Genomic DNA, 102755 nt, shown 5'->3' on the forward strand with positions numbered 1-102755 from the left:
ATTGCTTACTCTGGCCACAACACACAACAAAGGTCAGGATTACTAACTCTTTGTATCAGATTCATTGGTATTAGTAATCAACTAATAGGGAAAATAAATCAATCACCCATTTGAATTGACCGACAGCCCAAATTATTTCACATGCTATAAGCATTCATAATATTTCATTTCTTCTTATGAGACTATAGACTCATACAGTATGTGCACGTGGTGTCTTTTCTCACTGTCTTTTATGCTGACATGCAACATTTATTCATAGGATTGAGCTGTGATGCTTATTCTACACAACTATAGTGACATTGTTTATTGAAAAGCTGTGGAGGACATCATGAAAATTGCATCACAAAGGGCATGTGTGATGGATGAAGTTATATCCTATAAGGGCAATCCTTTTAGCCTCTGCTCTTTCATTTTGATCAATAACACAGAAAAAGTTATACTCTATATTTCTCTCTTCATTGTTCCCCACCAGACACCTTGTAACAATCATGGTATGTCATGCCATGTTTAAGGACTAACCAATGAATAAAATATCAGTGAAAATTGCATTTTCCAAATGAATAATGTAAAAGATGACACACTACTAAGGTTCACTTCTCAAGGTTAGACTTGATTGTTTTGTTACTTTCCCTGTGTAGCCTGTGCTTTTGTCTTATTTTGTTTGAGATGAGAAGATCAAATTAAATCCACTGTTTTCAGTTCCAGCAAAACGTTGAATCCAATATCTCCCGCAACTAACATTAATCGTGAACCTATTTTAAATGGATGGAGTCAGTCCATTTTATTTCACAGATTTATTGTTAGGCTACAGTTGTGAAGGAGTTAACATGTGTGATCTGAATTTAGATATGTGTTGGCATGATGAGTGCAGCAAACATGGTATTTTTTATTGTTTACTTTATCAAGTCCCATGTAATTGCAGAAAAGCAATGCAGAGCATTAAGCTGTATTTCAACATATGCGTTGCACTGAAAAGATACACTGGCCCTTTAATGAAAAGCCTGCCCACTAGTCATGTGCCAAAACAAGGAAGTCGAAAAATGAACGTTTATTCATAATGAAATCCTTCATGAAAGCTAGGTTTATTTTTAACCAACTAATTTCAAAACGCCTCGTATATTTTCGAAATACTGTGGACCATCAAAAATAATAACGTGCAATTAACATGTTCTGGACAAAAATTGCAGTTGAAACTGAAAGCTAACGTTATTTCTTTTGCAAAACTTTTGTCAAAATGCATCTTTGTTTTATATTGATGTTTTTGTTGCCATTTGGTCACGCAACATTGCCTCTTGTTATAAACACATGGCCATTCGAGCATGCTACAGCGGCAGGTAACTACATTGTATCATTTTGTTCTTATTGTTGCAAATAAGTTATCAATTTTGATACATTGTATCATTTGATAAAGTTGTAAGAATTCATTCATGAAATTAGCTAGCTAGATCTGTCCTGCCAGCCCAAGAGATGAATGTGGCCCTCTAAAATAGTTTGATTTGATTTTCTGAGTTGATGTGGACAATCCAAGCTGTCGAAATATCACCAGTTGGCATACTAATCCTTGGCAACAGGGGGATCATTGACCAAATGGTTCTTTGGCAGCCTAGGCCTATTCCTTTTCATGGGCAATCCCTTGAGATGGTCATGTTATCTGGCAGGATTGGGACTGTACTGTCTGGCACTCTGATAATGCGTGACCAAAATCATGTCTAAATACTGTGAAAAAGTTAAATATTGTGTGCTTCTAGGTTCTACCTCTGCTACATATTGTGTGTTGCGTGGGAACCAACATATTATTTTATGTACAAATTATGCTCTTTGGACCCATTAATGTTTAATTGGCGAATCAGGAGGCACATCCATTTATTTTTTATAAAGTATATTTTCATGTGTAGACTTATTCCTAGAATGTAGCAAGACTGCAATATTCTTACTAAGTCAAACACTCATCTGTCTGTCTGTGACTCTCTCTCTCAAAGCGTGGAGTGCTCTGCAGGCTGGAGGCTCTGTGCTGGATGCCGTGGAGAAGGGCTGTGCCCGCTGCGAGGCTGACCAGTGTGATGGCAGTGTGGGGTTTGGAGGGAGCCCAGATGAGAGAGGAGAGACCACCCTGGATGCCATGATCATGAACGGGCAAGTCATACCCACTAACTAGTCATTAGAGTAGGGCTTGGGGGTGTCTAAAATCAGTTGATCCCATTTCAGTCAATACAATATTTAATTAAGTTATAGTGGGACATGGCATTTTTTGGAAATATTATTAATATTCTTCATTAAAGGTTTCCTGGTTTTGTGTGGATGCAGTAATACAATGGAGGTGGGCGCTGTAGGAGACCTGCGGAGAATCAAGAATGCCATTGGGGTGGCCAGAGCCGTGATGGAACGCACCGACCACACACTACTGGTGGGCGAATCAGGTATTGCAGGATTCAAAATAGGCTTTTATTTGCTAAGGGGACAGACACAGCAAAAACATTTGACTCCTTTTGCATGCAACTCATCACCTATCTTTAACATACAGTAGCCTCCTATAGCTAACCATTCCATCATATACAGTTAGTAGTACATTGTATTGCTGTTTGCTGCTTTTGACCCTATATTGTTATTTTTAACCCCACTACCATGTTCAACACAGCATCAGTATTTGCTGAGAACATGGGCTTCACTCCAGAAGACCTTACAACCAACAAATCTATCAGCATTTTCACACAGTGGTTGAAGGACAACTGCCAACCCAATTATCGCAAGGTGCGTGTTTTCTACTCTAGCTTTGGTCTGTCATTATCTTGTATACTGTATACTGTACTGAAAAAATGTAAGGATATCACCATGTTTGAAAAAGTAATGAATTAAATGGACTTCCATGTTATGAATAATGCATTACGGGATGTATGAAAGAGACTCTTGTTTATCCCAACATGCTGTTACCATTGGCACAACCAAAGCCCTGTAGACAATACAATGCTTATGCATATTGGGCTACCGGCTGCTTAAATTACTATTGAGCTGGGTAACCATAGCCAAAAGATTAAGGTGCTTAGGTAGTGTGCTGGTCGAAGTAGAAAATATCTTCATTAAATTGGAAGCCTTCTCTTTGCTTTACTGCAAGTCGCTCTGGATAAGAGCATCTGCTAAATTACAAAAAAATGTAATAAAAAAATCCTTTACAGAACTGTGGATATAATCACAAACAACCTAATGTGTTATTTGTCTATTGCTGCTGTGATAGAACAGTCTTAACCCAAATTGATGTTGACTAATCTTTCCCCTTTAATATCAACAGAATGTTTCCCCAGATCCTTCACAATATTGTGGACCATACAAACCTAGAGTCACACTGAGGCAAAGGAGAAAACGACAGATTGATATACATGCACATGACACTATTGGTATAGTTCATTAAATTAATGAATTGTTTTGTAGAGGTCGATAGTCAACTTTGATCTTCAGATCAGAATTGTACATTTAATATTGTGTACCTTTTCCTGACATTAGGGATGATTGTGATTGGTAAAGATGGCCAAGTTGCAGCAGGAACATCAACCAATGGAGCGAACCACAAGGTCCCGGGGTATGCATGTGTTGTTTAAAATTAAAGTGCCTTCGGAAAGGATTCAGACCCCTTGACTTTTGTTACATTTACAGCCTTGTTATAAAATTTATTTAAAAAAATAATAATAATCTACTCACAATACCCCATAGTTACAAAGCAAAAACAGGTTTTTAGAAATGTTTGCTAATCTATTAAAAATAAACAACTTAAATATCACATTTACATATGTATTCAGACCCTTTACGCCATACTTTGTAGAAGCACCTTTGGCAGCGATTACAGCCTCGAGTCTTCTTGGGTATGATGTTACAAGCTTGGCACACCTGTATTTGGGGAGTTTCTCCCATTCTTCTCTGCAGATACTCTCAAGCTCTGACAGGTTGGATGGAGAGTGTTGATGCACAGCTATTTTCAGGTCTCTCCAGAGATGTTCGATCGAGTTCATGTCCGGGCTCTGGCTGGGCCACTCAAGGACATTCAGATACTTGTCCCGAAGCCACTCCTGCGTTGTCTTGGCTGTGTGCTTAGGGTCGTTGTCCTGTTGGAAGGTGAACCTTCAACCCGGTCGGAGGTCCTGAGCGCTCTGGAGCAGGTTTTCATCAAGGATCTCTGTACTTTGCTCCGTTCATCTTTGTCTCAATCCTGACTAGTCTCCCAGACCCTGCCGCTGAAAAACATACCCACAGCATGTTGCTGCCATCACCATGCTTCACTGTAGGGATGGTGCCAGGTTTCCTCCAGACGTGTCGCTTGGAATTCAGACCAAAGAGTTCAATCTTGGTTTCATCCGACCAGAGAATCTTGTTTCTCATGGTCTGAGAGTATTTAGGTGCCTTTAGGCAAACTCCAAGCGGCTTGTCATGTGCCTTTTACTGAAAAGTGGCCTCCGTCTGGCCACTACCATAAAGGCCTGATTGGTGGAGTGCTGCAGCGATGGTTGTTCTTCTGGAAGGTTCTCCCATCTCTACAGAACTCTAGAGCTCTGTCAAAGTGACCATCAGGTTCTTGGTCACCTCCCTGAACAAGGCCCTTCTCCCCCGATTGCTCAGTTTGGCCAGGCGGCCAGCTCTAGGAAGAGTCTTGGATCTTCCAAACTTCTTCCATTTAAGAATGATGGAGGCCACTGTGTTCTTGGGGACCTTCAATGCTGCAGAAATGTTTTCGGACCCTTTCCCAGACCTGTGCCTTGACACAATCCTGTCTCGGAGCTCTATGGACAATTCCTTCGACCTCATGGCTTGGTTTTTGCTCTGACATGCACTGTCAACTGTTGGACCTTATATAGACAGGTGTGTGCCTTTCCAAATCATGTCCAATCGTTTGAATTTACCACAGGTGGACTCCAATCAAGTTGTAGAAACATCTCAAGGGTGATCAATGGAAACAGGATGCACCGGAGCTCAACTTTGAGACTCATAGCAAAGGGTCTGACTACTTATGTAAATAAGGTATTTGATATTTCTTTTTAATACATTTGCAAAAATGTCTAATCTGTTTTCGCTTTGTCATTATGGGGTATTGTGTGTAGATTGCTGAGTATTATATATGTTTTATCAATTTTAGAATAAGGCTGTAACATAACAAATGTGGAAAAAGTCAAGGGGTCTGAAAACTTTCCGAAGGCACTGGTACAGTACCAGTCAGAAGTACTCATTCAAGGATTTTTCTTTATTTTTACTATTTTCTACATTGTAGAATAATAGTGAAGACATCAAAACTATGAAATAACACATATGGAATCATGTAGTTACCAAAAAAGTGTAAAATCGAAATATTATATATTTGAGATTCTTCAAAGTAGCAACCCTTTGTCTTGATGACAGCTTTGCACACTCTTGGCAGTCCACAATGTAGAAAACCCTTGAATGAGTAGATGTGTCCAAACTTAACTGGTACTGTATATAATGAATATTGACGATGAGTATACCTGTACATCTCCTTGATTTGTCCTGTAGGCGTGTAGGGGACTCTCCCATCGCTGGAGCAGGGTCCTATGCTGACAGCACCGCAGGGGGTGCGGCAGCAACGGGAGATGGAGATGTCATGATGCGCTTCCTACCTAGGTATCCATCCAGGCTTCTAGCGCAGAGATATTCGGAAGGATGTAACGTTAAAGAACGTTCAGATAGAAACATATGGTGTAGACAAAATATGATTGTCATAGAAGTGTCAGCTTGTGTCATGTCGGCTCTATTCATTATATTTCTATCTGCAACGCTCAGAACGTTTTACATCACTGAATTACACCCCAGATAAGACTCACATTTCTGCTTTGTCTACATTTGGGTCTACTTTTTAGGCACAGCTGACATTTAAATATTTTAAGGATTATCAAACGGCTCATCATCGCTAAACGTGCTAGATGCCAAAACCAGATACTAATGAAATGTGTTTAATTTGTTTACGAATGCAGTTACCTGGCTGTGGAGCTAATGAAGACAGGAACAGATCCATCCACTGCTTGTAAGACATCCATCTCCAGGATCAAGATACATTACCCAGGGTTCTTTGGGGCTGTCATCTGTGCCAACACAACAGGCCACTATGGTGAGTTCTCTAGATTAACCCAGTTATGGTTACAATGGTCATAAGTGAGTCAAATTATGACTGATAAATACTATGATAAATGTGATGCTTACCCATTGTTCTGTCTTCTTTCTAAGGTGCTGCATGCAACAAAGTTCCTGGCTTCTCCAAATTTCCTTTTGTGGTGTACAACTCTCAGACCAATTCTCCACTTTTACAATCAGTTGACTGTTTTTAAAACCATTCAATGTTAATTTGAGGTAATGTGTACCCTAGTGCCACTATCAATTATGATAATCAATACTTTCTTATGAGCCATGGATTTTAATCTAAACTGTTTGAATGTTTTCATAAATACAGAAATAGTTCACATTTTATGAATAAACTCATAATACAAAAAGCTGTGCAGTTCATAACATTTCAAATGTCAGCCATGGTTTATATTGAAAGCGATCAATTATTTATTTAATGACAGTGATGGATTTTAATATTATAACAAGGGTGAAGTTTAAGAAAACTTAAGTGATACATTGATTAATTAAAAAAATGTACACTAAAATGGATCAATAGCAGTACAAAAAGCAGTGATGTTCAAAACAGTTATTGTCTTTGTATCTTGCCCCTTTCCTCTCATCAGCAACCAGGAAGGATGGAGATTCCTGGACCATTTTCTGCCCACTGGAAGAAATCACACTGCTTGCCCTTTGGAAAACTGCATACGTAAAAGTTGCGGCCGTTGTTTGGTCCTAGTTTGAGTACAGTCCTCACCAGGCAGCGTTTTGCATGGTTACAGAATGGAAAGTGTGTATCAGCCCACTAAGGACATAAAAGAGAATACAGTCATTCTGAGGCACCAGTTTTTCCTGGTCAGTCTAATAGTCTTCTATGTCTGTAAATCAGGCGGAAAATACCTCTTCAATATGTACTTGTTTATGTTTGAACAAACACATATCTACTTGCTAATGGACATGTAGACCAATTCCACCATAATTCTTACCTCAAAGAATTTGCACTGTGTCTCCCTGGGGAGCGAGCAGGTGTAGAACTGTCTTCCTTTGTTGTCCCCCTGCTTGGTGACCAATCGGAGCACACTGGGCCGCCCATGGGACACACAGCAAGGGTTGCTGGGAGGGGACTGGGTCTGTGTACACCCAGTTGGTGCATTGTTTTGAGGGGGGCTGACAGTTGGAGAAAAGTATTATTGTTAGATAAATGGTATAACATTCACTGTCAAAGGATCAGCTGTTAATTTAAATTGAGTAGGTTTAATTATCGCTACACTTGATAACATCTTTGAATTTTAACAATTCCACATGCATTTGTTGGCATACAACAGTTTGTGAACATTTTATTTAGCACACTGACCTACATTCTGGGCTCACTGAGTGGAGCAACACGTACAGTATGGTCACTAATCAACAATTCTGTAAAGTACAGAGAGCAGGAAGCTTTTCCATCCCAGTTACCCACACAAAAGTCTAACTACCTTGTTATAATATTTTACTTATGAATACGAAAGCAGCACCATTCCCTCACCTCAAATGATGGTGGGTTCCGTTTTGAGGTTTGTTACTGACAGAAAAGGGACTGTGATCAATTCTCATTTTCTTGTGCGGCTGACTGTAGGAGACCATTGTTGATTCCCCTTTGGAGAGCTCCCCGCTTTTGTCCTGCCAGCCACCAGAGGCATAACTGGGACTACTTCTTTTTCCCTGGCAGACATTGTGTTTATTTAAACCTCTTGCCATGGAATTTAACTGACTGTTGGTGGAGGATAGGGGAAGGGGAGAGTTGACGCGGCTCGCCTTTGGGCTGAGGTCGGTGAACATCAGGGTGGTGTTCCCGAATGCGGCCCTGCGGTTGACTTTCAGGCCCTCTTGTGGTTTGGAGAAGGCATTGCAGGGGTACTTGATCAGATCTCTGGTGAAGGGTGAACTCTCTGGGCTGACATTGTCTTTGGGGACTGTGGAGGGGATGAGGACAGTGGGAAAACTGTTTATTTTATTCAACAACATCAATTAGATTCACATTCAATTCTGTTAGTTTAGAGCTGGATTTTTGGCCTGAAGGGTAGGGTAACTAAATTGAGATTCAACATTGAGAATGCTTTATTAGTCCAGCAGGAGGCTCATTCTGGGACAAGGAAACCTGCCCACACATAAAACCAGACCTAAATGTGATTAGAATTGTTTTGACACAACCACATTCATCCATATAAGAGTAGTTGACTACTCACGCTCAGGCCTAGGGGTCAGGCAGGCATCACAGGCTTTGCTCATAGGCTGGTTGATCAGAGTGCAGAGTTGACAGGCCCACTCCTCTTCCTCCCTCTTGGCCACATGATCGTTGCTCCCCATGCTGCATTGGTAAGCCCAGCCAACTAACGTGTTCCTGGTTGGGAGCTTGCTAAAGAAGAGGAGGTATAAAGGAAGACAAGTTTAATGTGAGTCGCAAATACATTGAATTCTTGTCCACCAGTACTTTTTATATTCAGATTGTACTATATATGCAAAATTCACCTACAAGATGCATAATGGCTTAAATAAAATACATTTTTTTTAAATAAAAAATGAATTTTTTACCTGTTTACCCCGGTGAATCTTGGATTTCTCTCCAGCTGACCTGCTATCATGCAGCATGATTCAAACAACATTTGCGCCCACCGCGGGTGGCCAATGATCATAACCAATGTTAAATTGTATGCCTGCCCATGTGGGGAAAATTTCATCCCAACTCATTTCTATTTTAATTCAGATCCTGTGACTTTACCTCACATTAACCTCACTTGGGTCCCCAGTCTGGCAGCGGTCGCAGAAGTACGTCATCCTTCCGTTGTCTCCGAGGCGACAGACGGTGACGGCCCCGTTGCACTGACCACACTGAGGCCGTTTGTAGACTTTGTAGTGTTTGTTGAGAGCGGAGCCTGTCTTACGGCACTGAAGTAAACAGAAGTGAAACAAAAGGGACATGGCTGATGAATACACGGTCTTTACACTACTGTAAAGCATCTTTATTCAATTAAGAGGTAATTTAGCACATAGGATATTGCTTTCATTACATTGCTAAGTGTAGTCTACCTTGTAAAATAGGAGGGTGAAATCTCGTGTCATTTTCACAAGATGGTGGAGCTGGGTATCCGTGAGTTGCTTGACCTGAAAGATTTGGAAAATTGTGTCCATGCCATTGACTTGGTTCCATTCTAATTAGCATTTTGAAATCTTAACCATTTAGCAAATTATAGCAATGCAATACACTACTCAGTCACAACAGTGCTGAATAAACTCATCCAAAGTCACTTACTGAATGGATTCCATGTAGTTTGTAATGCATGCTAAATAGCCTAGAGGCAATCCAAAACATGACTGGACCTTGCTCATTATGTATAGGTATCTAAAATGATGGTGTATCAGCTTTACCCACTTTAACAGAAGGGTGAAGACCGGAGTCAAACAGGGCTTCGTTCTTAATGATGTTTCCCACTCCTGGTAGGACGGCCTGGTCTAGGAGTACGTCACACAGCATCCTGCAGCTCTGCCTCCTCACAATCTCCTCCGCGTGGGAGAAGCTGAACTTACAGGAGCAGACATCCAGACTCTCCATAGCTCTCACTCTCTGTTCACAGTCCTCCGTCAGTCTGCAACAGAGTTGTGGACTCGAGTCTGACTCGAGACTCGACTTGATATAAAATAACTTGAAACTTGACTTGGACCCTCAAGACTCGGGACTCGACTTTGACTTGAGGTTGATGACTTGAAATTAATCTGGCCAGGTTTTGTAATGTTTTGTGGCACAGAGTCTACATGTAGCCAGAGAGTTGCAGCACTGTTGCCCTTCAAAAAAAAACTGCAACAAATTGGCTAGTAAACCGCACACATTGCACTCTGATTGGACCAGCAAACTGTCAATCAACACAGATCGGCGAGCTAGTGAACAGATTGTTGATTTGCTGTACAGTTATAGGATGGGTACAGCGCAAAGGTCAAATTGTCGGGACAGGATTGCCATAATAAATAAATATGTAGCCCCCCCAAAAATGTGTTGATCAAGAATATTAACTGTTGGCCTTCCGAATGGCGCAGTGGTCTAAGGCACTGCATCGCAGTGCTAGTTGTGCCACCAGAGATCCTGGTTCGAGTCCAGGCTCTGTCGCAGCCGGCCGCGACCGGGAGACCCATGGGGTTGCGCACAATTGGCCCAGCGTCGTCCGGGTTAGGGGAGGGTTTGGCCGGCAGGGATGTTCTTGTCCCATCGCGCAGTAGCGACTCCTGTGGCGGGCCGAGCTCAATGCACACTGACACAGTCGCCAGGTGTTTCCTCCGACACATTGGTGCGGCTAGCTTCCGGGTTAAGCGAGCAGTGTGTCAAGAATCAGTGCGGCTTGGCTGTGTTTCAGAGGAGGCATGGCTTTCGACCTTCGCCTCTCCCGAGTCCGTACGGGAGTTGCAGCGATGGGACAGGACTGTAACTACCAATTGGATACTGCGAAAAAGGGGTATAAAAAATAAATATGAATTGTTTACTTTGCAAGCTCACCAGCAATTGGCAACAGTTACTAGCACAGGCCTACTGGTCTTTTGGTATGTAACAATTGCTTGAAATTGATAATTTACTCATGAAGTTTGCATTTGGAATTTGTTCAAATTAATTATTACTATTGAGAAGGCGCACACAATAGGCAAGGCTCTTCACTTGCGCTCTCCACACTCCTGCCAGTGGAGTGCTTTTTTACCCCGTTGAAATATTTGCTTTCACACGTTTAAAATACATAGGCCCTATGCATTTTAAACGTCTCTTTATAGTGCACATGACAGTTTGCAAGACTCATGAGGTAGAAGTTATGTTTATTTGATTCAATGTATGGTTTCCTTTGTTCATATTTCCCAGGGTTATGTCAGAGTTCCGTGTGTCTGTGTCCTATGTCTCTGTCATTTTTGTTGTGCGTAATCGGAGCGCACATGTCTCAGTGTGCATAGAAATAGGCTATGTGGCCTGCGCTCAATACTTTGGAGTCAGAACGTTGAATAAGAGAAAATTATTGTTCCATGTATCCATGGTGTTGAAATATCATTAAGTCTGATTAAGACAAAAGTACCAATGTAACAATGGATGTGGAAATCACATTTTATATTGTAAAACAAGTTTATTGGTTGTAATTATCAATTGAAAAATGGTTTGGTCCTGGGGGCCAAGTGCTTATATTATGTAGGCCTGTTTCAGCTCCTGTTAGACAGATTCGATTTGGTTTCTCAAGGGGAGGCAGTACAGCCTTGCCCTCTACCTGTGTACATTCAGATAGGAGAGGTTAAGCCTGATATAGAGGCTATTTCTTTTGGGCTATTGCCCATGTATATTTGGTCAATCTACTTGTATATTTTGCATGATATGGTGCTCTCACCATTAGATCACCTAGACCTGTAAATAAATCTACACTCTTTCTGGTAGCCTCAATAAATAGACAGATGCATAGATCGTTTTTTTCTTGACTTGAAAACTTGTGACTCAACTTGACTTGTTGTTAGAATGCACAACTTGGATTTGACCCGATCTACTTGGGACTCAACTTGAGACTGACCTTTTGACTTGAGACCTGCTTATAACTCAAATAATAGTGACTTGCCCCCCCCCCCCCCCCCCCCCCTCCCCTCCCCTCCCCTCCCCTCTGGTCTGCAATCGTGTGTGTGTGTGTGTGTGTGTGTGTGTGTGTGTAGAGAGAACACCATTTCATGTTAGAATGATTACAATCAAAGCCTGAATTGGAACTATGGGTTGATGCCAGGGGTGAAAGGGTAGTACCTTGATGCCTGCTGCAAGTGCAGGCTTTTGTTCCAGCCCAGTGTGAATTATCCCCCATACCTGATTTCCACAGTAGAGTCAAAGAAGGAGACTGTGTCATTGGTCAGGTGGATCTCCAGCACAGGGGGTGATCCCTTTCTGCTTTTGATGTCAGTGGGGTTGATTTGCATAGAGCCATCCATACCAAAGTGGACTCTGCCATTAGAAGAGAGATAATGACAAATGTAAACAGTTCAGAAATGCATTTTACATGGGTGGTATATTAGACATTTAATACCCGAATTGAATCAGTTGATTCCTATCAATAAAATGACATCACCCCCATAATAGCAGCTAGCTACCTCAGAGCTCTTTGGCCAAAGTACATGAAGAGTTCCTTTCCAAGGGTCTCAACTCCTGTGTATTGACAGCCCATGAATATCTGGAAGGAGATCGTATTGGTGGCATTCCTCTGCAAAAAAATAACGTTCGTTACAATCACCTAAAGTTAGCTAGCTACAACAGCAGAGATATAACTGGTACGGTAACTAGCTACTGTTAGCTAGCTAACAATAGTAACTTACTTGTGTGTTTGTCGTCAAGCTTCCCCTGAATTCTTTCACCTTCTGTCCTCTTTGGACCTTCGAGCGGATCTTTTCTCCATTCAATGTGCATCCTGGACCCTCAACCATTTTACCTTGGTATCTAAAGTTATTGTTGCAAACTATTTGATAAAAACCATACAACGAGAAGCTGTGCGTACTGAATTTTTACAAAACCTAAACATCCGGATTCCCGCCATATGAGTTCATCTCCTTCATCTATGGTATGAATGCGGTTGTAAAACAAGGGTTAGAGGTGCATGCCGCCACCTACTGTACGTGTGGTAAACGAAAGAAAAAAAAAGTCATTTGTAGAAAAACCGACATACAAAATACAAAAACCGACATATTAAAACCCACCCCACTCCTTCAGTCACATTCTTACACAGGCTCAGGGGCCTGTGAGGGAGGAACATTCTTTGACAGGATTTCTTTCAATGCCTAACTGTAAACTCACTGACTCCCAAAAAGCGTTCCGCTGCACTCGTAATGATTTCAATTTGTGCGGTGCAGTTTATGCCATTGCAATAAATGCTACAATGCCCAGCTTTTTGACATTGAATTTTAACATGGTCACATGATTAAAACGTGCATTAAAGTTACTCAATTTCCACCCCATCCAGTAGGTGGCGGCATACACCTTTTACGTTATCATTTAACGTTTGTTTGCGGACCGCCATAATGCCATAGAAGAAGAAGAAGAAGATTTAAATCACAGATAGCACAATGAGCCAGACATGTCACCGGATGTATAAGTATGAAGCATCCGGTTGGTGTTTCCACTCACTACCAAATATGGTGTTAATATGGTGTTGAGAGGAAGCCCAGTAACCGGAAGAGGGAGAAGACGGAGCGAAATGATTTAGGGCAACTATCAGCAAATTTGATCTCCATACAGTTTTGTGTTTCCAAAAATAGATTCTGTAACAAACAGAGTGGACTGTATTTTGTAGACCACTGGAAATGACATGCTCTGGTCAATCTTGGGTTAGTTATAAAAATCTTTGTTTAAATGTGCACATACATTGTACATTCCTGGACGTCCTATGAGATGCATGGGATTCATCCAGTCATTGATGTAGCTTGATGTACTGTAGCTTGTAGTAGAGAGTAATGTCTCTGCCAGCGAAAACTTAAAAGGAAAAACAGGTATGTCTTTCAATAACTTGACTACCAAAATATTTAATTCTTAGCTTGAAATTATAATTTTTTTATTCAGAATTTTTCACAATCAAATAGGAACATTTTACATACAAAAAAAACACTTGATTCAATAAACAGAACAAGCAACTAGAAAACGCATGAATATATCTCTCAACCAGCTTCATGAGGTAGTCACCTGGAATGCATTTCAATTAACAGGTGTGCCTTGTTAAAAGATAATAAGGATCCGCCTCTTTTTTTCCAATTTTCTCCTAAAATGACATACCCAAATCTAACTGCCTGTAGCTCAGGACCTGACGCAAGGGTATGCATATTCTTGATACCATTTGAAAGGAAACACTTTGAATTTTGTGGAAATGTGAAATGAAGGTAGGAGAATATAACACATTCGATATGGTAAAACATAATACAAAGAAAAACCAAACTTTTTTGTATTTATTTTTGTACCATCATCTTCGAAATGTAAGAAAAAGGCCATAATGTATTATTCCAGCCCAGGCGAAATTTAGATTTTGGCCACTAGATGGCAGCAGCATTGTAGACTGATCCAATGAAACATTGCCCAAATGTGCCTAATTGGTTTATTAATAACTTTTCAAGTTCATAACTGTGCACTCTCCTCAAACAATAGCATGGTATTATTTCACTATAATAGCTACTGTAAATTGAACAGTGCAGTTAGATTAAAACTAATGTAAGCTTTCTGCCAATATCAGATATGTCTATGTCCTGGGAAATGTTCTGTTATTTACAACGTCATGCTAATCACATTAGCGCACATTAGCTCAACCGTCGCGAGGGTGGGACACCGATCTGTAGAGATCCTTAATTAATTTGTGGAATTTCTTTCCTTCTTAATGCATTTGAGCCAATCAGTTGTGTTGGGACAAGGTTGGGTGGTATACAGAATATAGCCTTATTTGGTAAAAGACCGAGTTCATATTATGGCAAGAACAGCTCAAATAAGCAAAGAGAAACGACAGTCAATCATTACTTTAAGACATGAAGGTCAGTCAATATGGAACATTTCAAGAACTTTGAAAGTTTCTTCAAGTGCAGTCGCATAAACCATCAAGTGCTATGATGAAACTGGCTCTCATGAGGACCACCACATGAAAGGAAGACCCAGAGTTACCTCTGCTGCAGAAGATAAGTTCATTAAAGTTATCCGTCTCACAAATTGCAGCCCAGATAAATGCATCACAGAGTTCAAGTAACAACATCTCAACATCAACTGTTCAGAGGAGACTGCGTGAATCAGGCCTTCATGGTCGAATTGCTGCAAATAAACCACTACTAAAGGACACAAATAAGAAGAAGAGACTTGCTTGGGCCAAGAAACACGTGCAATGGACATTAGACAGGTGGAAATCTGTCCTTTGGTCTGATGAATCCAAATTGGAGATTTTTGGTTCCAACCACCGTGTCTTTGCGAGACGCAGAGTAGGTGAACGGATCATCTCTGCATGTGTGGTTCCCACCGTGTAGCATGGAGTAGGAGGTGTTATGGTGTGGGGGTGCTTTGCTGGTGACACTGTCAGTGATTTATTTAGAATTCAAGGCACACTTAACCAGCATGGCTACCACAGCATTCTGCAGTGATACGCCATCCCCTCTGGCCTGTTTTTCAACAGGACAATGACCCAACACATTTCCAGGATGTGTAAGGGCTATTTGACCAATAAGGAGAGTGATGGAGTGCTGCATCACTGACCTGGCCTGGCCTCCATCACTGACCTGGCCTGGCCTCCTGATGACCTGGCCTCCACAATAACTCAACCTCAACCCAATTGAGATGGTTTTGGATGAGTTGGACCGCAGGGTGAAGGATAAGTAGCCAACAAGTGCTCAGCATATGTGGGAAGTCCTTCAAGACTGTTGGAAAAGCATTCCAGGTGAAGCTGGTTGAGAGAATGCCAAGAGTGTGCAAAGCTGTCATCAAGGCAAAGTGTGGCTACTTTGACGAATATCAAATATATTTAGATTTTATTCAACACTTTTATGGTAACTACATGATTCCATATGTGTTATTTCATAGTTTTGATGTCTTCACTATTATTCTACAATGTAGAAAATAGTAAAAATAAAGAAAAACAAAACCCTTGAATGAGTAGGTGTGTCCAAACTTTTGACTGGTACTATAAATATAAATGCAGGAAAAAAATAAACACCCTCTCACTGTCAAGTGCATATATTTTCAGCAAACTTAACATGTGTAAATATTTGTATGAACATAACAAGATTCAACAACTGAGACATAAACGGAACAAGTTCCACAGACATGTGACTAACAGAAATTGAATAATGTGTCCCTGAACAGAAGGGGGGTCAAAATCAAAAGTACCAGTCAGTATCTGGTGTATCTGGCCACCAGCTGCATTACGTACTGCAGTGCATCTCCTCCTCATGGACTGCACCAGATTTGCCAGTTCTTGCTGTGAGATGTTACCCCACTCTTCCACCAAAGCACCTGCAAGTTCCCGGACATTTCTGGGGGGAATGGCACTAGCCCTCAGCCTCCGATCCAACAGGTCCCAGACGTGCTCAATGAGATTGCGATCCGGGCTCTTCACTGGCCATGGCAGAACACTGATATTCCTGTCTTGCAGGAAATCACACACAGAACGAGCATTATGGCTGGTGGCGTTGTCATGCTGAAGGGTCACGTCAGGATGAGCCTGCAGGAAGGGCACCACATGAGGGAGGAGGATGTCTTCCCTGTAACGCACAGTGTTGAGATTGTCTGCAATGACAACAAGCTCAGTCCGATGATGCTGTGACACACCACCCCAGACCATGATGGACTCTCCACCTCCAAATGGATCCCGCTCCAGAGTACAGGCCTCAATGTAACGCTCATTCCTTCGACAATAAACGCAAATCCGACCATCACCCCTGGTGAGACAAAACTGCGACTCGTCAGTGAAGAGCACTTTTTGCCAGTCCTGTCTGGTCCAGCGACAGTGGGTTTGTGCTCATAGGCAACGTTGTTGCCGGTGATGTCTGATGAGGACCTGCCTTACATCAGGCCTACAAGCCCTCAGTTCAGCCTCTCTCAGCCTATTGCGGACAGTCTGAGCACTGATAGAGGGATTGTGCGTTCCTGGTGTAACTCGGGCAGTTGTTGTTGCCATCCTGTACCTGTCCCACAGGTGTGATGTTCGGGATGTATCGATCCTGTGCAGGTGTTGGTACACGTGGTCTGCCACTGCGAGGACGATCAGCTGTCCGTCCTGTCTCCCTGTAGGGCTGTCTTAGGCGTCTCACAGTACGGACATTGCAATTTATTGCCCTGGCAACATCTGCAGTTCTCATGCCTCCTTGCAGCATGCCTAAGGCACGTTCACGCAGATGAGCAGGGACCCTGGGCATCTTTCTTTTGGTGTTATTCAGAGTCAGTAGAAAGGCCTTTTTAGTGTCCTAAGTTTTCATTACTGTGACCTTAATTGCCCACCGTCTGTAAGCTGTTAGTGTCTTAACAACCATTCCACAGGTGCATGTTCATTAATTGTTTATGGTTCATTGAACAAGCATGGGAAACTATGTTTACACCCTTTACAATGAAGATCTGTGAAGTTATTTGGATTTTTACTAATTATCTTTGAAAGAATCCTGAAAAAGGGACGTTTATTTTTTTGCTGAGTTATATATATATATATATAATTTTTAAGAAACTACATTTCTGTAAGAATTATTGTACATAAATGCAACATTACTGTCATCCATTAGGAAGCAAAAAAATATCACATAATTATAAATGAAAGATCATTATCTGTAATCCAATATTGAAAAGCATCCCATAAAGGTTTTCATTAACTTCTTATGGTGATAAAGGAAAATAAAGGTATCTGGTTCTTATTATGACTATAGAAATCCTAATGAAATCTTGTAACAAATATTTCCTTTTCAAAGGTGAAAGGAAACACAGAAAAAATCAAATTTATTAAGAATTTGTTGTTGCATTTTTTTTAAATCTAAGAATTGACATCCATATATAACCAATGAAAACATCTGTGGTACTGCAGTAGAATATGTCAACATTCCTTTGATTAAAAAAAGCATTGCTTGTGGAATTGCCTTAACTACTGTAGAGTATTGCCTGTTGGTGCAAACAAGATAGTACTTTGAATTAAATTGTTATACAATAGAACATTGCCACAATCATCCTTTAAATGTTGGTAGACCAGATGCAGTGCCTTCAGCAAGTATTCACACCCCTTTACTTTTTTCACATTTTGATTAAATTTAGATTTTTTTTTGTCACCGGCCTATACACAATAAATACCCTATGTCAAAGTGGACATTTTAACAAATTATTTCAAAATGAAAAGCTGAAATGTCTTGAGTCAATAAGTATTCATCCCCTTTGTTATGACAAGCCTAAATAAGTTCAGGAGTAAAAATGTGCTTATCAAGTCACATAATAAGTTGCATGGACTCACTATGTGTTCAATAATAGTGTTTAACATGATTTAGGAACGACTACCTTATCTCTTTACCCTTCACATACAATTATCTGTAAGGTCCCTCAGTCAAGCAGTGAATATCAAACACAGATTCAATCACAAAGACCAGGGAGGTTTTCCAATGCCTCGCAAAGAAGGGAACCTATTGGTAGATGGGTAAAAAAAGCAGATATTGAATATCCCTTTGACCATGGTGAAGTTATTAATTACACTGTGGATGGTGTATCAATTAATTGGATCAAAGTCAATTGCATTCAGTCCACCTTCCTCAGTAGACTTTACAATATCTAATTTTCTTAAATAATGATGTTTATTTTTCCATATAAAGTTGAAATTGGCTTGGTTAAAGCTTGAAAGTTTAAACACAGAGTTTGTTGTCCTGTCTTTTGTTCGAACCTTCCACATCCAAGAAATGTTTGCCCACCCTTGAGCCCCTGGGAATACGTGTGAATTCAAATACTAGGATTGTTCTACTGCCGCCAGATGGCGCTATTTTTCCTTATGTCGATTGATGACAAACGATGGCAGCTGGGCTAATACTAGGAAAGCTATTTTGATAAAGAATCATGTCCAAACTAACATTGCAGAAAACAAGGTAAATCAAAACATTATAAGGTCATGTTTGATGGTAATTTGTTGGTTGTTGTTGGACAACATGGCTGATTCAGCCAGGCTGAAAATAACTTAAGAGAATGGAATGAAATACTGGCAAAATCTCCCACCTTCCCAACGAATAGTGGAATTATACTGCTCTCTGCTGCATTTAACCTACAACATTTATGATACTACCCAGCCATGCCTTTAACCAACTCTCACTCCTTTGTATCAATAATGCTTTAATAGGTAAGAGATGCTGAAATGGGCACTTTGTCTTATTCATATACAGTTGGAAACTTCACCTTATTGTGGGCATTTTCCTTCTTCCTCGATTAAATGTGCACTCACAGGGGTTGGGTTAAATGCGGTAGACTTGTTGTGGTTGAATGCATTCAATGGTGTAACTGACTAAGTATCTCCTTTCCTTCCTTCCTTCCTTCCTTCCTTGTAACTTGATTCTGGACAATGCTCTGATTTACTAGTTGAATTTAGCACCTAGCATGCCTTGGAACCAGTAGTGGACACTGGTTACAGGATGATAGTGACTGTGCTGAAACTTCCATAATTGAAATGACACTCCACTACACAACAATGAGAATTAAACTATTTTAACACAGGCACAGAAGTTCAGTGAGGACCACTTGAGAGTGGCATATGATCCCCTCCTTGCTCCATTATTCCAATGTTTACCTCACCATACTGGCTCTGTTCTGCTTCAAGCTCTTGATCAAGATAAGCCTCAACTGCCTCTCCAACTTTTACATCATCAGAGGAGGTGGCCAGGATATCTGCAGAGTCCTATGATTTTGGTCAAGGACACAGTGAGTACCCACATCTCTCTACTGTATTAGTCTATTGTCACAATTTAAAAAAAATCAGAATAATGATTATTTATAATTAGGCTACTGTGAACAATGCATATACTCACTTTGTTGACCTGAACATGCAAAGTAGCTGAAACATAACTGTGTATACGGTACATACCAGTCAGGCTCATTTCTACCCTAAACTATTAATAGAACGGCCCACCCCCCCTTGCCCTAGTTTTCATTCCTGACTGACTGACTGTGGTCTGTAGGCAGACTTGCAGACCAAAACAGCACTTAAGCTTCCCAGTGTCAGTGACAGACAGTGTGCCAACATGCTTGGCGCATGGAAAGGGAGCACCAATGCAGCAAACAGCAACACAAAATCAAATCTTGTTGTGCGTTATTAAAGGTCAGTGATGTAGTTCACACTAGTTTTCCCAGAACATGTTTTGTTTCTGATTTACATCAAGAAGGTTAGGCTAGTTCAAGAGAAAATAGATTTGACGGCTATTGCCAATTGGCTCACCCTCAATTGGACTACATGGATCCTTAGTACTCTACTTTATATGACGTGAAATAGAATAGAAGTTTCAATAGTGTCATAGATCAGTGATATGGAGAAAGGTAACAATGATGATGCAGTCTGGAACGCATCTGGTGCTATTCTGGATATTGACCCAGGTGTGTGTGCCCTGTGAAATGGAATCATTCATCAAAACTGTGAGACGGTGAGCTGTTGTGGGTGACAAGCATTTGTGTTTGCTGCAGGGTCCTGGGCAGACCGCTCACCCTTACATGATGCTGCATGCCAAGGTCGTCTCTTAGCTCTGAGGAATCTCATTTTACAGGTGAGCCAAAGCTAATCCAATTCAGTGTGCACCCACTGCTTACCTTCTGCAATGTACTATGGTGGTGTTCTGCTGCTCCCACAGGGCCACAATGTAAATGTAGTCACTATAGACCATGTGAGTCCTCTGCACGAGACCTGCCTTGGAGACCATGTAGCATGTGCCAGAGCTCTGATCGCTGCAGGAGCCAATGTGAGTCAATGGAGAAGATCCGTTAATAATCAAGAATACCTTATTTTTATTTTTTTATTTTTTACATGAGGCAATAATGATTTGTACTAAATAATACATTTAAGAAATGGCTTAATAAGCTTTTGTAAAATACATCTTGTTCTCTGTTATTTGTTATTTTTTCTCTGCCCCAAAATGGTGCTGTGTTATTCAGCTGAGCGGTCAGAGTTAACATGAGACTCTGTGCAGGTGAACATCACCACCATTGATGGGGTGACTCCTCTTTTCAACGCGTGCTCAGTGGGCAGTGTATCATGTGCAGAGGTCCTCCTGGAGAACGGGGCCAAACCCCAGGCTCTGGTATTTCAGCCCTCGCCCATTCACCAAGCCAGCAGTAAAGGTATGCTCAGTACCCTTATCACTCCAACATCCTTATCTTAATTAATCTAGTATGAACCCAATGATGTATATAAACCCTGGATGAATGACAAGGGCTGCTGTATTGAAGCCAATGCATTTATTAATGTCTAAATTAGTTTATTCTATTACAGACACTTAATGCATACTTTTAAATTATATTATGTGAGCTAAACATATATATATATTTGAAAGAAATATATAAACATTTTCATTTTTTTTTGTGAGTACTAATGTTACTGTCCCCACTACAAAAAAATACTTAAATACATGTTATCTTGTCCTTGAAACATTTAATTGAAATACTGTTGAATTCCATTTATTCCTATGAGGTGTACCAATATGGTGGCCGGTGGCTTTAAAGCCTCTCATTGGCTAATACTTAGCATCAGCAATCCATGGTTTATATACATCATTGGTATGAACCTTGAAGTGTATTTCACTGACCATTTGGGCTGTATGCTAACTTGGGATTGAGGCAAATACATAAAACTTAAAAATCTGAATCAAAATATCACAAATCAGAGTACAGTTTTTGAGATACACAAATATAATTCAAGTCAGAGTATGTCCCATGATGCTTAGAGTAATCCTCATATTCAGGGTACAGAAATAATTAGCTAAAACGCCCACCGCAGTAATTGGAAAGCTGACAGTAATGACTTCCATGTATGTGCCTACGGTCGGTAGGCAGCAGTGGGTGTGTGGAGACTCTAATCAGATGGGGAGCCGACGTGGACTTTGACATTCCTCACCTGGGAACGCCCCTCTACACCGCCTGTGTCTCTCAGGAGATAGAGTGTGTCCAGAGGCTGCTGAGGGAAGGTGAGGCACGTGCACATCTGCTCTGCCAAATCACCATAGCCAGGTATGATGAGAGGAGAACTAGTGGTAAGATTATTACTGTCTCCCCAAGTGGTGAAATGTATTGTACCTGTATAGCACTCTCACTATGGCCACATCCACCACTAATGCTGTAGTAGCTTGGTCTTGGTGGGATAGCTCAGAGCAACTGCCCATTTCTACACCACTAATATGTTTAACCCACCTGGATAAGTCTAAATCCATCATGTTATGACATCGATAAAGTACTTCTTTCCTGTAACTGAATGACATAGGACTATTAAATGTGTGTTATATCCATACCTTGGTTTACGCCTCCACACAGGAGCAAATGTACAGAAAGGTAGATATATGGAGTCTCCCTTACACGCTGCCGCTGAGAAGGACTGCACTGCCATTGTTAAGCTGTTGTTGGACTTTGGGGCAGATACCCATGCCAGGAACATCGAGTTCCAGAGACCTGTGGAGGCTGCTCCCCCCAGCAGCCTGACAGAGCGGTTTCTACTGGTCTATGAGGGTAAGTTCTATAGGCCTATTCACAGTCATCCTTAGAAATCAGTGAATTCCTATAGCCAAAGTATCGTAGTGTTATTGGTTTATTACCCAAGTCAAACTAGCTTTCCATTATATGTTTAAAACTAAACCATCATTGTCTGGAATAGAATAGAATATCACTTGTTCAAGCAATAGCAAACTAGCCGGGCTGTAGTGGATTTGGTTGAATAGCATGATATGTTTTCCCTTCTCCCTTCCACCTTTCTGCAGCCACGCCCCAACCATTAAGTCAGCTGTGTCGACAGCGTATCCGTGACCGTGTGGGCCGTGACAGGTTTCACCTCATCAACCATCTTCCCCTTCCCAACCCCCTCAGGAACTACCTCCAGTACAGATGATGAGCATAGAACTTCACAATCTCAAAGGCTGTGGTGGTGGTGGCATCTTCCTGGTGTCAGTCATTCATGTGAACTCAACAGCCTGCAAGGATAGAAGGAGCACTACTTGCACTTGAAGCAATGAAATACATACTTGATTTAGCCTATACCTGATTTTAGTATGGTTCACAAGAAACTGCTAAAATTTGGGGTTGGAGCAATGACCAGCAATCATGGTTTGCTATGAACATTTTCAAGGGAGAGTTTCATTTAAATCCAGAGCTGGACTGTTTAAAGGCACTTAGAAAATGTGTTCCTCATCAATATATTGCAGCAGGTTTATAAATTAATCTGTGGCTGGCTCATATGCACATACAATAACACAATTTAAAGTGCTTTCATATTATGGAAAATACATTTAATTTGGATTGTTATATTAACATGGTTTATCATCTTGTTATGTATTTTAGATTAGACTTGTGCATCTGCAAAACTTGAAATTCACCAAAATCCTTACCATTATCATTGAGAACACTTCACTCCTACATTCATATCCTCCAAAAATATAGATATAAACTTGCTTGCTTGATGTGTTTTATTATGTGTGATCTTATTGTCTGAGCTGCTTGCTATTATCTTATTTAAACGTTTTGAATTCCACGTTTTTGCAAGTCTTTCGAAGGCAAGCAGCTCTCTTCAGTGTGCGCAACATTTTCTATTTCCAGTGGGTGGCAACAATGTACCTTCCCGCGATACGTTCACCTTTCCAGGAGAAAGAAGAAGTAAGGCCGTTGCTATGGAACTGTTGATAAACATGTCAAATGTGCCATATGGGCTAGTAAGCTGGTTAGCTTAGCTAGTTCGTTTACTACAAATGTTCTATAAGACACAGTATTATATAGAAACAACTTAACGAAATACTGAACCAGAAAAGGTAGACCAACAGTAACTTATTTTATCGTGTCATTTTGTAAGCGTGTGTGGCTGGTTCATAGACGCTAGCTGAATTAACATTACAGCTGACAATGGCTTATGCACAGCCTCCCAAAAAGACAGGACTTCCACGAGAAGTTCTGAAGTGGCTCCAAAGCCTGGATTTGTCATTTTCTCCGAAGAATATGCGCAGGTGAGTGTACATTAGCAAATTGCAAAGCATGTCTATCTAACCAAGTAAACCTGAAGGGGACAGTCGGGTAAATTGAGCTACCTTTGTTTCAAGGAAACCATACACAAAATATATAATTTGACCAAATATTTAGGAAGTGTCAATTTTCATGTAGTCTGTGAAGGAATAAACCACATGGAAAAAGTGGGAAGCAAGTTATGTAAACAAATGTATTTTTTATTAGGTTAGAGGTTTCATGATGCTTGTATCTAAACCAAAGTAGATCATTTTAAGATTGTTCTATTTTAAGATTGTCTCTATAAGCTTTAATATGACGTTCTACACCTAGCTTGAAAGTGCATGTTGTAGTTATGTTGGCTATAGTCAATTTTTTTGCATTGGAGTAAGTTGAGCCAATGGCTATGTGGTAAATTGATCCAAATGTAAAGTTGAACAAATTGAAGTGTTTTCTTCCCAGGCATAAAGCAAGGCATGAGGTAAAAAAACAAAGCATGTGTTAAAAGATGCTTTAAATGATCAAAAGACAAAAAAGAGATTGTTATTGTGTTTGGGAAATAAAAATAGACATGGTTTCAAAAAAGTAGTGGTAATATTCCATTCAGTACAGAAATGTGTAGGCAGCTTAATTTACCCTGTACAGGGGCTCAACATACCCCATACCGAGGATAAGTTGTGCCAAGACACCACTTTTTTTTGGATAAGCAATGTTTTCAAAACTAATGTTTACAGGAATTCTGATTATTTCCATAATGAATATACAGTGCATTCAGAAAGTATTTAGACCCCTTGACTTTTTCCACATGTTATGTTAGCCTGATTCTACAATGGATTAAAAAACATCTCATCAATCTACATTTATGTATATCTTTTTTTAGCCCCATTTACATAAGTATTCAGACCCTTTACTCAGTACTTGGTTGAAGCACCTTTGGCAGCGATTACAGCCTTAAGTCTTCTTGGGTATGACGCTACCAGCTTGGCACACCTGTATTTGGGGAGTTTCTCCCATTCTTCTCTGCAGATCCTCTCAAGCTCTGTCAGGTTGGATGGAGAGCGTCACTGCACAGCTATTTTCAGGTCTCTCCAGAGATGTTCGATTGGGTTCAAGTCCGGGCTCTGGCTGGGCCACTCAAAGACATTCAGATACTTGTCCCGAAGCCACTCCTGCGTTGTCTTGGCTGTGTGCTTAGGGTCATTGTCCTGTTGGAAGGTGAACCTTCACCCCAGTCTGAAGTCCTGAGCGCTCTGGGGCAGGTTTTCATAAAGGCTCTCTCTGTACTTTGCCTCATTCATCATTCCTCGATCCTGACTAGTCTCCCAGTTCCTGCCGCTGAAAAACATCCCCACAGCATGATGCTGCCACCACCATGCTTCACCGTAGGGATGGTGCCACGTTTCCTCTAGACGTTATATTTGGTATTGAGGCAAAATAGTTCATTCTTGGTTTCATCAGACCAGAGAATCTTGTTTCTCATGGTCTGAGAGTCTTTAGGTGCCTTTAGGCAAACTCCAAGCTGGCTGTCATGTGCCTTTTACTGAGGAGTGGCTTCCGTCTGGCCACTCTACCATAAAGACCTGATTCGTGGAGTGCTGCAGAGATGGTTGTCCTTCTGGAAGGTTCTCCCATCTGGTTCTTGGTCACCTCCCTGACCAAGGCCCTTCTCCCCCGATTGCTCAGTTTGGCCGGGTGGCCAGCTCAAAGAAGAGTCTTAGTGGTTCCAAACTTCTTCCATTTAAGAATTATGGAGCCACTGTGTTCTTGGTGACCTTCAATGCTGCAGAAATGTTTTGGTACCCTTCCCCAGATCTATGGACAATCTCTTCGACCTCATGGCTTAGTTTTTTGCTCTGACATGCACTGTCAACTGTGGGACCTTATATAGACAGGTGTGCCTTTCCAAATCATGTCCTATCAATTGAATTTACCACAGGTGGACTCCAATCAAGTTGTAGAAACATCTCAAGGATGATCAATGGAAACAGGATAAACTGGAGCTCAATTTCGTATCTCATAGCAAAGGGTCTGACTACTTATGTAAATAAGGTATTTCTGTAAAATAATAAAAAATATACATCTAAAAACCTGTTTTTGCTTTGTCATTATGGGGTATTGTGTGTAGATTGATGAGGAAAAACATTAATTTAATCAATTTTAGAATAAAGCTGTAGTGTAAATAATCTGGGGGAAAAAGGAAGTAGTCTGAATTATTTCTGAATGCAGTGTAATGAATATAATAAATGGCTCAACTTATCCCACTCTCCCCTATGTTATGGAGTCACATTTTCCCTTCACCAGGGATTTCTCCAATGGCTACCTTGTGGCAGAGATGTTCTCCTGGTATTATCATGAAGACTTCCCCATGCACTCCTACAACAATGGGGCATCACTTCCAACCAAACAGGGCAACTGGGCCCAAATAGAGAGGGTAAGAGTTGGAGGGTATGGCCAGGTAGCCTGGTTGTCGTCTCTGTTCAGTTATCACATTACACTCCTCAGCTAAACAGACTGGAACCAAGACTAACGAACAGTAACAAAATAGTAGGTGTATGAGTACAAATAAACTGGTGGGTATAATCCTATGTCCACTTGCAAAGTCATCAATGTTTTTTTCTGTGAGAAGGCTGTCTTTCTATACTCCAGACATCCTGTCTTTTCTTTTGTTTGTCATGTTGAATAATGGAGAATCCATTTCTACTCTCATCAGTTTCTAGTGAAACAGAACATCCATCTGCAAAAGGAAGTTCTGGACGGGACCATCCACTGCAAACCAGGAGCAGCGGAGCTTCTAGTGCAAGAGATTTACACCATCTTAACTAACAGGAGGTGAGACATATATTTAACCTTTATTTAACTAGGCAAGTCATTTAAAAACAAATTGTTATTTACAATGATGGCCTACCCAGGCCAAACCCTAACCCGGATGACGCTGGGCCAATTGTGCACCACCCCATGGGACTCCCAATCACGGCCGGTTATGATACAGCCTGGAATCGAACCAGGGTCTGTAGTGACGCTAGCACTGAGATGCAGTGCCTTAGACCGCTGCGCCACTCGGGAGCCCTAGCATGCTCAACCAATTCAAATCCTCTCCTTTTCATCAATACATTAGGATTACAATAGGCTTTATCAAGAGAGCGAGACAATGGGTTGTCTGTTTTCCAATTGTTACTGAGTATCCTGGCTAAAATAAATACAATGCATAGACGCTAACTGATCATCAAGCGATTCTCTTTCTTAGCTTTGTGAAACTAGACTGTCTGCTGCACTTACAATAGTTTCACTGGTGAGCATTGTGGTCAGTCTGGTTTAACCAGGCTTTCTTTTACTGCTTTCCAGATCCAGTTCCTCATATTTTCCATAGAAGCACAAATATCAACCCCCCCCAAAAATGTGTGCAACTAACTTTCTCACTCATCATTATTCATGATTCATTCAGGATTATCCATAATCATGGTAGCATCTACATTAATGTAGACGTGTTAAGGAACATAATCTATTCTTATTTACAATAAAAGTGACTCCAAAATGACACTACATTATTTACCAAAAATTTCTATTGGGCACAAACTAATCTGAAACACAACCAAAACAAACAGCAAATGCATCTAAGAAGTCGGTGGAGTCAGAAGCTTGATGTAATTAATAAAGTGCTTTGTGTGCTATGAATATGGGACCAAATACATAACTTTTTACTCCTTTAATACACATAAGTGAATTTGTCCCAATTTTGCTCCCCTAAAATGGGGGGACTATGTACAAAAGCGCTGCAATTTCTAAACTGTTCACCCTATATGGATGAAAATACTCTGAAATTAAAGCTGCCGGTCTGCACTTTAACCTCATTGTCATTGTTTTATTTCAAGTCCAAACTTTCGAAGTATAAAGCCGAAAGAAGAAGAAATGCTTCACTGTTCCAATAATTATGGAGGGCACTGTAGCTGATAAAACTGATATACTGTATAACTGTCCAGGATCAAAGGGATCCATGACAGGGAGATTGACTTCACAGACAGGGACTACCAGGACCAGCTGCCCATGCTAGCTCGGGCCACAGCCTCCAAGGCCATCAAGAACAACCTGCGGCTGACCGAGGTCATAGCCGAGCCCAACATCTCCACCAATCAGAGGAAGGTGCAGGCCATCATCCACATGCACCTGGAGCAGAGGGCGGCCGAGAGAGTCCAGAACCCCAGTGAGTGCACCAACAATCGGGATAGAGTGGGGTTCTTGGATAGACCATGAGGCTGGTAACATTAGCGTTAGGATTCGACAGGACTATCATGTGATTGTGATTCAATGCTACTGTTATTCAAATACAAATAATGTAATTGAATTGGGATATTATAAAAAAAAAAAAAAACTGCATTTGTCTCTGGCAGAGCGCTTCAACGTGAAGCCCACCTTGGGAGAACTGGCCGTGAGACTGCCCCCATCTTCTCAACACGGAGATGACAGCTCCGATAGCAACGCCTCAGTACAAAGTGGAACCGCAAGTAAGTCATTCACATAGTTTTTTCACCACCACCAGTTTTACAGTGTCTACACTGTAGTCTCTTTTATTTCTCATCACTTACTTTTTCCTCCCTTCTATAGAGTCATGTGAACCATCCATCACGAGTAAAGCCAGTGTCCATTTCAAGGAGATTGAGGTGCGTCAGACGGACAGACGCTCGCTGATTGCAATTTAAAAGGCCAGGAGATGTAGCCGTTTGGTGTGTATTTGTGAGAGATGCCTCTGATACGATACCTCTAATAAAAGTACCTTTATACCTCTATTTCTGTAATATAAGTACCTCTATACCTCTAATAAAAGTACCTCTATACCTTTATTCCTCTAATAAAAGTTCCTCTATTCTTCTAATTAAAGTACCTCAATACCTCTATTCCTCTAATAAAAGTACCTCTATACCTCTAGTTCTCTAATAAAAGTACCTCTATACCTCTAGTTCTCTAATAAAAGTACCTCTATACCTCTATTCCTCTAATAAAAGTACCTCTATACCTCTAGTCCTCTAATAAAAGTACCTCTATACCTCTAGTCCTCTAATAAAAGTACCTCTATACGTCTAGTCCTCTAATAAAAGTACCTTTATTCCTCTAATAAAAGTACCTCTATGAACGAATACAAGTACAGCAGTTCTCAATGACTATCATGCAAGATATTACCTTAGCGGTGTTGTTTTACTAGTTATTCACTAGTCCATTAGTTACAGTACTTCAACCATAAGTAGTTGCTCTAAAATTACAATTTCAGCGGGTTACCAGTAGGTGGCGGTGCTGTGTCTGGTTTATAATCATGGGCGAGGCAGGTTGAAAATCAAAGCACGATCAACGGTCGTTTTGATAAATGCATTCTGTATTATAGATCTGTGCTTTTCACAAATGTCTGTTAACATTCCAGTTATTACATTCACAGCAGTGACTAACAATTGACAATAGGACATTATATTGTCTGCTCATCTCTTCTGCCTGTAAATTCCCTCATTTCATGTAGGGTCCTTTATACAGTGTTAGGTAATATGCTTGGTGCATCCATCTCAACATCACGTTCATAATGACTAGTTTGTTGTGACTGACTGGGTTTGAACACAGGTCATCTGTACATCACAAAACTGTCTTAGCCAGCTGAGCTAAACCCTAGGTTCCTTTGGGAGTTAACACAAGTCTTCAGGTATCGGACATGGTTAATTACAACCTCTGTCTGCCGTATTACACTGGCTCCATCCAGTTTCAGCTAATGAAGGATGGGAAATGCAATAGCTTTTGTGTGATGAAAGATCCCTAATGTCTTATTTCACCAGCATTCACAGTGGGGAGAACAAGTTTTTGATACACTGCCGTTTTGCAGGTTTTCCTACTTACAAAGCATGTAGAGGTCTGTAATTTTTTATCATAGGTACACTTCAACTGTGAGAGACGGAATCTAGAAAATCCAGAAAATCACATTGTATGATTTTTAAGGAATTCATTTGCATTTTATTGCATGACATAAGTATTTGATACATCAGAAAAGCAGAACTTAATATTTGGTACAGAAACCTTTGTTTGCAATTACAGAGATCATACGTTTCCTGTAGTTCTTGACCAGGTTTTCACACACTGCAGCAGGGATTTTGGCCCACTCCTCCATACAGACCTTCTCCAGATCCTTCGGGTTTCGGGGCTGTCGCTGGGCAATACGGACTTTCAGCTCCCTCCAAAGATTTTCTATTGGGTTCAGGTCTGGAGACTGGCTAGGCCACTCCAGGACCTTGAGATGCTTCTTACGGAGCCACTCCTTAGTTGCCCTGGCTGTGTGTTTCGGGTCGTTGTCATGCTGGAAGACCCAGCCACGACCCATCTTCAATGCTCTTACTGAGGGAAGGAGGTTGTTGGCCAAGATCTCGCGATACATGGCCGCATCCATCCTCCCCTCAATACGGTGCAGTCCTCCTGTCCCCTTTGCAGAAAAGCATCCCCAAAGAATGATGTTTCCACCTCCATGCTTCACGGTTGGGATGGTGTTCTTGGGGTTGTACTCATCCTTCTTCTTCCTCCAAACACGGTGAATGGAGTTTAGACCAAAAAGCTCTATTTTTGTCTCATCAGACCACATGACCTTCTCCCATTCCTCCTCTGGATCATCCAGATGGTCATTGGCAAACTTCAGACGGGCCTGGACATGCGCTGGCTTGAGCAGGGGGACCTTGCGTGCGCTGCAGGATTTTAATCCATGACGGCGTAGTGTGTTACTAATGGTTTTCTTTGAGACTGTGGTCCCAGCCCTCTTCAGGTCATTGACCAGGTCCTGCCGTATAGTTCTGGGCTGATCCCTCACCTTCCTCATGATCATTAATGCCCGACGAGGTGAGATCTTGCATGGAGCCCCAGACCGAGGGTGATTGACAGTCATCTTGAACTTCTTCCATTTTCTAATAATTGCGCCAACAGTTGTTGCCTTCTCACCAAGCTGCTTGCCTATTGCCCTGTAGCCCATCCCAGCCTTGTGCAGATCTACAATTTTATCCCTGATGTCCTTACACAACTCTCTGGTCTTGGCCATTGTTGAGAGGTTGGAGTCTGTTTGATTGAGTGTGTGGACAGGTGTGTTTTATACAGGTAACGAGTTCAAACAGGTGCAGTTAATACAGGTAATGAGTGGAGAACAGGAGGGCTTCTTAAAGAAAAACTAACAGGTCTATGAGAGCCGGATCTTACTGGTTGGTAGGTATTCAAATATTTATGTCATGCAATAAAATGCAAATTAATTCCTTAAAAATCATACAATGTGATTTTCTGGATTTTTGTTTTAGATTCCGTCTCTCACAGTTGAAGTGTACCTATAATAAAAAATGACAGACCTCTACATGCTTTGTAAGTAGGAAACACTGCCGATTTTGCAGGTTATCAAATACTTGTTCTCCCCACTGTAGATGTTGTGCATCATACACCAGATGAAAACCGTACGGTCCAGATATTGTGTTCTTTGTTTGCACAGCTCATAAAATTCCACCTCTGAGAACTTTACAATGATGTGCAGCTCATATCCTCTTTTCCTTGCACCTGTGATAAGACACAGTAATGTCAACTTTATAATAGAATGGAAGCAGCATTTAGATAAAGGATCCCAAACACACAGCCCATGGCCTGCAACATAACCATGCTTCCAATTATCAGTATTTTCTTTACACAACTGATTGGAAAAGATCAGAAGCTGATCTGATCTTTTAACTGGCAGGTCTAGTGTCTGGGTACAGTATATCAAATCAAATCAAATTTTATTGGTCACATTGCAATATTGGTTAGAGCCTGTAAGTAAGCATTTCACTGTAAGGTCGACACCTGTAGTATTCAGCGCACGTGACAAATCAACTTTTGATTTGATTTGATTTGACATACACATGGTTAGCGGATGTTAATGTGAGTGTAGCGAAATGCTTGTGCTTCTAGTTCTGACCGTGCAGTAATATCTAACAAGTAATCTAACAATTTAACAACAACTACCTTATACACACAAGTGTAAAGGAATGAATAAGAATATGTACATATAAATATATGGATGAGCGATGGCCGTGCAGCATATGCAAGATGCAGTAGATGGTATAGAGCACAGTATATACATATGATATGAGTAATGTAGGGTATGTAAACATTATATAAAGTGGCACTGTTTAAAGTGACTAGTGATACATTTATTACATCCAATTTTTAATTATTAAAGTGGCTAGAGATTTGAGTCAGTATGTTGGCAGCAGCCACTCAATTTTAGTGATGACTGTTTAACAGTCTGATGGCCTCGAGATAGAAGCTGTTTTTCAGTCTCTCGGTCCCAGCTTTGATGCACCTGTACTGACCTTACCTTCTGGACGATAGCGGGGTGAACAGGCAGTGGCTCGGGTGGTTGTTGTCCTTGATGATCTTTTTGGCCTTCCTGTGACATCGGGTGGTGTAGGTGTCCTGGAGGGCAGGTAGTTTGCCCCCAGTGATGCGTTGTGCAGACCTCACTACCCTCTGGAGAGCCTTACGGTTGTGGGTGGAGCAGTTGTCGTACCAGGCAGTGATACAGCCCGACAGGATGCTCTCGATTGTGCATCTGTAAAAGTTTGTGAGTGTTTTCGGTGACAAGCCAAATTTCTTCAGCCTCCTGAGGTTGAAGAGGCGCTATTGCGCCTTCTTCACCACGCTGTCTGTGTGGGTGTACCATTTCAGTTTGTCCGTGATATGTACGCCGAGGAACTTAAAACTTTCCACCTTCTCCACTACTGTCCCGTCAATGTGGATAGGGGGGTGCTCCCTCTGCTGTTTCCTGAAGTCCACAATCATCTCCTTTGTTTTGTTGACGTTGAGTGTGAGGTTATTTTCCTGACATCACACTCCGAGGGCCCTCACCTCCTCCCTGTAGGCCGTCTCGTCGTTGTTGGTAATCAAGCCTACCACTGTAGTGTCGTCTGCAAACTTGATGATTGAGTTGGAGGCGTACATGGCCATGCAGTTATGGGTGAACAGGGAGTACAGGAGAGAGCTGAAAACGCACCCTTGTGGGGCCCCAGTGTTGAGGATCAGCGGGGTGGAGATGTTGTTTCCTACCCTCACCACCTGGGGGCGGCCCGTCAGAAAGTCCAGGACCCAGTTGCACAAGACGGGTTGAGTCCCAGGGTCTTGAGCTTAATGACGAGTTTGGAGGATACTATGGTGTTAAATGCTGAGCTGTAATCGATGAACAGCATTCTTACATAGGTATTCGTCTTGTCCAGATGGGTTTGAGCAGTGTGCAGTGTGATTGCATCGTCTGTGGACCTATTGGGGCGGTAAGCAAATTGGAGTGGGTCAAGGGTGTCAGGTAGGGTGGAGGTGATATGATCCTTGACTAGTCTCTCAAAGCACTTCATAATGACGGAAGTGAGTGCTACGGGGCGATAGTCATTTAGCTCAGTTACCTTAGCTTTCTTGGGAACAGGAACAAAGGTGGCCCTCTTGAAGCATGTGGGAACAGCAGACTGGGATAGGGATTGATTGAATATGTCCGTAAACAGACCAGCCAGCTGGTCTGCGCATACTCTGGGGACGTGGCTAGGAATGCCATCTGGGCTGGCAGCCTTGCGAGGGTTAACACATTTAGATATTTTATTCACGTTGGCTGTGGTGAAGGAGAGCCCGCAGGTTTTGGTAGTGGGCCGTGTCAGTGGCACTGTATTGTCCTCAAAGCGAGCAAAGAAGTTGTTAAGTTTGTCTGGGAGCAAGACGTTGGTGTCCGCGACGGGGCTGGTTTTCTTTTTGTAATCCGTGATTGACTTTAGACCCTGAAACATACATCTTGTGTCTGAGGCGTTGAATTGCGACTACTTTGTCTTTATACTGACGCTTAGCTTGTTTGATTGCCTTGCGGAGGGCATAGCTACACTGTTTGTGTTCGGGCTTGTTTCCGGTCGCCTTGCCATGATTAAAAGCAGTGGTTCGTGCTTTCAGTTTTGCGTGAATGCTGCCATCAATCCACAGTTTCTGGTTGGGGAAGGTTTTAATAGTCACCGTGGGTACAACATTACCGATGCACTTGCTAATAAACTCACTCACCGAATCAGCGCATACATCAATGTTGTTGTCTGAGGCTATCCGGAACATATCCCAGTACACGTGATCGAAGCAATTTTTAAGCGTGGAATCAAATTGGTCGGACCAGCATTGAACAGACCTGAGCACGGGCGTTTCCTGATTTACTTTTTGTCTATAGGCTGGAATCAACAAAATGGAGTCGTGGTCAGATTTGCCGAAAGGAGGGCGAGGGATGGCTTTGTATGCGGTGCGGAAGTTAGAGTAGCAATGATCCAGAATGCTGCCAGCCCGAGTCGCGCATTCCATATGCTGATAAAATTTAGGGAGCCTTGTTTTCAGATTAGCTTTGTTAAAATCCCCAGCTACAATAAATGCAGCCTCAGTATATGTGGCTTCCAGTTTACATAGAGTCCAATGAAGTTCTTTCAGGGCCGTCGAGATGTCTGCTTGGGGGGGATATACACGGCTGTGATTATAATCAATGAGAATTATCTTATCTCTAGATAATGACTATACACTTGTTAGAAAATATATTTCAAACCTTTGTAAAGTCAGCTAATACAGTTGAAGTCGGAAGATTTCATACACCTTGGCCAAATACATTTAAACTCAGTTTTTCACAATTCCTGACATTTAGTCCTAGTAAAAATTCCCTGTCTTGGGTCAGTTAGAATCACCACTTTATTTTAAGAATGTGAAATGTCAGAATAATAGTAGAGAGAATGATTTATTTCAGGTTTTATTTCTTTCATCACATTCCCAGTGGGTCAGAAGTTTACATACACTCAATTAGTATTTGGTAGCATTGCCTTTAAATTGTTTAACTTGGGTCAAACGTTTCGGGTAGCCTTCCACAAGCTTCCCACAATAAGTTGGGGGAATTCTGGCCCAGTCCTCCTGACAGAGCTGGTGTAAGTGAGACAGGTTTGTAGGCCTTCTTGCTCGCACACGCTGTTTCAGTTCTGCCCACACATTTTCTATGGGATTGAGGTCAGGGCTTTGTGATGGCCACTCCAATACCTTGACTTTGTTGTCCTTAAGCCATTTTGCCACAACTTTGGAAGTATGCTTGGGGTCATTGTCCATTTGGAAGACCCATTTGCGATCAAGCTTCCTGACTGATGTCTTGAGATGTTGCTTCAATATATCCACATAATTTTCCTGCCTCATGATGCCATCCATTTTGTGAAGTGCACCAGTCCCTCCTGCAGCAAAGCACCCCCACAACATGATGCTGCCACCCCTGTGCTTCACGGTTGGGATGGTGTTCTTCGGCTTGCAAGCCTCCACCTTTTTCCTCCAAACATAACGATGGTCATTATGGCCAAAAAGTTATATTTTTGTTTCATCAGACCAGAGGATATTTGATGAATGTGTACGATCTTTGTCCCCATGTGCAGAAAAGTACGATCAAAAAGTATGATCTTTGTCCCCATGTGCAGTGGCAAACCGTAGTCATACCATAGTCTTCCTGAGCGGTATGACGGCTACGTGGTCCCATGGTGTTTATACCTTCGTACTATTGTTTGTACAGATGAACGTGGTACCTTCAGGCGTTTGGAAATTGCTCCCAAGGATGAACCAGACTTGAGGAGGTCTACAATTTATTTTCTGAGTTCTTGGCTGATTTATTTAGATTTCCCCATGATGTCAAGCAAAGAGGCACTGAGTTTGAAGGTAGGCCTTGAAATAATTCCACAGGTAAACCTCCAATTGACTCAAATTATGTCAATTAGCCTATCAGAAGCTTCTAAAGCCATGACCACATTTTCTGGAATTTTCCAAGCTGTTTAAAGGCACAGTCAACTTTGTGTATGTAAACTTCTGACCCACTGGAATTGTGATACAGTGAATTATAAGTGAAATAATCTGTCTGTAATCAATAGTTGGAATTTTTTTGTTGTTGTCATGCACAAAGTAGATGTCCTAACCGACTTGCCAAAACTATAGTTTAGTTTCAACAAATTTGTGGAGTGGTTGAAAAGCTAGTTTTAATGACTCCAACCTAAGTGTATGTAAACTTACGACTTCAACTGTATGTCTGCTTACTGCTGGCATTCCATCATCATAACGGTTTTCATTGCATAATGATGCTTTTCACTATATGACAGCATTACGTACATAGTTTCAAATAAAGAGTTATCCATATAACCACTTAAATTGTTTGTTGTCAAGAGTCTTTACGAGTCTCTTATCATCCTGCAAAATTCAGGAATATTTTGTGACAAATACCTTCTTTTTTTTTTTACAATCATCAGCGGAGTTCAAAGAAAGACAGCTTGCTGCTGCTGCTGTTTGCTCTCCACCTGGATTCAGAGTTGTCCGATTACCCTGAAGGGAAATTCTAACTCCCAATGGGCTGCTCTGTTGGTCCTAAATCTCTCCACACCCTGCTCAATGTATAATAGAGCTGTAAACTGAGTGTAAAAGGTTGACAGCTAGATAAGTGTTTCTGGCTGTGTGCCCAGCCCTCAATGTGGTCTGAGAAGCCTGTGGTTTAGCAGGTCCCTCAAGCCTGACACATATCTACCTGACTAGAGATCTCCTGGAGAGCATGTGGAAAAAGAGAGAGACCGCATACTGATATATACAGTATGTGTTACCATTTTCTCTAATAAAATTGATAGATTTCCTGATTCCATGCATTACCTGTTCATAGCTTAGTGTGTTTAATTGCAGCAATGTGTCAGATAAACCTAAGGGTCAATAGCTATATTGTACTGGCAAATGTTCATGTTTTGTGGATGAACATTGAGGCTATACGATATCCAGCATCTGCTCAAAGCCGTAAGATGTGCATGTGGTCTTTTACTCTTTCGCCTACAGATGATGTCTATCGACAAATCATTTGCAAACTACTAGCAGCATTTATTAAGTGAGTCACACTAGATATCTATCTAACTCTCCACAGTGGTTTTGTAAGTTTCTTTCCCTAAAACGAAATATAAATTTACTTTCCAGGGCTTCATTCAAAGGACCCTCATCTTGTTTCCATGGTTCTCAATTTGAACTGAAGCCCTAGTCAAGTATTTACCTCTTCACTGGTGTGCTGTAAAATTTGACCTCCTGAATCTTTCAGATTCTGTTGATTTCTCTCAGCTCGACTGGGTGGGAACAAACATTAACACTTACATTAACACATTAACAAACATTAACACAGAACAACACTCTCTTGGCTTGTTCGGTTGCCCAGTCATTTGTATTGGAATTACTGGGTTTTCAGGTTCAGCAAATAATACAGTAGATTTCAATGGAGAGAAAAAAAATGCCACTGTACAAATAATGTGAAATATTAAAAATGATTAATTCTGAAATTAGTAGGACAGTGATTTGAGACTGATATAATTCACAGCGTCCTAGTGCAAAATGGTTATTAAGTAGAGTGATTTTTCTACATTAAAATGTGCGCGAAGATGTATAGAGGGAGTGGCTGAGGTTTCAGAGGTGCTGTTTCTATTTATTACGTTTGTTAGTCTTTCCTATTGAACAATATATGGGGATGGTTGCTATGGCAACTTGCGAGCGCATAGGAACACAGACTGGAGAGCAACCAGGAGACAGTAATACGCTTACTGTGAGCTTGTTTGGCTCCTTCTGTTTATAAATTGTGATTAACAAAAAACACTGGCATATAATTTCACACGCACGCACGTACACATGCATTCATACACAAACAGATTCACCCAAACACATTTACACAGTCCCACTTCCACACAATTTCATACATGGCTTGGCAGTGACAAGGAATGCATACTGCCTAGATACCCTCGCAGAGTGTTTCGCCATCTGCTGTTTTTTTATCTCCCTCTCTTCCTCCATTGGTACCGACAGTGCTAAACAGGAGGGATGGTGGATGAGAGGAAGGGAAGTGGGCACAGGGAGGGGAGGAGGGAGTGGGTCAGCCCAGGAACATGACTAGCCAGAGAGTGTTGTGGGGGCTTGCGAGCTAAGGATTCCCCCAGAAAAGACCCCAACCCCCAACAGCAAATCTCCCACCCTTGTTAACAAAGCAGCCGTGACAGGCCTGTATGTGCGAGGGGATGGTATTCAGGCCAAGGGTGGGGCGCTTTGTGTGTGTGTGTGTGTGTGTTAAGCACTGCATCCTTTATAGCAGATGTTAATATAGCGTGTGTGTGTGTGTAATGTAATATAGTGTTTTATATAAAGTATCAGTCAAAAGTTTGGACACACCTACTCATTCCACGGTTTTTCTTTATTTTTACTATTTTCTACATAATAGTGAAGACGTCAAAACTACGAAATAACATGTAGTTAACCAAAAAAGTGTTAATTAAACAAATCAAAATGTATTTTATATTTGAGATTCTTCAAAGTAACCACCCTTTGCCTTGATGACAACTTTACACACTCTTAGCATTCTCTCAACCAGCTTCATGAAGTAGTCACCTGGAATGCATTTCAATTAACAGGTTTGTCTTGTTAATTTGTGGAATTTCTTTCCTTCTTAATGCATTTGAGCCAATCAGTTGTGTTGTGACAAGGTAGGGGTGGTATAGAGAAGATAGCCCTATTTGGTAAAAGACCAAGTTAAAATTATGGTAAGAACAGCTCAAATAAGCAAAGAAAAAGGACTGCGTGAATCAGGCTTTCATGGTCAAAATGCCACAAATAAACCACAACTAAAAGACACCAATGAGAAGATAATTGCTTGGGCCAAGATGCAAGAGCAATGGACATTAGACCGGTGGAAATCTGTCCTTTGGTCTGATGAGTCCAAATTTGAGATTTTTGGTTCCAACCGCCGTGTCTTTGTGAGACACAGAGTAGGTGAACGGAAGATCTCTGCATGTATGGTTCCCACTGTGAAGCATGGAGGAGGAAGTGTCAGGGTGCTTTGCTGGTGACACTGTCTGTGATTTATGTAGAATTCAAGGCACACTTATCCAGCATGGCACCACAGCATTCTGCAGCGATACGCCATCCAATCTGGTTTGTGCTTAGTGGGACTATCATTTGTTTTTCAACAGGACAATGACCCAAAACACACCTCCAGGCTGTGTAAGGGATATTTGACCAAGGAGAGTGATGGAGTGCTGCATCATATGACCTGCCCTCGACAGTCACCCGACCTCAACCCAGTTGAGATGGTTTGGGAGGATTTGGACTGCAGAGTGAAGGAAAAGCATAATAAAGTACTCAGGAAATAGCAGGAGATTCCTCTCAGGAAAACAAGCAACATTTACATTGACCGACAAAGCCAAATGACAGAGGGAGTGTATATATAGGGAGTATATATACAGTGATAGAGTGGGGATTGGAACCAGGTGTGTGTAATGATGACGAGACAAGTCCGGGGTTGATGAGTGAAGGGCGTTTGCCAGCAGCAGGATCGGCAGCATCTAGAAGGCCGGCAATGCCGAATGCCTGAGCTGGACAGGAGGGGGAGCCAAAGCGAAGGCTGGTGTGACAGTACCCTCCCGAGGCGCTGAGCCTCCCGAGCTTCCGGCAGGGCAGGCAGACAGGCAGGTAGAAAGCCAGACCCTGTCACTGGGGTGAAAGACCAGGGCCACACTGCGGTGACGATCGGCCTGTGCCTTCTGCTGGAGGATGACGCGCTGGAGACGGGTGTGCGCTGTGTTCCATACCTCCTTGGCGCACCGGAACCAATCGTCCACCGCAGGAGCCTCGATCTGACTCTGGTGCCAGGGCCGGCTGATAGCCTAAAACACACTGAAAGGGTGTGAGGTTAGTAGAGGAGTGACGGAGGGAGTTTTGTGCGTATTCTTTCCAAGGCAGAAACGCAGCCCACTCCCCTGGCCAGTCCTGACAGTAACTACGAAGGTTCCTACTCAGTTCCTGATTTACCCTTTCAACCTGCCCATTTGATTAGGGACGGTACCCGGAGGTGAGGCTGACTTTGACCCCCAGTCGTTCCATGAAGCCCTTCCAGACATGGGAGGTGAGCTGAGGACCACGGTCAGACTTGATGTTCTCCGGGATCCCGTAGTGCCGGAAGACGTGAGAGAAGAGAGCCTCCGCGGTCTGTATGGCCGCAGGGAGACCAGGCAGAGGAATCAAACGACACGCCTTGGAAAACCTGTCCACAACAACCAGGATGGTGGTGTGCCCCTCCGAAGAGGAAGGTGTGTGACAAAGTGCACGGAAAGATGGGACCAGGGTCGTTGTGGAACCGGCAGCGGGTGGAGTTTGCCATAGGGGAGGTGTCTCGGTTTCTTGCTCTGTGCATAGGTGGAGAAGAAAGAGACGTAAACCCAGATGTCCTGGGCCAAGGTGGGCCACCAGTACTTGGCGGAGAGACAGTCGATAGTACGGGCTATACCCGGGTGCCCCGACACAGGTGCTGTGTGTGCCCATGAGAGGAGACGGTCCCTCACATCAGAGTGCACATAGGTACGCCCCTCGGGATAGTTGGCAGATGAGGGCTCGACGGATGTCCGCATCCACATTCCACACGACAGGAGCTATAATGCGGGACAGGTGAATATTGGGTGTCACTTTCTCCCTCCGATCCTCTGTGTCACACACCCGGGACAACACATCGGCCTTGACATTCTTAGCGAAGAACCTGGTGAAGAATAGGGCCCACCTGGCCTGACGCGGGTTCAGCCTCTTCACTGCTCGAATATACTCTAGGTTCCGGTGGTCTGTCCAAACCAGGAATGGGTGTTGAGCACCCTCCAGCCAGTGCCGCCATGTTTTCAGCGCCTTCTTGACGGCCAGAAACTCACGATCCTCCACATCGTATTCCACTCCGTTGGATACAGCTTCCATGAGTAAAAGGCGCATGGATGGAGTTTAGGTGGCGATCCAGTGCGTTGGGAGAGAACAGCCCTTACTCCAACCTCGGAGGCGTCCACCTCCACGATGAAGGGCAGAGACGGGCCAGGATGAGCCAGAACAGGTCAAACGTAAAACGTTCTTTGAGAGCACGGAAGGCTTCGTTGGCCTCCTCAGTCCAGCGCAGCTGTCTAAGACCTCCCTTCAGGAGGGAAGTGAGAGTGGCCACCACTGTGCTGAAACCCCTAATGAAGCGCCTGAAATAATTGGCAAAACCTGGGAAGCGCTGCACCGCTTTTATGTTAAATGGAACAGGCCACGACCGTACTGCACTGACCCTCTACTCTTCCATCTCCACTCCCGCGGTGGATATCCGATAGCCCAGGAAGGAGATTGCCTGCTGGATAAAAAGGCACTTCTCCACCTTGGTGTACAGGTGATACCCTATCAGCCTCTCCAAAACGTACCTGACATGAGAGACATGTTGCTCGCGTGTAGTGGAGTACACCAAGATGTCGTCCATGTACACCCCTACACAGTGAGCCAACATGTCTCTAAACGCCTCGTTAATGAAGGATAGAAACACCGACGGTGCATATGTCAGGCCGTAGGGCATTACCCTGTATTCATAGTGCCCGGTGCTGGTGGCGGTCTTCCATTCATCCCTCTCTCTGATGCGCACCAGGTTGTAGGGACTGCGTAAATCTAATTATGTAAAGTACTGAGCACCGTGCATCTGTTCAATCACAGTGGGTATGAGAGGCAGGGGATAACTGAATTTAACAGTTGCCTTATTCAGTGTCTGGTAATCGATACAGGGGCGAAGACCTCCGTCCTTCTTCTTCACAATAAATAACCTCAAGGAGGCTGGAGAGGTGGACGGACGGAGGAATCCTTGGGCCAGTGCCTCCTGGATGTAGACGTCCATGGCTTCGGTCTCTACATGCGAGAGAGGGTAGATGTGCCCCCACAGGAGGGTAAAACCAGGCAGTTAGGTTGATAATGGAGTCCCATGGGTGATGAGGGGGCAGGCACGTGGCACAAGTCTTCGAAAAAGCCACCTGTAGGTCCCGGTATTCCTCCGGGATAGGGATGTGGGTGGCCTGGTCCGGACTTTCCACGGAAGTGGCACAGATAGACAGAGAGACATCTCCCCTGACACTCCTGCGACCAACCCAACAACAACCTCTCTGTCCACGATATCCTGGGGTTATGCAACTGTAACCAGGGGAAACCTAAAACTACAGGGTGTGCAGGAGAGTCTAAGATGAGGAAAGTGATGCGGTCATGGTGGTTGTGAGCAACTGTGAGGGAAATGGGAATCGTGGTCTGGCAAACCAGTCCTGTTCCTAGGGGACGGTTGTCTAGGGCATGGACTGGGATAGGGGGTTGTAAAGGAACTAGAGGAATGCGTAATGATAAGGCCACTGACCGGTCTAGGAAATTTCCTGCAGAACGCACTAGGGCAGGACTCAGTGGGGGGCCAGGATAGTCCGGGAAGGTGACAGGATAGTCCGGGAAGGTGACAGGAAGGAGGATGGGCTGGGTGGACAGAGAGGAGCAAGGCACGTCCACGCCTACCTGGGAAGGTGCAGGAGCGCTCCTCGGCCTGTCGCTTTCTTGCCTGGTTCTTCTTCTGGGACAGGTGATCCAGGGGTGGTCCGACTCCTCGCAGTATGAGCAGAGACCCTGTCGGCGGCGGCGTTGACGTTCCTCTGGGGGAAGGTGCGTCGGGCCCTCCTCCATGGGCTCAGTCTCGCCGGAGGTTCCTGGGAGAGACCCGAACCCCCGGGATGGGCGACGACAGGCACACAGGAGATTATCCAGGCGGATGGCCATGGCGATGAGGTCGTCATCGCGACAGGCCAGCTCGGTCTGGACGTCCGCCTGTAGCTCGCTGCGGAAAACTGTCAACAGGGCCTGGTCGTTCCAGCCAGTGGAAGCAGCCACCATCCGGAAATCCAGAGCGTACTCAGACGCTGTCCTGGACCCATAGACAGAGGAGATGCCCACCTCCCTCTCGGCCCTCTGTAGGGTGGTCGAAAACGGCATGGAAGAGTTGGGTGAAGCGCTCACAGGACTGCACTTCTGGACCGCCCCTCTCCCAGACGGCGTGCGCCCACTCCAGAGCCCGGCCTGTCAGCACTGAGATCACCAAGGCCACCTTGTCCCTCTCTGAGGCTGTCCCGGCATGACGAGCAAGATGGAGGTCACACTGCAGGAGAAACCCCCTACAGTGAGCTGGGGTGCCGTCAAACCGCTCCGGGAGGGGCAGGTGGATGTTGCTGATCCGACTGGGTAATGTAGTGGTGGTGGGGTGGCTCGAACAACTGCGGGGAGCTGGGAAGGTGGTGGTGTAGCCTGCAGCTGGCGTACGGTCCAGAGCACCTCGTCCATGGCAATCCCGAGGTGCTCCAGGCAGAGGTCGGATGTCCTGTTGCTTCCTGTTCTCTTGAGTCGGTCATTCTGTCACAAGTGTAGAGAGGAGTAGGCAGGAGGCATTCACAGGTTTAGAACTACTGAGTTTATTAAAACACTATGATTATAAAAGTGGGACAAAACCCAAAGTGCTAAATAATAAAGTACTCAGGAAATAGTAGGAGAGATTCCTCTAAGGAAAACAACCAACATTTACAATGACCGACAGACAAATGACGGAGGGAGTATATATACAGTGATAGTGGGGATTGGAACCAGGTGTGTGTAATGATGATGAGACAAGTCTGGTGTTGATGAGTGAAGGGCATTTGCCAGCAGCAGGTTTGGCAGCAGCTAGAAGGCGGCAACGCTGAATGCCTGAGTTGGACAGGAGGGGGAGCCAAAGTGAAGGCTGGTGTGGCAATTTCTCATGAAGCTGGAGAGAATGCCAAGAGTGTGCAAAGGTGTCATCAAGGCAAAGCGTGGCTACTTTGAAGAATCTCAAATCTAAAATATATTTTGATTTGTTTAACACTTTTTTGGTTACTACATGATTCCATATGTGTTATTTCATAGTTTTGATGTCTTCACTATTATTCTACAATGTAGAAAATAGTGAAAATACAGAAAAACCCTTGAATGAGTAGGTGTGTCCAAACTTTTGGCTGGTACTGTATGTGCAGGCAATGAACCACACTTGCTTATTGACATGTTTTATTCAGTTTGGTAATAATCACTTTACTGTACATACTCAAGGCTGACTCAAATTATTTTATTTTTTTACTGTTTTCCCTTATCCCTGATACACATTTAAACTGTTTTTATTTATTTCATTTCTTCCAATATGTCTGTAAAACACAAGGCTGTCAAAAGCCTAACACTTATAAATAAAAATGCAATTACCTATTGGGTAAGATGTGTAGGCTTTGTCCCAAATGGTACCATATTCCCTATGCAGTGCACTACAGAGGCCCTGGTCAAACGTAGTGCACTATAAAGTGAATATTGTTACATTTGGGACACAAACTGTGAAGTACAGCTATGTTGTGACATTTAGTGACAGCCTCCCACCACTCTACCATTGTTGCCACTCTGTCTAACCTTAGAAAACTCCATGTTAAACAGAAGCTACACTGTAATGTCAGGCCTTAAATTGAGCCCCTTTTATTCTGTAGAAGTGAAATATAGTATATCATTGTGAGAAGAGCGGAGCACACCTACCCTCTCCATCCCACTGTGTTGCATACAGTTAGGAGGTTAACCCATACTGGGAATAAATATGAGTCGAATATCACCAAAATTGTATACAGAGATACTACAATTTTCGATTCTCTATATTTTATTTTGTCAACATGTTAGCTTTCAATTAGCTTTCTTTAACATTTGTTCAGAGATGTGAACAAAGATGGCAATCTTAGATGATCTAAATCTAAACTTTCCCAATGGTTGATTAAATGTTTGAATTTCACTCATACTGCAATGTAAACATGCAAACGTCTGTACCGCTTCCTGTGTATGTAACGCACCATGCTCGCCGACATCAAATCAAATCAAATTGTATTTGTCACATGCGCCGAATACAACCGTGAAATGCTTACAAGCCCTTAAATCTATTTTCTTAAAACTGCATTGTTGGTTAAGAAAATATTTACTAGATAATCTAAAGTAAAAGAAAATGTAAAAATGGTAAGAAAATAATCTGTTAAAGAGCCTTTTGGACCTAGACTTGGCGCTCCGGTACTACTTGCCATGCAGTAGCAGAGAGAACAGTATATGACTTGGGTGACTTGAGTCTTTTACCATTTTTTGGGCCTTCCTCTGACACCGCCTAGAATATACGGTTGAAGTCGGAAGTTTACATACACCTTAGCCAAATACATTTAAACTCAGTTTTTCACAATTCCTGACATTTAATCCTAGTAAAAATTCCCCGTCTTAGGTCAGTTAGGATCACAACTTTATTTTAAGAATGTGAAATGTCAGAATAATAGTAGAGAGAATAATTTATTTCAGCTTTTATTTCTTTCATCACATTCCCAATGGGTCAGAAGTTTACATACACTCAATTAGTATTTGGTAGCATTGCCTTTAAATTGTTTAACTTGGGTCAAACGTTTCGGGTAGCCTTCCACATGCTTCCCACAATAAGATTGGGTGAATTTTGTCCCATTCCTCCTGACAGAGCTGGTGTAGTTTGAGTCAGGTTTGTAGGCCTCCTTGCTCGCACTTGCTTTTTCAGTTCTGCCCACACATTTTCTATAGGATTGAGGTCAGGGCTTTGTGCTAGCCACTCCAATACCGTGACTTTCTTGTCCTTAAGCCATTTTTCCACAACTTTGGAAGTATGCTTGAGGTCATTGTCCATTTGGAAGACCCATTTGCGACCAAGCTTTACACAATACATGTATGTTTTGTTCGATAAAGTTCATATTTATATCCAAAAATCTCAGTTTACATTGGCGCGTTATGTTCAGTAATGTTTTGCTTCCAAAACATCCCGTGATTTTGCAGAGAGCCACATCAATTTACAGAAATACTCATAATAAACATTGATAAAAGAAACAAGTGTTATGCATGGAATTATAGATAAACTTCTCCTTAATGCAATCGCTGTCAGATTTTTAAAAAACTTTACAGAAAAAGCACACAATGCAATAATCTGAGTACAGCGCTCAGAGACCAAAACAAGCGATACAGATACCCGCCATGTTGTGGAGTCAACAGAAGTCAGAAATAGCATTTATAAATATTCACTTACCTTTGATGATCTTCATCAGAATGCACTCCCAGGAATCCCAGTTCCACAATAAATGTTTGTTTTGTTCGATAAAGTCCATCATCTATGTGCAAATACCTCTTTTTTGTTCGCATGTTTAGTTCACAAATCCAAATTCACGAGGCGCAGGCCAGACGAAAAGTCCAAAAAGTTCCATTACAGTTCGTAGAAACATGTCAAACGATGTATAGAATCAATCTTTAGGATGTTTTTATCATAAATCTTCAATAATGTTTCACCCGGAGAATTCCTTTGTCTTTAGAAAGGAAAAGGAACTCAGCTAACTCTCACGGGCACATGCCTGACTGAGCTCATGGCCTTCTGCCAGACCCCTTAGTCAAACAGCTCTTATTCTCTCCCCCTTCACAGTAGAAGCCTGAAACAAGGTTCTAAAGACTGTTGACATCTAGTGGAAGCCTTAGGAAGTGCAATATGACCCCATAGACACTGTATATTGGATAGGCAAAGACTTGAAAACCTACAAACCTCAGATTTCCCACTTCCTGGTTGGATTTTTTCTCAGGTTTTTGCCTGCCATATGAGTTATGTTATACTCACAGACATCATTCAAACAGTTTTAGAAACTTCAGAGTGTTTTCTATCCAGATCTACTAATAATATGCATATCTTAGCTTCTGGGCCTGAGTAGCAGGCAGTTTACTCTGGGCACCTTATTCATCCAAGCTACTCAATACTGCCCCCAGCCATAAGAAGTTATTAGGTTGTTGGACCACCACGAACAGCTTCAATGCACCTTGGAATGGATTCTACAAGTGGACTTAAACCATGCCATGAAAATGCAAATCACATCATAACATATACTTTGTATCCCTCATTTACTCAAGTGTTTCCTTTCTTTTGGCAGTTACCGGTATGCCTACAGTCGGGAAGGCCGCAATTTGGGCAGCATGCGAGCCAAATATAGAACAGCTTATTGTGTTGTGGCCATAGACGTATAATCCATAGAAGAGTTTTGGAACCTCTTACCCTGGCAATTCAACTGTTAAACTTAAACTCATGGGTACACTACTGCCAGTCCTGATTTGAATGGGAACTGCCATTTTTGGATGATATTTTTATGGTTGGTTGCAGTTGTCATTTTACAAATTTCAAAATACAATCACGAGAAAACGTACAGTTTGGAAAGCAAATTCCTACTGCTGACTAATCTGTCTGTATTTCCTCCTAATATTGTACTATCTGTGTGTCGCTTTATTGGCCTGAGCTATTGTTTGAATTCAAGACCAGATTGTTTTTAATTGATCTCAGTTTGTCAGTGTCAGAGTACACTGTTAGCTGTCCCCATCAGAGAACCCTTTTTGGTTCCAAGTAGAACCCTTTTGGGTTACGTGCAGGGTTCTGCTAATGTCTTTTCAAATAACATTTTATTTGTCACTTGCGCAGAATGCAACAACCTTACTGTGAAATGCTTACTTAAGAGCCCTTAACTGACAATGCAGAGTTTTAAAAAGTAAGTAAGAAAAATGTGCTAAATAAACTAAAGGACAAATAGTAACTCAATAAAATAACAATGACGAGGCTATATACAAGGGGTACTGGTACCGAGTCAATGTGCACCTTAGTATAAAAATCCTATAGGATTCCAATAAATAAAATCCAATAGAAAATCCTATCAGATGATAATTGTTTTATCCTATAGGATATAATCCTACAGGATTTATTTTATAGGATTTTATCCTATATCCTACAGGATAAAATTCTATAGGAGTCCAATATGACTGGTTCCAAAATTTGATAGAAAAATCCTATTGGATTCTTATAGGCTCCTATAGGATACAATCCTATAGGGTAGAATCCTAATAGGACTGGTTCCAAAATCTGATCAGATTTTTCTACTAGGGATCTACCAGAAATCATGAAAACAGCGTTGACTTGTCTATAATAAGGCACATACACACTATATATACAAAAGCATGTGGACACCCCTTGAAATTAGTGGATTCACACCCGTTGCACCCGTTGCTGAAAGATATATAGAATTGAGAGCTGAAACGTAAAGCGAGCACAAAAAGGGGGACCAACTCCATATTAATGCCCATGATTTTGGAATGAGATGTTTGACGAGCAGGTGTCCACATACTTTTGGTCAAGTAGTGTATTTAGCGATAACAAACAAGAATAAACATTTCTGATCTGCTATAACAATAAAGTGACTCAGAAATGACATTAAAATGGCTACAACATAGCTAGCTAGCTAGTCAACTTACAGGCAAAATATGGCTAACAGTAGTTTCTTAGCTGGCAAAAACCAAGTGCATAAAATGCTGTACAATGACAAAAATATGACTTAAACATTGGCAACTATACTGTACTCACAGTTCTTGCATTCACACACAGTGAAGGATACAACAGTTAGAATAATAATGTTAGAAAACCGGAGATTCTCTGCACAGCCACAGGTGGCGAGCTGAACTTGGGAGTTAGACAATTAAAACTGTGAGCTCGTGCTTGCTGTGACATCATCAGTCACTCTTAAAGGGACAGGTTTTCTTACAGGTGAGTAAAACAGAAATGCATAAAGAAGTGTGCCCTTCCAGGCTCACCCATGGCTGCGCCCCTGCCCAGTCATGTGAAATCCATAGATTAGGGCATAATGCATTTATTTCAATCGACTGATTTCCTTGTATGAACTGTAACTCAGTGAAATTGTTGCATGTTGCGTTTATATTTTTGTTCAGTATGTATGATAAGGGTCCCATGACAACTCCTTGTAATAAACAAATTGAACCTGGATGATTAATATGATTATGAGAATTCCCTTTTGGATTTCTGAAATATATATTTTTCAGTCAAGGAGAAGGTTCACTTAATGCAGCAGAACATAGCCAAGGGGGCTGACAGGCTTAACCATTTTCTCTGAAAAAAGGGGTTATCCGGGTGGGCTGGGTGGGAGAGTGTTCGACACCTCTAAAGAAACACCCCTCCTCCTGGTCTCAGGGTAAGGGGCTGTTTTCAAGGCTGAGCCGGTGTTTCTACCATTGCCTCTCTATGCTTTCTGTTTCCTGACCACCTGCGCCTTCCTGCAAATATACTTATTCCTGCATACTGAGACCACCCTTTTCCCTCACCACCCCCTGTATTCTCCACTGTTGAGAGCAGGTTTTCAGCACTTGCCAGAGAGGCTCGCGATGGACAGCGCTGTGAAGACGCACTGATCTCTCTCATAAATCAACGGCACGACTACTTGAATTAAATCTCTGCTGACAAGAGGTCTGAACACAGAGTAGAGAGGGAGAGAGAGAAAGAGAAAGAGAGAGACTTCTGTGGACTATCCCTCAGCCGACAACACACACAGAAACAGAGTTCTGAGCTTTTGTCACATCAGTTGCTCTACATCTAGAATAGCCCAGATGGAAGAAGATATGGATGAGGGGCAGACTCAGAAAGGTAAGGAAAGAGAAGTGTACTTTATATTCAGGTGGATGGATTGAGATTCCATTTGAGTGAAATCCTCCCCTAATTTGTTTGTCTGTTGTCAGTGAAGTACTTATGCGGAAAGGTTTGAGAAAATATTTGGTTAATAATCTGGGTATAAAAGAGCATCTGTTTGGGTTGTTCCTTTGTCCATTGATTGTCTGCTTGACTAAAGTGTGTGTGTGTGTGGTGTGGGTGGGTGTTGTCTGCTGTCGAAACAGTCAGAGGGGTGTGACCTGCCTCTGTGAGCGTTGACTGTGAAAGCACAGGGAGGATTGTCTTTGTTCACGGGTGTCTCGGTAAGGCTCTCCCATGCCTGTCGAGATGGCTCAGGGGAACATTGAAGACAAGAGACATCGAGCCAGTCCGCTTTCGCTAATAAAACCATTGTATCCAGAACATATGCATGTCCAGCTATTGTATTCAAATCAAAGCGCTTTCATGCTTAGAGCAGACATTTTTTTGACGCATGTGAAGATTCCTTTCTTGTGCATATGCATGCAGGGTATGTTATTTGCATTGTGCAAAGGGGTTGCCATTTAAAATGCAAATCCACCCCTTCACCAGTGTTGAAGAAGTGTAGGCTTGAGGCGAAAATAGCAGTCTATAAATACATTGATGTTTACAAGCGGTTGGTTTGAATGAGCCTTCTTCCATATTAATTTAAATGCTCACCGGATGAATGAAAATGCTGTCGTTCTCTCCACTCTGAGGTGTATTTCTCCCCCTCCACTCCTCCTCCTTCCTTCCTTCCTTTTCCCCTTCTTCCCAGGTTCTGTGCATGTGACAGGGCTTCGTATGTCTGTGCTTCTTTTCTTCCCTCCTTCCTGAAAACCAGTGCTTCACAGGCATGAGTGCTGTAACAGTTGCCATGGCACTGGCCAAGTCTGGTCATTATCCCTGCAGCCACTCTCTGCTCTCTGTTCTGTTCCTGCAGATGACATTTTGTTTACATAGTTTACATAGTGTCTGTGTGCGTGTGTTTGTGTGCGTGTTTGTGTGAGTGTCATGGATGGTCACTCGTAAAAAAAAAACTGCTATCTAGAACCTGAAAGTGTTTTTCTGCTGTCCCCATAGGAGAAGCCCATGAAGAACCCTTGTTTGTTCAAGGTAGAACCCTTTTGGTTCCAAGTAGAACCATGTTGGGTTCCATGTAAAACCCTTTCCACAGAGGGTTCTACATGGAACCCAAAATTATTCTACCTGGAACCAAAAAGTGTTTTTACCTGGAACCAAAAAGGGTTCTGCTATGGGGACAGCTGAATAATTGCATGTACTACAAAGTGATAGGCCTTTATTGTCTGGTAAGATGTTAAAACCATTGGTGGCTGCAATATAACATTGAATCAGGAATTCTGTTTTCACACTATGATCCATGATTCTTTGACACTAAGATGTCTCCAACCTGTGGGATGACTACCGGAAACTTCTTGATAGCAGTTTCGATTGAATACCCATCAGTCTCCATAATAGAGACTGATGGGTATTGTACTCGCTCTCTCTGTGTGAATTCTACATCCTGGAAGCCCAATCTGTCACATCATACAGTTGGCCATCTCCATCAATGTTCACCATACTGAAAGAGACTACCACCCAGACTGTGCATGCGTGTCTCTAGTACACCATGCCCATTCATTTGGGTGAAGGCCTTGTTAGTCTTTCTATAATACTTAGCCAAGCACTCTTTACTACTAGCGCTGCGGCCCCACTGGCCCAAAAGTGGTTAACTGACACATCTCTTCTCTATCAAATTTGTAAAGTTATAAATAAAACAGGGCGCTAAAGCAGCTTGGCTGAGTGCTGCTCCACATTAACACTCTTCTTCTTTAGTGCTTCCTCTCTGAATCAACACACTGACTGATGAACTTCAGTTGCCTGGTCCCAGAACTGTTTGTGCTGTATAGCCAACTCCTATGGTTCTACAACATGCTCAACCATAACAATGATCATAGGAGTCGGATACAGCACAAACAGGCCTGGGACCAGGCTACTGAAGTTCAGCTAGGGACACTTAGAAGTCTAGTGCTTGAAACAAGATGATTTGACCCTCCTGTTTCCAATTATGAAGTCTGAATGCATGCATAGTGTAAATGCCATGTAGTAGGTTGGCCTACATGTTTCTAGGCCTGCTACAGTATGTGCAGTGTGTCTTGCCCACTAGCAAATAATGGACTTCTGGTTCTCTGTTGATATTTGCCATTTGGCTCCTCCATCCAAACCTTAGCCCTAAAACCACTCCCTAAACAGAAAAGGCATCAACCTCAAACAAACATCAAATTGCCCCAACATTTTCCTGACATTTCAATTATTGACACAAGGAAAATACATTTCACTTTACAAAGCTAGAGTAGCCATATTGAGGGGGACTTGGGTATGCTCTCACAGTATTACCCTCACAGTGAGGGAAAGGGAAAGGGTAAGTGGGATACATAGTTGTACAACTGAATGCATTCATCTGAAATGTGTCTTCCGCATTTAGTGAGGTAATGTGGTTTATGTTATTCATCTTTTAATAACAGTAATAAAATCCTCAGTGCAGCCATAAATACACCTATTATTTGGCAACGACCAAAATTATTCACTATTTAATAATGATTCATAAACTACATATTATCTAATGATGATCTATAAACTACTTATATAATCACAACCCGTCATAAACAGTACTTATATTAATGTAACGTATTACCAAGTTATAGATTACACCTTACTGTTATATTAAAGGTTCTAAGTCTCTTGTCGCTTGTCGCTTGGTTGAGACAATTATTCACATGACCACTGTAAATTTACTGAGCTGAAAGGCTGGTTTAAGAGCACATGAAAGGGGAGATTTAATGACTTTGGGCCTCCGCCCTGAGGGCCTTTCAAATGGCTTTATAATGCTTATATTAAATGTTCAATGTGTTTTGTATGTTTTCTTAGATGACAAATTCATTTCAGTTTTAATTTCCGTGGAGTTGTGGAGATTATGTAATACATTTTTTTATAACTTGTATGGTAACACTGCTCCTGTAGTATTATTTTTAGTCTGAGCTGAAGTCGTTGATCTTTAAGTTGTCAGGCCACCTAGCTTTAACCATGCATTATATATAAATCTGAGCAACTCTCAGGGAGAAGCAGCATCAAACAGTTATGCTTTTATCTAGTAGTTATATTATAATCTACAGTATGTGACCTCACTGTCATTTTGGGGTGACTGGTCACAATCTGACCCCCCACCTCAGAGAACCCTGAGTCCATGACATATTTAAGAGGACAAGCAGATGTAAGTGCTCTTTCTCTGGGCCATTCCTCCAGCAACTGTCCCCCTGTCACCTCCTATGAGGACATTCGTTATGTGTGGACCAGAGCTCTATAGATCGTCTGTAGCCCTGTCCTGGCATTAGGGGCTACCATGCAAAAATAGTACAAATGGAATGCAACTACTGTACAGAACATGACACTGTATGGTTTTCAGACACAACATGACTGTACATGCAAATTTAAAACTGTGCATTTTATACCTCTCAGGGCTGCTTTGTAAATCCTCAAAATAACAATAAACACCCCCAAATAGTTTGCATCACATTTAGTTTCACTGTTAACAAAGGGTTACAAAATCTATTTAAGTTGTTTTTTGACAGGTATTTATCATCTTACTTTTGATCTTCTGTTATATTGCTACTAGTGTTACAGATCTATTTTGGCTGTCAAATGGAAGAGGCTAAGCTTTTGTAGCAAGCAAAATCAACCAAATTGGATTCACAATCATCCCACAGCCTGAGGTGTATTGCATTATGATAGTGTCCCTACCATAGAGATCTTATAATTCAGGTAACACGACAAAAAAATCGTCCCTCTTGGTCAGGAAAACTTTCAGTCTAGAAACTGGAATTGGAATTCTTGGAATCTATCAGATTATTACAAAAAACATGAATTCAAGTAGAGAAGCCATAATACAGGTTTTCCATATATTCATATATTCATATATTCATATAGTCATATATTCAATGTCATGTAATAAAATATACAATTTGCAAGTGCGCGAGAAGGGGTAATACAACCCATTGATCAAATAAAAGTAGACTATTTTACCCCATAAACTGGACATGTGTGTCAAGATGCAGCATAACAAATGTTGGGGGTGGGGGTGGGGGTGGGGGTGGGGGTATAGGGAAAGCGAACGCTGAGACACGTACTCTTCCGACATTCACAGACTGAAACATCCCCACTGCTTAGTGTAGGCTTATTTTCCCGTACTCCGCCCCCCATGGACGTCTCCAGGCCACCAGATCAAATGAACATTAATAAATGTGAAAATGTGCCTTGTGTACACCACAAGCCGTTCTAACCAGAAACGAATTAGCTTTTTCTCTTTGAATCTATCTCCTTCTCTCTCAATCTCTCCCTCTGTTTCCCTCCTCCCCTTCTCCGTCTCTCGCTCCCCCCTTCCCTGTTTTAATGAAACTAATGCCACTATAGATCTTGTGATTGTGCGGCTGATACTATATGTATTATTTTCTGAATGATCCTTAGGAGTGCTGTTGTCTTCAAGATGCATTATCAATGTTTTCTGAGAGGTGACCATTACATGATGGCAACCTCAACCTTTTAATGAGCCATTGGGTGCTGAGGGTGTGTGTGTGTCCCTTTTGCCTGTCGGACATGACGCTGACAGAGGGGAGAGTGGTGACCGTGGTAGTGAGGAGGGGGCATGGGAGGGGCCTGTCCTTTCTCTTTGTGTTAGAGAGAGAGAGACGCCTACTGTTGATTGGACTGGAGAGACATGTTTGGGGTCACAGCCGAATTACAGACTTTACTTTTTGAAGAGGGGCTGTTTGTGTGGAGTACAATTGAAGGTGGAGCTGGAGCCTGTCTCTTGATTCAGCATTTATTGGCAGTTTAGAGATAATCCACATGTAGCCATATTTTCACATACTGTAGTGATTACAAGTAATATTTAATGGCCCCCTAATTTGAAGGTTTCATATGAATAAAGTTCAAGAACAAAGTGTGGTCATCATGAGATAGATATAATAGACTATGTCATTGTTGACCATTAGCCACATTTAGAGGAATGCTTTACTAATGCCAATCGGTAAAAACAACAGTTAATTTAACTTTTATGTTATGCTCGTCTCCAAGAACAACTGTAGCCTAGTTTCAGATCTGTTTGTGCTATCATGACAGCTCCTTGTCATCTTAGCCATGATGACACAAACAGACTGGTGCCCAGGCTAGAAAAACTGGTCTTGTTGTTAAATAGATTGCTAGAGAGAGTGAATGTTCCCTTTCATAACATATACCCACCTAAACTGACACTGGGCCAGTTGATACCCAACAAGTTCCACAACACACTCAACCCTATTCCACTGTGAACATGATCAATTGGAACCCCAGTGGCAGCTCATTAAACAGGCATCTTTCTCATCCCAGGTAATGTAACAGTAAAGCAGCTGCCATAAATAATGGATGGAAGTGGCTGGCGCTGTGCTGTTACTGTGCTGCTGGTGCTAAATTATGGATCAAGCATCCAGTGGCTCTTTCAGTCAATTCACACTAGTTGTCATTTTCACTAGCATAGCGCCAACACTCAGCCAGATTGAGTCAGGAATCTCAAGTTCAATGTAAGTCTGTGAAAAGGCTGGTAATTAGACTTATGATGGGAGGAGTAGCTGTTGTTTTCCAGTGGAGAATTGTTGAACTTGTCTGAAAACAATAGTGCCATGCAAATGTATGATTATAACCATATCTGGTTCCCAATGAATCCTTAAGACTTCACATGTATAACATTAAATGGCAATATGGCCACCAGTACTACTGCCCAATGCCCTTGCAATGAAGAACCATGTGAGTTTTTAACAATTCTAATATTGTCAAATATTTCAATTTTTTCCCCCAAACTTTTTATAATGATTCATGAAGTACACAAAACATTTTCAAAACGCACCAGTGGTGGTTGGTGCAGTTTAAGATGAGGGAGGAAGATAATTTTTTGAATCAGCATGGCCTTATTTTCTATTACAGCATATTGGATGACTGTCCTTCATATTCCATTCACCCAGCTCAATGTAACATCGACAGGTTTAGATTACCACATGATACTCACATTTTCCCAATACCCATCATGAGGTCTATGAATGAATGTTTACAACACAGGTCTTGATCATTTTTTTGTAATCAACGTGACAGACAGTAACGCATTCAATACCGCCTTGCACACTCTTGCCTGCATCTAGCTGATCTAGGGTGTTATCATTAGTTCAACAGTTGCTAACGAGAGTTTCTACTGGACAAATTCAGGTATGTTTATCCCCGTTTTGTTCCGTTTGCTTCCGTTTAAGAAAAGTTTTTCAACAGAATCAACGGAATGAATACACCTCTGATCACACGCAAACACAGTTCACTTTCATAGTAGCCAGATACAAACAGCATGATCGCTTTGTTTGTTGTATAATTCCTTCTTGCATCTACGCACTATCCTCCTCTCACCTTTTCCCCTTCGCTTGTGGATGTCAGTGCACAACACATCATCTGTCTGTGACCAGGCAAAAATAACCGCTAAACTCTACACACAGCCTACATCGTTGTCACCATATTAGCTAACGTCATAGTCAACATAGCTAATAGAACCCACTACAATCATGCAGTACAGTGTACAGTCAGCAAGCAGTTTAGTAGTTACACTTGTAGGCCAAGGTGGCAATAAATTAATAAAACCAAAAGCTTACCTTGACTTGGAAGAGTTCCAGTGTTGGACAGCCATAGCCAGCTAGCTAACATACGATCCCTCTCTGTTTGAGTCAGGTGTTTGAATAGGCTAAACTATCTAGCGGCATTTGCTAGCTAAGTAAGTGAAAGTGAAAAAAATACAAGGAAATATAGCTATTCCTCGCTCTCTGGCTTCTCCTTCATTTTTTAAATTAATTTGTTCAAAACTGTTCAACTATTGTCTTTCTATCTCTTTGAGTCAACTACTCACCACATGTTATGTACTGCAGTGCTAGCTAGCTGTAGCTGATGCTTTCAGCACTATATTCATTATCTGATCCTTTGATTGGGTGGACAACATGTCAGTTCATGCTGCAGGAGTTCTGATAGGTTGGAGGACGTCCTCCGGAAGTTGTCATAATTACTGTATAAGTTTATGGAAGGGGGTGAGAACCATGAGCCTCCTCGGTTTTGTATTGAAGTCAATGTACCCAGAGGAGGACGGAAACTAGCTGTCCTCCAGCTTTTTCCCATTCTTCTCTACAGATCCTCTCAAGCTCTGTCAGGTTGGATGGGGAGTGTCGTTGCACAGCTTTTTTCAGGTCTTTCCAGAGATGTTTGAACAGGTTCAAATCCGGGCTCTGGCTGGGCCACTCAAAGACATTTGGAGACTTGTCCCGAAGCCACTCCTGCGTTGTCTTGGCTGTGTGCTTAGGGTCGTTGTCCTGTTGGAAGGTGAACCTTCGCCTCAGTCTGAGGTCCTGAGCGCTCAGAGTGCTCTAGTGGAGGTTTTCATCAAGGATCTTCCTGTACTTTGCTTCGTTCATATTTTCCTCGACCCTGACTAGTCTCCCAGTCCCAGTCACATAGCAGCACCCACCCGTAGCACGTGCTCCAGCAGGTATACTTCACTGGTCATCCCCAAAGCCAACTCCTCCTTTGGCCGCCTTTCCTTCCAGTTCTCAGCTGCCAATGACTGGAACGAATTGCAAAAATCACTGAAGCTGGAGTCTTATATCTCCCTCATTAACTTTAAGCATCAGCTGTCAGAGCAGTTTACCGATCATTGCACCTGTACACAGCCCACCCAACTAGCCCACCCAACTACCTCATCCCCATATTGTTAAAAAAAAAAATTCTCCTTTGCATCCCAGTATCTCTACTTGCACATTCATCTTCTGCACATCTATCACTCAAGTGTTAATTGCTAAATTGTAATTATTTCGCCACTATGGCCTATGTATTGTCTTACCTCCCTAATCTTACTACATTTGCACACACTGTATATAGATTTTTCTATTGTGTTATTGACTGTACGTTTGTTTATCCCATGTGTTTTCTTTGTCACACTGCTTTGCTTTATCTTGTCCAGGTCGCAGTTGTAAATGAGAACTTGTTCTCAACTGGCCTACCTGTTTAAATAAAGATGACATTTAAAAAAATTAAAATATAGAGTTCCATGTAGCCATGGCTCTATGTAGTACTGTGCGCCTTCCATAGTCTGTTCTTGACTTGGGGATTGGGAAGACACATTTGGTGGCATGTCTTGTGGGGTATGCGTGGGTGTCCAAGCTGTGTGCTAGTAGTTTAAACAGGCACATCTGTACATTTAGCATGTCAGCACTTCTTACAAAAACAAGTAATGATGAAGTCAATCTCTCCTCCACTTTGAGCCATGAGAGATGTACATGCATATTATTAATGTTAGCTCTCTGTTTACATTTAAGGGCCAGCCGTGCTGCCCTGTTCTGAGCCAATTGTAATTTTCCGAGGTCCGTCTTTGTTGCACCTAACTACACGACTGAAGTCGTATCAACATGTTTTGACCATGACAGTTTACAATCCAGGGTTACTCCAAGCAGTTTAGTCACCTCAACTTGCTAAATTTCCACATAATTTTTTACAAGATTTAATTGAGGTTTAGGGTTTAATTCATGATTTGTCCCAAATACAATGCTTTTAGTTTTTGAAATATTTAGGACAAAATTATTCCTTGCCACCCATTCTGAAACTAACTGCAGCTCTTTGTTAAGTGTTGCAGTCATTTCACTAACTGTAGTAGATGACGTGTATAGTGTTGAGTCATCCGCATACATAGACACATTAACTTTACGCAAAGCCAGTGACATGTCATTAGTAAAGATTGAAAAAAGTAAGGGGCCTAGACAGCTGCCCTGGGGAATTCCTGAATCTACTTGGATTATGTTGGAGAGGCTTCCATTAGAGAACACCCTCTGTGTTCTGTTAGATAGGTAACTCTTTATCCACAGTATAGCAGGGGGTGTAAAGCTATAACACATACATTTTTCCATCAGCAGACTATGATTGATAATGTCAAAAGCCGCATTGAATTCTAACAAAACAGTTCCCACAATCTTTTTATCATCAATTTCTCTGAGCCAATCATCAGTCATTTGTGTAAGTGCCGTGCTTGTTGAATGCCCTTCCCTATAACCGTGCTGAAAGTCTGTTGTCAATTTGTTTACAGTAAAATAGTATTGTATCTGATCAAACACAATTTTTTCCAAAAGTTTACTAAGGGTTGGTAACCGGCTGATTGGTCAGCTATTTGAGCTATTCTTGGGTAGCATAATTACTTTTGCTTCCCTCCAAGTCTGAGGACACACACTTTCCAGTAGGCTTAGATTGAAAATATGGCAAATAGGAGTGGCAATATCGTCCGCTATTATTCTCAGTAATTTTCCATCCTAGTTGTCAGACCCCGGTGCCTTGTCATTGTTGATAGACCCCCCCAAAAAAATCACCAATAGCGTCCCTCCACAAAAACCCATAATCAATAAAAAACACAATTATTTTTGCAGCCTCTCCTTGCTCTGTGCTCTTGCTCTTGCTCTGTGTTCACCTCGATCACACCCATATCCATCACGAATGCCATGGCAACTCTATCCCACTATAGCTTTAGTCTTCATAGTCAGGTTCCAGGCATTTTATATCAGCTTTAATATTGTAGATAGATTGTGGCTTCCATCAAGTAATTGTCTGCATCATTTCCAATACCCCATATATTTTGGGGGTAAATATATACATATATATTTTTTAAATATATTTTCCTAATTTATTATTTCAATGTGCTATGAGATAGCAATTGCTTTGTAATAATAATTAGACACAAATTTCATAATATACCTCAAATAAATGGGTCCTCCATTTAGCAGTCATACTGTATCTAAATAATGCATAGGTATGTCTTATAAAACCTTCATAATGAACATGACACTTTTTGTCACCCATTCCCACTGAAATGGACAAGAGCCCCACAAATGGAAATATCATAGCTGGGAAACGATGGGAATCGGGCTTGATGACATGACGACACTGGTGGTGGATTACTTCTGGAGAAAGGCTAGGATGAGGAAAACACATGATTTCACATGTGGAAAATCACATGATTTTGTGAAAATGTGAAATCATGTGAAAATGTGTTTTTGGAACACTTCACGTGATCGGATGTTTTCAAATTTATAGTTTCATGTTATGTTGCTTTATATGTTGTCAAAGTTATCACAATAACTTAACATAAGATCACGTGTGATCACATGTGTTTTTGGAACACTTAACATGTGAAATTCATGTGTTTTTTCAATAAAGGATCCCCAACCTAGCAGGCTGAGGCGGAAGTAGATAGCTAGCTTACTTACTATTCCAGTCACAATCTGTATAGAAACATATGGAGAGTGTGGAGGAGGGAGGAGGAAGAGGGCTATTGCTTTCGCAATGCAGTGCGACAGATAATCAACACGAGGCGTGATAGAGGAGATGGCAAATAAATGACTGCTTGGCTGCGATGAGGGAGATGTCATTGATTGGTATCTCTGAGAATTACAAATAAAATAGTCAGCTCGGTTTTTCAGACTTTTTTGTTGTTGAATGGGAAACATGAGCGTTGATTGAATGGGGAAGAATTAATCAATGGTTCTAATGGTGATGTAGAGGCATTGGAGGAAATTCTCCAGTCGTATGAGCGTGAAATTACATTTGTGCATTTCATTAGTGCTTCGCATTGATTTGGGGAGCATATTTCAGAGTGCACTGCGAGGAGAGGAAATACTATTTGACTCAATAACAGCTCATATCTGGCCATGAAAAAGAGTGGGGTTCACTAATGAAATTGGAATGGAACAAACCTGATGCGTATGACATTAGTCTGAAACAAAGTTGTGTATGACATGCATTTGTAGAGTATGTTGGCATAGCAGCCGTTAGGATGAAGGATGAACTCACTGTCCAGACTGCTTCCCTCAAACACATACACAAACCCTAACATACAGTAACACTTCCATGGGATTGTGATGCTGTTATAATATGGTCACAGCATTTTGTAGAAACACACCAATCCAGTCAAATACACCCAGACATCCCACCCACAGACACTTAGACTGAGGCACAGTCTCACACACGCACACAGACAGACAGACAGACACACACACACACACACTTCTCATAACATGTTATTATTCACCCTGATCCCTGTCCGATGTGTGGCCAAACAGAGTGGATGCCCGGGACGCCTATGGGTTAGAGTTCACCTAGGGCTCAGGCTGAAAGTGTCAACCACACCAGGGCTCTGCTGGGTTCAGTAGGGTTTAAGTTGGGTTCACCTCATTCCTCATACTGGAATATCTGTAGCAAAGAGGGGAGTCACTCTCTCACTGCTTCACCTCCGACTGCATTTAACCACCAGTGTGTAGAGGATGACCACTGTATGTGAAATACCATACGGTACCATATTGTTCTTAGGTGAAGGCTGCTGTGTCAAAACCTCATAAAGTGTGCCGCGCAATCACATAATATAAATTTTTAGAAACAGTTACCATGTTGATTATGGTACCTACTACTATGATTGCTATGCACCTCATGCAACAACATCATTTTAGTGGTTGTGGTGGTGATATAAAGGCCTTGTACTGACCACAGCTTAGTCTTCCTCTCAAGATATCTTCCAGCATTCTCAACCAGTACTTTCAATCCAGTGTTTCTTCCTCTGTTGTCCTGTGATTTACTGTATATAGTGAACATTCCCTCCTGTCTTTCATGAAGTCTGACCTTCTCTGTCTCTCTTCTCTCTGTGTGCTCAGGATGCCTGGAGTGCTGCATCAAATGCCTGGGCGGCATCCCGTACCCGTCGCTTATCGCTACCATCCTGTTGTACGCCGGGGTGGCGCTGTTCTGCGGCTGCGGGCACGAGGCCCTCTCTGGGACCGTCACCATCCTGCAGAACTACTTTGAGGTGGTCAGAGGACCCGTGGATTCCCTTGACGTGTTCACCATGTGAGCAGGCTACACACCTATGACCTAAACTGGAAACATTGAAGATACACTGTTGTGTATCACCTGAAAGTTATCCCTATACCGAGTAGCTCTCTGTACTTTAGAAGAACCTGCATTGCAGATGGGCTAGATAAGACCAACATTGTATCCTGGTGAAAGAACACTGTCTCGATTTAAAATGGGTTTCAAATTAGTCACTTGTATAGTTACTGTGTAAATACACTATTCAATGTAACTTGATAAGTTTGACCAAACAGAGTTACAGAGGATGTAAAAATGTGTTTTTAATGCACAATAACAATTAAACAACAATGTAATAACTGTACATTACAGTTGTTTCCACACACTTTTCACTTTTTCCATCTAGGATTGACATCATTAAGTATGTGATCTATGGCATCGCCTCAGCGTTCTTTGTCTACGGCATTCTGTTGATGGTGGAGGGCTTCTTTACCAGCGGAGCCATTAAGGACCTTTATGGAGACTTCAAGATCACCACCTGTGGACGTTGCGTCAGTGCTTGGGTAAGGGGTAATTAATCACTGAATGATGAGGTTTAGTGATCTTCAAGAGTAGCTGGTAACGTTTTCTATGAACGACCTGTGTGTAATGCAATGGTCCTAAGGGACAAAGTAGCTTTTAAAATGGCAGTGCAATCAATCACAATATTGTAGCTAAAATGTGATAATTCTGTGTAAAGGGCAGAATTTAGGCCTCTCACCGAGTACCCCCATCCGTTCCACTTTCTATACTGGCACAACTGTTTCACGTGGCCAATCATCAAGTTTAAGTGGAATTAAGTGTGCTAGTACTGGAATAGATCAAAAAGTGGAATGTGGGGTATGTGAGGAGACATTTGGGAAACACTGATATAGACTCAGTCACAATAAATCCTGATGGGAAATACTAACAGCTCTTAATGTTGTTCCTAATTCACTTGACGCGAGGTATACCTGGAATCTGGAATCTACTGAGTCTCCGCTATCCTATGTCTTAGTTCATCATGCTGACGTACATCTTCATGCTGGCTTGGCTCGGGGTGACTGCGTTCACCTCCCTCCCCGTCTTCATCTACTTCAACATCTGGACCATTTGCCAAAACGCCACCATCCTGGAGGGAGTCACTCTGTGCCTGGACCCGCGCCAGTATGGTAAGGATTCATGACATACAGTAGTTGGGTTTACTGCTTCTCTGTGGGTAGTTTCAAACATATTACCCATGAATGTTGCACAGACATCTGTGGTATAAATATTAGATCAATCAAAACTAATATGAAAATGTCGGAATGGCCTATTGAAATGTTCTCTCTTTTCAGGTATTGTGCCAGTTGGGGAGGGGAAGACTGTATGTACTGGATCTGACAAGTTTTACAAAATGTGTGAATCAAATGAGGTAGGTGATACAAATAACTTAACTACAAATACATCAAATGTGAATGACATATGTTTAATAAATGATGTGATACTTGGTTTCAAAGTTTCAAAGTTCAAAAGCTTTTGCGAAATGAACATTTACGTGCAACATCGATGAAGGTTTTAAATAATGCATATAATAAAATGTGTGTGGGTCTTTTACAGGTTCACTAGGGTTTTTATGGGGAAGCCTGACTCATTTTTCCCTTTCCTTTGTCTTTGATACAGCTGGACATGACATTCCACCTGTTCGTTTGTTCCCTGGCTGGTGCTGGAGCTGCTGTCATTGCTATGGTGTGTTTTTCTGCAAGTCTATGGGAATGGCTGGGGAGGCAGTATTTTGGCGCAGTGGAGAGACAAGGTTTTTCTTTGGCTCAGAGATGCTAGGCATTTCACAGCGTTGTCATGGAAACTGGGAGAAGAAAGGCCCAGAGCTTGTTGAAAACATCTCTCAGTAATTTGTGAGGAGCCATTTTCTAAGAAAGAGAATGTGGTCATCGTTAGTCAAAGATGATGGTGCAAATTGCAGTGAGACATTGCCTCCCATTTTAACAAAACAAATGTCTAGGAAACAGTGGTGGTACGCGACAGACACCCACCAACAGAAGGGTGGCAGTAAAAAAAGGAAACTACAATGTTAAAAAAGAATCAATGCATGTCTGACTTCTATCTCATGATGAACTGAAAAGGGGTTAATGCAGTAAAAAATGCATGGTCCTTCCATTTTATCTGATTATATAACTGATTACTAAAACAAATGATTAACTATCAACATCAAATACGAGATGAGATGTTCAACGAAATGGATGCAGTATTTTCACTACAGTATTCCAAGTCCTCGCAGCTGAGACTGCAGCTTTTGTTGAAATCCTTAAGAGACCAGTAATTTGGTCTTTGTGTAAATTCAAATCTATTAGCTTCTTATATTGATCTGATTCAGTGTGAAAGGTGTGGCAAAGTAACAACCACAGGCATTTAAGCAAAATACATTCACAATGGCTGTGCGTCTCTATGAGTCTTTTCTGCAGTTGAAACCCTGGGTACTACCGACTGCTTCTACTGTACTGCCGCCTGCTGGCATATCAGTGAAATACACCCTTGTGAATTGAAAATAAAAAATTCGAAATTTGAGACATTGTTTTTCAGCCCTAGAATACTTAATTTGACTCATTTTCCAGGTTTAACTCAAGCTGTGGGCCTCAATAATAGCACTTTCAAATTCTGCAGATGATGTCATGATGTTAAAAATCCATAGAGATCCTATTAAATTACTATTATTCTAATTCCTATTTCTATGTTCTCCACTAAGACAGTATCATGAAATCTGTAGTGATAATACAATATATAAATATGGTACACTTTCTTCCATTTCCTGACAGGCATTCATCTTTCCCTGATGGATGTCAGTGGAAAAGTGAAAGACCAATCATTTGTGGTGTGTTTGATTTTTCTCCCTGACTGAACTTGTGGGTGACTCATCTCTGTTAGATCCACTACCTGATGGTGCTGTCAGCCAACTGGGCCTACGTGAAGGACGCGTGCAGGATGCAGAAGTACGAGGACACCAAGTCCAAGGAGGAGCAGGAGCTCCACGACATCCACTCCACCCGCTCCAAGGAGCGTCTCAACGCCTACACATAAGGCCAGCGTGACGCCTGGCCCTGCCACCCTGCCCCTCCATCTCCACCATCCCCTTTAAAGAGGGGGGTGGGTGGCGCCCGGGGTCCTCGCCACCGCTGATGTCACTGGTGCGTCATATGACAAAGTGGTCCAGGGGACCCTCACAACCCCTCCAAACAGCATTTCAGATGATGAGCCCTATTACCTCTCTTATGGACTGTATTATGATTATGATGATGATTATTAGTATTACCTGTATTATTATGGCTTTTATAGTAGTTAGTAGTTCAGTACGTAGTAGAATTGGAAGTATTTTTCATTAACTTTTTTACTTTGGAGAATTTCTTTGGATTTTTATGAGTTTGTAGTTTTATCAAGTGTCACATTTCCCCCCTTTATAATTTATTTATATTCATTTTTTAGGTGGTCAGTTAGGGCTTAAAGGGTTTGAAGCACATTTCTCATGTTTGTGTGTCTGTATAGATCTCATTTTAAAGCACTATGTACATGGATGGGTGATCGGTGTTGAAGACTACAATATTTTCAATCACACAGGGGAACTTTTAAAGCTTCTGAAGCCTTTAAATACCAGTAATGCCAGGGATCTAAATAATATCTTTGAAGTGAAAAGCTTTTTTTTCTACCTGCGGTTACACAATAGCATTACCAAATTATAATAATACAAAAACATGATTTACTAGATGTGCCAACCCACTGGGCACAGATGTCAATTAAACGTCTATTCCACATTGGTTCAATGTAATTTCATTGAAATGACGTGGAAACAACATTGATTTAACCAATGTGTGCCCAGCGGGAAGCCTGTTAAACAGGAAACACTTAGGTCATTATCAAAGAAGAAATTAGTTGCCAATATGATAAACAATGGATTATTTTATTACAATATGAGGCATCTTGCCAATTTAAAGCTATGTATCTAAGGACTGTGAATGATTCCATCGTCTTTAATCATATGCCACACAAGCACACGGACACATGTTCTCATACCCCCATTTTTATTTCATAAAGTATAACTTAATAAATACAAGTATGAAAGTTTTTGCAGATTTCTGCACTGCATATATTGAGATATAAATGCATACTTTGGTCCTAGATGTTAAGCACTTCAAATTCAGGACAATTCATAAGAGAATAAAAATAAGTTACTGTGGTTTAATTCACTATGAATCCCAGTCTTTCAAAAATATTGACGCAAAAAAAAGTATTTCATGTAAAATTGAACTTTTTGTTGGATTTATCAGACTTAAGAAAAGTGTATGTCACAGTAAGTTATTTTATTTATGACAGTAAAAGTTGGATTGTATTGCTTACACATCATTATGCCATAGGACTCTGAAGGTGGCCTACCATTTCATTGCCTGGCAATATTTGTTTGGTCAGTATTTCTAAGAGCTAGTTTTGTGCACTTATTTGAACATTTCTGTGCTCTCTCTAGGTGTAAGCGCATTGGTGTTCAACTCAGAGTTGGATAACTGTACTGTTAGGTAAAAACTGTGAAATTAGATGTTTTTTGTGGCATGGACAATTTTGTTTAACTCTTTGCCTGTCTTGCTGGGTCAACCTTTTGTTTACATGTGCAGTACTAAACCCCCCATGGTAACAGCATTATGCTACTGATATTAGACAGTAGTGTTTGAGTTGTGTCTGTTTAGTTTGTGATGAGCTTTCAACCATGTCTTGAACTGACTATTGTACCAACGTTGCTTATTCAGTAAATGACCTGACAATGTTTTCAGCTTTCTCCTCGTATTAGTCTTTTGTACTTTCACAAAGAATGCTTACTTATGTGATAATGACCTCGAAGCCGGTGTTACTGGTGGTGTTATCGGAGGATATACCTGTGTTTTCTGTTTGTCTGTTGCCAGTTCGTCTTGTTTGTCAAGCTTACCAGCGTTTGTCCTGTCAGCTCCTGTCTTTTAGCCAGTGTTATCGGAGAATATATTGGCACGGGTGTTTTTAGGCCCGAGACGAAGTCGGCAAACCGTCCCAAAATATCCTCCGAACACCGGCTTCAAGGGCATTATCACTTTTATACAACGGGTTACCAACATATTCAACTTATGTTTGACATATTTTAATTTAAAAATATATTTTTATAAATTTATTCATACTATTTCATCCTTCCACAATATATAGTCCCGACACAAATCTAGGGTTGCTAGAGACGCGACCCAGTCGTTCAGTTTTTTTGTTCTGTATCTGTGGACGAGACCCAGTAAATGTTACATAGTAACATTCTCTTAATTTAATCTGTTTTGTACATACGTGTGCTAACAGTTGAAGTGGCTTTTCTGGCATGTAGGATCAAAATTTGCATGCATAAATAAAAATCACTGTATTCCCTGTGAAACACTCCGCAGTGTTCTTATTACAATAACTGTTCCTTTAAGTACAGCTTAACAAGTATTTTCATTTCCAATGACCAATTGGGTTGGGGTAAGAGTTAGGGTTACTGCAGTAAGTACAGTGTAACATTGAGTAATTACAAACAGAAAATAGTGTGTACAGGTAACTGCCAAAATAAAAGAAACACTTGAGTAAATGAGGGATACTATCAGGAATCAAGGTAAGACCCAAGTGCAGACTGTGTGAAGTAACAATGTTTATTGTAACCACAGGGGCAGGCAAACGACAGGTCAAGGCAGGCAGGGGTCGATAATCCAGAGTAGAGGCCAAGGTACAGGATGGCAGGAAGGCTCAGGGTCAGGTCAGGCAGAGGTCGGTAATCCAGAGATGGAGCAAAGGTACAGGACTACAGGACGGCAGGACGGCAGGCAGGGTCAGAGACAGGCAGTGGTCAGGCAGGCGGGTACAGGGTCAGGACAGGCAAAGGTCAAAACCAGAAGGACGAGATAAAGAGAGGCTGGGGAAAAGACAGGAGCTGTCAGGACAAACGCTGGTAAGCTTGACAAACAAGACGAACTGGCAACAGACAAACAGAAAACACAGGTATAAGTACACAGGGGATAATGGGTAAGATGGGCGACACCTGGAGGGGGGTGGAGACGAGCACAAAGATCGGTGAAACAGATCAGGGCATGACAGGATACAAAGTCTATTGAAAGCATGGCTTCCAACATGTGTGGTTCCTGAGTTAATTAAACAATTTATATCCCATCAGGCTTAGGGTCATGTATAAAAATGTCCAGTTGCCCATTATTTTTGCTACCATGGCTAGAAGAAGAGATCTCAGTGACTTTGAAAGAGGGGTCTCAAAGAAGAATGAAGGGGTTTAACTTCTTATGCTCGACAACATCCACTGAAAAGGCAGAGCGCGAAATTCAAAAATATTTTTAGAAATATTTAACTTTCATACATTCACAAGTGCAATACACCAAATGAAAGCTTAACTTCTTGTTAATCTACCCATCGTATCCAATTTCAAAAAGGCTTTACAGCGAAAGCACACCATATGATTATGTTAGGTCAGAGCCTAGTCACAAAAAAACATACAGCCATTTTCCAGCCAAAGAGAGGAGTCACAAAAAGCAGAAATAGAGATAAAATGAATCACTAACCTTTGATGATCTTCATCAGATGGCACTCATAGGACTTCATGTTACACAATACATTTATGTTTTGTTCGATAAAGTTCATATTTATATCCAAAAACCTCAGTTTACATTGGCGCGTTATGGTCAGTAATGTTGTGCCTCGAAAACATCCGGCGAATTTTCAGAGAGCCACATCAATTTACAGAAATACTCATCATAAACTTTGATAAAAGATAAAAGTGTTAAGCACAGAATTAAAGATATACTTCTCCTTAATGCAACCGCTGTGTCAGATTTAAAAAAAGCTTTACCGAAAAAGCACACCATGCAATAATCTGGGTACGGCGCTCAGACACAAAAACAAGCCATACAGGTACCCGCCATGTTGTGGAGTCAACAGAAGTCAGAAATAGCATTATAAATATTCACTTACCTTTGATGATCTTCATCAGAATGCACTCCCAGGAATCCCAGTTCCACAAAAAAAAATGTTTTGTTTGATAAAGTCCATCATTTATGTCCAAATACCTCCTTTTTGTTAGCGCGTTTAGATCACAAATCCAGTCATGAGGCGCGGGCAAGTCCAGGCGAAAGTTCAGAGGAAAAGTCCAAAAAGTTATATAACAGTTTGTAGAAACATGTCAAACAATGTATAGAATCAATCTTTAGGATGTTTTTAACATAAATGTTCAATAATGTTTCAACCGGAGAATTCCTTTGTCTTTAGAAATGCAATGGAACGCAGGTCGCTCTCACGGCCACGCGCGTGACCAGCTCATGGCACTCTGCCAGACATCTGGTTGAAACAGCTCTCATTCTCTCCCCCTTTACAGTAGAAGCCTCAAACAAGGTTCTAAAGACTGTTGACATCTAGTGGAAGCCTTAGGAAGTGCAATATGACCCCATAGACACTGTATATTAGAAAGGCAATGAGTTGAAAACTACAAACCTCAGATTTCCCACTTCCTGGTTGAATTCTTCTCAGGTTTTCGCCTGCCATATGAGTTCTGTTATACTCACAGACATCATTCAAACAGTTTTAGAAACATCAGAGTGTTTTCTATCCAAATCTACTAATAATATGCATATATTAGCTTCTGGGCATGAGTAGCAGGAAGTTTGCTCTGGGCAGGCTTTTCATCCGAACGTTAAAATGCTGCCCCCTATCCCAAACAGGTTCAAGTTTGTGTGTGTGTGTGTGTGTGTGTGTGTGTGTGTGTGTGTGTGTGTGTGTGTGTGTGTGTGTGTGTGTGTGTGTGTGTGTGTGTCAGTCACCAGATCTCAACCCAATTGAACGCTTATGGGAGATTCTGGAGCAGCACCTGAGACAGTGTTTCCCACCACCATCAACAAAACACCAATTATGGAATTTCACGTGGACGAATGGTGTCGCATCCCTCCAATAGAGTTCCAGATACATGTACAATCTGGTGGTCCAATGACCTAAAAAAGGCACTTTAGGTTGGGGTTTCCTTAATTTTGGCAGTTACCTGTATATACATATGTATATATATATATATATATATATAGAGAGAGAGAGAGAGAGAGAGTATGTACGTATGTATGTATGTATGTAATGTATGTATTGCCCACACAGGCAAAAGTACTCCACTTTATCTCTACTCAACCAACTGTCGTTCTAACACCAGATGTCCCTCTTTCACTCAGTCAGGACCAAGCTAAGACCAGCAGCAGTCTGTTTCTGACCCACTCAAGGGTAAATATACAAAAATCACTAATAATGAAATGAATAACTCCTATTTTTCATGAGTATAATGGTTAATTAATCGATCTTTCCTAGAAAGATGTGTATTCTGGTGTTCTCCATACAATAAATATGTGTGAAGTAACCATTTATACACCTTTTAGATTACAGGAGGAGCTCATTCAAGGCAAATTATCTTATATTATATAAATATATATATATTCATCTGGTACATCACAGAAGAAAGTCTTACCGTAAAATACCATATTGTAGTGCATAATATGCTTGATATTCTGTAAGTACAAACGTATGTGGAGACCCATTCAAATTAGTGGATTCGGGTATTTCAGCCACACCCGTTGCTGACAAATATTGGCAGTAGAATGGCCCGTACTGAAGATCTCAGTGACTTTCAACATGGCTTTCAATAGGATGACACCTTTCCAACAAGTCAGTTCATCAAATTTCGGGCCTGCTAGAGATGCCCAGGTCAACTGTAAGTGCTGTTATTATGGGACCGCAGAGTGCTGAAGCACATAGCGCGTAAAAATCGCCTGTTCTCGGTTGCAACACTACCGAGTTCCAAACTGCTTCTAGAGGCAATGTCAGCACTGTTCGTCGGGAGTTTCATGAAATGGGTTTCCATGGCCGAGCAGCCGCACCCAAGCCTAATATCACCAGGCACTATTTTTTTTTTTTTTCACCTTTATTTAACCAGGTAGGCTACAATGCAAAACACCTGTCTCTGATTGAGAACCATATCAGGCCAATTGACAATCCTAAACATAGAAACACATAACATAGACTGCCCACCCCAACTCATGCCCTGACCATACTAACTAAAGACAAAACAAAGGAAAATAAAGGTCAGAACGTGACAAGCATAGCAGTGTGAACAGACAACAACACAGAGTTACACATGGAGTAAACAATAAACAAGTCAATAACACAGTAGGGGGAAAAAATGAGTCTATATACATTGTGTGCAAAAGGCATGAGGACGTACGCAATAAATAGGCCATAGGAGCGAATAATTACAATTTAGCAGATTAACACTGGAGTGATAAATCATCAGATGATCATGTCCAAGTAGAGATACTGGTGTGCAAAAGAGCAGAAAAGTAAATAAATAAAAACAGTAAGGGGATGAGGTAGGTAAATTGGGTGGGCTGTTTACAGATGGACTATGTACAGCTGCAGCGATCGGTTAGCGCGTGCTACGGGTGGGTGTTGTTATCGTGACCAGTGAACTGAGATAAGGCGGAGCTTTACCTAGCATGGACTTATAGATGACCTGGAGCCAGTGGGTCTGGCAACGAATATGTAGCGAGGGCCAGCCGACTAGAGCATACAGGTCGCAGTGGTGGGTGGTATAAGGTGTTTTAGTAACAAAATGGCACTATGATAAACTGCATCTAGTTTGCTGAGTAGAGTATTGGAAGCTATTTTGTAGATGACATCGCCGAAGTCGAGGATCGGTAGGATAGTCAGTTTTACTAGGGTAAGTTTGGCGACGTGAGTGAAGGAGGCTTTGTTGTGAAATAGAAAGCCGATTCTTGATTTGATTTTGGATTGGAGATGTTTAATATGAGTCTGGAAGGAGAGTTTACAGTCTAGCCAGACACCTAGGTATTTATAGATGTCCACATATTCTAGGTCGGAACCGTCCAGGGTGGTGATGCTAGTCGGGCGGGCGGGTGCAGGCAGCGAACGGTTGAAAAGCATGCATTTGGTTTTACTTGCGTTTAAGAGCAGTTGTAGGCCATGGAAGGAGTGTTGTATGGCATTGAAGCTCATTTGGAGGTTAGATAGCACAGTGCCAAGCGTCAGGTGGAGTGGTGTAAAGCTTGCCGCCATTTGACTCCGCAGCAGTGGAAACGCGTTCTCTGGAGTAATGAATCCCGCTTCACCATCTGGTAGTCCGACTGACAAATTTGAGTTTGGTGGATGCCAGGAGAACGCTACCTATGCCAATGCATAGTGCCAACTGTAAAGTTTGGTGAAGGAGGATTAATGATGTGGGGCTGCTATTTATGGTTCAGGCTAGGCCTCTTCGTTCCAGTGAAGGGAAATCTTAAAGCTACAGCATACAATGCCATTCTTCCCACGCCACCCCGGTCACCCCCCACCCCCTCCACTCCGGTCCCCTCCATGAGGAGATAAATCACGCCCCAGACTACAGCTTGCACCCTTGTGTCACTCGGAGATCCCTCACGCAACTCTTAGGAAAAGGCCCAGCCCAGTGTCAGCACGGGTAGGGCTAGTGCCATAACAGTGAGGGTTAGAAGAGCGGTAAGGGAGGAGAAAACAGTGGGGGGAGTGTGTGTGTGGGAGGGAGGGAGGTCTGGGCTAGGTAGACTGGGTTGATGAAGGCTGTGGGTGTGTGTTAGGGGGGTTCAGGGCTGGGTAGACTGGGGTGATGAAGGCTGTGGGTGTGTGAGGGTATCCAGGGGATCGGGTAAGGGGAAACCTCCCCGCCAAGTGTGCTAGCCGATTAGTGTTTGTGTCCCCAAGGCTGATTTCTATCCTCCCTGTCCTGGCTTGCGTGACCTAGTCGGCCCTGTGAAATCCTCCACTAATCTGGCCTTACTGTCCTCCCCTCCCCCTTCTCCCATCCTAACGATGGGTCACCTGTAAGCACTTCTTATGCATGTAGGACTTTGGGACTATTCATATTTTTTCCTCTCTACAAAAGATGATGAGTATTTTTTTCAACCTTTCTACATGAATTCAGATGTCTTTTCCTCTCCTCTTTCTCCTGACCTTGTGGTGTGATCGTGTTTGGTTGATTTGGTGAACCATGCATCTTCTTCTCTACGCCTATGTCTTCCTGTGCTGCTTCAGTGTGGCCCATTCATTCTGTCCTTCCCAGTGTACCTGTGTTTACCATGGACGGAGTGATGGAACGGGGACCAGGTATTTACCATGTTTCTTATAGGAGGTTGTCTTTACATATTTTATTGTAGTTGAATCTGGACCATTTTCCACAGATATACAGTATCACTATCTTTTTTTAAATGATCCATGTATTTTGTATTAGTATTATAACCCCCTGTCCCTCTTAGTATTAGAACCCCATGTCCCTCTTAGTATTATAACCCCATGTCCCTCTTAGTATTAGAACCCCCTGTCCCTCTTAGTATTATAACCCCATGTCCCTCTTAGTATTAGAACCCCATGTCCCTCTTAGTATTAGAACCTCCTGTCCTTCTTAGTATTATAACCCCATGTCCCTCTTAGTATTATAACCCCATGTCCCTCTTAGTATTATAACCCCCTGTCCCTCTTAGTATTAAAACCCCCTGTCCCTCTTAGTATTATAACCCCATGTCCCTCTTAGTATTATAACCCCATGTCCCTCTTAGTATTATAACCCCCTGTCCCTCTTAGTATTATAACCCCATGTCCCTCTTAGTATTATAACCCCCTGTCCCTCTTAGTATTATAACCCCATGTCCCTCTTAGTATTAAAACCCCCTGTCCCTCTTAGTATTATAACCCCCTGTCCCTCTTAGTATTATAACCCCCTGTCCCTCTTAGTATTATAACCCCCTGTCCCTCTTAGTATTATAACCCCCTGTCCTTCTTAGTATTATAACCCCCTGTCCCTCTTAGTATTATAACCCCCTGTCCCTCTTAGTATTATAACCCCCTGTCCCTCTTAGTATTATAACCCCCTGTCCCTCTTAGTATTATAACCCCCTGTCCCTCTTAGTATTATAACCCCCTGTCCCTCTTAGTATTATAACCCCCTGTCCTTCTTAGTATTATAACCCCCTGTCCCTCTTAGTATTAAAACCCCCTGTCCCTCTTAGTATTATAACCCCCTGTCCCTCTTAGTATTATAACCCCCTGTCCCTCTTAGTATTATAACCCCCTGTCCCTCTTAGTATTATAACCCCCTGTCCTTCTTAGTATTATAACCCCCTGTCCCTCTTAGTATTAAAACCCCCTGTCCCTCTTAGTATTATAACCCCCTGTCCCTCTTAGTATTATAACCCCCTGTCCCTCTTAGTATTATAACCCCCTGTCCTTCTTAGTATTATAACCCCCTGTCCCTCTTAGTATTATAACCCCCTGTCCCTCTTAGTATTATAACCCCCTGTCCCTCTTAGTATTATAACCCCATGTCCCTCTTAGTATTATAACCCCCTGTCCTTCTTAGTATTAAAACCACCTGTCCCTCTTAGTATTATAACCTTGTGTCAGACCTCTTAGGCTTTGAAGTATGAGTTCAATAGAGGACCACTTTTTCTCAATACCTATCCCATGTTTAGGATGACTGCATCTCAAGAGTTGGGAACAGAGTATGGAGTCATGAAAAGTATCATAGAACAACTTTTCTAAAGTCCCATAAGTATGTAAGAGATGAATTGTGGAGATGGAAACACAAAGTGCAGAGCTCTTCAATCCTGGTCCGTTTTCTAGGCTTTTGTCCCAGCCCAGCATTAACGCACATGACTCAAGCTATTAAGGGCTAGATGATCAGATGAATCAGGTGGTTTTTAAGGCAACTGGGCCGGAACAACACCCTGTGGTTCTCAAGAACAAGAACTGAAGAACCTTCCAACCCCTTCTGAATGGTAATCAGTGATCTGACTAGACTGGATAGGTGAAAGCTATGCAATGGAACTCTAGCTTTGACCTGTCCAGAAGAGTGATAACTCCATGAAAGGGAGAAGGACATTTTTTTATATATTTACACCGAGCCCATGTATTCTGTTCCTCTCAGATCTGTGCTGTGTAATGACCCAGACATGTCCGACATCCCCGTAAATGTCCCTGTGGATACGGTCAAACTGCGGGTAGAGAAGACAGGTGTGAGGCGCATCCCCACCGAGGCCTTCTACTACCTGAACGACCTGCGCTACCTGTGGATCACCTACAACTCTATCTCCTCTGTGGACGCCGCCGCCTTCTACAACCTCAAGGTCCTCCACGAACTGCGGCTGGATGGGAACCTGATCTCCACCTTCCCCTGGGAGTCCCTAAAGGAGATGCCTAGTCTGAGGACGCTGGATCTTCACAACAACCGCTTGACCAGCGTTGCCATGGAGGCTATCCCGTACCTGGTCAACATCACCTACCTGGATATCTCCAGCAACAAGTTGACCACCCTGTCTTCGGACCTCGTGGATATCTGGCCGCCGTTCAATGGAATGCACGTCTACTCCAGCCTGTCCCAGAAAGTGGTGCTCGGTAAGAGAACTGATAAGGAAGTGTGAGTGGGTGATGTGGGGATGAGGATTTAAGGTTAGGACTTTGGGCAGGGTTGCACAACCCTCCACCCTCAAGAGCTACAGATGTAGGATCTTATTTTGATCACCCTGATGCTTATTTGATCACCCTGCATTGCAGCTTTCCTGCAATGCAAACTAGTAGTGTATTTGAGGTTTTAAAAGGGTTCTGAAGTTTGTAATTTTCCATTAGAAATTTCTGACTTGATTTTCCTTTACAAAAAAATTATTTACCCTTACAAAATGTCCATTAATAATAATTCACATAACAATTTACATTTCCTGTTGCTACAGAATTATTTTCCTGATGTAGCAAATTGGCTCAAATTAAGATCCTACATCTGTACTGGTTTTGCCCTGACTACAACACGTGCTTCTACTGATCAGCTACTCTTCAGGAGGACACACCTGAGATTAGCTGACCCATGTGTTAGAGCAGGGCTGGAGCAAAACCCTGAAATCCCAGTGGCTCTCCAGGAGGTGGGTTGACCACCCCTGCAGTAAAGCAGTGTTCGGTGATAACAGAACATGGCACTGGTCTTCGTAGAAGTGTATCGAGTTTTGGGTTGTTACGTAGCCCGTAAAGGGCGTTTGCTGAACCTTCCTACGAACATTAGGAAGTAGTACATACATGAAATCCATGGCAATTGTTATGACAACACCTCAACGTGATGTCACTTTTTGTCTGGCACCTGGACTGTAACGCAATGTGTTTACTTAGTGACAGCAACGTTTAACCCAAAGGCATATTTCCATCTTCACATTGAGGTTCCAAAACCTATTTGGGCTGCTCTTTATTTGGAAAATCTATCTATAGATGCTCAACAAACTATCAATAGACTATCACCTACACGTCCACAACGCTTGGACTTCTATGTGCTGTAGCTGCAGGTTACCAGGTCAACCTATTTTAGATCCACCTCGTAAGCAGTAGGGAGTTAAAGTTATCATGCAAAGATAGTCCCTTTCTAAACTTTGGCTTTGACAAATCTAATTAGTTATCTTTCCATGCTTTGATTTGTACAAACATGCCATGTATTTTGGGCTCCACACTAAATCTCACAGAATGTGGGAAGGTGTAAGCAGGCCCTCAGATGTACCCAGGTTTTCATTGGCATGCCAAATGCTGAATAGAACGCTGATGTACAAACTGACATATACAGTACATTGTAGAGAGCATTCGGATACAAGACAAATAAATAAATCATTAAATAAACCGGGACTTGTTAAGGGACTACTTTCTAAAACAAATCACATGTACAATGTTCTTTATGAATAAAGTACAGAATTGATTATAAGTGAAGATTGTCCATCTTAAAGAAAATACTCTCTCTTTCACTCTGTCTGAGAACTAGCTTGAGGAGTGAGATAATGTTAATGGGATGTTAAGGACCAGCTAGCTTTTCCATGCTGAAAAAGCTTGTTCTATTCACTGGCGTACTGGAGGGAGAAACAAGATTAGCCTATCCCTAAGGAAGACACATAACGTCCCATGTACAGAATATAGACTATTCCCGTACCATCACATGATAGAATTAAACTAAAATGCATGTGGGGGTGTGGTATATGGCCAATATACCACGGCTATCGGCTGTTGTTATGGATACAGCCCTTAGCCGTGGTATATTGACCATACATCACAAACCCCCAAGGTGCCTTTTTGCTATTATAAACTGGAGGTTCTGTCAGCCAATCAGCATTCAATCTGCAGTTCAAACAATAACAAAGTGTACACCCTGCCACGGTTTTGGTAAAAGCTGAGACACACAAGCTAACGGAAACACAGCTACTGTACAAACACACACTCAAACACATATACAATCTCTCTCTCTCTCTCGCTGTTGTTAATCAACTAAAATACAAAATATGTAGGTAGGACTTTAAAAATAACTTAATGTAATAAAGCATTTATAATGGATCAGTAAATAGTTTATTCATCATTTATTAACAATGGTGGAAAAAGTACTAAATTGTCATACATGAAAGTAAAGATACCTTAATAGAAAATGACTCAAGTAAAAGTGAAAGTCACCAGGTAAAATAATACTTGAGTAAATGTCAAATAGAATCTGGTTTTAAATGTACTTAAGTGCAGTGGTGGAAAAAGTACTCAATTGTCATAGTTGAGTAATATTAAGTTCAAATAAATGCAATACATCAAATTCCTTATATTAAGCAAACCTGATGGCAGGATTATTATTTTATTTATTTTTATTTACGGACAGCCAGGGGCACACTCCAACACTCAGATATCATTTACAAATGCAGTATTTGCATTTAGTGAGTCTGCCAAATCAGAGGCAGTAGGGATGACAACGCATTATATTGATAGGTGCGTGAATTGGACCATTTTTCTGTTCTGCCTGAGAATTTGAAATGTAGCGAGTACTTTTGGGTGTCAGAGAAAATGTATGGGAGTAAAAAGTACATTACGTCTTTAGGAATGTAGTGGAGTAAAAGTAAAAGTTGTCAAAAATATAAATTGTAAAGTCAAGCACAGATACCCTAATACTATTTAAGTAGTACTTTAAAGTATTTTTATTGAAGTACTTTACACCACTGTATATTAATCTTTACTCCCACATTTGTAAACGTCAGTAACCTAGTTATTCATACATTTACAAACAACTATCAAATTGTTTAATAATGATTCATAAGATAATTTATGACATGTTAAATATAGGTCATTATAAACCATTTATTAACCATTTACCAGTCTTTTGCGTGGCCTAATGTGTGTTCTATTTATACTTTATAAATACTTTATACATTTTTTGAGTGACCAGTGTAATTTCTCACAAAAAGACCGACATGCCATTGGCTGTTTAGCAACAAAACCGATGCGTGTGCAACTATAGGGCAAAACAGACACCCTTTTTTTTGCCATGCGAAAAGCCTTAACTAATGATTGTTTATAAGGGACAATATTAAACATCTTATGAATGGAGAAATGATTAGTAAATTATGAATCAACTTTTTACTAATCCATTATAAATTATTTGTTACATGGAGTTATAATAAAGTGCTACCATTTGTATAATTTGTGTATCAGCTAGGAGAGACTGGAATCCACTCTTTGGTTTGTTTACATTCGCAGCCACATTACTATTAGCAATGATAATTGTTAGCATGTTCTTCATCTCTGAAGCACTGCACGTTCCTAACCTTTTTACAAACATTTATGTAAGTTTTATTTAGCATAACTATCACAAACATTTCCTCTCTTGTCCCCTCCAGGTCTTCAGGACAACCCGTGGATCTGCGACTGCAGGATCTCCAAGCTGATCGAGCTCTCCAAAATGTCTGACACATCAGTGGTACTAATGGATCAGTTCCTGTCTTGCAGTGGGCCTGAGAACCTGGCCGGGGTTATGTTCCAAAGGGCGGAGCTGGACCAATGTCTCAAGCCGTCTGTCATGATGTCAGCCACCAAGATTACGGCCTCGTTGGGCAGCAATGTGCTTCTGCGCTGTGATGCCACGGGTTACCCCACACCTACCCTAATCTGGACCACTTCAGATGGCTCACCTGTCAACAACACAGGTATCAACAGTGAGACATTTTATTTTAAGAAAAGGTGTCTTATTCAACATGGTTATCAAAAATAGTTTTAGATTTCGAAATTGATTTAATAGGATTTGCTTTTACTCTACAGTTGATCTTTGTGTTTCATTTAACGAAAGTCTACATCTTGGCGATTACTAAGTCTTGGCATTTTCATGATCTACCTACAGTTGTCCAGGAGTCTCCAGGAGAAGGTGTCCGATGGTCCATCATCAGCCTAAATGGGATCTCGTACAAAGACGACGGGGAGTACAGCTGCAAGGCTAAGAACTTTGCCGGTAATGCAGAGGCTGCCATCAGCCTGTCTGTGGCAGGTTATGTCGCTACAACCATGCCCCCACAGAGGTCCAATGGAGAGGCTGGAGGGAATAGCCCATCCACAACATCCTCTACTCCGTCAACTGACTTCCCCAACTCCCCTAGCACCCTGATTACCACCACCACCCCAGCCACGACCACACTGCCACCCGTTCCCACCAAGAAGAAACTCATGCCCAGCAATGTGCAGCAGAAAGCCCCACCCAAACCATCCAAGATCCAGCAAGGCAGCGACAGGATGCTGGCGGCGGATCAGAGCAAAAAGAAGGACGCTTCCAAGTCCGTCCAAGATCTCGAGATCGTGGAGGAAACGGCGGACAGCGCGGTTCTACTCTGGACGGCAGACGGTTTGACGAGCGATGCCCCTCTCACCGTTGTGTACTCTACTTACGACGATGAGGATGACTCCAAAAGGACAATGGATACCGATGCCGGGAGTGGCAAGGTCCTCCTCGAAGGCTTAACTTCTGGAATGAGGTACCAGGTTTGTCTGGTTGCCAAGGGAAGTGCGGCAGGGATAGACCCCTGCATCAACTTCTTCACCCTGGACATTGTTGAGGACGATGCCGAGAACCAGCTGCTGATGATCATCAGCGGCATTGCCTGCGCCGTGGCTTTACCTGTCATCGGTCTGCTGGTTTACAAGATCCTCTCACTCTACTGCCAGAGCAGTGTGCCAGGTTTGGACGACGAGCTGTCTAAAGACACATATGTGAAGTTCGAAACACTGTCGATGAAGCAGAGGACCTTGAACGCTAATCCCAGTGAATTGTGGGCCCACAGGCAGACCGAGGAGTCCCAAGAGAGGATGCTCCTCTTCTCCAGGTCCAGCATTGACTCACAAATAACATACAGGAGTGACAGTTCCAGGTCAGAATTTCTGTGCTAGCACTAGATGAAGACTCTACATGGCATCACTGATTGTTGAAGCCTTCATTTCTTATTTTTTTAACCACACTTTGAGATTTGGTTTGTCACAATACCAGTATCGCAAAATTCAGAAGTATCGTGGCAAGAAAAACAAAAACATGTTCTAATTTCTTTAGGAAAACAGCCCTAATGCTGGAAACAAACAGCATCATGACAACTCAATGTTAAGATTGCTGTCTTTGCAGCTCAGCACTTATTCACATTTATTATCACATTTATTCTCAGTTTAATGCAATTTTCCATAATACCATAATGAAATCATCTGCCACAGTGTTCACTATGTCTTGCTTCTTTGTCACTATACACCACACCAGGTTTAAAGATTCATTGATCTCAATATGGTATAAATAGACATGCCGACTATCCTAGTCCAACAACACGTTGATTCAAACTGCTAGCAATGTTCACTCAAAAGTCAAACCTTCAAGCTAATTGTTGCCTTACTTTACTAAAAAGTTTTATCGAACCCTAGTATATTAGAAGATTTGACCTGCCCTACATACAATGCAACAGTTTCTGTGTAACGTATTGTTTTTACTTGTACATACAATGGTATTGTATTCTTCTTTTTAATAAAACAAATCTTTGTGTATTTCATGTCCTCATATTTCATATAAGCATTTGGTATATATGGCAGTGTTGGTCAAGGTGAAATACCCCTTACAGTGCAGTCATCGGCTCTCTGTACAACAACTCCACTATTATCTATGAGGTGTGATATTTCCCAATGTGATCATCTCTTGGCTTTAGCCATGAGGAATAGGATTCTGTGCCTTTTCCTCACTTCAGCAACAGGTGTATATACACTACCGTTCAAAAGTTTGGGGTCACTTAGAAATGTCCTTGTTTTCCATGAAAACATACATGAAAAGAGTTGCAAAATGAATAGCAAATATGGTCAATACGTTGACAAGGTTATAAATTATGATTTTTAATTAAAATAACAATTGTGTCCTTCAAAATTTGCTTTCGTCAAAGAATCCTCCATTTGCAGCAATTACAGCCTCGCAGACCTTTGGCATTCTAGTTGTCAATTTGTTGAGGTAATCTGAAGAGATTTAACCCCATGCTTCCTAAAGCACCTCCCACAATTTGGATTGGCTTGATGGGCACTTCTTACGTACCATACGGTCAAGCTGCTCCCACAACAGTTCAATAGGGTTGAGATCCGGTGACTGCGCTGGCCACTCCATTATAGACAGAATACCAGCTGACTGCTTCTTCCCTAAATAGTTCTTGCATAGTTTGGAGCTGTGCTTTGGATCATTGTCCTGTTGTAGGAGGAAATTGGCTCCAATTAAACACCGTCCACAGGGTATGGCATGGCGTTGCAAAATGAAGTGATAGCCTTCCTTCTTCAAGATCCCTTTTACCCTGTACAAATCTCCCACTTTACCACCACCAAAGCACCCTCAGACCATCACATTGCCTCCAGCATGCTTGACAGATGGTGTCAAGCACTCCTCCAGCATCTTTTCCTTTTTTCTGCGTCTCATGAATGTTCTTCTTTGTGATCCGAACATCTCAAACTTAGATTCTTCTGCCCATAATTTTTTTCTCCCAATCTTCCTCTGTCCAGTGTCTGCGTTCTTTTGCCCATTTTAATCTTTTCTTTTTATTGGCCAGTCTGAGATATGGCTTTTTCTTTGCAACTCTGCCTAGAAGGCCAGCATCCCAGAGTCGCCTCTTCACTGTTGACATTGAGACTGGTGTTTTGCAGGTACTATTTAATGAAGCTGCCAGTTGAGGACTTGTGAGGCATCTGTTTCTCAAACTAGACACTTCAATATACTTGTCCTCTTGCTCAGTTGTGCACCAGAGCCTCCCACTCCTCTTTCTATTCTGGTTAGAGCTAGTTTACTCTGTTCTGTGAAGAGAGTAGTAGACAGCGTTGTATGAGATCTTCAGTTTCTTGGCAATTTCTTGCATGGAATAACCTTCATTTCTCAGAACAAGAATAGACTGACGAGTTTCAGAAGAAAGTTCTTTGTTTCTGGCCATTTTGAGCCTGTAATCGAACCCACAAATGCTGATGCTCCAGATACTCAACTAGTCTAAAGAAGGCCAGTTTTATTGCTTCTTTAATCAGGACAACAGTTTTCAGTTGTGCTAATGTAATTGCAAAAGGGTTTACTAATGAACAATTAGCCTTTTAAGATGATAAACTTGGATTAGCTAACACAATGTGCCATTAGAACACAGGAGTGATGTTTGCTGATAATGGGTCCATTAGAACTTAAACTCTTAGGTAGATGTACACCTATGTAGATATTCCATTAAAAATCAGCTTTTTCCAGCTATAATAGTCATTGACAACATTAACAATGTCTACACTGTATTTCTGATCAATTTGATGTTATTTTAATGGACAAAAAAATTGCTTTTCTTTCAGAAACAAGGAAATTTCTAAGTGACCCCAAACTTTTGAACGGTAGTGTATTTCTCAACATTACAACCCTTCCTCTGTCTTCTCTGTCGAGCCCACCCTGATCTCCACTTCCACTGTCTCACAGTTGTTACTTAGTGATTATGTGGATGTCTGTGTATCCACCAACATGCATGTGACTGTGTATTTGAGCATGTAAATATCAGAATGTATCCGCTTCTGACACATGGGTGTTCCTCTCCTATCCTTTAGCCCCACTGACTGGCTGCACAGTGAGAGAGCGGGACCGTAATCAATGGGTCAAGGCCTACTGTGTGCCTGAAAAGGTGTTGCCGTAAATCCTGATAACATGTGTGGAGCTGGAACGCCATTCCCATGGATACCCTGGCCTATGCCACCCGCTGCACGTGTCTGGGCGCTACCCGTCATACCAGCTATTCCATTAACATGGCAACACCCAAGTTGTTTGACTAACAGATGGGATGAGTTAGTGGGACCTGCTAGTCTTGAGCCCCCCCCTTGAACACTTTACTGTGTTATTACTTCTGCATTCTTGAAGGATCCGTGTAACATGTTATATTTATAGTTATAGTAACACGGTAATAAGAACCCTAGTTCATTTGTTACCATGTCCCACATACATACTTAAAATCTTAGGTAGATGATTAATGTATGATTCATTTGGTCTACATGTAAACATTGTTTAGCATCAGATTGGGCATACCAACAAAACAGTGAACAGTGACGCAGTATTCCAAGGTGCACTCCATGACATTTCCCAATACATCATAGTGTTCCGATGACAACGAGAGTTCAATATGTGCTGTATTTTACCTAGACTGACCTAGACTGACCTAGAGTGACCTGGAGTGATATACCTCTTTCAGATGCTGTCAACAGGGGTGAAATCACGGGGCAAAAGCCATTGAGCAGGCACATTTCTAACTCAACTCAACTACAGCTGGAGACACTGAGCCCTTGCCAGCCTTGTTAGCCCTCCTACAGCTACTTACAAAGCCACTTGTGACACTGCTGCTAACAATATGCATGTCATCCTGGGTAGGAATAGTGGTTTGGTTGGTGGAGTCTGATGATGGCTCTCCTGAGTAAACAGAAAACAAGTCTTCTCCACTTTTCCGAGTTCCCCCGCTTACTCATCCAGCCTGATTCACTCAGGGAGAGGAAGATGCCTATACAGGATAGCGAGACACACATACAGGGTACATATTCTAATCTGAATACACACACTATCTGGACAGCAGGTTACATGACTGTCTCTGGTGGAGAAAATGGAGGGAAGTGGATAACACAACACAACACACCACAATACAACACAACTAGCGTTCATGTTTTGGACCGTTTCACCGGGTGGCAAGACAACGGTTGTCTCAGCTATTCTTTTGCCACTTAAAAATAATATATTGGAATCACCCAGTTAACAGTTTCTCTTCCAAACAACATGACATATTGATATTTTAGTGTAATATAACATTACATGCTAAAGAAAAAAATCCAAATGTTCTACTATTTGAATCAATATTACTCTGGTTGAAAGATACAAACAATCTCACACATAAGAAATCGTACAAGCCAGACTGTCCAAGACTGTCTTCACTGACATATGAGGATGTTCACCACGCGAAAGGAGAGTGTGAACGCACATGTTGCTAAGAGATGACTGTTTAATAGGGAAAGCCAGAGCTGCCTTGAACTCCACCCCATTAGGGCCATATGAAGAAGCTTTTAGCCAGCCACATTGATTCAACAAAGGTATCAACACAATGGTTCATATTCTATTGAGATCATGTTGCATTAGGGCAGCTATCTGTGTTTGGCACTAGAGTAGTATATAATTAGATATCACGTGTAGATCGGTGTATATCATTGCTAACTTCTCAATATTCTTCCCATCAGGTCTCAATCTTTGGGGATGTCTGTGTTCCTGGATCAAGTCTACTACACTGATGTGAAATCACGGACCGTACGGCAAGTCAACAAGTACTCAGGGGGTGAGGCAGAGAACGTCAACCTAAAGTGAATGACACCCCCCCCCCCATTGCTGTCAAGTTGGTACATCCCCTCAACCAGCCAATTGAAGACTCCATGCCTGTCTTTCCAGGTCAGAGTTCAATGTTGGTTTCCTCATTCCTCAATAAATGTGGTCTTACTCCACATTAAGATCTACCATGAACTATGTTGTAAAACTCTGTTCTAAAACCCTAAACCCTGTTCTAAAACTCTGTTCTAAAACTCTGAACTCTGTTTGTAACGGTTTGAAGGAGAGGACCAAAATGCAGCGCGGCTAGTGTTCAACATATTTAATAAAGAATGTGAGAACACTACAAACAACAAAAACAATAAATGTGAAAACCGAAAACAGTCCTATCTGGTGCAGAACACAAACACAGAGACAGGAAACAATCACCCACAAAATAAGCCTCCTATATATGATTCTCAATCAGGGACAACGATTGACAGTTGCCTCTGATTGAGAACCATATTAGGCTGGACACAGAAACAGACAAACTAGACACACAACATAGAATTCCCACCCAGCTCACGTCCTGACCAACACTAAACAAGCAAAACACATAAGAACTCTGGTCAGGACGTTACAGTACCCCCCTCCTGAGGTGCGGACTCCGAACGCACCCCTAAAACTCAAGAGGAGGGTCTGGGTGGGCATCTGTCCGCGGTGGCGGTGGCGGCTCCGGCGCAGGACGAGGACAACACTCTACCACTGTCTTTGTCCCCCTCCTTAGCGTCCTTTGAGTGGCGACCCTCGCCCCCGACCTTGGTCTAGGAACCTTCACCAAGGCCCCCCCCTAGATAGAGGAGATAGCTCAGGACAGAGAGGTAGCTCAGGACAGAGAGGTAGCTCAAGACAGAGAGGTAGCTCAAGACAGAGAGGTAGCTCAAGACAGAGAGGTAGCTCAAGACAGAGAGGTAGCTCAAGACAGAGAGGTAGCTCAAGACAAGGCGGTAGCTCACGACAGAGGGGCAACTCCGGACTGAAAAGCAGCTCCGGACAGAGAGGCAGCTCCGGACTGAGTGGCAGCTCCGGACAGAGAGGCAGCTCCGGACTAGTGGCAGCTCCGGACTGAGTGGCAGCTCCGGACTGAGTGGCAGCTCCGGACTGAGTGGCAGCTCCGGACTGAGTGGCAGCTCCGGACTGAAGGGCAGCTCATGACTGAAGGGCAGCTCATGACTGAAGGACAGCTCATGACTGAAGGACAGCTCATGACTGGAGGACAGCTCATGACTGGAGGACAGCTCATGACTGGAGGGCAGCTCATGACTGGAGGGCAGCTCATGACTGGAGGGCAGCTCATGACTGGAGGGCAGCTCATGACTGTAGGGCAGCTCATGACTGGCAGGCAGCTCATGACTGGTAGGCAGCTCATGACTGGTAGGCAGCTCATGACTGGTAGGCAGCTCATGACTGGAGGGCAGCTCATGACTGGAGGGCAGCTCATGACTGGAGGGCAGCTCATGACTGGCAGGCGGCTCATGACTGGCAGGCGGCTCATGACTGGCAGGCGGCTCTGGCAGCTCCTGACTGGCTGGCGGCTCTGGCAGCTCCTGACTGGCTGGCGGCTCTGGCAGCTCCTGACTGGCTGGCGGCTCTGGCAGCTCCTGACTGACGGACGGCTCTAGCGGCTCCTGGCTGACGGACGGCTCTAACGGCTCGGGACAGACGGGCGGCTCTAACGGCTCGGGACAGACGGGCGGCTCTAACGGCTCGGGACAGACGGGCGGCTCTAACGGCACTGGGCAGACGGATGGCTCAGATGACGCTGGGCAGACGGGTGGCTCAGACGACGCTGGGCAGACGGATGGCTCAGACGACGCTGGGCAGGCAGATGGCTCAGACGGCGCTGGGCAGGCAGATGGCTCAGACGGCGCTGGGCAGGCAGATGGCTCAGACGGCGCTGGGCAGGCAGATGGCTCAGACGGCGCTGGGCAGGCAGATGGCTCAGACGGCGCTGGGCAGGCAGATGGCTCAGACGGCGCTGGGCAGGCGAGCAGTGCAGGCGGCATTGGGCAGACGGCCGACTCTGACCTGCTGAGGCGCACAGCACCTCAAGGCTAGTGCGGGGAACAGGAACAGGGCACACTGGACTCTCGAGGCGCACTATAGGCCTGGTGCGTGGTACCGGAACTGGAGGTACCGGGCTGAGGGCACGCACCTCAGGGCGAGTGCGGGGAGAAGGAACAGTGCGTACAGGGCTCTGGAGACGCACAGGAGGCTTGGTGCGTGGTGCCGGAACTGGAGGTACTGGGCTGGAGACACGCACCATAGGGAGAGTGCGTGGAGGAGGAACAGGGCTCTGGAGACGCACTGGAAGCCTGGTGCGTGGTGTAGGCACTGGTGGTACTGGGCTGGGGCCACGCACCATAAGGCGAGGAAACCCTAGACCCACTCCAATTCGCATACCGCCCCAACAGATCCACAGATGACGCAATCTCAATCGCACTCCACACGGCCCTTAATCACCTGGACAAAAGGAAAACCTACGTGAGAATGCTGTTCATTGACTACAGCTCAGCGTTCAACACCATAGTGCCCACAAAGCTCATCATTAAGCTAAGGCCACTGGGACTAAACACCTCCCTCTGCAACTGGATCCTGGACTTCCTGACAGGCCATCCCCAGGTGGTAAGGGTAGGTAACAACACATCTGCCACACTGATCCTCAACACTGGGGCCCCTCAGGGGTGCGTGCATAGTCCCCTTCTTTACTCACTGTTCACCCACATCTGCGCGGCCAAGCACGACTTCGGCTGGGCCGAATTAGGAACGAACATCCAGTTAGCTGGGCCCCCCCAGCGTTCCTCGCTGGGAACGTTGTGCATTGCGGACCAGAGCCTCAATACCCCAAACAACCGAAGCCGGCAGGGAGGATGGTCTCAGATTCAGAGGGAGTGGCAGTGGAACTGTACAGACGGGAGAGAGCGTCCGGCTTCACATTTTTGGACCTAGGGCGGTAGGAGATGGTGAAAATGAACCTGGTAATTAACAGGGCCCAACGAGCTTGCCTTGGGTTGAGGCGCTTGGCAGTGCGGAGGTATTCTAAATTCTTATGGTCCGTCCATACCAAAAATGGATGTTCCGCCTCTTCCAGCCAGTGCCTCCACTCCTCCAGAGCAATCTTAACTGCTAGGAGTTCCCGGTTCCCAATGTCAAAGTTCCTCTCCGCAGGGTTGAAATGATTGGACATGAACGCACAGGGATGAAGCTTTGGTCCTGGACGGATCGCTGGGAAAGGACGGCCCCTACTCCCACGTCGGAAGCGTCAAACTCAACCACATATTGACAAGTCCGGATGGATGAGGATGTGGGCAGTAGTGAATCGCTGCTTTAGATCCCCAATATCCTTGTCCACTGCTGGAGACCATGTGAATGGTAACTTGGGAGAGGTGAGTGCAGAGAGGGGGGCCGCCAGGTAGCCCCGAATGAAACGGTGGTAGAAATGAGCAAACCCCAGAAACCGTTGTAGCTGCACCCTGGATGTGGGAGGGGGCCAATCCACCACCGCTCTCACCTTTTTCCGGATCCATCTGAACATTCCCTTCAACGATGATGTATCCCAGAAAGGAGATTGTGGAGCGATGGAACTCGCACTTCTCAGCTTTTACAAACAACTAATTGTCCAGGAGGTGCTGAAGGACCTGTCGAACATGGAGAATGTGTTCCTGGGCAGAACGAGAGAGAATCAGGATGTCATCGAGGTAGACAAAAACAAAACGATTCAACATGTCCCGTTGACCAGTGCCTCGAAGACAGGTGAGTCCAAACGGCATGACCAGGTACTCATAGTGTCCACTGGCAGTGTTGAAAGCCGTCGTCCACTCGTCTCCTTCAGATATCCGCACAAGATGGTAGGCATTCCGAAGGTCCAGTTTGGAAAAGATGGTAGCCTCCTGGAGAGGTTTGAAAGCTGAGGAGAGGTAGAGGGTACTGATTTTGGATCGTAATGCCATTGAGGCCCTGGTAATCAATGCATGGACGTAGGGTCTTGTCCTTCTTCCCCACAAAGAAGAATCCTGTGCCAGCAGGAGAGGCAGAAGGACGAACACTCCCAACAGCCAGAGAGTCCTTGATGTACTCCTCCATGGCCTCGGTCTCAAGACCAGACAGGGAATATAGCCAGCCTCGAGGCAGTGTGGTGCCCAGGAGGAGGTCAATAGCACAATCGTAAGGACTATGTGGAGGAAGGGACGTAGCACGAGCCTTGCTGAAAACCTCCAGGAGGTCATGGTACTCTGTGGGAATGGCAGAGAGATCCGAGGCCGTACTCAACCCTGGAAGCAGACGTGTCCGGGGAAGGCTGCGCCGCCTTCAGGCAATGTAAATGGCAGAACGGGCTCCATCCCAGGATTGAAGCCGTGGTCCAGTCAATATCGGAGTTGTGCTTCTAGAGTCAAGAAAATCCTAAAACAAAAGGGATGTGGGGAGACTCAATGAGGAGAAGCTGTATTGACTCACTGTGGTTTCCAGATACCCGCATATTAATGGGAACTGTGCTGTGTGTGACTTTCAATGGAACGGCCGTCCTGTGCCCTGGCATCCATGGGAATGGAGAGGAGTTGAGTAGGGATTCTTAGTTCTGATACCAGGGTAGCGTCCATGAAACTCTCATCTGTCACAGAGTCAATGAGCACCTGGAGAGACTTAGACTGGTCTCCCCACAGCAAGATCACATAAAAAGGAGTTTGGGTAATGGGAATTAGAGGGTTCCCAGTCAGGCTCACCAATGTACTTGTACCTACTAAGGATTCAGGTCTCTTCACTGGGCAGGTGGCTATGTAATGCCCTACAGCACCACAATACAGACAACTACTGGAGCTTAGCCTGCGTGAACGTTCCCTAGACGATAATCTAGCCCTTCCCAGTTGCATAGGTTCCGGTGTATCCAACTCACCCGTCGTCGATGATTCTCGAGGGAGCTCGGGTGGCCTCGGATCCTCTCGGAAAAACAGCTATCGGGGACTTCCAAATTCTTTCGTAGTTGAGTGAGCGGATGGATGAGTGTGACCTAGGCCAGACCTCCTCTCAGTCCTGTGTTCCCGTAGATGTCCACTCAATCCTAATGGTGAGGGCGATGAGGGAATCGAGGTCCACCAGTAACTCCCGAGCAGCTAGCGCATCTTTTATCACCTCTGATAATCTGTGATGGACAATATCGAATAGGAACTCCGGATTCCAGGCACTCTCGGCGGCCAACGTGCGGAATTCTACAGAGGTGGCGGGCTGCCTATGAGCTAACTCTCTGATTTGCTCCATAATAGCCTTGAACCCTTGGTCGTGGCGTTCCGTCAGGGAACGAAGCCCTTCCAAAAGGTCCAGCAGTAACTCCTCATGCCTCCCAATGCAGGGAGACAGCGTTGCGGAGCTGGTCCAAGTCTGCTGGGTCTGTCATGGCCAGTTCGTACTATAAGGGCACAGGGCGAGACCCAGATGCAGACACGGGAGGCAGATGGTTCAACAGACAAACAGGGAACCCCAGAAAAAATACCCAGGGCCTAATGGGGAAAACGGGTGAACCCTGGAGGTGGGTGGAGACAATCACAAAGACAGGTGAAACAGATCAGGGCGTGACATTTACTGAGTGGAGGGTTTATTGCTTTTACTGAATAGAAGGTTATTCACTGCGCCTGACTTCCCTGCAGCCAGTTACGCACCTCTTACACTGAGCGGAGGGTTAATTGCTGTTACTGAGTGGAGGGTTAATCAGTGTTACTGAGTGGAGGGTTTATTGCTGTTACTGAGTGGAGGGTTAATCAGTGTTACTGGGTGGAGGGTTTATTGCAGTTACTGAGTGGAGGGTTTATTGCTGTTACTGAGTGGAGGGTTTACTGCTGTTACTGAGTGGAGTGTTTATTGCTGTTATTGAGTGGAGGGTTTACTGCTGTTACTGAGTGGAGGGTTTATTGCTGTTACTGAGTGGAGGGTTTACTGCTGTTACTGAGTGGAGGGTTTATTGCTGTTACTGAGTGGAGGGTTAATCATTGTTACTGAGTGGAGGGTTTATTATTGTTACTGAGTGGAGGGATAATTGCTGTTACTGAGTGGAGGGTTTATTGCTGTTAATGAGTGGAGGGTTTATTGCTGTTACTGAGTGGAGGGTTAATCATTGTTACTGAGTGAAAGGGTTTATTGCTGTTACTGAATGGAGGGTTTATTGCTGTTACTGAGTGGAGGGTTAATCATTGTTACTGAGTGGAGAGTTTATTGCTGTTACTGAGTGGAGGGTTAATCATTGTTACTGAGTGGAGGGTTTACTGCTGTTACTGAGTGGAGGGTTTATTGCTGTTATTGAGTGGAGGGTTAATCATTGTTACTGAGTGGAGGGTTTATTGCTGTTATTGAGTGGAGGGTTAATCATTGTTACTGAGTGGAGGGTTTATTGCTGTTATTGAGTGGAGGGTTAATCATTGTTACTGAGTGGAGGGTTTACTGCTGTTACTGAGTGGAGGGTTTATTGCTGTTACTGAGTGGAGGGTTAATCATTGTTACTGAGTGGAGGGTTTATTGCTGTTACTGAGTGGAGGGTTAATCATTGTTACTGAGTGGAGGGTTTATTGCTGTTACTGAGTGGAGGGTTAATCATTGTTACTGAGTGGAGGGTTAATCATTGTTACTGAGTGGAGGGTTTATTGCTGTTACTGAGTGGAGGGTTTACTGCTGTTACTGAGTGGAGTGTTTATTGCTGTTATTGAGTGGAGGGTTAATCATTGTTACTGAGTGGAGGGTTTACTGCTGTTACTGAGTGGAGGGTTTATTGCTGTTACTGAGTGGAGTGTTTATTGCTGTTACTGAGTGGAGGGTTAATCATTGTTACTGAGTGGAGGGTTAATCATTGTTACTGAGTGGAGGGATAATTGCTGTTACTGAGTGGAGGGTTTATTGCTGTTAATGAGTGGAGGGTTTATTGCTGTTACTGAGTGGAGGGTTAATCATTGTTACTGAGTGGAGGGTTTATTGCTGTTACTGAATGGAGGGTTTATTGCTGTTAATGAGTGGAGGGTTTATTGCTGTTACTGAATGGAGGGTTTATTGCTGTTACTGAATGGAGGGTTTATTGCTGTTACTGAATGGAGGGTTTATTGCTGTTAATGAGTGGAGGGTTTATTGCTGTTACTGAGTGGAGGGTTAATCATTGTTACTGAGTGGAGGGTTTATTGCTGTTACTGAGTGGAGGGTTAATCAGTGTTACTGAGTGGAGGGTTTACTGCTGTTACTGAGTGGAGGGTTTATTGCTGTTATTGAGTGGAGGGTTAATCATTGTTACTGAGTGGAGGGTTTATTGCTGTTATTGAGTGGAGGGTTAATCATTGTTACTGAGTGGAGGGTTTATTGCTGTTATTGAGTGGAGGGTTAATCATTGTTACTGAGTGGAGGGTTTATTGCTGTTACTGAGTGGAGGGTTAATCATTGTTACTGAGTGGAGGGTTTATTGCTGTTACTGAGTGGAGGGTTAATCATTGTTACTGAGTGGGGGGTTTATTGCTGTTACTGAGTGGAGGGTTAATCATTGTTACTGAGTGGAGGGTTTATTGCTGTTACTGAGTGGAGGGTTAATCATTGTTACTGAGTGGAGGGTTTATTGCTGTTACTGAGTGGAGGGTTAATCATTGTTACTGAGTGGAGGGTTTACTGCTGTTACTGAGTGGAGGGTTTATTGCTGTTATTGAGTGGAGGGTTAATCATTGTTACTGAGTGGAGGGTTTATTGCTGTTATTGAGTGGAGGGTTAATCATTGTTACTGAGTGGAGGGTTTATTGCTGTTATTGAGTGGAGGGTTAATCATTGTTACTGAGTGGAGGGTTTACTGCTGTTACTGAGTGGAGGGTTTACTGCTGTTACTGAGTGGAGGGTTTATTGCTGTTACTGAGTGGAGGGTTTACTGCTGTTACTGAGTGGAGTGTTTATTGCTGTTACTGAGTGGAGGGTTTACTGCTGTTACTGAGTGGAGGGTTTATTGCTGTTACTGAGTGGAGGGTTTACTGCTGTTAGTGAGTGGAGGGTTTATTGCTGTTACTGAGTGGAGTGTTTATTGCTGTTACTGAGTGGAGGGTTAATCATTGTTACTGAGTGAAGGGTTAATCATTGTTACTGAGTGGAGGGATAATTGCTGTTACTGAGTGGAGGGTTTATTGCTGTTAATGAGTGGAGGGTTTATTGCTGTTACTGAGTGGAGGGTTAATCATTGTTACTGAGTGGAGGGTTTATTGCTGTTACTGAATGGAGGGTTTATTGCTGTTAATGAGTGGAGGGTTTATTGCTGTTATTGAGTGGAGGGTTAATCATTGTTACTGAGTGGAGGGTTTATTGCTGTTATTGAGTGGAGGGTTAATCATTGTTACTGAGTGGAGGGTTTATTGCTGTTATTGAGTGGAGGGTTAATCATTGTTACTGAGTGGAGGGTTTATTGCTGTTACTGAGTGGAGGGTTAATCATTGTTACTGAGTGGAGGTTTTATTGCTGTTACTGAGTGGAGGGTTAATCATTGTTACTGAGTGGAGGGTTTATTGCTGTTACTGAGTGGAGGGTTAATCATTGTTACTGAGTGGAGGGTTTATTGCTGTTACTGAATGGAGGGTTTATTGCTGTTAATGAGTGGAGGGTTTATTGCTGTTACTGGATGGAGGGTTTATTGCTGTTACTGAATGGAGGGTTTATTGCTGTTACTGAATGGAGGGTTTATTGCTGTTATTGAGTGGAGGGTTTATTGCTGTTACTGAGTGGAGGGTTAATCATTGTTACTGAGTGGAGGGTTTATTGCTGTTACTGAGTGGAGGGTTTATTGCTGTTACTGAGTGGAGGGTTAATCAGTGTTACTGAGTGGAGGGTTTACTGCTGTTACTGAGTGGAGGGTTTATTGCTGTTATTGAGTGGAGGGTTAATCATTGTTACTGAGTGGAGGGTTTATTGCTGTTATTGAGTGGAGGGTTAATCATTGTTACTGAGTGGAGGGTTTATTGCTGTTACTGAGTGGAGGGTTAATCAGTGTTACTAAGTGGAGGGTTTACTGCTGTTACTGAGTGGAGGGTTTATTGCTGTTATTGAGTGGAGGGTTAATCATTGTTACTGAGCGGAGGGTTTATTGCTGTTATTGAGTGGAGGGTTAATCATTGTTACTGAGTGGAGGGTTTATTGCTGTTATTGAGTGGAGGGTTAATCATTGTTACTGAGTGGAGGGTTTATTGCTGTTACTGAGTGGAGGGTTAATCATTGTTACTGAGTGGAGGGTTTATTGCTGTTACTGAGTGGAGGGTTAATCATTGTTACTGAGTGGAGGGTTTATTGCTGTTACTGAGTGGAGGGTTAATCATTGTTACTGAGTGGAGGGTTTATTGCTGTTACTGAGTGGAGGGTTAATCATTGTTACTGAGTGGAGGGTTTATTGCTGTTACTGAGTGGAGGGTTAATCATTGTTACTGAGTGGAGGGTTTACTGCTGTTACTGAGTGGAGGGTTTATTGCTGTTATTGAGTGGAGGGTTAATCATTGTTACTGAGTGGAGGGGTTATTGCTGTTATTGAGTGGAGGGTTAATCATTGTTACTGAGTGGAGGGTTTATTGCTGTTATTGAGTGGAGGGTTAATCATTGTTACTGAGTGGAGGGTTTACTGCTGTTACTGAGTGGAGGGTTTACTGCTGTTACTGAGTGGAGGGTTTATTGCTGTTACTGAGTGGAGGGTTTACTGCTGTTACTGAGTGGAGTGTTTATTGCTGTTACTGAGTGGAGGGTTTACTGCTGTTACTGAGTGGAGGGTTTATTGCTGTTACTGAGTGGAGGGTTTACTGCTGTTAGTGAGTGGAGGGTTTATTGCTGTTACTGAGTGGAGTGTTTATTGCTGTTACTGAGTGGAGGGTTAATCATTGTTACTGAGTGAAGGGTAAATCATTGTTACTGAGTGGAGGGATAATTGCTGTTACTGAGTGGAGGGTTTATTGCTGTTAATGAGTGGAGGGTTTATTGCTGTTACTGAGTGGAGGGTTAATCATTGTTACTGAGTGGAGGGTTTATTGCTGTTACTGAATGGAGGGTTTATTGCTGTTAATGAGTGGAGGGTTTATTGCTGTTACTGAATGGAGGGTTTATTGCTGTTACTGAATGGAGGGTTTATTGCTGTTACTGAATGGAGGGTTTATTGCTGTTAATGAGTGGAGGGTTTATTGCTGTTACTGAGTGGAGGGTTAATCATTGTTACTGAGTGGAGGGTTTATTGCTGTTACTGAGTGGAGGGTTAATCAGTGTTACTGAGTGGAGGGTTTACTGCTGTTACTGAGTGGAGGGTTTATTGCTGTTATTGAGTGGAGGGTTAATCATTGTTACTGAGTGGAGGGTTTATTGCTGTTATTGAGTGGAGGGTTAATCATTGTTACTGAGTGGAGGGTTTATTGCTGTTATGAGTGAGGGTTAATCATTGTTACTGAGTGGAGGGTTATTGCTGTTATTGAGTGGAGGGTTAATCATTGTTACTGAGTGGAGGGTTTATTGCTGTTACTGAGTGGAGGGTTAATCATTGTTACTGAGTGGAGGTTTTATTGCTGTTACTGAGTGGAGGGTTAATCATTGTTACTGAGTGGAGGGTTATTGCTGTTACTGAGTGGAGGGTTAATCATTGTTACTGAGTGGAGGGTTTATTGCTGTTACTGAATGGAGGGTTTATTGCTGTTAATGAGTGGAGGGTTTATTGCTGTTACTGGATGGAGGGTTTATTGCTGTTACTGAATGGAGGGTTTATTGCTGTTACTGAATGGAGGGTTTATTGCTGTTACTGAATGGAGGGTTTATTGCTGTTAATGAGTGGAGGGTTTATTGCTGTTACTGAGTGGAGGGTTAATCATTGTTACTGAGTGGAGGGTTTATTGCTGTTACTGAGTGGAGGGTTAATCAGTGTTACTGAGTGGAGGGTTTACTGCTGTTACTGAGTGGAGGGTTTATTGCTGTTATTGAGTGGAGGGTTAATCATTGTTACTGAGTGGAGGGTTTATTGCTGTTATTGAGTGGAGGGTTAATCATTGTTACTGAGTGGAGGGTTTATTGCTGTTATTGAGTGGAGGGTTAATCATTGTTACTGAGTGGAGGGTTTATTGCTGTTACTGAGTGGAGGGTTAATCATTGTTACTGAGTGGAGGTTTTATTGCTGTTACTGAGTGGAGGGTTAATCATTGTTACTGAGTGGAGGGTTTATTGCTGTTACTGAGTGGAGGGTTAATCATTGTTACTGAGTGGAGGGTTTATTGCTGTTACTGAATGGAGGGTTTATTGCTGTTAATGAGTGGAGGGTTTATTGCTGTTACTGGATGGAGGGTTTATTGCTGTTACTGAATGGAGGGTTTATTGCTGTTACTGAATGGAGGGTTTATTGCTGTTAATGAGTGGAGGGTTTATTGCTGTTACTGAGTGGAGGGTTAATCATTGTTACTGAGTGGAGGGTTTATTGCTGTTACTGAGTGGAGGGTTAATCAGTGTTACTGAGTGGAGGGTTTACTGCTGTTACTGAGTGGAGGTTTATTGCTGTTATTGAGTGGAGGGTTAATCATTGTTACTGAGTGGAGGGTTTATTGCTGTTATTGAGTGGAGGGTTAATCATTGTTACTGAGTGGAGGGTTTATTGCTGTTACTGAGTGGAGGGTTAATCAGTGTTACTGAGTGGAGGGTTTACTGCTGTTACTGAGTGGAGGGTTTATTGCTGTTATTGAGTGGAGGGTTAATCATTGTTACTGAGTGGAGGGTTTATTGCTGTTATTGAGTGGAGGGTTAATCATTGTTACTGAGTGGAGGGTTTATTGCTGTTATTGAGTGGAGGGTTAATCATTGTTACTGAGTGGAGGGTTTATTGCTGTTACTGAGTGGAGGTTAATCATTGTTACTGAGTGGAGGGTTTATTGCTGTTACTGTTACTGAGTGAGGTTAATCATTGTTACTGAGTGGAGGGTTTATTGCTGTTACTGAGTGGAGGGTTAATCATTGTTACTGAGTGGAGGGTTTATTGCTGTTACTGAGTGGAGGGTTAATCATTGTTACTGAGTGGAGGGTTTATTGCTGTTACTGAGTGGAGGGTTAATCATTGTTACTGAGTGGAGGGTTTACTGCTGTTACTGAGTGGAGGGTTTATTGCTGTTATTGAGTGGAGGGTTAATCATTGTTACTGAGTGGAGGGTTTATTGCTGTTATTGAGTGGACGGTTAATCATTGTTACTGAGTGGAGGGTTTATTGCTGTTATTGAGTGGAGGGTTAATCATTGTTACTGAGTGGAGGGTTTACTGCTGTTACTGAGTGGAGGGTTTATTGCTGTTACTGAGTGGAGGGTTAATCATTGTTACTGAGTGGAGGGTTTACTGCTGTTACTGAGTGGAGGGTTAATTGCTGTTACTGAGTGGAGGGTTTACTGCTGTTACTGAGTGGAGTGTTTATTGCTGTTACTGAGTGGAGGGTTTACTGCTGTTACTGAGTGGAGGGTTTATTGCTGTTACTGAGTGGAGGGTTTACTGCTGTTAGTGAGTGGAGGGTTTATTGCTGTTACTGAGTGGAGTGTTTATTGCTGTTACTGAGTGGAGGGTTAATCATTGTTACTGAGTGAAGGGTTAATCATTGTTACTGAGTGGAGGGATAATTGCTGTTACTGAGTGGAGGGTTTATTGCTGTTAATGAGTGGAGGGTTTATTGCTGTTACTGAGTGGAGGGTTAATCATTGTTACTGAGTGGAGGGTTTATTGCTGTTACTGAATGGAGGGTTTATTGCTGTTAATGAGTGGAGGGTTTATTGCTGTTACTGAATGGAGGGTTTATTGCTGTTACTGAATGGAGGGTTTATTGCTGTTACTGAATGGAGGGTTTATTGCTGTTATTGAGTGGAGGGTTTATTGCTGTTACTGAGTGGAGGGTTAATCATTGTTACTGAGTGGAGGGTTTATTGCTGTTACTGAGTGGAGGGTTAATCAGTGTTACTGAGTGGAGGGTTTACTGCTGTTACTGAGTGGAGGGTTTATTGCTGTTATTGAGTGGAGGGTTAATCATTGTTACTGAGTGGAGGGTTTATTGCTGTTATTGAGTGGAGGGTTAATCATTGTTACTGAGTGGAGGGTTTATTGCTGTTATTGAGTGGAGGGTTAATCATTGTTACTGAGTGGAGGGTTTATTGCTGTTACTGAGTGGAGGGTTAATCATTGTTACTGAGTGGAGGGTTTATTGCTGTTACTGAGTGGAGGGTTAATCATTGTTACTGAGTGGAGGGTTTATTGCTGTTACTGAGTGGAGGGTTAATCATTGTTACTGAGTGGAGGGTTATTGCTGTTACTGAATGGAGGGTTTATTGCTGTTAATGAGTGGAGGTTTATTGCTGTTACTGATGGAGGGTTTATTGCTGTTACTGAATGGAGGGTTTATTGCTGTTACTGAATGGAGGGTTTATTGCTGTTAATGAGTGGAGGGTTTATTGCTGTTACTGAGTGGAGGGTAATCATTGTTACTGAGTGGAGGGTTATGCTGTACTGAGTGGAGGGTAATTCAGTGTTACTGAGTGGAGGGTTTATGCTGTTACTGAGTGGAGGGTTTATTGCTGTTACTGAGTGGAGGGTTAATCATTTGTTACTGAGTGGAGGGTTTATTGCTGTTATGAGTGGAGGGTTAATCATGTTACTGAGTGGAGGGTTATTGCTGTTATTGAGTGGAGGGTTAATCATTTTACTGAGTGGAGGGTTTATTGCTGTTACTGAGTGGAGGGTTAATCATTGTTACTGAGTGGAGGGTTTATTGCTGTTACTGAGTGGAGGGTTAATCATTGTTACTGAGTGGAGGGTTTATTGCTGTTACTGAGTGGAGGGTTAATCATTGTTACTGAGTGCGGGTAATATATGTTACTGAGTGGGGGTTATATGCTGTTACTGAATGGAGGGTTTATTGCTGAATGAGTGGAGGGTTTATTGCTGTTACTGAATGAGGGTTTATTCTGTTACTGAAGGAGGGTTATTGCTGTTATGCTGTTACTGAGTGGAGGGTTTATTGCTTTTATTGAGTGGAGGGTTAATCATTGTTACTGAGTGGAGGGTTTATTGCTGTTATTGAGTGAGGGTTAATCATTGTTACTGAGTGGAGGGTTTATTGCTGTTATTGAGTGGAGGGTTAATCATTGTTACTGAGTGGAGGGTTTATTGCTGTTACTGAGTGGAGGGTTAATCATTGTTACTGAGTGGAGGGTTTATTGCTGTTACTGAGTGGAGGGTTAATCATTGTTACTGAGTGGAGGGTTTATTGCTGTTACTGAGTGGAGGGTTAATCATTGTTACTGAGTGGAGGGTTTATTGCTGTTACTGAGTGGAGGGTTAATCATTGTTACTGAGTGGAGGGTTTATTGCTGTTACTGAGTGGAGGGTTAATCATTGTTACTGAGTGGAGGGTTTACTGCTGTTACTGAGTGGAGGGTTTATTGCTGTTATTGAGTGGAGGGTTAATCATTGTTACTGAGTGGAGGGTTTATTGCTGTTATTGAGTGGAGGGTTAATCATTGTTACTGAGTGGAGGGTTTATTGCTGTTATTGAGTGGAGGGTTAATCATTGTTACTGAGTGGAGGGTTTACTGCTGTTACTGAGTGGAGGGTTTATTGCTGTTACTGAGTGGAGGGTTAATCATTGTTACTGAGTGGAGGGTTTATTGCTGTTACTGAGTGGAGGGTTAATCATTGTTACTGAGTGGAGGGTTTATTGCTGTTACTGAGTGGAGGGTTAATCATTGTTACTGAGTGGAGGGTTAATCATTGTTACTGAGTGGAGGGTTTATTGCTGTTACTGAGTGGAGGGTTTACTGCTGTTACTGAGTGGAGTGTTTATTGCTGTTATTGAGTGGAGGGTTAATCATTGTTACTGAGTGGAGGGTTTACTGCTGTTACTGAGTGGAGGGTTTATTGCTGTTACTGAGTGGAGGGTTTACTGCTGTTACTGAGTGGAGTGTTTATTGCTGTTACTGAGTGGAGGGTTTACTGCTGTTACTGAGTGGAGGGTTTATTGCTGTTACTGAGTGGAGGGTTTACTGCTGTTACTGAATGGAGGGTTTATTGCTGTTACTGAGTGGAGTGTTTATTGCTGTTACTGAGTGGAGGGTTAATCATTGTTACTGAGTGGAGGGTTAATCATTGTTACTGAGTGGAGGGATAATTGCTGTTACTGAGTGGAGGGTTTATTGCTGTTAATGAGTGGAGGGTTTATTGCTGTTACTGAGTGGAGGGTTAATCATTGTTACTGAGTGGAGGGTTTATTGCTGTTACTGAATGGAGGGTTTATTGCTGTTAATGAGTGGAGGGTTTATTGCTGTTACTGAATGGAGGGTTTATTGCTGTTACTGAATGGAGGGTTTATTGCTGTTACTGAATGGAGGGTTTATTGCTGTTAATGAGTGGAGGGTTTATTGCTGTTACTGAGTGGAGGGTTAATCATTGTTACTGAGTGGAGGGTTTATTGCTGTTACTGAGTGGAGGGTTAATCAGTGTTACTGAGTGGAGGATTTACTGCTGTTACTGAGTGGAGGGTTTTTTGCTGTTATTGAGTGGAGGGTTAATCATTGTTACTGAGTCGAGGGTTTATTGCTGTTATTGAGTGGAGGGTTAATCATTGTTACTGAGTGGAGGGTTTATTGCTGTTATTGAGTGGAGGGTTAATCATTGTTACTGAGTGGAGGGTTTATTGCTGTTACTGAGTGGAGGGTTAATCATTGTTACTGAGTGGAGGGTTTATTGCTGTTACTGAGTGGAGGGTTAATCGTTGTTACTGAGTGGAGGGTTTATTGCTGTTACTGAGTGGAGGGTTAATCATTGTTACTGAGTGGAGGGTTTATTGCTGTTACTGAGTGGAGGGTTAATCATTGTTACTGAGTGGAGGGTTTATTGCTGTTACTGAGTGGAGGGTTAATCATTGTTACTGAGTGGAGGGTTTACTGCTGTTACTGAGTGGAGGGTTTATTGCTGTTATTGAGTGGAGGGTTAATCATTGTTACTGAGTGGAGGGTTTATTGCTGTTATTGAGTGGAGGGTTAATCATTGTTACTGAGTGGAGGGTTTATTGCTGTTATTGAGTGGAGGGTTAATCATTGTTACTGAGTGGAGGGTTTACTGCTGTTACTGAGTGGAGGGTTTATTGCTGTTACTGAGTGGAGGGTTAATCATTGTTACTGAGTGGAGGGTTTATTGCTGTTACTGAGTGGAGGGTTAATCATTGTTACTGAGTGGAGGGTTTATTGCTGTTACTGAGTGGAGGGTTAATCATTGTTACTGAGTGGAGGGTTTATTGCTGTTACTGAGTGGAGGGTTAATCATTGTTACTGAGTGGAGGGTTTACTGCTGTTACTGAGTGGAGGGTTTATTGCTGTTACTGAGTGGAGGGTTTACTGCTTGTACTGAGTGGAGTGTTTATTGCTGTTACTGAGTGGAGGGTTTACTGCTGTTACTGAGTGGAGGGTTTATTGCTGTTACTGAGTGGAGGGTTTACTGCTGTTACTGAGTGGAGGGTTTATTGCTGTTACTGAGTGGAGGGTTTATTGCTGTTACTGAGTGGAGGGTTAATCATTGTTACTGAGTGAAGGGTTTACTGCTGTTACTGAGTGGAGGGTTTATTGCTGTTATTGAGTGGAGGGTTAATCATTGTTACTGAGTGGAGGGTTTATTGCTGTTATTGAGTGGAGGGTTAATCATTGTTACTGAGTGGAGGGTTTATTGCTGTTATTGAGTGGAGGGTTAATCATTGTTACTGAGTGGAGGGTTTACTGCTGTTACTGAGTGGAGGGTTTATTGCTGTTACTGAGTGGAGGGTTAATCATTGTTACTGAGTGGAGGATTTATTGCTCTTACTGAGTGGAGGGTTAATCATTGTTACTGAGTGGAGGGTTTATTGCTGTTACTGAGTGGAGGGTTAATCATTGTTACTGAGTGGGGGGTTTATTGCTGTTACTGAGTGGAGGGTTTACTGCTGTTACTGAGTGGAGTGTTTATTGCTGTTATTGAGTGGAGGGTTAATCATTGTTACTGAGTGGAGGGTTTACTGCTGTTACTGAGTGGAGGGTTTATTGGTGTTACTGAGTGGAGGGTTTACTGCTGTTACTGAGTGGAGTGTTTATTGCTGTTACTGAGTGGAGGCTTTACTGCTGTTACTGAGTGGAGGGTTTATTGCTGTTATTGAGTGGAGGGTTAATCATTGTTACTGAGTGGAGGGTTTATTGCTGTTATTGAGTGGAGGGTTAATCATTGTTACTGAGTGGAGGGTTTATTGCTGTTATTGAGTGGAGGGTTAATCATTGTTACTGAGTGGAGGGTTTATTGCTGTTACTGAGTGGAGTGTTAATCATTGTTACTGAGTGGAGGGTTTATTGCTGTTACTGAGTGGAGGGTTAATCATTGTTACTGAGTGGAGGGTTTATTGCTGTTACTGAGTGGAGGGTTAATCATTGTTACTGAGTGGAGGGTTTATTGCTGTTACTGAGTGGAGGGTTAATCATTGTTACTGAGTGGAGGGTTTATTGCTGTTACTGAGTGGAGGGTTAATCATTGTTACTGAGTGGAGGGTTTACTGCTGTTACTGAGTGGAGGGTTTATTGCTGTTACTGAGTGGAGGGTTTACTGCTTGTACTGAGTGGAGTGTTTATTGCTGTTACTGAGTGGAGGGTTTACTGCTGTTACTGAGTGGAGGGTTTATTGCTGTTACTGAGTGGAGGGTTTACTGCTGTTACTGAGTGGAGGGTTTATTGCTGTTACTGAGTGGAGGGTTTATTGCTGTTACTGAGTGGAGGGTTAATCATTGTTACTGAGTGGAGGGTTTACTGCTGTTACTGAGTGGAGGGTTTATTGCTGTTATTGAGTGGAGGGTTAATCATTGTTACTGAGTGGAGGGTTTATTGCTGTTATTGAGTGGAGGGTTAATCATTGTTACTGAGTGGAGGGTTTATTGCTGTTATTGAGTGGAGGGTTAATCATTGTTACTGAGTGGAGGGTTTACTGCTGTTACTGAGTGGAGGGTTTATTGCTGTTACTGAGTGGAGGGTTAATCATTGTTACTGAGTGGAGGATTTATTGCTCTTACTGGGTGGAGGGTTAATCATTGTTACTGAGTGGAGGGTTTATTGCTGTTACTGAGTGGAGTGTTAATCATTGTTACTGAGTGGGGGGTTTATTGCTGTTACTGAGTGGAGTGTTAATCATTGTTACTGAGTGGAGGGTTTATTGCTGTTACTGAGTGGAGGGTTTACTGCTGTTACTGAGTGGAGTGTTTATTGCTGTTATTGAGTGGAGGGTTAATCATTGTTACTGAGTGGAGGGTTTACTGCTGTTACTGAGTGGAGGGTTTATTGCTGTTACTGAGTGGAGGGTTTACTGCTGTTACTGAGTGGAGTGTTTATTGCTGTTACTGAGTGGAGGCTTTACTGCTGTTACTGAGTGGAGGGTTTATTGCTGTTACTGAGTGGAGGGTTTACTGCTGTTACTGAGTGGAGGGTTTATTGCTGTTATTGAGTGGAGGGTTAATCATTGTTACTGAGTGGAGGGTTTATTGCTGTTATTGAGTGGAGGGTTAATCATTGTTACTGAGTGGAGGGTTTATTGCTGTTATTGAGTGGAGGGTTAATCATTGTTACTGAGTGGAGGGTTTATTGCTGTTATTGAGTGGAGGGTTAATCATTGTTACTGGGTGGAGGGTTTATTGCTGTTACTGAGTGGAGGGTTAATCATTGTTACTGAGTGGAGGGTTTATTGCTGTTACTGAGTGGAGGGTTAATCATTGTTACTGAGTGGAGGGTTTATTGCTGTTACTGAGTGGAGGGTTAATCATTGTTACTGAGTGGAGGGTTTATTGCTGTTACTGAGTGGAGGGTTAATCATTGTTACTGAGTGGAGGGTTTATTGCTGTT

General features: G+C 42.7%; 6 protein-coding genes across 8 annotated transcripts; 5 read left to right on the forward strand and 1 right to left on the reverse strand.

Annotated features, from left to right (window-relative positions):
- Positions 1 to 1012: 1012 nt before the first annotated feature.
- Positions 1013 to 6492, forward strand: aga (aspartylglucosaminidase). The gene is made up of 9 exons (XM_038993715.1): positions 1013 to 1334; positions 1980 to 2133; positions 2305 to 2417; positions 2636 to 2748; positions 3284 to 3389; positions 3496 to 3571; positions 5509 to 5616; positions 5967 to 6100; positions 6217 to 6492. Exons 1-9 carry the CDS (start codon positions 1235 to 1237, stop codon positions 6315 to 6317), a joined length of 1005 nt encoding a protein of 334 aa, XP_038849643.1. The 5' UTR covers positions 1013 to 1234; the 3' UTR covers positions 6318 to 6492.
- On the reverse strand, positions 6397 to 12671 carry neil3 (nei-like DNA glycosylase 3). Of its 3 annotated transcripts, none has more exons than XM_038993712.1 (10): positions 12436 to 12671; positions 12214 to 12323; positions 11933 to 12067; positions 9500 to 9713; positions 9157 to 9231; positions 8849 to 9015; positions 8316 to 8485; positions 7616 to 8042; positions 7077 to 7257; positions 6397 to 6895 (listed from the first exon to the last, which is right to left on the reverse strand). In XM_038993712.1, the coding sequence occupies exons 1-10, from the start codon at positions 12541 to 12543 to the stop codon at positions 6713 to 6715; spliced, it is 1770 nt and encodes a 589-aa protein (XP_038849640.1). In that variant the 5' UTR covers positions 12544 to 12671; the 3' UTR covers positions 6397 to 6712. The 3 variants fall into 3 exon arrangements, with proteins under 3 accessions (XP_038849640.1, XP_038849641.1, XP_038849642.1); XM_038993713.1 differs by lacking the exon at positions 6397 to 6895 and adding an exon at positions 7445 to 7503 and having other exon boundaries at positions 7143 to 7257; XM_038993714.1 differs by lacking the exon at positions 6397 to 6895 and adding an exon at positions 7449 to 7503 and having other exon boundaries at positions 7149 to 7257.
- A 6663-nt stretch (positions 12672 to 19334) lies between these two features.
- asb5a (ankyrin repeat and SOCS box containing 5a) lies at positions 19335 to 22664 on the forward strand. Its single transcript, XM_038992514.1, is given in 8 exon segments — positions 19335 to 19453; positions 19455 to 19501; positions 20258 to 20337; positions 20422 to 20529; positions 20758 to 20908; positions 21616 to 21750; positions 22094 to 22285; positions 22534 to 22664. Coding segments are annotated over 8 exon segments (960 nt in total). The 3' UTR covers positions 22662 to 22664.
- Positions 22665 to 23665: 1001 nt separating this feature from the next.
- Positions 23666 to 28455, forward strand: spata4 (spermatogenesis associated 4). Its single transcript, XM_038992937.1, has 6 exons — positions 23666 to 23766; positions 26063 to 26192; positions 26472 to 26590; positions 27739 to 27959; positions 28147 to 28260; positions 28361 to 28455. Exons 1-6 carry the CDS (start codon positions 23666 to 23668, stop codon positions 28453 to 28455), a joined length of 780 nt encoding a protein of 259 aa, XP_038848865.1.
- A 14291-nt stretch (positions 28456 to 42746) lies between these two features.
- gpm6aa (glycoprotein M6Aa) lies at positions 42747 to 64217 on the forward strand. Its single transcript, XM_038992515.1, has 7 exons — positions 42747 to 42853; positions 60933 to 61163; positions 61531 to 61687; positions 62161 to 62314; positions 62480 to 62556; positions 62805 to 62870; positions 64065 to 64217. Exons 1-7 carry the CDS (start codon positions 42747 to 42749, stop codon positions 64215 to 64217), a joined length of 945 nt encoding a protein of 314 aa, XP_038848443.1.
- Positions 64218 to 72216: 7999 nt separating this feature from the next.
- Positions 72217 to 79424, forward strand: lrit3a (info leucine-rich repeat, immunoglobulin-like and transmembrane domains 3a). The gene is made up of 4 exons (XM_038992938.1): positions 72217 to 72332; positions 74149 to 74615; positions 77891 to 78196; positions 78388 to 79424. Exons 1-4 carry the CDS (start codon positions 72217 to 72219, stop codon positions 79422 to 79424), a joined length of 1926 nt encoding a protein of 641 aa, XP_038848866.1.
- The last annotated feature ends 23331 nt before the right edge of the window (positions 79425 to 102755 follow it).

The sequence above is a fragment of the Salvelinus namaycush genome, chromosome 5, assembly GCF_016432855.1.
Source record: "Salvelinus namaycush isolate Seneca chromosome 5, SaNama_1.0, whole genome shotgun sequence".
Lineage (NCBI taxonomy): Eukaryota > Metazoa > Chordata > Actinopteri > Salmoniformes > Salmonidae > Salvelinus > Salvelinus namaycush.

What these genes read in the sequence shown, in the direction of transcription:
- aga (XM_038993715.1), top strand. Translation starts at nt 1,235, where the DNA reads ATGCATCTTTGTTTTATATTGATGTTTTTGTTGCCATTTGGTCACGCA. An exon ending in GCGAACCACAAGGTCCCGGG is followed by an intron (nt 3,572 to 5,508) that starts GTATGCATGTGT and finishes TTTGTCCTGTAG; the next exon opens with GCGTGTAGGGGACTCTCCCA. An exon ending in CAACACAACAGGCCACTATG is followed by an intron (nt 6,101 to 6,216) that starts GTGAGTTCTCTA and finishes CTTCTTTCTAAG; the next exon opens with GTGCTGCATGCAACAAAGTT.
- neil3 (XM_038993712.1), bottom strand. Translation starts at nt 12,543, where the DNA reads ATGGTTGAGGGTCCAGGATGCACATTGAATGGAGAAAAGATCCGCTCG. An exon ending in GCTTGACGACAAACACACAA is followed by an intron (nt 12,324 to 12,435) that starts GTAAGTTACTAT and finishes ATTTTTTTGCAG; the next exon opens with AGGAATGCCACCAATACGAT. An exon ending in GGAACCCACCATCATTTGAG is followed by an intron (nt 7,258 to 7,615) that starts GTGAGGGAATGG and finishes TCCAACTGTCAG; the next exon opens with CCCCCCTCAAAACAATGCAC.
- spata4 (XM_038992937.1), top strand. Translation starts at nt 23,666, where the DNA reads ATGGCTTATGCACAGCCTCCCAAAAAGACAGGACTTCCACGAGAAGTT. An exon ending in ACTGGGCCCAAATAGAGAGG is followed by an intron (nt 26,193 to 26,471) that starts GTAAGAGTTGGA and finishes TACTCTCATCAG; the next exon opens with TTTCTAGTGAAACAGAACAT. An exon ending in AGTACAAAGTGGAACCGCAA is followed by an intron (nt 28,261 to 28,360) that starts GTAAGTCATTCA and finishes TCCCTTCTATAG; the next exon opens with AGTCATGTGAACCATCCATC.
- gpm6aa (XM_038992515.1), top strand. Translation starts at nt 42,747, where the DNA reads ATGACGAGCAAGATGGAGGTCACACTGCAGGAGAAACCCCCTACAGTG. An exon ending in GATGTTGCTGATCCGACTGG is followed by an intron (nt 42,854 to 60,932) that starts GTAATGTAGTGG and finishes TCTTTCATGAAG; the next exon opens with TCTGACCTTCTCTGTCTCTC. An exon ending in AAATGTGTGAATCAAATGAG is followed by an intron (nt 62,557 to 62,804) that starts GTAGGTGATACA and finishes TCTTTGATACAG; the next exon opens with CTGGACATGACATTCCACCT.
- lrit3a (XM_038992938.1), top strand. Translation starts at nt 72,217, where the DNA reads ATGCATCTTCTTCTCTACGCCTATGTCTTCCTGTGCTGCTTCAGTGTG. An exon ending in GTCCCAGAAAGTGGTGCTCG is followed by an intron (nt 74,616 to 77,890) that starts GTAAGAGAACTG and finishes TGTCCCCTCCAG; the next exon opens with GTCTTCAGGACAACCCGTGG. An exon ending in CTCACCTGTCAACAACACAG is followed by an intron (nt 78,197 to 78,387) that starts GTATCAACAGTG and finishes ATCTACCTACAG; the next exon opens with TTGTCCAGGAGTCTCCAGGA.